Raw genomic sequence first — 111,388 nt, 5'->3', positions numbered from 1 at the left:
TTTAAACTTCAGGGGAATAAAGTCATGGCAAGAGGGCCCACAATATTGTGAGGGTTACTTCCAGAAAATGTTTTTTAAAAGAACAATCAAGTTCAACAAAATGAAGCATAAAGAACAAAATAAGAAGGGCGCCTGGGTGGCTCAGTCGGCTAAGCGTCCGACTTTGGCTCAGGTCATGATCTCACAGTTTGTGAGTTTGAGCCCCGCATCGGGCTCTGTGCTGACAGTTCAGAGCCTGGAGCCTGTTTCGGATTCCATGTCTCCCTCTGTCTCTGCTCCAACCTCTGCTCACGCTCGGTCTCTCTCTCCTTCAAAAATTAAAAAAAATAAAAAATAAATTTTAAAAAAAAGAACAAAATAAGAGATAAAAGTGAAAATTAATATAGTAGAGAAATACAAGAAATCTAATTAATAAATCAAAATCCTTGTTCTTTGAAGAGTATTAATAAAGTAGGCATATCATTAGTTCACCTAATTAAGAAAAAAGGCACGAAAGCACAAATATACAAAGAAATAATAAGAAACGGCCATTAAAACAAAACTTTAAAATCATGAAATTACTTTCATATCTCTATGCAAATAAATTTGAAAACTTCTATCAAATAAATAATTGCTAAAGAAATACAGTGTACCAAAATTCCTCAAGTACATTTAGAAAGCTTAAATGGGCTTATTTTCATAGATAAAAAGAGAGAAATTATCAAGGCTATACCGTACAAAAAAACCATCTGGCCCAGAAGGTTTCACAATGAAGTTTTACCAAACTGTCAATAACTAAATAGTCCCAATATAACAAAACTTGTACCCAAATCATAGAAAATAAAGGACTTTTGAAATCATTTTACGAGGCAAATATAACACTGATAACTAAATATGACATAGTCCAGATTTTTAAAAATAAAATTACCAACTAATACAATTTGTGACTATTAATGCAAAAATATTCAATACTTATTAGCAAACAGAATTAATCACCACACTGAAAACAATATGCAATAACCAAGCAGGATTTGTTCTAGGCATGCAAGATACTATCAATATAGGAAATCTATTACCAAAAAATACCATAAATCTAAGGAGAAAAATCACATTATGATCTGCATAAATGCTGAAAACTTTTTAAAAATTCAATACTCATTCCCAATAAACACACACACACACACACACACACACACACCATGATTCCAAAACTGCATCTTAATGTAAAAACACTATAGATATGTGCCAGATGTGTACCTCCAAAATGATCCCAATGTTCCCCTTTTCCATATATTCACTTCTTTGTATAGACTTCTCCCACCCTGAAGATCAATGCAAATCTGTGTACTCAATTACACAAATCACAGAAATGATGTTGTATGACACCCAATGCTAAGCTAAAAAAAAAAAAAAAAAAATGATTGTAGTTTCCACCTTGTTCTCTCTCTTGGATCATCTGTCCAGTGAAAGCCAGTTGCCATGTTTTGAGGACACTCAAAACCATGACCTCCCAACAGCCAGCATCAACTTGCCAGCCACGTGAGCAAGCCATCTTAGAAACATAAGCTTAGCCTCAGCTCTCCACAGCCTCAACCACAATCCTGACAACTATTTCATGAGAGATCCTCAAGCCGGAATCACCCAGTTCGGTCACTCCTGACCCATGGAAAATGTGTGAGGTAATAAATGGTTATTATCACTTTGAGCTGCTAAGTTTAGAGGTAATTTGTTATGCAGCAAGAGATAACTAGTACAACCCGTAGAGGAAAAACCTGGGGCACCCAGGTGGCTCAGTTGGTTAAGTGTCCCACTCTTGATTTTGACTCAGGTCATGAGCTCATGGTTTGTGAGATGAATCCCCACGTGGGGCTCTGTGCTGTCAGTGTGGAGCCTGCTTGGGAGTCCCTCTCATTCTCTCTCTCTCTCTCTCTCTCTCTCTCTCTCCAAAATAAATACATAAACTTAAAAAAAAGGAAAGAAAAAAGAAAACCTTAAAAACACTACTGAAAGACCCAAAATCAGATTTGAAGAATCGGAGACGCAGCTCTTATTCATGGAGACGATAGCTCAGCATTATAAAAAGCTGACTGCTCCCTACATCTACTAATTTGTAATTTAAGGCAATAGCAATTACAATACTAAGAAGGTTTTTTTATGAAGTTAGATAAGTTGCAACAGAAGTTCATAAGGAAAAGTAAACAGACATGAATAGCTAACTATTGCACAGCTATGAAAAGGGACTATCCATACCAGATATTAAAACAGTCAATAAAGATTCTGTAATTGAAACCATGTGGTGGTTCTGGCACATAAGCAAGCACAAAGACTGGTGCAATAGAACACAAGGCCCAGACAGGGGCTCAAGCAGCTATGGAAATCTTACATATGATAAAGGTGTCTCTCAAACCCCTGGGGACAAAGACGAACTTTTTAAAAAATGGTACTGAGACAACTGGATAGTCTTTTAGAAAACAATACAATTAAATGTATTCCTCACAACATATGTAAAAATGAACTCCAAATAGATCCAGGGATATAAAATGTAAAATGTACTTATGCAAATATAAAGGTACAAAATAAAACCATATAAGTACTGGATGAAAACATAGTTGAATTTATCTATAACATGAGTATAAGAAAAGTTTCTAACTAAGACTTAAAATCCAGTTGAAAAAAATTTTTAAAGATAAATTTGACTACATAAAATTAACGTTTTTTTATGGAAAAAAACAGCCAAATTAACTGACAAATGACAAGTTGAGGAAGAATATTTTCATCACAATATATCACAGATAAAAATGTATTCTCTTTAATGTACTTAAAAACTCTTAAAAAAAAACTCTTAAAGAGGAAAAATGACCAAAACCTCAATAGAACAATGATTTAAAGGCACAAGCAAATCATAAAAAAGATGTACATGGTCCTCAGTCACATGAAACCATTTCAATTTTACTTATAATAAGAGAAAAGCAAATAAAATTACACTGAGGTACCATTTCTCTTCTCTCAGGTTGGCAAAAAATTTAAAAGCTTGGCAACATATTTTGCTGGCAAGATTGTGGAACCCTTCTTTCATTGCTAGTGGGAATGTAGATGATATAACCCTTGCAGTGGGGAATTTGGCAATCTCTAATAAAATTACATATGCATTTCCTTTTCATTTAGCAATCCCAGTTCTAGGAATCTACCCTGAAGATACACCTCCAACAGTAAAAAAAAAATACACATACATTAAATTATCCACTGGAACGTTATTTGTAAATGCAAAATATTGGCAATGACTTAAATGTCTATACGTAGGAGACAGAATAAATTATGATGCGTACACACAATAGGGTGGTTTATAATAAAGAACTAAAAAAAGATCTCTATGAGCTAATATGAAGTGAGTTCAGTTCAGCCCATATAGATGGGACAAATGCAAAATGAAAATACATTTACATTCCCTTATTTTGCCATGGACACAAAGTGTCTACATAAAAGTAGCTAGTTACAAAGAAAAAAATGGCTGACTCATGTTAGTTAAGTGACCAAAGTTAACGCCTTCAATGATATTAGAAATTGACATCATATGCCTCCTGACGTGATGCCCTGAGAATGCAATATCACCATTTTAGTATTTCTGCAAAAAAAAAGAAAAAATCTATCATCATGAGGAAATATCACACAAACACAAATTTAGGAACAATCTACAGAATAAAATGTTATGAGTATGAAAAATAAAGAATCCTGAGGGACAGAAAGAAAGGAAGGAAATAGCAGAGATGTGACCGGTAGAATCCTGGATTGGAGGGAGAAAATAACTATAAAATTCAATTATCAAGACAAATGGCAAAATCCAAACTTGTATAGAGGATTAGATGATATTGAATCAATGTTAAATTTTCTTATTTCATGCTTGTACTCTGGTTATAGCTTGATCCTGTTCTTAGGAAGCACACACTGAAATAATAAGGAGTAAAGAAATAGAATGTTTGCCATTTATTCACAAATGCTTATTTAAAAATATAAATTATGGGTGTGTGTGTGTGTGTGTGTGTGTGTGTGTGTGTCTGTGTGTGTCTGTGTGTGTGTGTCTGTGTGGCGAGAGACAGAGACAGGGTGGGCGAGAGAGTAAGGGAGAAAGAGAGAAAATTCAGTAAATGGAATAAAATGTTAAAATTAGTGAGCCTGAATAAATAATATATTAGAGTTCTTATATATTAGTTTTGCAACTCTTCTTTGAGTTTGAAGTTCAAAATAAACAGTTTTTTTTTTTCAACTTTTTTTTTTTTTTTTTTTTTTTATTTTTGGGACAGAGAGAGACAGAGCATGAACGGGGGAGGGGCAGAGAGAGAGGGAGACACAGAATCGGAAGCAGGCTCCAGGCTCTGAGCCATCAGCCCAGAGCCTGACGCGGGGCTCGAACTCACGGACCGCGAGATCGTGACCTGGCTGAAGTCGGACGCTTAACCGACTGCGCCACCCAGGCGCCCCAAAATAAACAGTTTTTTAAATGTGCATTTCTGTTTAACAAGTGACAACATCCACCAGTGGCTGAAAACATGGGAGAAGTTATTTGGAAGGTCTAAAATTGACAAGGCCATAACTGAATATAAAAGGAATTCCTGCAAAGGAGCAAGAACAAACAGCAATCCCAATGGAATAAAAGACAAAAACCATGAACAGAGAATTTGTGGAGGTGGGAACTCCAAAAATCTATCAAGCATATAAAAGAAAGTGCTCAGAATCATTGGTAGTTTGAGAAATGCAAATTTAAAAAAATGAGATATTACTTAGGCTTATCAATTTACAAACATTAAAATTCTAAACATGTCTAAGGGTTGGTAGAAACATGGGGATGTAAGAACCTTCTGGTTTGCTAACAGACATATATATATATATATATATATATATATATATATATATATATATATATATATATATATATATGGAAATATAAACCAGTATAGCCATTCTATATAACAATCTGGCACTACTTAATCAAATTAAATACATATGCATTTTTAAAGAAAAACTTCACTGGACACTTGTTAAAAATGTTAAGGAAGACTTATTTAAGACTATTGCAACTTAGGAGAGAGACTAAATTCAATTCTGCTGAGACAAAAGGCAGTAGAATGTTTAAATGCTGGGGTGAGCTAACAGGAAAGTACTGGAGGACATTCACAGTGAGGTTGGTTCATGTGATTAGGACTTCTGTGTTCAATAATTGTTACTTTTCAAGAGTTAGGCTCTTACCCTCCCACAGACACTCAAATAGGGACGATCTTTTTCCTTGATTACATTTCACAGGTCCTTGAGAAACACATTTCTGGGTTGTGGAATCTTTACAATACAAATGTAAGTTATCTAAAGAAAATATACTGAGAAAGGAAAAGTCAGGGGCCTACAATCAGGAAAAAACTTTTCCAAATCTCAGTAAAGCTGAGGGGGATGTTAAGGCAGTCTAGTCAACATCCACCAGTAGCTCCACTCCTGATGATGGAGGCATGGAAAGGTGAGACAAAGAGAAAAAGAGCGAGGGAGGGAGGGAGCGAGAGAGAACAAGTAGATATATACCAGTATGTCCAACTAAAGAATGTATTGAGGACCAGGGAATCAGAGCCCCCATGGTGCCCAAGCATGGATAAGTCAAATATGGTGGGTACACATTATGCTGATTATGTGTCAGTTGTTCCTCAGCATATTCCTTCATCCTGATGTTTGCAGCAACTGTAGCTTTGCACCCTGGCAGCTTCCTATCCTACCATGTATCTATCAACTTTTCAGATTCAGGCTTTCTCCCAGACAGTGGGAGCTTGCTCCACCCACACACTTTGCACACTGGCTCTTAAGGCTTCTGTATGGAAGTGACTCATGGCTCTCCCGGTAGCTTCCATTAGCCAAACTGTTTCACTTGCTCATGCCCAATTTCAGCAAATCAAAGAAAAATTCAATCCTACCATATGCACAAAAGGTAGAGAACAGGTACTATTTAATGAGCTGTACTAACACTAGCACACTGTCAAAATACCATGTTTAAGGTTGTTTTGACAAGTCAAGAGAGACATAAAGATTCATGACAGGTAACCATTTGTGATTTTACTGAGGCATGAATTTGAATCATGCATGGAGGATGAAGATGGCTGGAGAAAGTACCAAAGCAAATTTCTTATCTAAGAATGAACCAAGTTAAGTGCCCAACAGCCACATCATTTCCTATCACACTGCAACTTTGTTGTTCTCTGCTGTAGCAAATGTACTAATACATATAAAGTAAATTCAAGTTCCATAGGGGAAATTATCTTCTATAAATCTGGGGACTATCAGAGTTCCTGAGACATTTAGTTTTGAACATAAGGGCCCATTCATTGACTCATCAATCACATCTATTGATCATGGCAAATGTTCACATCAACTACTGTTCTCAGCCACAGTGCCTCTCATTTCATAAGATTCACGGTGACTAAGATGCATACTGACTGGAATTCAATGAGTCCTATGTATCAGACACAGTCAAACATCAAAGTGGTCTGGGAACTGTGGAGTTCTTTATCCCAAGTTGTCAGCATGACTTAGGAAAGAGCATAGAATGTGGAGAAGAGACTCACTAGCTGAATAATCTTAGGCATGACATTGACCCATTTTTAGCTTCAGTGTCTTTGTCAGAAAATGAAGCTATACTACAGTGAGTCATTTCCCTCTTCCTTGCCTTATTTTTTTCCTTGAACTCCTCACTCCTATTAAAATTATGCAGTAAGAAACTGTCAAAACTAGCAAAGAGTTTATTTTTTCCATTCTGAAGAATCTAAATATCCAAGTGTCCTTCTATAAAAGGAGACCAAGGTCATAAGGGTCTACTTTTCACCTTTCAGCAGGGACCAGAGTAGAGGATTCCATGTCCCTGATTCCAGAAGGGAACCAGAACCGTGAGGAATAGCAAAGAGAGAAGGAGATCACAGAAACTAGAAGCCCCTGAATGATCTCTTAATGTAGATTGAAAGGGGGTTCAATGAGGAAAGTAAAAACCTCTTGTACATCACCTCCTATATTTTCATAACTTAATGCCAGTCTGGACATTTCATGAACAACCAATGGTTAAAATAATAACACTATCACCAAAGGCAGGTGTAAATCAATAGGTTTTCAAATTACAAAATGTTATATATAAAAGTGAGGGATTATAATTATGACCTCAAGGGTTAAGTGTGTTTCACTGTAGAATTCCTCAGAGAGCAAGTGGGTGGGGGCAGATTTGAAGTCCTTCAATTTGTTGGATCGAGAACCAATACTTAGAATTTTCATGCCCTGACTCTCTCCCCATCTGCTCTATTGAGGACTCTCTCAGTTTTGTGGAATGTTATTCCACACAAGCACAAAGGCATGCCAGTTAGAAAAAATGTTTCCAACTAAAATAATCCTTAGATCTGGGAGACTTCTTATACAGATAGCTTGGGGAAGTGTTGTCCATTAGAATTTTCTGTGATAGCAGGCATGATCTATGCTGTGCTATGCTGTGCTAGACAGTAAGCAGCCACTAGCCACAGATGGCTACCGAGCACTTCAAATGTGGCTAGTGTGACTGAGAAATCTACTTTTCAATTTTATATCATCTTAAATTTGAATTAAAACAGTCACACGAAGCTAGTGACTACAGTGTTGAATAGTGCAGATTAAAGAGAAGGTTCTTGACCTATAAACCTCCTAGTGTCCAAGAGTAGCTTTCAGAAGACACACAAATTCACCTAAAATTGTATGTGAAACATAGTATTGCAACACAATACTATTTATCTTTCAATAATACATAGCTCGGTGTATCTCCAGGGGTGGAGGTGGAGACGGGGATGGGAGGTCAAAGTGAAAATAAAATAACATGAAATGAAATAAAATAGAATAAAAAGAAGAAGATGGATCTGCACAAACTGATAATTGGATCAAGAACTAATGAGTATAATAACTCAACTCTTTGTACCCAAGATACAAAAAAGAAAGAAAACATGATCTGTATGGGTATTCTTCTGGGTCAGACTTAGCTTTCATCAAGTTCTCAAAGAGGTGCAAGATTCCACCAAAATGTCAAGAATCTCTGAGCCAGGGTGAAAAATACCAGAACAGAGGGATGGGAGTAGAATGTAGTTTGGTTAAATAATAGACAGTTTTTATCTGACAGAGTTGGGATTGGCAGTTGGCTAGTTAACCAAGAAAGTGACAAATTTCATCTTAAAGTGAGAAAACATAAAAAAATAGTACTCCTACATTTACAATATTTTATTTCAATTTATAATAAATGAAAATACACATATTTGCCTTTACCAGTCTTCTGGTGTGGAGCCAAGGACTTTTCTTTGTGAATGAGTGTACTGACTAGATTTCTGTATTATATTTCTTCCAAAAAATCAAAACCATAAAGAATTTTCTGGTTTCTGGTGTGTTTCTCTAAATGGAGCAAGAACATACAGACACTTCCACGAGAAATCTAAGTGTGGAATCCTTCTTGACTTTCACGATTTGGCCAAAATGTTAGAGCCATCTAACCCACATCTAATTCAAAAGCAATTTTTTTCACTGTTAACTTAATGAGTCTTTCTTTCCAAAGCAAGAAACTGGATTTCATAAAAACATCCTCTTTCTTCTCTCAAATGTTAAAGGTTGTGGTGGTAAGCAAAATAATGGTCCCCCCAAAATGCCCATAGTTTAATCCTCAGACTCAATGAATATGTTACTTTACAGGAAAAAAAGGACTGTGGGGTATGATTAAATTAATGATCTTGAAATGGAGAGGTTATGCTGGTAAGCCCAATGTAATCATAGAGGTCCTTGTGAAAGACAGAGGTGGAGAGTCGGACAGTAATTTGAGAATGCTACACTACTGGCTTAAGATGGAGAAAGGAGCCAGCCACAAGGTAAGGAATATTGGTGGCATCTCAAAGCTGAGAAAGGAAGGGAATAGATTCTCCCTTAGAGCCTCGGGAAGGAAGGCAGCATCTTGATTTCAGTCCAGGGAAACCCATTTCAGGCTGACACTTAGTAAGGTAATAAATTTGTATTGTTTTAAGCCACCAGGTTTGTCCTATTTATTAAAGCAGCAATAGGAAACTAATACAGAGTTTACATAACAGTTAATTAAATAATTATAATGAACACAAACTGATTTAGGATGCAAGCAACCCTTGCAAAACATGTAATTCAACATTGGAGACCAGAAGTCTACAAACATGAGTGAGGTATGCTAGCAGTGGTTATTCAGGGTGATTGGGGCATCAATCAGCATGTTTTTTTGGAAAACGGGGAGCATTCATTAATTAACAGCCAACCAAGCTGTTAATTCTCAGAGAGAACACCTATTTTATTGGCCCTTTTTGAAGAGGTCACTAGATGCCAGGCACTGTACTAATCATTTTACAACAATTCTATAAATATACACTAATTTCAATTATTTTTCACCAATGAGGAAGCTTAAATTCAAAGTTTTTTAAGGTCCCTTCCCAGCCTGAGTTTCTATACTTTCCAGATGCTAACACAAACACCTCATGTTATAGATGAAAAAATCGCAATTAGTCTAACCAATTCTAGCTCTATCACCAAAGTAGTCAAGATCATAGCAAGAAAGGGAATAATCAAACAGGGTCACTTGAAAGCAAGTGAGTTAAGAACTTTTCACAAGACACGTTTTACACGTATACTCAGAAACATATCAAGTAAGTCACAATAGAGTTTATTATTCCACCTCAGGGAAATAAGGCAAATAAGATAGGATGACAATGACGTGACATGGTATAAGTAATATCCTTCGTAACCAGGAATTATAAATCAAGAGACATACAGACAACTCTCTTTGATGGATCTAGCATTACACGGCATTACTATGAAATTTCATTTGAGGTTTGATAAACATGTGGCCGCACAATGACTACAGTTCAGCCACTTACTGGCTGTGTCACTTAACCCACTGTGAGCCTTTGATTCTTCATGTGTAAATCGCCTTCTACCCTCTTCACAGGGTTGCTTCATGGACTGAGATAGTGGATATGTGATCACTTAATAAATAAACCAAAACATCCCCTACAGATAAGGGAGATTAAGATCAATATAACCAACTATGTCATGCTAGGAAAGCAGTCTACTTAGAGCTCCCTCTGTAGTGAGTAGAATTTTAGGTCCTAAGACTAATGCTGGGTTTTAAAACCCTGCTGATGTTACAGGCTTGTCACACAGGACCTCTCATCACGGCCTCTGATGTCTGGGAAATGCAAATTAAGTATCATTTTAAAATAAAACAAGAACCAAACAGTTGGACATAGGGGAAGGGAAGGAAAAATTAGATAAAAACAGAGAGGGAAGCAAACCATAAGGGCTTCTGAATACGGAGAACAAACTGAGGGTTGCTGGAGGGCTGATGGGCTAAGGGGGTAATGGGCATTCAGGAGGACACTCGTTGCAATGAGCATTGGGTGTTGTAGGTAAGTGATGAATCACTGGGTTCCACTCCTGAAACCAATACTGTGCTGTATGTTAACGAACTTGAATTTAAATAAATAAGTTAAGAAATAAAATAAAATAATAAAACAAGATGACAAGTTAAACTCTAGGCAGGTTCCTTTGCAATGACAACCTAACACTCCAACTGGTTCTTGTTAAAATGGTTTCATTAAATCCAACTGCTCAATTCCCCCTTGCAATATACGGTATTAATTGTTGTTATGTAGTCAGGCCACAGACACATTATAAAATCAACATGCCAAAATCACAAGCACTTTGGCCTTTATTTTTTTTTTAAGTTTTACCCACATTCTTTAAAGTATAAACAATATAGTGATGACTGTGCTGCCCAGACTGCTTTTTTGAGAAAAATATTTTTCTTTGAATGCATGAACTGGTAAGTCAGAATAGATGCTAAGTGATTTATGAAAAGGATTGCCTTAATTTTATATCTTTCATATTCCTGAGCAAAATATTTGTTTAATAAGCACTGGAAAGGAGAGGATGGTAAGTGGGTAAACAACTGATGCGGAGACACAATTCACAAAAAACATGCAAATGATCGTAATAATATTAAAAAAAAAAAACCTTTCAACTGTGAGCTCTATGAGAACTTGGACTTTGTTTAGTAAACTGTTCTATCTCCACAGCCTCCCACAGAGCTTGGGATATAGTGGATATTCAATATTTATTGACAGGATAAATAAACTTTCCTGCTATTCAAATAAGTACAAAATAAAACCATAATAAGATGTCATTATTCTTTATAACCCAAATTTATTTTCTCTGTCATGATAAAACTCAATGTTGACAGGGCACAGAAAGAGAAGATTTCTATATAATTCTATTTTGGAAATTATTTGGGGGATGGAGAGAGAGAAATGAGAGTGAATGAGGGAAAGAGAAGGAAAAGAAATTAGAGATGGAGCGTCTTTAAGTTTACCATTCCAACTCCCTCATTTTGCAAATGACAATGTTGCTCACTTATTCAAGATGGGACCAACTCCTGCCCTCAAGAAGTTTACAGCCAAGGGGCACCGGATGTTTCAGTTGGTTAAGCATGTGACACTTCATTTTGGCTCACGTCACGGTCTCACGGTAAGTTCGAGCCCCACATCCGGCTCTGTGCTGACAACATAGAGCTTGCTTAGGATTCTCTCTCTGCTCCAGCTTGCTCGCTGTCTCTCTCTCTCTCTCTCAAAATAAATAAACGTTTAAAAAAAGGAAGAAATTTACAATCATGGGGTGCCTGGGTGGCTCAGTCGGTTAATCGTCTGACTTTGGCTCAGGTCATGATCTCGTGGTCCGTGAGTTTGAGCCCCACGTCAGGCTCTGTGCTGACAGCTCACAACTTGGAGCCTGCTTCAGATTCTGTGTCTCCCTTTCTCTCTGCCCCTCCCACTTGCACTGTCTCTCTCTCAAAAATAAACAAAAAAAAAACTTTTTTAATAAAAATTTAAAAAAGTTTACAATCAAATGGAGGAGACAGACACTGAACAAAGTTATTGCAAGGAGAAGTGCAATGTGCTATGCAAGAGTGCAATGGGAAACCTAGACCAGTATGTAGAGTGAGAGGAGAGAGAGTTTCTCATAAGTGACACTTGAGCTAAGACATAAAAGAAAGATGAACTTAAGTAGAGGAAGGAGCCCAAAGACATTGGACTTATCAAAAATCAGTGGTAGTACAACTAAAACTCCTGAGCATTATGTAAGAAACAAAATAAGAAGACTAAGAAAAGTAGGACAAAGAAGGAATCCATCTAGGAAACTCGAGACCCAAAGAACAACACTGCAATGAGTTTCCTGGATTTTCTTTTTGCCTCACATATGGAAGACTGAGTTCTGGAGAAGCCAGCAACCTAGAAATGCCATCAGGCACAGAGACAAAACAATAACAACCATATCCTTCTGTCTCTAAGCAGAGGACCAGGAAAGGGGCCACCTAGCAAGATAGAAAACATTCAGAAGATAATCACTGTACACCATGCTACAGAAAATACTATGGCTGCTACCCCAACACATGCCAGCAAAGGTCAAATGAGGAGCCTAGACTTCTACTCTTACTGGCTTTAACAGGGGTTCCGAATTCCTCTGCTAGGATGGTGTCAGAGAAGACTAAGTAGAGAGCTGGGACTTTCATTCCCATCAAGTGGTAACAAATACTCCCTCATCCCCTCAGTAGAAACTACTTGAGGGGTCTGGACTTCTACCTCCACCTGGCAGGAAGAAGTTACTTCCCTCCTTCTCTACGAAAGTGGTATCAGGGGAGACCTAGTGGAGAGTTTGGATATTCATCAATACCATGGTATCACTGGATACCAGATGGGTAGTGGTGATGAGGTACTCCTACCCCTCTTAGCCAGGGAGATACCAGTGGGGACTAGTGGAGAGTGAGAATCCCCAAACCCACCAAACTGTAACAGGGAAGGTCTCTCCATCCTCAGATGTCAATGTAGAATTTTTACCCTTATGTGGCAATTAATAAGGCAGTACCCACCCTTTCCCCTACTGGACTAGCATCACAATAAGCCAGTTAAAGGACACTGTCTAAACAAGATCCAGCATCTCATAATACCCCAAATGCTCAGACTTCGATAAAAAAATAATTCATCATATCACAAACCAGAAAGATCTCAAAACAAAAGCAAAAGATAATCAAGATACCAACACCAAGATGAAAGAGACATTAAAATGACCTGGAAAATGTTTTTAAGCAATCATAAAAGTGTTTCGTTGAACAACTACAAACATGTTTGACACAAATAACAAAATAGTCTAAGAAAGTAAGACTAGACAGAAGACCAGTTAGAAATTTCAGAACTGTGAAACGTAATAATCAAAGTAAAAAACTCCAAGAATGAGCTCAAAAGGATAATGGAGGGGATAAAAAAAAAAAAAATGTAAACTGAAAGAGTAACAGAAATTACTCAATGTGAACAACAGAGAAAAAATAGAATGAAGAAATAAAAATAAACAGATTCAGGGACTTATGTGACAATAACAAAACATCTAACATTCATGTCATTACAGTTTCAGAGGAGAAGAGAAAGAGGCTGGGAAGTACTAAAAAGAGTACTGAAATGACTGAAAACTTTCCAAATTTGGCAAAAGACATAAATTGACAGGTTGAAGAAGTTGAGCAAACACCCAACAGGTTAAACCCAAAGAAATCCACATCAAAACACAACATAGCCAAACTTTAGCAAATTAAACACAAAAAGAAAAAAAATCAGTCAGAGGGAAATGACACCACACTTATTGGGAAAAAAATAGTGGATTTCTCCCATCAGAAGCCATGGAGGCCACAGGAAGTGGCACATTTTTCAAGTGCTAGAAGAAAAGAACATCAACCTATCTATCCTATCTATCCTATGAAAATATCCTTAAGGAATTAAGGGGAAATCAAGACACTTTCAGCTAATTAAAACCTAAAAAACTTAGTTTCCAGAAATTCTATCCTTAAAAAGAAAATGGCTACAATATGTTCTCTAAAGAGAAAAACAATGATAAAAGAAGAAATTTCAGAATAATGGGAAGGAAAAAAGAACACAATAAACAAAATATGGGCACATACAGTAAACCATTCTTCTCCTATTGGATCTTTTAAACTATGTTTGATGGTTAAGCAAAAAATTAAAACACTGATATGGTTCCAGCTAAATGTAGAGGTAATATTTAAGGCAATTAATTATAAACATGAAGAGGCAGGAATATAAAGGGAGGTAAGGTTTCAACACTTCATTCAACTGGTAAAATGATGACACCAAGAGACTGTGATAAGATGTATATATGCATGTATGAAACCTAGAACAACCACTAAAAAAAGGTATACAAAGAGATTTGCTGAAAAGTACTATATATGAACAAACCATACAAGAATTCTAAAATGTGTTCAAAAAACCCAAAGGAAGAAAAAAAACAGAGATCTAAAAATAAAATGGAAGACGGAAGCCCTAATATATTAATAATTACATTAAATTTAAATAGTCTAAATCATTAATTAAAAGTCAGAGATCAACAGAATGCTTTAAAAAACATGACCAAACTGTATGCAAGAAAACTCACTTCAAATGTAACCATACAGGCAGATTAAAAGAAAAATTTAAAAAGATACATCATACAAATATTAATAAAAAGAAATAGGAATTCCTATTAAAGGAACTCCAGCTAATGGAGACTTCAGGGCAATGAAAATTACCAGGGACAGAGAGGGATATTATATAATGATAAAAGGGTTAAACCAAAAAGAAGATATCTCAAACCTAAATGTGCATGTACTTAACAGAAGAGCTGAAAAGTATACGAAGAAACAATCAAAAGAAATAAAAGAAGAAATAGACAAATCTACAATTGTAGTTGGAGACCTCAACATCCTTCTCTCAACAATTTATAACACAAGACAGAACATCAGATAGTACACAGAAGAATTTGACACCACCATCAATCAATAGGATCCAATCAACATTTATAAAATGCTACACCCAACAGTAGAAGATCCACTCTTTTTCAAGTGCCCATGAAACATATACCAAGATAGAACACATATCCTGGGCCAGAAAACAAACCTCACCATGAAATTATACAGGTGTATTCTCCAACCAGAGTGAAATCAAACTGAAATCCATAGCAGAAAGACAGCTGGAAAATCTCCAAACAATTGGAAATTAAACAACAAGCTTCTAAATAATCCATGGATCAAAGAGAAAGTTTCAAGGGATATTTTAAAAATACACTGGGCACCTAGGTGGCTCAGTTGGTTGAGTGTCTGACTCTTGATTTCAGGTCAGGTCATGATCCCAGGGTCATGGGATAGAGCTCTGTGTCAGGCTCCGTGCTGAGCATGGAACCTGCTTGAGATTCTCTCTCTCTCCCCCCCTCTGCCACTCTCCCCTGCTCATACATCCTGTCTCTCTCTCTCTCTCTCTCTCTCTCTCTCTCTCTCTCTATATATATATATATATATATATATATATATACACACACATAATAAAATTAATTTTAAAAATAAATTTTAAAATATTACATGGAATAAAATCCAATTTTGTGAGACACAGTTAAAGCGGTGCTAGGAGGGAAATTTATAGCACTAAATATATACATTAGAAAAATGAAAAAGTCTCAAAACAATAATCTAAGCTCCCATTTGAAGACCTAGAAAAAGAAGAGAAAAAAAAAAAAAAAAACCCAAGCAAATGAAAACAAAAATAATAAAAAGCAGAAATCCACAAAACACACCAGAAAAGCAATAGAGCAAATCAATGAAATGAAGAGCTAATTCTCTTAAAATATGAATAAAACTAACACCTAGCAACTGACAAAAAAGAAAAGACACAAATTACCAATATCAGGAATAAAACAGCATGTCATTAAAGACCAAGGAGACCATCAAAAGGTTAATATGAAAATACTATGAACAGCCCTACACATGTAAATTTGACAATTTGGATAAAATGGACCAATTCCTCAAAAACACAAACTACCACCCTCACCCAAAATGAAATAGAGCATTTGATGCTCTCCAACTATTTAAAAAATTTTTAATGTTTATTTATTTTTGAGAGACAGAGAGACGGGGAGGGGCAGAAAGAGAGGGAGACACAGAACCCAAAGCAGGCTCCAGGCTCTGAGCTGTCAGCACAGAGCCTGATGCAGGGCTCGAACCCACAAACTGTGAGATCATGACCTGACCTGAAGTCGGACACTTAACCGACTGAGCCACCCAAGAGCCCCTGATGCACTCAAACTGTGAAAGAAATACTACACCTGTAAATGAAGTAAGTCAGTCAGAATAAGACAAATATCCTATGATTTCACTCATATGTGGAATTTAAGAAACAATACAGATGAACATAGGGCAAGGAAAGAAAAATAAGATAAAAACAGAGAGGGAGGCAAACCGTAAGAGACTCTTAAATACAGAGAACAAACTGAGGGTTGGTGTAGGGAGCTAGGTGGGGAGATGGGCCAGATGGGTGAAGGACATTAAGGAGGGCACTTGTTGGGACAAGTACTGGGTGTCAGACATAAGAGATGAATCACTAAGATCTACTCCTGAAACCAAGACTACACTGTATGTTAACTAACTTAAATTTAAATAACTTAAAAAATCTCCTTCAAACAGAAATCTTAAGGCCTAGATGGTTTCACTAGAGAATTCTACCAAACATTTAAAGAACACCAACTTAACACAATCTCTTCCAGAGACTGCTGAGCATTTACCACATACCAGGCATGGTTCCAACAGTTTTTACATGTCTTGAGCTCACTTAACCCTTTCAACAACCCTAAAAAAATATCCCCATTATTACTCCTTCCCATATGAACAGAACAAAGCTTTGAGAATTTATGGACATGTCTAGGACATAATAGAACCAGGACTCAAATTTAGGTTTCTAGGATGTAATTGAGCATTGAATCAATGCTCAAATTTCTGGTATTTTCAACTTAAGCTATTACCCGAAATATAGTCATATTTCACTTTTGTGAAGGGAAATTCAGATCTGACCAGGACATGTTCTTTCAACAAAGAAGTTGAGGTACGACCATCGTCGATATTCTCAATAGAAATATATATGTATTTTTGTAAATAAAGTAAAGGTTATTCCTGCTGGCAACTGCCATGCAATTTCCATCTAGATGACAGTTAAAACATATCTGAGAGAATACAACCCGAAAAGACATTTATTATTGGAAATGGTAAAAGCTTCACTATAGGAGAACCAGCCGCACCACTATAATTACAAGAATCGAGAATCAAAACACTGCTTCATTAATTTTTTCTTGTGTTTGTTATCTGACTCCATCAAGACTAATTATACCCCTTCTCAAGGATTTTAACGAACACCCTGTCTTAAGTAAACACTGTAGACAGACTGGTTAGAAAAGCAGCGTTTATATAGGTGTATCTGAACTGCCTCCATTTAGGGAAAAACAGTATGTCAAAAACATATTGACAAACAACATTTGCCTGACTACTGTTTTCTCTTAACAAAAGAGGAAACATGACCACCTCCCAACAAATGAGAGAAAAATAATTTAAACTTTAATACTTAAAAAGTACTCTTCATACTTATGTACCTCCCCAACAACTAAGAGCTGTATGTTAACTCGGCCCTCTAAATAATCCACGATGCCCCTGATGGCAAGGCTGGCTCAAGTTTACAGGAGATTTACCCCATTTTGTATCACAAGATATTGGCAGGCAAGGGCCATGCTGCTGGGATTCCAGGCCGACTCTAAGGGACATGGGAATTGTGGGAGTCCCAGGGATTGGAGTGGCCTGCATCAGGGCTTCGCCAACGTTTCCGGAGAGGAATGTGACTGTCACTAGCAGAAGACAGCCCTGGAACACTGGGGATGTATTAATTGCAGGCGCTTGTAGCAGGCTGAAGCACGAGTAATTGCTACTCTTCGGTATTTCCATTAGATTCAACCTAATATAACACCTGCTATGTAGTAGGCAGCATACTAAGCAGTGCTCCAAGCAAAAGGACGTTAAGTCTTCTTTTCTACTTAAGGATCCATTCTAATTTTACATTCCACAAAGTTATATGGTTCTATGTTTGTTTTAATATAAAAACAATGTTTCCCACAAATCTTTGAGCAAAAGGAAGGCTCTAAGAGGAGCATTCTGTCCATCTGCCTTGTGGCTTCATACATCCCTCGTAGAGATGGTTAATATTCCCAAGGGTACAAATACCCTGTTTAGAAAATTGCAGGTGACAATCCCCAGGAAGAAGTTTCAGAGGCAGATGGGGGGGGGGGGGGAGGGCGGGGAATAAATGCCTGGCTGACACTCTGCTTTTCCCCAATTCTCTGTAAAATCCTTGCCCTATTAAGGCCCAAAAACATCGTTAGCACTTATTTTTTCCAGGAAGAAATGGTTCTCATAGCACTTGACAGAACAATTAACACCTAAGGAAATAGTTATAACGCTAGCTTCTGACTTCACACATAGAAAGAGATGACTCTCCATACTGGAAAAGTTCCAAATGGAAGCTGATGCATTGTTTAATCCAATTTAAAACTGTATTTAAAAATTGGAGCCATCTAGTGCCTCAGATGGGACTCAAGTTTTCCAAAGTCTTTAGATCCAATCACCAAGGTACCAGGAGAAAGTTGCATGAAAAATTTTTTTTCTGTATCTATGAATATGTACTGGGGGGGGGGGGGGGGGGAAGCAATACATGAATTGAGGCTCTAAACTTCCAAGCCATATTCTCTAATTCTCCAAAATGTCATTTGTGAAAGAAAATATCAGACAACCGAGTTTTCCTCACACTCACCCTGATCTACTCAGTGGCAGATATAACCCTGATAGGCTTTTCCCCTTTTTCTCTCCCTCTCCTTGCCCTATATCCTGTTTCCAGTGACAATGACTAGACGCTAGGGTATTTCATCCATTTAATTCTTTCTGGGTGCTTTCTGGGTCCCCTCCTATCCTGGGGACCAGGGAAAATTTTGTTTTACTTTGCTTTTGATGAGATTAATGACTACATCTTTAAACAAATACAAATAACAGAGGAGCTTCAGCCCAGAAAGTAATTCCCCCTACACCTCTAAAAAAAAATTGGCAATGAGGGAATTTCAATTGTTTGCACAAGTGATGGACTTGTGAATTTAGGGGACCATCTAAACTCAAAATAAGAAAACAAAAGCATACAACTGGACGGTTAGCATTTTCTCCTTCGTCATCGGATCTAAAAGTTCATCCTGGCACCAACACAAAGAAGTAATGATTCCATCAGCAGCCTAACAGATGGCAGGCATGAAACGGCTCTAACCTTCTCCGAGAATGCTGGAGAATAGCTCCACGGAGTTTAATTTAACAGGATGGTGGCTGCTATTTTGTCTCTGCCGCCTCCTGCACAGCACGCCTGTCCATAGCTTGGAGAGCTACATCTTAAGGTCCGGAAGTGCAGTCACTCAGGTTAACCCTTTGAAGACAAGCAAGGGTCTGGAGTTATTATGGGATCCTTTCTCCGCATTGGATTCTGTTCCAACAAATGCAATTCAAACTTTTGGTCACAACAAAGCAAACTACACATGGCAGAGTATTTTTAGGTTCACTTTTCCCCTACTAGCATTTAAGAGACATTGGGGCTCTTTTTTCTTGGACAGTAAAGTAGTTTTCTGAAGTCCTAGAGGCAAATCACTAGAAGGGAGAGGTCTCATATTACCATCCCTCCTCCTGCTAGCTTCTTAAGGGCTCCCACTCAGGGAAAAACAGACATTAGTTCTGACGATGGTAGGAACTTCCATCCATGGCTTCAGGACCAGCTGGGGAGCTTTACACAATCCTGATGCCAGGGCTACAGTCTTGAAACTCTGGGGCTGAGATCCAAGCATCAGTATGTCTTAAAGCTACCCAGAGGGTTCTGATTGGCAGTCAAGGTGTGTAAGAAATACTGAATGTAAAAATTTAACTATCACATTTTAAATTTCTATAAATTGTTCCACTCGGTTAATATAATTTCTATTCCAAGCCCCCATCACATTGGGTTTGTCATTCTTAGGATTCCACCTCTCTACCTGCCTCAGTCTGTCCAATGATTGCGTGAAGGTTTTGGGGTTTGCAGGCCCCACCCAGATATCAGGAAAACACTACGCTGATCCTGCAGCCCTGAATTCAGAAATGTGCTTGGGTCAGGCTGTAATAGTCAGAACATTCTGAAGGTAAAAGATATTTATGCCTGAATATCCTCTATCCAGCAATCATTATGAAATGTGAAGTTTCTATGTGGCTCAGATGAGGAGACGGGCTCATGCAGGGCAGCTCTGCCCTTCCCTTTGTAAGGCTGCTCCTACAGAAAACTGGTTATCTTCCAAAAAATATCTTCATTTCTTATGATGTGCCCCTCACTAATTCACACAGGATCATCCACAACCGTGCAATATGCTGGTCAGGCTTCAGGGCCACCAAGCTAAACATTTATGTGCTGATCTCCGCACTGCGTGCCCTGGGCTGATTTTGTGTGTGTGTGTGTGCGTGTGTGTGTGTGCGTGTATCCTTTAAATAAGCAATCATTGTTTGATTTACTCAGCAGGTACGTGTGTCCAGTCTTACCATCATTACCCACTGCTGCCATATGTCTGTATAATGAAGATGCAAGCCTCCTAGAAACCCCTCGATTGAGTCAGAACAAGATAAATCCTGCTTTTTTCTTGAACATAATAATAGGTGTTCAATAAATGCTGGTTGAACTAAGGAGTCTACTCCTTAAGGCACCCAGGCTCTAATAAAAGAAAGACATCAATAGGGCTTGGACAAAGCATTTTAGAAACAAGGCACAGAAAGCCACTCAAATACACCCAGGTAAAAAGCAGACAAGTGAAAGGATCTCATGGAAACAAAGTACAGAAAAGAGAGCTGAGCCTCACAAGTTGACAAGGAGCTGCTGTGCCCCCTCCCTCTGGGGGATCACGTGACCTCATGTTGCTATTTGTGCTTCAGTTCTCCTGTCAACCCCGGACCTTGGCTCCATTAGCCCAAAGCCTGCTGAGATCACCCAATAAAAGTGGCCTCTGTTTATTGCTGGGAGAAAGTTTAATGGCTCACCTTGGGGGAAGCGGGGAGCTGACATCATACGATTGGTATAACAGCCTCATCTGGGGCTGTTGCAAAGGACTAGGATCATCACTACCAATGATACACACGAGCTCTGCTGAGTCAAGTGACACCACCCCCCCCAAGAAAGTAAAATTCATGCATAAGTATGAGTCATAACAAACTTTATTTCAGAATGTCTACAGGACTGAATTTCAGAGCTATACTACTCATTTATAGCTCTAAATCACAATAACACTGAATCAAAAATACTTCATACCTCACAAAAAAGGGGCCTGAGAAATGTTCATTTGAATTTAACTTATGTTTCACATTATACAACTGTACATATAAAAACATTTACACAATTGACGGAGACAATGACTTCTAGATCAAAAGAAAGCATGTGTGGCAACATCTCACTTACCTTGAGGTCAAAGATTTGACAACTGAAGTTGAGAATCAGGAAGTTACAGTAAAATAACATCACCAAGTCAAGGCAGCATGTCCTCAGAAAAAAGTCTCTCAGAGCCTCGTTTAGGTTCTGTTTACTGTTACTGGACATAGAGTATGCAATGATATAATTTCCCAGCCCCATAAAGAAGGAGATGAGGGTTCCTAGAGGCAGGTGAGAGTAATGGCAGAGAGAAAGATAACAGGTAACAGTGAGTGAAAACACACCCTGCAAAAACCACTGCAGATCTCAAAGAGCAGAGTCATTCACGGTAGGGGCTTTAACAAACCCAAATAGGACCTGAAAGAGTGAAAAACATAAGTGATGACCTTAATTTTTTTCATTATTTTTAGTAGATTGTTTGTAAAAGCAGGGAAATATATACTAAATTAAGTGTTACAGTGTAAATGATTAAAATACAAAAAAAGACGTGCAACTTAAAAGAATAACCTCGACTTGTCTATACCATGCACCCTACAATGTCTGACAAAAAGAACATTACTACATATACACTGCTTATAAAATACACAAAGCAATTTATATAAAAAGAATAGAGCACCTTTTTTTTATCCACATATGACTGAAACCATAAAAGACCCTTCATGGTAAAAGCACCTTAATCACATAAGGATAGCTAAAGTCAGTCCATCTCAGCATAAGAACTTTATGTTTTGTCCTGAACGGTCAACTGTATTGATCAGTGGGACCAAATGATTGCAAAACCTTTTTGCATGATAGGAGACACGGAGGGCAAAAACGCTGTCCCGAAATCAGTGTTTCTCAAAATATGGTCTGTGGAACAGCGCAGCTGAATCTCCTGGTGAACTTGCTTTAAAAGGCAGATCCCCTAGGTCCCAAATGAGATTTCATGAATCAGAATCTTTGGCGGAAGGCCTGGGAACCTGCATTTAGCACACCTCCCCCGAGGATTTCTGATTCAAGGAGAAGTGTGGGAATCACTGGACAAAATCATTGCCTCGAGATTTAGGCCCAGCCACACCAGGTCAGGAGGAGACTGGCCTGGTCTGTGAATTAACCCCTTCCCACATGTTCCTAATATGCCCAGGAAGGCAGTACTCCTGATTTTGACATCTCTAAATGTTTTCTCACAGGAAAAGGATTCTGACATATTATAAAAATAAACTCTAACAAGCTCTAATTAATGTTAAAAAGAGCATAATAATTCTAACACATATATGTGAAACTTGAAATAATGGATGCCTGCAGAAGGCTTAAAAAGAAAAAAATATTGAGAGAGGATAAGTGTCTGAAGCAACTCCAGAGGATTTCTTGGGAATGGGAGGAAAATACATATCAAAGCAGTCTTGGAGAAGAGACAGAAAGTAGCTTCCATCCAGAGTGGGGAAATGCAAATCAATTAAAAACTGACTGGGATGCTTAGGCTGGGCCTTGACACTCTTGAGGCAGAGGCCGGAAACTACTGGAAAACATGTTTGGTTTGGCCAGCACAATGTTTTAAACAATTCTGAATTACTGCCAGCATGTAAAAATTGGGAGAATTCTTTTCTTTAAAAAAAAGTCTGTCTTTTCCTATAAAACAGGAAATTAGAGTTAACTAGAAAAAACAGCCACATGGCAACAGTGTGTGAGAGCTGGGCAGCAGCTGTCCACCTTTAAACAGACATGTGTCCCCAGGGTCTCCCAAGGCGCCACCAGCCTGCCTGACTCATCAGATCACCTGCCAGGTCCCCAAAGCCATTTGCACTGGCCACCCTGGTTTTAAGGAATTAGCAAAAATTCGTCCTCTTTCTGCTTCACTCTTTCAATTTCTTTTTTAAGTTTATTTACTTATTTTGAGAGAGTGCAGGGAGGGGCAGAGAGAGAGAGAGAGAGAGATTGAATCCCAAGCAGGCTCTGCACTGTTAGTGTGGAGCCCGATGCGGGGCTCAAACTCATGAACCATCACCTGAGCTGAAACCAAAAGTCAGACACTTAATTGACTGAGCTACCCATGCACCCAACTCTTTGTATTTCCAACAAAAATTCTTGCTACAAATATCCTTTCCTACCTCAGAGGTGTTAAGAAAGAAATCAGATAATGTCTGAAAATCACCAAGAATTTAGTCTAGTGTTCGCATCCCTAGTTACAAATGGGAACCACCTACGGAGCTTTAAAAAGTATGGATGGATGCCTGGCTTCCACCCAGAATCTCCAAGATTCTGATGTATTTATTGCTCTAGGATGTACCCTCATCAGCAAAAGCGCATAACGTTCCCTAGGTGATTCTAATGAACACCAAAAGCTGAGAACTCCTGCTTCAGAGGATGTAGGCTGTTGGGTAGGATGCATTAAGTTTATTTCAGTGTCATACGGATTTCTAACCTCTCACCTCTGTGATCATTTACATCGCCTCTTATTTTTCGAAATGGGCTATTATTCCAAAAGCCTACCAAATGCCGCTGACAAACTGGAAAAAGAAGTCAAAGTTTTGTTCTACTTTCTACCATTCATTTTCTCTCCAACACACCTGAAGAATGAGACACTAAGAAAATGAGGAGAGATTATCCTAAGAGACAGAACTCGAGCAGCACAAACAGCTCAAATACAGTAAGAAGAAGCTCACAGTGGCAGGCTTGTATAAAAAATAAAATTGCTTTGATATTCATCACTGCACTAAGTGGAAGAATTTTCAAATATTAAAAAAAAAAGAACAATTTCCCCAAGACTTCCCAGTAATGGCCCAATTTTTATCTTAAGCAGATGAATTCCAAATTACTGCCTCTCTTCAAGCTTCCTATTAGGTAGTGTGCACTTATATTTTGGCTTCCAATCACGGTAAATGCAAACTACTGTCACCTAATTTTCAAACAGTAATACTACCTCATGTTACATTTGAAAAGTACATTTTCAAAATGGTTTCACATAGTAATGGCATCTAGGTACTAGACTTCTACGATGCAACAGGTAGCATACTAGGCACTCTATATACACAATCCCAAATCGATCCAACCACCTCACAAAGTTAATTCTATAACCTCGTTGTGCAATGAAAAAGAAGGAGCTTTGGAAAAATTGAAAATTATGTAGATGATCAATCATTGAGCTAGTGGGTGGTAACACTTATTCTGTCAAATTCCCAAACCTGTGCTTTTCATACTAAACTCCCTTCCTTGTCTAGTCATCACTACACAGAACACCTGTGCCCAGGTAGCCCCACTTGCCAGCGAAACACAGAGAGGTTCATGCTGCGCTCCATATCACATAATGCCAAAGTCATCCCCTGCCTTCCCGCTCTCCAACCATGTTCTTTCAGGAGACCAAATCATACTGTGGACAGGTTACATTATAAAAGCCATACTGGTGACAGTTAAGTAGTACTTATGGGTAGACATTAAATGCTCTCAATTTCTGAGAACCAAACATTACTCTAAGTGTAGCTTAGCTTCAACACTGGCCTGGTATATTCCTTTCTGTTATAGGACACTCATGCATCAGGCATCAGGTTTAACTCCTTTATCCGTCCCAGAATCTTCTCATGAATCCCATGAGCAATGAGGCTGATAACATATGGGCACCAGCACCACTCGCCAGGCCTCCAGCCTGTCCTTGGCTTCCCTGACACTGTCACCAGGCAGTCAGCAGGACATCCTGAAGAAGGGCAGACGTCACCTTCTATGGTTTTTTTTTTCCCTTTGTTTGTAAATCATAAAGAGACTGTGCCATAAAAACCCAGCTAGCAGGTCTCATGTCCATGAGTGCCACTATCTGAGGCAGGCTCCCAGGGGAGTGTATCATTTCATGTCCTGGAAGGAGGGTCTCCTCTTCTTGAAGCTGCCAACAGTGTATCCTTAAAGTTGGATTTCAAAAACTGCATCAGTGATGTGTTGGGGCCAAGAAGTGATTCTTGAGCAAATTAGGACAACACAGGTCCCCTGCAAGAGAAAGCAAGTTGGCTTTATCACCTAATAAACAGGTCTCCCCAATCAATACTTATTTGCCTCTTTTCTAAAGCAACTCTTAAGGGTCACTTGAATTCCATCACTGTGGATAATTCTGGAAGAAACTGCATTTCTGCCTCCTAATGATCTTTGAACAAAGCCAGCACCTTATTTTATAAAGTCCAGCTACCCAGAGGAGCTGGTTCAAAGGGGAGTTAAGATATAGCTAAAACAGAGGTCTTAATCTTTCCAGCGTGAAGGAACTCTGCTATGTGATCAAACCTCACCGAGCCGTGTCTCCCCAGCGGCAAGAACAAACAGATGTCAGGGCTATTTGTTTTATTCAAAAATGACAGAAAATCAAAAATCTATCAAACGGATGTGTCAGCAGCAACTCTACAAGCATATTGGTTACTGAGATGTATGTGCCTCCATTTTGGTTCATGATAAAATCACCTTCTAAGCTTTCTAATTTTCAAATGCCCACGTGGATACACGGCCAGAGAGTTCTGGGGAGTGTCTTTAGGACTGGGCACCATATCCAAGGTGGCCACATTCTATGTGAATTTAAATCATGCAAATTTGAAATGTGGTAGGATATAAAAATAATAAATAATATCTACCTATGCGCATTCATGCAAACCCCGTGGAATATTGTTGTTGTTGTTTTTAAGAACTGCAAAATTCCCCAACTGGCAAAGTGAGTACACTGACTGTACCCAGCACCTACACCACTGCCACATCACAGTGCTGCTACCTTATCTGCTACACAAAATGCTTACATTTCTACTCCATTATGCACGTGCACTGGAACTTCATGAGCAATTTTAATGATCACTGCTACTGATATTTTAACTTCACTGTTGTGATCATTTCAGTGCTTTTTTATGCCTTAAAATAAAATCAGCCGAGTGGTGATGTTAAAGCTAATACAGACAAAATAAACTATTAACTTTGGAATATAGGTAAGATGTGATCAAATGCAATGTAAAAAAGGCTAAACAACCACTACCAGGTTCCCTGGTCTTAATTTAGGAGAGGGCATGCTCACAACCTACAGGACAGAAAGCTTTTTCTTAAAGGACAATAAATATTTTAAGTTTTGCTGGAGAAGAGCTCTCTGTCACAGCTATTCACTCTGCCGTTGCAGCCATAACAAAGCCAGGGACATAGCTGTGTGCCAATAAAACTTTATTTACAAAAGCAGAGAGCAGGTTGGGTTTGGCCTGAGGGCAACAAATGACTGACCCTTCTTCTACAGCCTTAGCCCTGATACCTGCCCCCTTCCATTTAATGTGGCATTTTATTGCTCAAAAAAACAGTAGTTCCCCCAACCCACAACCATTCTCCCATTTTCCATAGAGCCACTTTTGAAAACAGAAGAAGTCCCATTAAAACAGGCACATTTCAAGCTTGCCAAAACTTTGTAATAGTCAAGAAAAAAAGGGAAGCAACAAACTGGCAAAAACACAGCAGCACCACAAAGCCATAAAGTGTTGTATGTTACGATTTTTGTGATGCTTACGTAACTACACCTATTTGTCAAAACTCACCAAAATGTACACTTGGGATTGGTCAATTTAATTGTACATGCATAATACTTCAATGAAGTGGACATTGAAAAAAAAAAAAAAAAAGCTTTAAAGCCTCAGCCACAAGCTCTAATTTGCAGTAACTGTAAATTCATGTGGTAAAAGTATATTCCCCTTACTTTTCCATTTACCGCCCTGAGACACCCGGTCATGAATTACAACAGTCTGAATTAGGTAAATCCTTCAAACACTCTGTTGCATTAAATGCCCTGAATGCAACTGTCCTTCACAGACACTTCACTTGAAAGAGAAGAGCGAGTTGGTACTAGAAACAATAAAGAGCCCTGATCAGCTTTCAACCACAGTAAAAACAAAACAAGCAAACCCACAAGAACATGCGTATTTGTGACAACAAGTAAGGCTTGTTTAATCTGCTCATTTCACTAACAGCATTTTAAATCAAAAACACAAGTTGGTGTGAGTCTCATCTCTGTTCTTTTCAGTTGTCTTTACACCACTGTGGAGCTTGTCCACATTTAAGCAGGGGGAAAAAAAAAGCAGTTAAACAAGCACCGAGACCCTAAAATCGGGGAAAAACCACACAAGAAGATCATTCCTCTGATTAATCTAAAGTCAATAGACTGCATGACAACAATTTCAAAACCCCAGCTATTAGCTTCCTCGGTGCCCTTATATTTAATCTGTCTTCATTCAGAGATGAGACCTCATTTAGAGCAATCGTTCTCAAAGTGTGGTCCCTGGACCAAGAACAGCAGCATCACCTGGAAACCTGTTAGAAACACAAATCTTAGGACCCGACCCCAGACCTACTTACACAGAAACTGAGAGTGGGGCCCACCGATCTACGCTTAACAAATCCTCCAGAGGATTCTGAGGTTCAGTGATGTTCCAAAATCATTAACCTGAAGTTTGGAAACCAGCGTATAGTTGTAAGTGGAGTCCCCTCCCAGTCTTTCATTTCACTTGGAGCTGACTTTAGATCCCACCCTCCAGGATAAGAAGGGATCTGCGCCCAGGTGCTTTGTGAGCCTCACAAAAATGCTTCATAAAAATGTTCTCAAAGAGCAGAGTGGATTTAGGAACAGACCATATTTAGATCCCATTTCAACATTTTTTGAGCACCTGCCATGTGCCATGCTTGTGCTAAATGGAATTATCTTATTTAGCCTCCCCAGTAATGAATAAATCTATTCATAGATCTGCCAGCATGCACTCAGTGCTGAAGTACTTGTACATAAATGTTCATTTTGTTTTTTCTTTGGTTAATTGTTCTCAAACTTTATTCTAGATCACAATTAGAGTCCAAGGTTGCTTATACAAAACTATGTGTCCTACAATTTTAAGCCAACATAAGGGAAATTTGAGGTAATGATGAATTACCCAAGAGAGCGTTTGCTTTACTCAATGGCTTTACCTTCTCTCACATGTTAAAAATTTAAGTCCAATAAATTTGGGAAGATGCAAATCCATTACACTCATTTATTTTAGGCTTTGGTTCTCTCTTAAATAACTCTGGTCTGTCCTTTCCACTATGGACACCCTTCTTCATGCAGACAATAAAAACTTAAGAAAAAAAAATTAAGCAAGTCTAAACTCCCCCTGCCACCTGTGAACCCTACAGCATTTGTCTTACACTAGAGACGGTATGAGCTCTAGCACTAGCGCTTTTTCCCATCCTCTGCCCATGGCCAACATTGCTAATCACTCAGGCACCCTTACCCAGAGCCTGATATTATGCTCAAAATGTCAGAATCCTTCTCGATAGCATTTCAGGCAGCCACTGCCAACCAGAGGAAGTATATACATGACTAACAAAATACATTTATTTCACTGGCCAATCAAAACATGCCCCTTCCTTGTTTTCCTTCCTACTTCAAAGACAGCTTTAACCCTCTCCTTTCATTGTCCCCAGAACAATAAAATTAAGGTTCAGTTAATCCTGCACCAAAATCTACAAATCTATGGCACCTTGCAGATCGTAATCACGCTGGATTGTGCTGAGCGGTTTCAACAATTTGAATGCCGTTGTAACCCAGCACGAGGTACAAAACTGCTCTGAAAATCAAAGAACTAAGTAAATGAAGGTACTGAACAGAAAACGAAACACCTGTGAGACAGGATCCTCTGCATATAACTGGGAAATGTACAGCATGAACAGCCCAGGGAGGCTGACACATAATACAGGGCTCAAGAGCCTGAAAACATGGCTGGAGGAAAGAATTCTGATTTTGTTTTTGGTACTCACTGCGGATTCTTTATTCAGCTAAGGGGGCACCGCACTGTTCCTTTAGCAGCATCTCCATTATTCTAATTCCCTAGAGAGAGAAGAAAGCAAAATCAAAATGCAACAAGCACTTTTACATTTATCACAGCCCTTTCCCTCCAAGGAATCCAAGTCATGGCCATATACTCATTCCAGAAAAGTAGGCTCATGGTCATACCTTACATTTTTATAGTATGTTTCTCACCAAGTTCACATACATTTTCTCTACATGTGCTCAGAACTACTCAAGGGAAGTGGGCACAGGAGAGTTTAGAATCTCCATTTTAAACATAAGAAAGCAGTCCAAGAGAACACAAGTAACTTCTCAAAACACAGGTCCAGCTGCTAAGTGACATTGCCAGAACTGAAATAATAATGGTAATAATTAGTGTTTATTGAGCATTTATAAATGTGCTATGCTGGCTGCTCAGGTTTTCACGAGCACCATCCTGGGCAGTGGCACCATGGACACCCTTCCAGCCTCTCGGCTCCCCTTCCCCACCCGCCAGCACTGTAGGCTGCTAAGGGCACAGAGCCCTCAGCCAAAGGGAGCTGCCTAAACTCAGGTCATGTCCCCTCTCCAGGAGCAACCCACATACAACGACTGGTGAACATAGGGGTCTAAAGGCCCAGCTCTCTTCCCTTAACTCCAGAAACCAGTGAAGGGCACTCCATGTCTAGAAGTCTCCATGGGATCAGCTGAGACCTTCACTGCAACATTACCACGGTTCACATTCACCTCCTGCAGAATTCTGTCTCCCCTATTCCCCTGGTAGAGTTGTTTCTGAAGGCCCTGTCCAGTAACCCTCTGCACAAAAGTCTCTGTCTCGGAGTCTGTGTCTGGAGAGCTGGCCTCGGATGCCTTATTTAATACACACAAAACCCCAGAACAAGTACAATTCTTACTTCCATTTTACAGATGAAGAAGCAGTAACTCCAAGAGGTTTAAGCAATTTTCCCAAAGTCATACATCTGTTGAGCAATAAAGCAGGGCAAGAACACAGGCACTCTATTCGGGCTTCAGAGGCTCCCCTGACACTTCCCACGTGCTCACTCTGTGACTGCACATGCCGACCTGTCACCCACCAGCCAGTCAAAATCTACTCTGGAGGAAAGAGGAAAGCACATATTCCCTCCTTTCTCCTTCAAGACCAAGTTGTGCAGACGAGAAGATAAATCTTCAGATAGAAAGACAGGGTGATGGTGTAATTATGAACGAAGTTTTTAAGGAAGTCAGAGCTGGACCTGGTGGAATGGAAGTCACTGTTCTCAGGGATTGGAAAGGAGCTTACAGGGAACACTAATGACCCAAGCTAACCTAAAACACAGGTCCCCAGGGGCGCCTGGGTGGCTCAGTCAGTTAAAGGTCCAACTTCGGCTCAGGTCATGATATCGCGGTCCGTGAGTTCGAGCCCCGCGTCGGGCTCTGTGCTGACTGCTCAGAGCCTGGAGCCTGTTTCAGATTCTGTGTCTCCCTCTCTCTCTCTCTGACCCTCCCCCCCCCCCCCCCCCGTTCATGCTCTGTCTCTTTCTGTCTCAAAAATAAATAAACGTTAATAAATAAATAAATAAATAAATAAATAAATAAATCAAACACAGGTCCCCAGGCCCCTCACAGAAGACTCTGACTTAATAGGACTCAAGCAGGCCCCAGAGTTCTGTACCTTTAACAAGCACCCAGGTGATTCTCATGATCAGGCAGGTCCCGAAAAACACTGAGTGAGCCACAAGAGAAAGACAGGGGCTTCCTACCAGGGATTTATTCTGCACCACAGCAAGAAGGGAGCCTCTAGAGAAGACCATAAAATATACTGAGTACCAAAGTACACAAAACAAAATGTAACGTTTCCTTGAGGTTTCAGATGGTCCTTTATATTGTGGCTAGCCATCGCCACAAACACTGCCACTGTCCTGCAAGAAAAAAGCACCAAAGGATGCAGATTGAATGCTGAGGAGCACGGAGAGGGGTGAACTAAAGCAGCAAGCTCCAAGACCAGGAGCACTGCTATCAGGGTGGAGAGAGGCGGGTCCTGGTCACAGTCCTGCCGGGAATTCTTCTGGGTACCTCAGGTGCATCACTTTTACCAAGGAGTAACTGAGATCGGACAGCTCAGGGGACAGCAAGGCCGAACAGGGACTGAACAGGAACTGGTAGAGAAACTCACAGAGGCACATACAGATTCCCAAGCCCTGCTGAGACCCACACAATCAGAATGTCCAGCTGTGGTTCTGAAGCACAACTGATTCATCTACTAGAACTTGTAAATGGCAGCCTGACATCACCTCCAAGATCCCTTCCAACTCTGCCAGTCTGGGGATGGATGGAATAGTCCTCCTTAATCATTTTGGAAGACACAGTACACCCTGCAGTCCCGCAAAGAATTAGAGAAGAAATGAAGGAGCGGGTGGGGAGGGAGGGGGGGAATGAAACCACCAGTGGAATAAAATGTAATTGAATTCTTACCCTAAGATCTGAATTGCACTCATTCTACTCTCATTCAATCATCAACAGATTCACTCAACAAATATTACGCACCTACTGTGTACACCACAGATTAAATAGTGAACCAACAAGACAAAACCCCTGTATGGAGCATACAGTCTAGTAGATCTTACTTCCCTTATTTCCCTTTGTTTGTTTCAACAAAACCCTAAACAATAATTAAATGCCTTCCCTCCATTTTCAGGAAGAATAAAAATGGCCACAATAATTCCGTTTCAACCTTCTTTTTGCAGAGTGGGCCCATATATCTGGTGGTGTGTTTTTAAAACCAGAAAAGCACAGTCCCTCCTTCGGAAGTGAGCGCTGGTGAACTCTCCCCATCCGTCTAAATTAAGAACGCCACCACTTACTGAGCTGAACACTAATTGACATAAGTGAAGACTTTGAGGTTTGCCTTGGGAATTGTAAGACGTTATTTATTGAATCAATTATGTTCACAATGTGACAGTTGATTTTTCTTTCCCTTTTTTCCCCTCTCTCATACCACTTTAGTCTTTTTAAGCAGAACAGTTAGAAATAGAAGGTGGAGAACAGGGGCAGAGAGAGAGACCTATAAAGTGAATTAAAAAAAAAAAAAAAAAAAAAAAAAAACCTAACAGGGAGGCCGAACCATTATTTAGTACCTCTCTTTAGTAAGGAGGTACCAAATAAAAGCCCAATCGATAAGAGCCCTTTCAAATAAAGTTCCAATGCTTAAAACTCAACCCCTAGGAGATCAGGCTTAAAGAGGCTAAATTTACCCCACTTACCACACAATGATGCCTGAAATGCAGAACAAACATTAAGTGAATCCACCTTTATAGAGATGGCTTAAAAGCTTTTTGGACTGACAAACCATAAACCAGCATGATTTTATTATTCCTTTCCCCTCTGAGATTTTTTTTTCTCTCTATTACAAGGCTATCTTTTGCTATTTGCCAATGTACAGATGAGTGAGTGAGCCCTCACAGTCCCATTTCCCTAATACCAGCACTGGGCTGTCCAAGTGCATCCTTGTACCCCCATAAAGGCCTCCCAGAATCCCACAGATTCAAAACACTTCCCAGATCCCCCACTCTAAGAGTCTCTGAGAAATAGCTGATTATTGAGGAAAACAAAAAGCTTGTCTGAAGAGGAACCAGAATAAATTGGAACTAAAGGCGGCTAGATCCAGACAATATATGTATTTTGTTATCTAACTGATACCTCCTGAGGAAGCTCTGATTTACCTAGGAGGTCCCAAAGAGAGTAATATTAGGCTTCATAAAAATTATAAAGTTCTAAAGCAGTTCTCAAAAGACACATCTGTGGGGAGCTCTTAAAACAAGAATTGCTCACTTAATTATCACCATGATAAAAGATGGGTGCAGAATTTGGCTCACAAAAGGTACCTGATGCTGGGGCACCTGGATGGCTCAGGTCATGATCTCATTGCTTGTGAGTTCAAGCCCCACATCAGGCTCTGTGCTGGTAGCTCAGGGACTGGAGCCTGCTTCAGATTCTGTGTCTCTGTCTCTCATTCCCTCTCTCTGCCCCGCCCCTCCTCGCTCTCTGTCTCTCAAATTTAAAAAAAAAATTTATTTTAATTGAAAAAAAAGGTACTTGATGTTGATGGATTATAAGATGGATAAACTGATTACTTTTGAATGCCAAGCTGATGAATCTGAATGTTACAATGACCGTGTAATCTGCCTAGTAGTTAGCATTCTTGAAAGTGCAGTGGAAAAGGCCAGAATAACAAGGGCTGCCAGAGAAGATGAAAGAACAGAACAAGGAAAAAATGAAAGTATGGAAAAAAAAAAAGGCGGGGGGGGGGGGGGGAGCGGGGGCAGGGGAGAATGATGTGAAAATAACTGACCAGCAAACGTGGTACTTAAAACGGTTTCTGAAGAATCTGGATTAGCCAAGAGGGGTTTAGAAAGTGCAAAGTCAAATGCTGAAATTTGCATTATAAAACTCACTCTTTGATAAAAAGATTTATATAAAGTTTACTTCCCTTTTTTTATTCTTTTTTTTTTCATTCAATTGATTTACATCAAACTTTCTTTGAATCTCTTCATTTACTTTGTGTAGAACCCTATTCAAACCTTCAGTCATGTCCCATTGCTCTTATAATAAATCCACACTCACTATCATGGTTGCAAGGCTTTCCAAGTCAGCTCACTGCCCTGCAGATACACAGGTCTGCTTTCGGTTCATGCAACAAGCTCACTTCCTCTCTCTTCCAGGCACTTCCCTCTGGCAGGAACATCCCCAGATCTTCCAGTGGCCAGAGCTCTCAACTCACCCAGCACCTCCTCAGAGACAACCCTGACTGCCCTAGGTCAGCCTGGCCACAGTGTGGATCACAACTTGGTCCTACTGTCTTTATTGCATTCATCACTATAAAAAATTATCATGCTTTTAAAAATATTTCGTACTTTTGGGGCGCCTGGGTGGCTCAGTCGGTTAAGCGTCCGGCTTCGGCTCAGGTCATGAAATCGTGGTTTGTGAGTTCAAGCCCTGCATTGGGCTTTGTGCTGACAGCTCAGAGCCTGGAGCCTGCTTCGGATTCTGTGTCTCCCTCTCTTTCTGCCCCTACCCCGCTCATGCTCTGTCTCTCATTCTCTCTCAAAAATAAATAAAAATAAAAAAAAATAGTTTGTACTGTCTGCCACCCTCCCTTCCCCCAGTAGAAAGTAGGCTCCAGGAGACACCTGACCAGTGGCATCATCTATGAAAAAAGGAAAGGGAGGAATCTGAATCCAGTTTTCTCATCAAAAGGTAAGAGAAACACTGCTCAGAGCTTCTCCAGGAAGACATCTTTTGCCCAATAAAGCATCTTTTAATCTGATGTTGTTTAATTCTTTTATATATAGAACTTCCTCATCTATAAAACTGGGGTAACATCAAACAATAATAATAGTCGACATTATTGGCAAATACTGAATGCCAAGCACTGCGCTGAGTGCTTTACTGCCATTGGCTTTGTTTATTCTATCTCCCTTAGAGGATCATCATCTTTTTTTTTTTCCATATGAGATCTGAAGCTCAGAAAAATTAAACATCCAGACCAAAATCACACAATAACTAAGAAGCAAAGAGTCTCAATTTAACCCAAAGCAATCAGGATTGAGAGTCCAGGGTCCAGGATATCTTGACATGGGTGGACGGCATAAATGAGACTGCATGTATGAAAACACCTATTCTAATGTTGGGTACACAGCAAGGTTTGTTCTTGCCTTCCCTATTGACTATGTTCAGAAAGCGTGATAAATAAATCAGATATTTTAGTCCTGCTCACAAACTAAATGGCATGATTCTTAATATATGAATCAATATTTAATCACCTCTACAAATTATTTCAAATACAGTGTTTTTCAAGTAGGAATATCTGATTGCATGTATGACTTCAATACAATTTTTCCATCGTAGCTAATAAACTCTTACGTAAGATTCATTTTTATTTTGATAAGCAACCCAAAATCTTTAGGTGTAACTGCAGGACACTAACTGATACAATAATTCAGATGTCTCTGCTTCACATAATAAAACTTCCTCTCCCCTGAAAGAGAGTATTTAATCTCACAGTTGGTAAAGGAAAAGAATATAGCCCCAAATAATAAAACCTAAAAATTGGAAATGACATTATATTATCTAGTCCAGAAAGGAAACTCTTAGCAAAGAACTGAAGGTGTCCTATCTGACTCAGACAGGTGTCCTGGCATCAAATATCAGGATGAAAGGTTACCAAGTCACTGCTATACTGCCGGTTTTCAACTAAACGCTGACCTGGCATGAGTACTTTATTAGCTAAAAGGCATTTAGTCATTGGTGTTTTCCTATTTTACAAAGTTCCTTCCCCACCCCTCCAACGTAACTCCTTAGCCTATCTTCATTTTTAGTTTTTAAACATGACCTATATATAGTTTTATTTTTCCTGATTTGGACTTCATACAAAATATGGCTTCTTCACTACTAACCAGTCAAGAGACCAGCCTCCTACCTAGTGCCACGTGCCATCCATGACATTTCTGACAAACGAAATTCTGTTACCTGTTTAGAAACCTCCACTGCTGGGAAGCTTTCTACTTCCATTCCATGGAGGCGAAACTGCCTCAGCATGTGGTACTAGAGGGGTCCAGGACCAACTCTTATACTCCTAACTAACCAACTCAAACACAGCAAGGTTCCTATCAATTCCCTTTATCAGCACTTTTTTCACTATTCATCAAATTTCAGCTCAGTCATAATTTTGCCTTGTTTCTTCCCTATCCTGCGAGAGAAAATGATTGCCAGCATGCTTGTTGTCTCTAACAGAATAAATAAATCCAATAGATGCTCAGATAATTCTCCTTTTACTTTTTGTCTCTCCCCTTCTCTTCACCCACATCAATTTCTATACATCACCAATTTTCCTTACATGTAAGGCCGGTCTCCTGGGTCTTCACATATAAGTTTTGAAAGCCCTATTTCAGTCAAAAACCTATCATGCCAAATCTCAACAACACTGAGGTTAAGGGGCTAACTAGCTGCCAGGGGCTTCACCTACATTACTTCACTTAATCCTCCCAAAGGTGCTCCCAGGTAAGATACTTTCACTCTCACCAGCTCCTGGTAAGGGAATTGGACCTCAGAGGAGAGGGAGTTGCTCAGGGTGACAGATTGAGTAAGTGACCAACCTGGAATTTAAACCTGGGATTCTCCAACTCTTTCCACAATGATTATCTGCTTCAGTGAGTTTGTTTCTGGGCCTATATGCTTCCCCAGTGAGGGAAATGAGCAAGCACGCTTCCCTGCAGGACTGCTCTGAGGATTCGGTGAGGCAACATAGAAAGTTAGGGACAAATGACTGCCTTTTGTCAGGCACTCCCACCCACTCTCCCCGTGGCCTGGAAAGCGGCTACTGATTTCTATGTGGACCCAAGTCAGACTAGGGGACCCTCACAATGGGACTCCCACAACCAGGCACCACCCCCCTTCCCCATTCAGTGGACGGTCAGTGACCCAGAGGAAATGTCAGCAAGGCTCACCTCGTGCCTTTCTGGATTTCTCAAAGCACATTTTACTTTCTCTTCCCATCACCTCTAAAAGTTACTAATATTGTTCGAGGACACAGAGCCCATCAGGGTAAACAAGCTTTCCCTAGGTCACAGGGTGGTCAGCAATACACAGAGAACTAGAATCCAAATCACAGGAAAGGAAGGAAAGGAATGCTCACTGAAAGGCTAAGGCCCTACTAGGGTGCACTGAGCACACTGTTTGCCTGGTCTCATTTAATCCTTTCAACCTATGAGTCAGTGACACAAAGAAAATGAGAGGCAGAGAGGCTAAGAAACTTGACCAATGGCACCCAGCTATGTAAGTGCAGAATCCAGATTCGTACCCAGGTTTTTGTGACTGAGCCCTTGCTAAACTACCTCCTTAAAAAGGTAGATTGGTAGAGTTTTCTTCTCAAACCACCAAAAAAATGACATGTGGCTTTAGGCATAGTCCTTCCTGCCATCCCAACGTTATTTCTATCTACATCTGGGTCATTTTAATTTTACCTATTTAGGGGAGATGGGATGAGACCGAACTACAAGTAATTCTTAAAACTTCCCTAAGGATAAAAGCACCTCACCACATCTCCAAATGCATTTGTTTTCTGTGGATACCAAGTGAAGCTCTCTCACACACTACCAAGAGGCTGGAGGACAAGTGTGTGCAGAAGAAACATTTCTGCTGAACCCAGTATCTGCCAGTTAGAACTCCTTGGTTTTAACCAATGCAGATTAGTGAGGCTGTTACTTCCCACATAAAGTCTTTAGCCATTTTGGAGGGGACAGAACCTGGGAAAGGTGAACGAGGCATGAGGGTACTGCTTGGAGCCAGAGGGCTGTATTGAACATTAGCTATATAAATAGGAGGGCTCACTTTCACTCCCCATCCTTCACATTACCTGTGGAATAGCAGAAACATGAAGTTCATGGCAAGTATAAGAAGGGACACCTTTTGAAAAATTCTAAGCATTTAATATTGTAAATTAACACAAACAACCAGAATAAAAGCTACATGTAAATGACTAAAAAATAAAATCACTACATGCAAATAATAGTCTAAACTACCTGTTGTTTTTCAGAGTCAATCATTTACAAAGGGGGAAAAAATACCTTTTAGTGCTTATAGACGCAAATGTTCTTTAAAATCCCCAACCCACATAGTAAATTGATAGGGGGGAAAATTGATAAATTGATAGCTTGGTCCCAGATATTCCTTCATGCATTAATAACTCCCACATAGACAATGTTCTAAATCTACCAGCTGCCCTGATGTTTAACAATCTAATAAAATTCTCCCCTTCAATGAAAAAAACAGCTAAGGTTTATTTAAAAAAAAAAAAAAAAAAAAAAAACATTCACATATCCTTCACTTGGTAAACTGCAAAAGCAGGACTCCTTTGAAATAACAAGCCCTTGTGGGCAATTCTGGCTCTTATTCTGAGACTGACAGAAAATCCTCAAGGCTCAGGGACACCTGATTCACACTTCCCTTGGAATTTGGCCAACAAACTCAGGCTCCCTGGCAAATAATCTGTTAGACTGGCTGAAATGTGAAAGGGGTAAGTGGCTGGCAAAGTAAATCAGGAGCCTAGTCTCCTAGTACAGAGACCAAGGGTCTGACTTCCTGGTTTGAATACACGTTCTACCACTCACCACCTGTGTGATTTGGGGCACATCAACTCACACCTCTCTGTGTCCTCACCTAGAAAAGGGTCATAACAGCACTTACTGTACAGCACTGTTGAGCAAATTGAAGGAGACAACACATGTAACGTACTGAGAATAATGCCTGGAGCACAGAGAGGGCTCAACAAATATGACCTGTTACTGTTACCTTTCCTATTACCCCAATGGCTAAAAAGTTTAGTTGCTTGTAAGACCATTTTAAATTTTTTTTTTTTTAACATTTATTTATTTTTGAGACAGACAGAGACAGAGCATGAATGCGGGAGGGTCAGAGAGAAAGGGAGACACAGAATCCGAAACAGGCTCCAGGCTCTGAGCTGTCAGCACAGAGCCCGATGCAGGGCTCGAACTCATGGACCGCGAGATCATGACCTGAGCCGAAGTCGGCCGCTTAACCGACTGAGCCACCCAGGCGCCTCTTGTAAGACCATTTTAAAATAAAATAGAATGCAAACATAAAGAAGTCTTAGCACATTGAGAAATATGTACACGCGTTCACTAATTGAGTAAATATTTAGTGAGCATGGACTACGTGCTAGGTATTGAGGATAAAACAGCGAACCACACAGAAGCCTATTACTCACTAAGGGAAACAAAGAATCATGAAAACAGCCACATGCTGAGCACTGTACTTCAGGGAATCTTTTCTAAGGTAATGATACAAAATACAAAAAATTCTAAGTATAAAGATGTTGCACGTGGTTTCACTTATAATGGTAAGCTTGTAAATGACTTTAGTGCTCAATCCTAAAGAAAGAGTAAAATCAATTATTATACAAGAACTAAAGAAAATATTACGCAGTCATTAAAATGTTGGCTTTGAGGTTTATAGAGCTGCGGCGGCAGGCATTTGTGATATAATATTACTTGAAAAGAGCAAAACATTAAAGTGTACTTACACTGTAATTATGACTGCTTAAAATCTGCATGTAAAAGACTAACCAGAACATGCCAATTTGAGCTATAACGGTAAGATAACAGTTATCATTTCTGGAGTATTTAACATGTGCCAAGATATTTAAGCACTTCTTTACATTATTTCCTTTTACTTGCACACTAAGAAGGTTGGTACTACCACTCACATTTCAACCAGAGGCTCAATCTGTACACACAGGAGGCCGGAGGGCCCTGAGATTTAAATTCGGGTCTGGGTAACTCCCAAGACAGGCTTATTATAACTATTAAACATTTGCCTGTAGCCTTAATGGGAAAAATAAGTTTTTGCTATAACTTCCTTGAATTTTTCTTTTTAAATAACACCAACTGATCATTTACTGTGTGCAAAATCTCGTCCTAAGCATTTTACGCATATAACTCATTTGCTTCTCACAAGTACTTGATGAAGTAGGTTCCAATATTGCCCTCATTTTACAGATGAGAAAAATGAGACTCAGAAAATTAAGTGGATTACTCAAGGTCACACAGCTGATTGGTACAAGGTAGTCTGCTGCTTTTGAAGAGAGCCAGGACAAAAAAACACAAATGGCTCCTCTGAAAATATACAAAATATTTATGTGCAGGTAGCACCTATTCAAAAACATTTTAAATAAAACCTTAATTTTTTGTTGTTGTTGTTTACAGACTGAAAGAGTCTTTTGGGGAAGAGTGTGGCCATTTTTTGTGAGAAAATGAAATTATTGAAATTATGAAATATTCAAACATGTCAAGAAGTGAAGAGAATAGAAAAAGCAGTAAGCTTTCAAAAATGTTAATATCTTGAAAAGTGAACAAAAGCTACTTCCCCAGCAAAGGCCACTGATTGAGAAATTCTTCTTAAACGGGCTGTCAATATGAAAGGAGTTAATTAACTCTCAAAAACCCACCATTTTCCTTTACTAAGGAAATTCAGGGAAAAATAGAAAAACAGTTTAGCTAGAATCTAAGGAAGAAAGCCACACAATAAGGGGTCGAACTCCAGGCAGCAAGTGGGATTCCAAAGAAATTGAAAGTGACAAAGAAGTATCACTTTGACATACGTGGGTCACAAGACACAGGATTTTTCCTCCTTCCCAGCCAGGCACTCCAGCCTTCTTCCCGTCACCTGCCAGAGCACTGCCTGCTACAAGTCCCACAAAGCGTCGGCAAAACCAAAGGGGTCACTCAGCAAGAGATGAAATTCTCCCACAGAGTGGGGAGGCAGAATAAGAAACCACCACCAACAGAGGGGGAACATGATCAAGGAGAACGACTGGACATCTGAGAAAGCTCACAGAGCATTTAATTAGTATGCTGCAGGGCTTATTGGATGTACCTTTAAGAAATTAAATTACCTTTCCAATTCAAGTTGCTCTGCCCAGAATTCTGTATTAACTCCTGATCTAAGATGCCTCAGTGACATTTTCCTGGCCTTGTTGGTCAAACTAAGAGCCTTAACGAAGCACAGAGAACACAACTGAATTCAAGTCCCATCCTACAACAGATTGTATCCACCAAAGATGTGTGCCTCAAAGGCACTGAATCCACAGTCTGCAGACACAGCCCCAATGTTTGCAGTATTTCAATGCCACCTGGCCAGAGCTGTTTCAGTTTTCAATTCTGTGCCTGCCTTAGGTTTATACGAGGTATGCGAAGATTTATGATGGCCACAAATACCTATTTTCTCATTGTCTTTGCTTTTGAATTTAGCACAACAGAGTGTGTGAGCGAGCTCAGAAAAGTAACAGGTTGGTTGGAAATTCTATCCAGAACAGTGGGGAGAACATGGCTCCCAAATCTCCAAAGATTCCTGGTTGGGTGTGAGAGTAAAGCAGCATTAGGAAAGCAAGCATCACATTAAGCTTATGGAGACTACATGTTCTCTATGTTCGGACAAGTGTTGACTTCAAGGTCATCTGACTTCAAGGTCATACCCCACAGTCAATGGAGACCAGCCAAGTATTTGGCTGACTTGGCTGGTCTCCTCACCCAGGCTCTTTTGGGGGAAAGGACTCTGCCCTCCAGCTCAGGAAGCCAAAGAGTACAGCAGTTAAGAGGATGGGCTCTGAGGTCACCACCTGGAATTCTAGCTCTGCCACATGCTGGCTGATGAGCCTGTGAAAGTAACCTCTGTGCCTCCACTTCTTCATCTGTAAAATGGAGATGTGGGAATAACATTATCTCCCTCTCTGTCTCTCTCTCTGTCGCTCTGTCTCTCTCTCTGAGTCATTGGGAGAAACCACTGCTCATAAAACAGTGCAGTGCTTGGATCGTGGTAAACAATCAATAGATTATAAATACTATTAATACTGTATACTATTAATAGTATAATACTATTAATACTATTAAAAAGAGTATAAACACTATTAATACTGTATTATACTGGTTTTCTCCAAAGCTTCCAGAAAAGTCTGTTTTCAGAAAGTACGGATTAAAAATAAGCCAACATATCTATTATTGGGCACCAATATCTTGAAGACCCCCTACAATACCTACAAATCCTTGCAATATGCAGTTTATTTAGTTCATCTGAATAGGACTATAAAATGGAACTATAACATCCCTACCACATGCTTACCATCTCCTCTTGCTAACTAGTATTTATTTTATAAAAACCTGTTTATTATTTTTAAATATTTTATTGCCCTTCCCCAAACCTTGACCATCCACTATGAATTATTTCTGATGTTCCTGGATATCCGCTCAGCTTAAACTCCTGAATTTTTATGCAGGCTTAAATTCTGTCAGAAACAACATTTAAATCTTGGCATTTACACATTGGGGGAAAGGAGTGAGGGTTCAAACGAACAAACAAACAACAACAAAAAACATCATACTGCGTCAAAATGGAAACTGACCCTCTTAGTCCAATCCCCGACTTACAAAAAAATGACAGTGATGTTCAGAGCAACCAGTCCACGCAATGTGGCCAGTAGGGTGCGGCCAAGGCAGGGCCACCACCCAGATTTCCTGATTCTTGGCACAGTGCTGCACACTGTGTGGAGACATGACTTCCAATCACTATGATGACAGTGACACATCTCAAGCTCAAGAAGCCACTTTCTGCCATTTCTGGTAAGAGTTTAACTTCCCAGGTTTCATCTTGTTTACAAAAGGCAACGCCCCACAGTTGCAGCTGGCTGATCTCAGGGATTCCCAAAAGCTTTACCACTGAGCAGTCTATTACAACCCTGATGAATTCAAATGAGCCACAGAGGGATTTTAGATTCCTAAGTCTCACAGTCAAGGTAATGGCATTGTTTTAAATTCAGGAGAAGGACCAAAACTGTTATCAGTCACAGAATACTCATTTTCCCTGAGATGTTTTCACTGCAAAGGCTACATTTCTTAGGACTAAAACTCTGAGACGGCACGACAAGGCGAGCTGATGGAGAGGAGATATGGAGGAAGAGGGCAGTTATTATTACTTAACTAATCACCAGCATCTAATGAATAAATAGCGAGTAAATAAATCTACTTGAGCACTGAAGAGTATTGCCAACAGAGGCAAATTGAGAGCTAGGAAGTAAACCCTCTGGAACTAAGGACAGAAGTTCTTTCAAGTTGTTCAAGTAATGGAAAAAATCTTGAAAGATGGACAAAACCCAGAAAGAAATACAAGTCTCCAACATAAGCCCAGAAGGAAATGCAAACCTCCAACATACAGTCAGCAGATTATTAATTACACTGATGTTCACCTGTCATATTTGTGACTTTTATTTATTCTTTTGAATGACAGTTGTATTTGCTGTCTTCCTCGATCTTAGAATTACTGGGTTTTGAAAAGTCCACTCTTTTAAGGTTGGGACTACCATGCATGTGTGTCCACCAGACATTCATTTCACAGTTGAGAAACTGGGCGGCTAAGGGCAACTAGTTCAAGGTAACACAATTAAAACACTTGGAGGAAGACTGAGGTCAAACAATTAGTTAATGACAGAAGCATTAATTTTCAATGTCTTTGGAGCAGGAACCAGAAGTCTGGAGCTAACAATTTCATTTCTTCTTCATAAAAATCCTAGGAGGGTAGAATAATTAACCCTGCTTCCCTAATGACAAATGGAAATTCTAAGAGGTTACGTCATGTTACACAGCAAGATCTCTGATAATAGCCAGAGTTGGCTTGCGGTGGAAGCTGCAAAGTGGCAAAACTCTTTCGTAAGGAAATTTAGCAATTTGCATCAAAGGTCTTAAAATTATGTGCACACTCTTTAACCCTGGAAGTGATGAGAAATACAAGTATTTGTATTCATGGATTTACCACAATAATATCTATAATAGTGGGAAAAAAAGCAGAAACCAACAATAAGGGCATTTATGCCAATGGAATATTACAAAGGCATCAAAACTCATGTTTTCAAGGAAAATGTTAACAATATGCCCATAAATGAAAAAGTTGGGCCAAATAAACAAAATAATCCCAGTGTGTCTTTCAAAAAATACCATACATACATGCATACATAAGCAAACATACACGAACACAAATGGAAAGAACTAAATCAAAATGGTGAATGTGGAGACACTGAATGTTAAAATAATGGATTTAAAAAATGGCAAAAAATAATTTTTAAGACAACACAAACTTGACCTATACTGCCGCAATCTAAAATTTTTGTTCAGATGAGTATTTAAGAGGGTATTTACTTAAAAAAATATCTTTTTTATCAGACAACTTCTCTTAATGCTAACAATTCTTGGAGTTTCTCTATGTCAGCCATGTTTCATATATGTGCCCTCACTTAATCTTTAAAATAACCCTGTGAAAGACAACTATTATCTCTCCATTTCAGAGATGAGAAAATTGACGATCCAAGATGTGATATGTGACATCCAGGAAATGAAAAAACCAGATGATGGACCAAAGGCCGCTTCTCGAAAGCTTCATATTCAATCTTTGTGTTAAACACACAGCTGAAACCTTGTCTCACACGGAATAATCTTTCTAAAGACAAAGCGTACTAGGTTCAGGAGTTGACATTTGGTATATGACTATCAGGTTATCTATTTGCTTCAAAATATTTCGGTACATGCAATATAATATTATGGTACATGTGTTAGTTCACATTATACCTCAGGTACAGTCAGTCGCCCTAATGCAAGCTTCAGGCTCCAGGGGTTGGCTGTGAGCATTCTAATCAGCAAACTCACTTTCCAGAAATGTCAGTTACCGTTATCCTTGGAAACATCAGAGGCTTTAATAATTGGCATAAATTGTGCATTTTCACCGGTAAAATTAGTGGCTTCCTAGTGGATGTGAGAAATGGACTCTCATTAATTTAATTAGTGGAACCTAACATACAGGGATTAGCTCAACATTCCAGAGATATACTCCTTACACAATGAAGAGCTAAGATTCTATCCAGCAAGCCCTTCACCAGCCAACTTTAGGGATGGCACCCAAAGTTTATGTATACATGGTCCTATGCCCATCCACTGGGTCAGAAGACTTGGCCGCCTGATGTTATCTTTAGAACAGCCGGATCTTGCCTTTAGAATAGAGTCAGTTCTGTTTTCAGGGAGCCATCTATTTATGCAATTCATGGTCGGAGCGCCCAAAAGGAAAGAGACTTAATCAAACTTATAAAACAAGTCATCTATTTTGTGCCTACTTATAAATAAACGATTAATTAAACGTCTGTATGCATTGCAGAACTTTTTTATAAGCTGGGAGTGAAGTTGTACGGGTGCAGCTAACCCTTACCAACTTCTAATTATCAGTTCCCAATACCACCAAAAAGAATTCAACAGTTGTGCATGCAACTTGGCATACCCATCACATGAGGTCGGTGTGGTAGGCAGGTCTCACATTGCTCCCAGTGATCCCTGCCTCTTGGTATTTATGCCCTTGTGTATCCCCTTCCCTTGACTGCAGGCTACATCTCATGACCTGCTCCTAATGAACGCAATACAGAAATAAATAGATGTCACTTCTATGATCGGGTAACAAAAACCATGGCTTTTGCTTTGCTAGCACTCTCCTGCCCCTTCTCTTGCTTGCTGCCATGTTGTGAGAGCCCCGCATGTCGAGGAACCCAGGGAGGCTGGCAGAATCCTACTAGCCAGGAGGCTCCCTACCAGGGAGGCATGGCAGCAACCATGTGAATATACCTGAAACTGAATTTTCCCCCTAGAGCCTTCTGATGAGATCCCAGCCCCAGCCGAGACACTGACTACATCCTTGTGGGACCCTGAATCAGAGGATCCAACTAAGGCATGCCCAGACTCCTGACCCGTAGAAATTGAGACACAGTAAATGTGTGCTATAAGCTGTGGAGTGCTGGGGTAATCTGTTATACAGCCATAGGTAACTAATACAGTTTGCAAAAATGGTGCAACCAAACAGTAACCAGGTTTTTCAAATGCCCATTTGGACTACATATACAGTGTCTCAGAGTGTGTATGTATGTATGTGTGTGTGTGTGTGTGTGTTGTGTACAGTGGCTGTGTGTTTGGAGATATATACACACACACACACACACACATTTGTATATACCAATATATACACAAGAATACTATCTTCTGTCGCAGAGAATTATCTTCCACTATTAAAATGAATTTTTATAAACACCCTAAGGAAACAGCATGTTCAGATATCTTTAGCTATAGCATGTGTAGGCCAGACCTTCTCTAAAGCGATGTTCAAACTGTTTGACTTGCCCACATTGTTTCAGTGACAAATATTTCACACGCTGTTGAATTCAGTCTCTCTCTGCTTCAGCCTCCCAATCAACACAGGAATAATCATGGGACTAATAATGGGGCCTTGCCAGGAGAGTGGCTAAGATAACACATTATTTTATTACACACTGAAAATGTATTTCACAAACCTAAAAAAAACAAAAAACCTCTATGCGAGTGCATAATGAGAGCTCTGCATGTCCACAGCATTTATGGTCGTCTCCAAGTGGGAAGACAACTGGGCTAAAAAAAGAACACTTGCATGACAAGAGCATTACCACCCATTTTGTCTCCTAAGCCTCTCCCAGAAGAGTAAAATGTGAAATCTGCAAGAACCACGTGGGAGTTCACCAAAAAGTTCTTTCGATTTTTGCTTGGAGTTTTAGGGGTTGGGGGCCAGAGGACTGGTGATTGTTTTAATTTTGAGAGACGGAGATAGTGATACTCAGGGCAGTAGGAACCATGTTTTCTCAATGGGAACCCTAACAACACAAGGTGACATTTTGTTTTGGGGAATGAAAAATATCTTCCACTTTTTATGTATAAAGCAATAGCATAATACAGTCTACAAAGAGATAATCAGTATAGCCATGGTATTAGTATTGCATGGGGAGGGGGACAAATAGAAAAAAAGAAGTCTTAAAAGAGTCACTGGGAGTGGGTGGGTGATAACGAAGAAAAGGTTGAAAACCAAGACTCTTGCAAAGTCTCCCTTTCCAGAATTGGAGAGCACCTGCAGAGCCATACCTGCCCCACAGAATAGCCTGATCTCTGTCCTGTTTCCTTCTCTTAGGATCCCTGAGGTGGGGCTTGACTGGCCTGAGCCCATCTCAGCTCTGCTTCAGTCACTGGCCATTTCCCTAGGCTACAGAAATATGTACGAAGCCTTGCATGTGTCTCAGACTTCCCCCAAACCCTATTTTCCTTCAGATCTTTCTGTTTCCTTGATATGTTTTTTGAATGTGCTTGCTTACCTCAAGGCAAATTAACATATGTACTTGCTATCCAGGACGCTTGTCCTTGGCACTTTTCAACACTTTTCAACACCTCCAACTTTTCAACGCTTCCAACCCATCCAACCCATCATGGATCAAAACTGTCCACCAGAACATGAGATTACAGCAGACAGAGATGAAGGCAGAGTCAGGAGACAACTGAGTGGCTCTCGGACTGAGGAAAGCACCATATGGCACACTCCCTAGTGTCACCAGCCAAGAGTATAGTATATATAGCACCACTCTTCTGGGCAGACGTGAAAAAAATACACAGTAATAGTACAGTCCATTGCTGCCATGGAAAAAGAGAGAGAGCTATCTCAAAAACAAACTTTTAAGCAGTTCCTCAAAAATTTAAACATAGAATTACCATACAATCCAGAAAAAGAATTGAGAGCAGAGACTTGAACAGATATTTATATACCCATATTCATGGCAGCATTATTCACAATGGCCAAAAGGTGGAAGACAACAGGCGTGCACTGATGGATGAATAAACAAGATGTGGTATACATACTCAATGGAATACTACCCAGCTACAACATTGATAAACCCTGCAACCATTATGTTAAGTGAAATAAGCCAGACAGAAAAACACAAATATGGTACAATTCCACTTCCATGAAGTACCTAAAGTAGTCAAATTCAGAGACAAAAAATAAAATGGTGGTTGCCAGGAACTAGGAGGAGAGAGGAATGGGGAGTTACTATTTAATGGCTGCAGAATTATTACTTAGGAAGATGAAAAAGTTCTGGAATTGGATGGTACTGATGGTTGTACAACACTGAATGCACTTAATGATGTCAGACTGTAGACTTACATATAGTTAAAATGGTAAATTTTAGGTAACATATACTTTGCTACAATAAAAAGGTTTTAATGTAGTTTTTAATCCTGGGGGGGGAATCAGGAGATCTTTTCTGTAGGTCTACCTCTACCTTCTTGAGTCACGATTTTGGCGAGTCAAATAACATCTTAAAAACTCATGCTTCCTTTTCTGTAACACCCTGCTTGCCAAACTTGCAGACCAACACGTGTACTCAAGAGCCTCTTCTCTGTTGTGCCCCCAAGAGTCTGAGCCAGCAAGTCTTGTGTGCAGCACTTGAATCTGGATTTGATCAGCAGCTCAGGAAGGGAAGGACTTTTCATTCTGAGAATCCATAATTCCCTGACCTTTCCAACTGATGGATGACATTTTCCACTGCATCTTTTCTATGTTGCCAGCCAAACCATTCCCAACATCATCTTCACGTGTACCTTTTCTTGAGGTATAACTGGCATACATTATATTAGTCTCAGGTGTACCACATAATGAATCAGTATTTGGATATATTGTGAAATGATCACCACAGTAAGTCTATTTAACATCAGCACCACACATAGTTGCAGAATTCATTTTTCTTGTGATGGGAACTTTTAAGATTTACTCTCTTAGTAACTTGCAAATGTGCAATACAGTAGTAGTAACTACAGTCACCATGCTGTACTTTATATCGCCACATCTTTATTTTATAACTGCCTTTGGCAACCACTAATTTATTCTCTGTATCTATGAACCTGGCTTTTGTTTTTGTTTTAGATTCTACAGATCAGTAAGCTCATATGTATTTGTATTTCTCTATCTGACTTATTTTCCTTACCATGATACCCTCAAGATCTAACCATGGTGTTAACAAATGGCAAGATTTCATTTTTTATGGCTGAGAGACATTTCTGTGTGTGTGTGTGTGCGCGCGCCACATCTTTTACATCTTTTTTATCTGTTCATCCATCAGTGGATATTTAGGTCATTTCCATATCTTGCCTAATGTAAACAATGCATTATTTACGTGGGGGTACACCTATCTTTTTGAATTAGTGTTCTCATTTTCCTTGGATAAATACCCAGAAGTGGAATTGCTGGATCATATGGTGGTTCTATTTTTAATTTTTTAAGGAACCTCCATACTGTTTCCCATAGAGGCTGCACCAACTTACATGCCCTTTTTTTCCATGAGGGTTCCTTTTTTTCCACATTCTCACCAACACTTATTATTTCTTGTTTATTGATACAAGTCATTCTAACAGGTGTGAAGTGGTATCTCATTGTGATTTTGATTTATATTTCCCTGATGATTTGTGATGTTCAACATTTTCTTGTGCATCTGTTGGCCATCTATATGTATTCTTTGGAAAAATGTCTATTCAATTCCTCTTCCCATTTTATTGAACATTTGTTTGGGTTTTTGTTGCTATTGTTGTTTTGTGTATGATATAATAAAGTGGTCCAGTTTCATTCTTTTGCATGCAGTTGTCCAGTATTCCCAACACTATTTGTTGAAGAGACTGTCTTCATGGTTTCTCTGTTGTAAATTAGTTGACCATATATACATGGGTTTATTTCTGGGCTCTCTATTCTTCCCCTTTGGTCTGTGTCTGTTTTTAGGCAATACCATAATGTTTTGATGACTACAGCTTTGTAATATAGTTTGAAATCAGGGAGCACAATGCCTTCAGCTCCTTTCTCAAGAAGAAAGGCTATTTGGGGTCTTCTCTGATACCATAGAGATTTTAGGTCTGTTTATTCTATTTCTGTGAAAAATGCCACTGAAATTTTCTTTTGTAATATAAAGATATTTTCAAAACAAATAGCACAAAAACAAATCCATAGTCCATATTAAAACAGAAAAAAAGGATATATCATTATAGTAAAAATGGCAGAAACACCAGCTAAACACACCCTCAAACCTGCATGGAAGTCCCGAATTTAGGCCAGGTGGAATCTGGATAAAACCAGAGGCTGGCAGCTCTGAACAGAGCCATTCAAGACCTTTTCAACAACCAACATCATGGCCCCTCGTCCCTGTAGTCCATGCCAAGTCCTTCCATGGCAACTGAGTTCCGTGCTTCTGCATTCCTCCATCCTTACTGTAAACCCCACAACTCCTTGCTCTGGCTCTATCGAGCACACCACATCTGGCCCCACACAAGTGGCTGCTTGAGGGCAGAGTGAGTGGATGTGGCAGTGTGGTATTCATTAACAGTACACTCTGGAGTCAGAGAGGTTTGGGTTCAAATCCCAAGTTCACCACCCACTAATGCTGTCACCTTGAGAAAACTGCTTTGTCATTTGGGACCTCAGTTTCCCCGTGAATGAAAGAGGAAGAAGAGTTCCTATGTCATAAACTTGTTTAGAAAATTAAGGTAATGTGTGCCATGCGTAGGGCATGGCATCAAGTAAGCTCTTGTAAGTACCAGTTGTTATTTGAAAATCCTTCCCAACAATGATCATAGTGCTGAGCACTGACCCCCACATGGGGTTCAATAATTCTCACCATCAGCAGATGTTTATTCATTGCCTGTCAGGCCTTCCACCCTGAGCTAGAATCTGTGAAGTAAAGCTGTATAAGGCACAGCCTCCACTCTTATGAATTGTTTCATTCCTGCTTGTGTCTCCAGCACCTTACCCAATGCCTGGCACACAGGTGATACTCAAACTGTTTGTGGAACTACACTTCTGAGTTTAAAATCTATTGGGTGTTCATATGGGTTTGGAAAACAAACAAACATGCAACCATAAAAAGAAAGTATGAAAAGAAGTATGTGAGTAGGTTTGTTTTTTAATTCTTGAAAACAAAAATAACACCTTACATATATTTGACCTGTGTTCTTCAATCTGCTGAAAGCTTTCAAACATAGTTTTCATACCTATGTTCGGGAATGCATTAAAGTTTCCATCTTGTTGACAAGTACATACAGGATCAGGGGAATAAAGTGATTTGTGCCACATTACAGAGATGAGCTTTAGTGGGCTATAAGTTCAGAACAGCTTCTATTTCAAAAGCATAGCTCTTGACTTGGCTACCAGGGGGTAATCTCCATTCTGCTGCCCACATACTTCCATTCTCAGAGAAAAGGGAAGTCCGAGCAGTATATGAAAAGTCAGCATTTGTGTTAGAAGGGCCCCCAAATTGTATGTCACCTCAAAGTAGTGAAAGGAGGACAGAAAAATAATTGCACAAGCCACCAGAGGCACAGAAATACAAGTGACCTCACCTCGGGGGTTCATATCTAGGGCCAGCTTTTAATTTACAAACACAAAGATACTTAATTTGCGAGTGTCTCATTTTGCTTTCTCTAGAAAAAAATAGATATCAGATCCCACCTTTACCATCACTAAACAGTCTCAAGAATAAAGTCCTAAATAAACTCACCTAAAACACTCTCAGGATGACTTCCACAGAAGCCATTTATTCAGGCTCAACTGTGAAGGTTTATCAGGAAGTCAGGCTGATACCCGAAAACATCCCCATTTGGCTAAAAGGTAAAAGACCATTTAGCACAAGTGGCTTCTAAGATTGAAAAGCTAACTCATTAAGCCTCTTAAAAAAAAAAAAAAAAAAGAGGAAAGCCAGAAAAGGCAAAACCTCACAGGAAAAATATATTCTTACTTCTGAGCAAAAGCAAGAATACGCAGGAATTACTTGGGTTTCTCACTTTAAAAATTTAAAGTCACTTCAGGTGCCTCGTGGCTCAGCTGGTTAAGCATCTGACTCTAGATTTCAGCTTGGGTCATAATCTCATGGTTCTTGAGTTCAAACCCTGCATCGGGCTTTGAGCTGGAAGTGTGGAGCTTGCTTGGGATTCTCTCTCTCTGTCTCTCTCTCTTTCTGTCTCTACCCCTGCCCAGGTCTCTTTCAAAGTAAATAAATAAACTTAAAAAATTTAAATCCACTTGATGATTTCCAGATAATACTCATCAGAAACCAAATGAGATATAGCTGTGCATTCTATCTCCTTTCTACCCATTTCCACATGAATGTAGGACTGCTGCCCAAGCTATGATGGGTTGAGGGGAATTGGAATTAAGATTCATAAAACTCCCTCTCTGCCATCAAGAACATACAATCTACTGTGATATCACACCAGAAACCCTTGGGAGTATTTACCCATCCCACCACCCTTTTCCCTGGGACATGACTTCCCACCCAATCCAGTCACGACCTGGGATGAGCCATATTCGTAAAACCTGACGTCTACCCTCCTGTCTACGCTTGACCTATGAAATGCCCACAAGAGTCCCTTCCAAAGAATTTGAAAATGAATGAAATAAGCAGACAGTCTCTTGGTTGGCCAAAACTCTATACAAGATGTACACTTGGACTGTAGAGGCCCACATGATAAGAAAGAGAATACAACAGATGCATACTCTTATAGACAAGTGCTGAAGAAGGAATAGTATCTGGGTTCCTGGCATCTCTCAGTCCCAGGGCAGACCATTCTGAAGCCTGCCCGCCTCACGGCCCTTGTACCCTTACAATGAATGAGCTAGCCTAAAGTAGTTTCTATTACTTATAACCAAAGAGTCCTAATAACTACAGAGAAAGTAAGACTACCACACAAATGCATCTGATACACAGCAAAGGTGCTGAGTGGGCAAACCATCTGCTTTGTTTATCTGAAAAATCTTGCAGAGTAAAGTGGCAAGGGTAAGACTTGTAAAACATGGGGATGTGAGTTCAGACTCCACCTTTTGCTCTCCTTATGACCTTGAGTAAATCCATTTAAAAGCCCATGCTTACCACAGAGCCTAGCAAAAAGCAGGTGCTCCACGTATACGTGTAAGAAAAAGGCAGACAAGCAGCCACCCACATATTAGGTGCACTTAACTCTTCCAAGACATTTCTCATCGATAAAATGGGACTAATAATGTTCACTTTATGCATCGCACAGGATCAGAATATCCACAACCACTGTATGGTTAAAAGTCATTACAAGGTTCAGATTGATGGACAGGTCGAACATAAACCTATCTGAATTAATCAAAGACTATTTATTTATCTAAAGCAGGGGTTGGCAAACCATATAGCCCACAGGCCAGATCCAGTCCACCACCAGTGTTTGTGTGATCCACAAGAATGGTTTTCACAAATGAACATTTGCAATTTGATGGTAGGGAACACTAACTCCGAATGACAATTTAGCTAAACGTTATGTTCTCCCACAAAATGGAATCCCATTTTTCTGATCAGAAGAACTATATTACAAAAAAAATTCAAATATTATTATATTTTTAATTTTGTAAATAAAAAAAATTTGTGGAAACTTGTTTCTCTCTTGCTATAAAGCCCCAGCATAATATCTCCAGTTTGCTTCTTGGCCCACAAAGCCTAACGTATTTACTATCTAGTTCTTTAAGGAAAATTTTTCTCAATCTTGATCAAAAGAGTGTATGATACTCAGGGATATGGCAGTGAAATTATTTCTATCATCAGACCCATTAATTTCACGGTGCAATTTTGTACAACATGTGGGTTTTTACACAGGCATACTTTGCAATATAGCAGAAAAACTTCCAATCATGTGTGAGTGAGTAAGGTCATATCAGACCTTCTAGAAGCCCAGCTATCCACTTCAAGCCCAGCTTCAACAGGCTGGGCCAGTCTGGATATGTGCATTTCTGAGACAGGAATACACCATTAATCTTGACAGTATGTTTATGGAGTACAGTACAGTATCAAACACTCGTTCATCATCCTCAGCCTCCCAGACTAACACATCATGGTCCAGGCTCATTCTTGAACCTAGATCTGCAAAGCGAGAACAAAGGTTTGTTACCCAGATAATCCTGGAGCCACAACAATATTCCTTCAGACCAGCCATTAAACCTATTATTCTACAAGACAAAACAAGGTAACATATGCATAGCATATGTCCTGAGTAAATCCAGGAAGTAAGTGATTATGCCCCTTATCACAATAACAACAACAACAATTTAAAAGTACAATATTATATATAAAACAAGTTAATAAAAATTAAATAATAATTTCTCAATACTTCAGAACACCTGTAATAAGCATATCATAATGCATAAGGAATAGACTTTACCCTAAAGACGTTTTGAAAATAATGCTGTGAAGGCAAGAAAATGAGACATATAAATTTCTCTATATAAGACAGATTAAAAATAGAATAGCTCTATTTATTTATTTTATTTTATTTTTACATTTATTCATTTTTGAGAGACAGAGAGAGACAGAGCACAACCAGGGGAGGGTCAGAGAGAGAGGGAGACACAGGATCCGAAGCAGGCTCCAGGCTCCCAGCTATCAGCACAGAACCCAACGCGGGGCTTGAACTCACAAACCACAAGATCATGACATGAGCCAAAGTCGGATGCACAACCAACTGAGCCACCCAGGTGCCCCAAGAATAGCTCTATTTAAAACAGGGTATCAACCTTAGACTCTAAGGTGGTCTCTAAATCACCTTCATGGAACCTTAAACTCCCACAGAATTTGAAAAACACAAGAAGTAACAACCAGGAACTCAAGGTCTCTGTATCTTCTTCATCCATAGTAACAGAACAACAAAAATAGCTACTTCAAAGGTTTGTATTAAATAATAAATAAAAATTCTTTTTACAGTGAGTAGTTCATAATAAGTGCTCAATAAATACTAGCTATTATCTTTTTCACTAAATGGGTGTCATCATACTGAATATACTGAAAATGTAATTACTCATTCTGATTATATCTCTTAGTTCTCCATATTATTACATATTCTTTACTGGCATAGTTTTAATTTAATGGGTCACAAATGGCATTTAAGTTTTACTTGGATTTGGATGTATGCAATAATTAGCAAAGATACTTATTTTTGCATCTATTTGTTTATTTTTTATTTGTTTGTTTATAAACTGTATTTTTTTCTCATCGTGTCTGCTCAGGAGCCTTATTCAATAACCCAACGGGAATCTTCATGATTTCTTAAAATAAATATTGGTTCAAAGTAAAAACAAGCTTACCCTCTGGGCTCCCTGTCTTAAGAATGTGCTGGCAAAAGTCTCCAAAATGCAGTTGAGAAAGCCAGCCCCTGTAATTGAAATTCTGCCTCTCTGAATGAACTCTGTCCTGTAAAAAAAAAAAAAAAAAAAAAAAAAAAAAATCATTGATGTCATTCTACATTTGGATATTTAAACTATAGAGATTTCCCAAAGCATTACCATTTAAAGTCAACACAAAACAATATCCATAATAATTCAATAACTGCCTGTTACAACAAAAGTTTTGTTAAAAAGAGATTTACAGTTTATATAAGCAATTGTTTTATTCAAGTTAAGAATATTTCATGTTGCTAAAAGAGTAAATTTTAATTTTCTCATCACACACAAAAATAATTGTGTGAGAGGTGATGGGTGTGTATTATGGTAATCATTTTGCAATACATACATATATAAAATTATGTTGTACACCTTACACTATGTTATATGCCAATTAAGCCAAGAGAAAAAAGAAAATATATATAGCTTCATTATTCTAAGTGTAACTACTGCAGAATATAGGATGTCTAGTCATAGCTAAGACTACATAATCCCATGTAAAATTGTGATAGTCAGGAGATCTGTACTCTATCTTTAAAATGTTGTTCTTCTTGGGGAGCCTGGGTGGCTCAGTCGGTTAAGCATCCGACTTCAGTTCTGGTCATGATCTCACGGCTTGTGAGTTCAAGCCCCACATTGGGCTCTGTGCTGACAGCTCAGAGCCTGGAGCCTGCTTTTGACTCTGTCTCCCTATCTCTCTGCTCCTCCCCTGTTCATGCTCTGTCTCTCCCTCTCTCTCAGAAATAAATACACATTTAAAAAAAATATTTTTAATACATAAATAAAATGTTGTTCTTGACTCACAATAAACTTAACTAATTCCAATTAAAATATATGTATATATTATTATGAATATATATATTCATTTCATGCTGCAAAATGGCCTTTTAAAATTGAGTCTGAGATAATTATCAGATGTAGGACTTTGGTTAGATTACTAAGACTCTCTTAACTCAGTTTCTCATATGTAAAAACAGGAATATTCATAGTATCTTCCATTCACAACTATCTTGAGAAGTAAATATGAACTGTTCCTCAGACACAACAAGCCTTCATTAAATTTTAGCCACTATTACTACAGAGGGAGGGAGACAGACGGTAGACACAGAGACTAGAAAGTTAGAAGCCTGGGATGACTTCTTTAAGCCTTGATTGGAGGGGAGGGGGGCTGAGATAAGGTGTGCCACTCTGCTATTTAGAGTTCTACCAATATTAAATTATCTCCATTTCATAAAACAGAGAACACTTAAGAGTGACATCAGAAAGATGGCAGAATTACCCCCAGGCCCTCACTCCCCCAAGGATGTTCCACCTTACCAATCTATGGACCAACTTGCCTTTGGGAGAACACTAGAACTAGTTAAGAGTTTGCAGGTGAGTACAAAGTCAAGAAGAGCCACATATCAAAGTTATCATAACTCTTATTAGACCTTCTGTCTAATTCTCTAGTAGCGGTAGCCCCTACATGCAAATCGTGCAATCAGTAAAAAGAAGCCTTCAGATTCCTCTTTCTCTCTCTCTCTCTCTCCCCCCCCCCCCCCACACACACACACACACACAGCTATCCTAGCCAATGTGACATAAACAGTCTAGGCAAATAGTCTGTCTAGGCAAAGCAGCCTCCACCTCTTAGATTTAAGCCTATTTAAAATGATTTGTTCATGTAAAACTACATCCTAGTGACACTAATCTTTCCTGTCTTTATTCTAGATTAGTCAGAGTAGAATTTTACAGTGATTTTAATATTTAAAAATGAAAAGTTGAGCAGTCTTACACTCTTGGGAGAGATAAACTCTTCAGTCCTCAAGGCAAGTGTAGGTGAGGGATTAATAAAAGTCTCTCTTACATCATATTCTAACCAGTATTTCTTTCTGCTACTTTTGGGAGATGGAAGTGTGCAGAAAAGCACTCTCATGGTTTGCCCACATATCAAAGAATAACAGGGCAGTAAAGCAGGGTCATGCCCTACCATCACTGAAATGAGAGTTTATCCTAGTATATTTTAAGACTGCCAGAGAAGGAAATGTTGCACTTTCCCTCAATAATTCATTGACAAAGCACATCAGACATTTTCTTCCTACTACACATAGCTAACCTAAACCCCTCATGCTAGATAAGCCTTCTTTAAAGCTCCTGTGCAAAACACAGCAGGTTATACAACAATATACAGATTAATTTCAGCTCTTTAAAAAGAAGCAGAAGGAGAAAGAAAAAAAGATGGACGAATAGAAAGATGAATGGACAGAGCTGAAATATGAAAAGAATCTCTGGACATTAGAATCATGGGTGTTATCTCCTTATGTTCTTTTTACTAATTTTCTATAATATATATTACTTGGCAATCACCCAAATAGTAAGGACTTGAAAATCATTTATATATAAACAAAAAGTTATTCTTTTAAAGGCTCTGTGCTCCCAAGAACCATTCTCAGCAAAAGTACATGCTAACTTCTGACTTACCATTCACTTAAAATCTCATTAAGTCACCTCCTTGGCTTTCCCTTTCCAACACTATATAACCTCTGGTTTTTGTGCCTTTTGTTCTAAGATTTTCTACTGCCCCCAAACTTGTAGTGTTTGTTTCACTCAAGAGACATAAAGATGATTCAAGTTTTCCTACATCTATCTTTTATCTCTGTTATGTCTAAAGAAAGGATTGCATCACGTGATGCTATATATCCGGGGTCACTTTCACTCTTCAAAAACCATATACTAGAGTGTATTATGTATCAGACACTATATTATCTTCTGAGGTTGTTACTTTTTTTTAATTTTTTAATGTTTATTTTATTTTTTGAGAGACAGAGTGTGAGCGGGGGAGGGGCAGAGAGTGAGAGAGACACAGAATCCGAAGCAGGTTCCAGGCTTTGAGCTGTCATTACAGAGCCCAACACGGGGCTGAAACCCACAAACCATGAGATCAAGACCTGAGCCCAAGTTGGATGCTTAACCGACTGAGCCACCCAGGCGTCCCTGAGGTTGTTACTCTTAAAACATTTTCTGTCTTTTATATGTGAGGAAATTGTGTAAAGAGAAGATAAATAACTTGTTCAAGATCATATAGCTTGGTTGCATGTAGATTCAGTATCCATTGCTTCAAAACCCCAGGCCTGCTCCTACATCCGTTAAAGACACCATCATCCTCCTAGTCTATGATATTAGAGGCCTCAGCGACTTGGAAGTAAACTCCCTTTCTAATCAACCCAAGCATTTAATCAGTCACCAGACTGTACTTATTTTTCTTCTAACGTCTCTCAACAGTCCGTGTCATTCTCTCCCCTGCTACTGGGAATGCCAGGGGTTAGCATAGCAATTTTCTCTTTCCAGGACCACAAATGCCTCTCAGGGGGATCCCTGTCTCCAGTGTGGACTCTCTATAAGCCACACTGCCCAAAGCCAGTTTCCTAAACACATGCTGATCTAGTCACTGACTGTTCACTAAGTCACAGACAATAAACCCTGCATGCTCAGTTGAGATTCATCCATATTATTGCATGTAGCTGTCGTTTGTTCATTTTCATGGCTGCATAGTGTTCCGCTGTTTGAAAATACTCGCAATTATTTGTCCATTCTACTGAAGATGAACATTTTATAATGCATCCAGGTACATATGTACACAAGTGCCTCTAGACTACCTAACAGCTGAATTTCTGGGTCTGTCTTTACTAGATGATGTCAACGGTTTTTCTAGATAGTTGTATTTGTACATTTTTTATTGCCTCAATGGCAACTTCAATGGCTAGCCCCTGGTGGAAAATCAATAGCGCATTAGGAACAAAAGCATGGACAGAAGGAAAATGGGTGCAGAAGAGAAGGAAGCAAAAAAAATGGGCCAATTTATAGTTCATCTCAATACTTTTGTCAGGGAAATTGAATCAAGTATCTCAAGATTTCTACCTGCTGACATCAGTAAGGGGCAGCCCTCACCTGGCTAAGAGATAAGACACCACAGTATCTGGAAAATTATGTTAAAAGAGGAGGCTCACTCACTCACGCGGTGCCTGTATCCAGGCCACATCTATTGCTTTGTCCACAGGCAGGCGTAAGTCAACACAGAAGACAATGCAATCATGACAGGGAAAGAACACCTCAAACTTAGGAACACCTTTGTGAAAGTGAATGGCGGTGTGTACAATCAGTCTCCTACTTTTAGGTCATTTAAAAATGTGTTTCCTTCTGGATTTGGGAAAATTAAAAAGAAAAGCTCAGAGGAAATATGGATAAATTAATTCCCAGAGCACGCAGTCACCAGCTCTGAATCCTCAAAATGGCAGTTTCCGGGAAAGCGAAAGCTCTTAATGAGATCCTGTCCTTGAGTTATTGACTGGTTAGGTATGGCAAATCTTGCCTAATTGTTTTCATGATGGGAATTTAATTAAAGTGTCTTCGAGGGGGAAAAAAAGTTCCCACAGATATTCCTGTTGTGATGACATCTCAGTTCTAATCATGGTGATTTTGGAATTCTCCTGTAACTACAGAGGGGTAGCCCAAAAGAAAGGCAGGGTGTGCAGGTCAGGTTGCCTGCTCTTGCCCCTGCTAAGCCCCTGGGTCTAGCAGTCACACAGAGAATACATGAAATCCACCAAGCCAGAACACATAGTCTGCCCCACCCCATCTGACCAAGCCCATTTATGCCATAATGCTTCTGCAGAGAACCCATTCAATTTACAGAGATCTCAAGTGCTAAGCAGTTGTCAGCCTACACACACACACACACACACAGAAAAAGACAACAGAGATTAAGGGTGGAGCTCCTGAAGTCAGATTACCTGGATTCACATCTCATCTCTAACCTGCCTAATAGGCAAGTCCCTGATGCTCTGTGATGTGCAGTCTCCTCAGTAAAATGGGATTAATGACACCTATGACACAGGTTGTTCCAAAGGTGAATAAGGTCTTATGTGTCAAGCACTCAAGGTGATATGGGTAACCATTCAATAAATGTTAGTTAATAATACTAACCCCACTACTATGACTACTCCTACAACTACTAATGCCATTTAATACTACCATCATTATTATTACCATTTACACAAAGACAAAAACAGTGTCTGAGAAGTTAAATGCTCACAGCACAAATTCCAGGTATGGTCAATCCCCAAACCTTCGTACCTCATTAACTTCTAGGTGACACTCAATCACCCTAAACCACTTGGAAATGAATCTCTCCCTCCCATTCTGGCATCCAAAGCCCTTCGGGCTCCAGAGCCCTCTCTTCTCACCAACCTCCTCCCCACCCTGCTATCACACATCACACATACACTCTGCACACCAGCCATGTGAAACCAAACACCCCACTAGCCTCTCTAACCCCCACTCCTAGAGCCCCCCACCCCGCCAAGCTGCTCTAACGCCTCCTGGGAATGGGTTATTAGCAACAGTCCTCATTATTAACAGTGAGCTGCAGCAGGGAATACTATAATGCTAAGGAATAATCAAATGGTGGAATCTCAGGAGCCCGATAGCCTAGTGGAGGTACATATTTTAGGTCAGGGAGGCTCACTCTCTTAAAGCACAGTGTTTAAGAATTGATAACCAATTATAATAGGTTACACTTGTTAATAGCCTACTGTGGTAAAGCACTGTATTAAGTCCTTTATATACACACATTTCAGTTAATTCTCACAACAATCTTATGAGGTAATACAACCCCATATTACAGATAAAAAAAAAAAACTGAGGTCCAAAGATGCAAATTTGTAAAGTCTCATAAAAATAAGTGACAGAACCACTATTTAAATCCACACGGTTAACCTCAGATCCCCTATCCCCACAATCCTACTACCTAGAAAAATGTCTATTCAGTGCAAGCTTACTGGCATCCTGAGTGGTGGGCAAAGTTTCAAAATCTGTAACAGTTTGTGAACCTGTCCAATCAGAGTCTTATCTTGGGATATCAGGCCTCCCAGTGCATCCCATTTGGTGCTGACTTCAAGGACACATCAGTCGCACCATGCTCACCTCTCAGAAGGGCTACCCACTTAGTTAAATGATCTGACGTCACTGGTTTTGAAGTTCTCAAACATTTAAAACAAGGAACCCTGAATTTTCGTTTTGCACTGGGCCTTGCAAATTGCATAGCCATTCTTTTTTTTTTTTTTTTTTTTTTTTTTTGCGTAGCCATTTTTGATCCCAATTCCAAAGTAGGTCTATACAACACTGCCAACTGCCATGCCCTTGGGGAGTTTTCTGAGATGCTTAGAAATGCATGCTTCAGCTTAGCAATACCTAACCTAATAAATGCCTCAAACACATACAAACCCTTAGACTCATATATCTACTTCTAAAAATATGTCCTAAGCAAATAATCTTAGTTGAGGGCTTAGAGCAGCCTATAAAGATATTCCTCACATCATTATTTATAAGAGCAAATAACGAGAAATAATGCAAATGCCCAGCACAGACATTTAATGAAACACACTAGAATAATTTTATCCAACGAATACATCTAAACAACCATAGAAAGTCATTTTAAAATGACACATTTAATAAGGAAAGACAGTCCCAAATGTAATGTTAAATTAATGTAAAAGTCAGAATACTATGTACAATAGGATTCCATGTTTGCAAAAGTGATTTTTCTGCAGAATGAGTAAATAAACTGTAGCAACTACAGTATGCTACCCAACACTGGGAAAAAAAGTACTGATACACCCGGATGAGGCTCCCAGACACAAGATTTAGCAAAAGAAAACTGATACAACAGAGTATGGAGTCCATTCCACATGAAGACCAACAACAGGCAGCATTAAGCTATAAGGATGGAGGTCAGAATACTGGCTCCCTTTGGAGCCGCCAACTACTAGAAAAGCACACACCTGAAGAGGGCATTAACATAATCTGTTTTTTCTTACATGTATTTTGCAACTGTCCTACAATGAGCAGGAATTACGTGTAGAAAACAAACAAGAAAGATTATTTTAACGTATGATAATAAAGGACACCTGGAGAAAGACTCACCCAAACTAGACCTGTATGAGGGGCCAGGTTTTCCTACCTTCAGACAAGAGTCTATTGAGTCATCCTAGAGCAGAGGGATATTACCCCATAAATTATCCCCTAAATTCCTCCCAATTCTCCAACTCTCTTGAGGTCAGGCACATAGAATGGAGCTGCCTCGACCTCCTGCACAGAAAAGGTCTCAAAATATAGCTGTTTAAATGCAGACCAGGAAACTGACCTCAGCCTGGCTTTTTTATTCTCCATCTCCTTGCCTAGCTACCACTATTACCCTTGATTGGAAAGACAACAACCAAGCTCCCAGGTGTCAGTTCTCAACCCGATGTAGGAGGCACATCCTAAGACCAAGCAGATGGGCATCAGATTCCTGGTGTGCTGTCTTAAGACCTTTAGGTTGTTCTGCCGGATATGCATGCATGTGATAAAATACTGTCATTTTTAATACTCAACCTATTTATTTACTACAGATGTAAGTGCTGCAAGAAAGAAAATCTAATCAGCACCTCTGATCCAAAACAGGAAACAATGCAACACAATTTTGACACTAATCAGAGTCACTGAAGTCTCCCTTCTTCCTCCCTTCCTTCCACTAACAACACTTTCCTTGCATAAATTCAAGAAGGCCCTCAACTGAATTTTGTTGAACTTTCCAAGAGGGTGTTTCTGGTAAAAAGTGTTTACCTGTTTGCTGGAGGGCCAGATTATCAACTGGTCATGCTATACAACACTGACAGGTTTCAGCAGTATGTTTGCAGGATACTGACTAGTTACCAAGGGCTCCCAAATCTAAGTGCACAACAGATTCACCTGAAGAACTTAAGAACCATTGATTCCCAAGAGACAGCCCCAGGCCTACACAACTAGAGCCAACACAATGAATCTACATGTTTAACCTTCCCCCTGAATCCTGCACTGATACACAGCCCAAACCAAAGGGCAAGGAGGATGAGAATAAAAAGTCAAAAGGCACCGACTAAGGTATTTCAAAAGTTCTTACTCATAAATGGCATCGGATGCTCTCCCTAGCCCAACATCCTTGTTTCCGATTCAATCATCACCTCTATTTCAATAAAACAGCTTAGTCTGCTTTTCAAAGTTAGTACCTTTAAGGGGCCCCCTCCCTTTGAAAACAGCATTTACTCACCATTAGTTCCAACAACTTTCATTGTCTACTGCCTTATACCCTCCAAGTATAGAGCATTCCCCTTTATTGTCTTATTAAATCTTCACATTATGAGGGAGTTCAGGCCAGCTCTGTCCCTTTTCCCAAAGTCAAACTGTATATATAAGTGATCAAGCAGCAAAAATCAGAAGCAAGGTCTCCTATTAACAGTTCAAGATTTCCTCTACATTGAATCCCTACCAAATCATATTGGACGTTCCCACTTTGCACTTGCCCCTCCTGACAATTCCATCCCTTTTCACTTCCCTCATCCCCATTTCAGCCCATAAGAAGCAAGACCTGCCATTCAGTGAACAAATAACACAGAGCACTGTCTGCAAGCAGCTGAGCACTGACCTACAGTGTCCTCAGGATCCTAGTATACACAGGATGGGGAGGGCATCCTCAGTATACACCAGGATAGGGAGGCAGAGAAGACTCCAACTATGTAAACACAAATATAAAAAGCACATGAGTACCTTTTCCAGGGCAGTGTTACTGAGCCAAAAATCAGATTCCTGCCCAGATGTCATATTTACACAGAAAAGGCCCTGTTGCTCAGTTTCTGCAACTGGCAGTGCATTCTGGTAATTGTCTGATCACCCACTGGTGCTCTGGAAATTAAGGCCAATATGAGCAAAGGGAGTCATGTTTTGGGATGAATACGGTGGTATTTATCCAGGCTATTTGATAACTATACCCTCAAGCCCTTTACTGTTAGGAATGGAGCTTAGAAATAATTCCTAAGTAAAGTTAACAAAGCCAGAATATTTTAATACTTCAGTGAAAGCAAGTTTGAAGGCCAACCAAAAAGGCTGGTGCCCAACACACAGAAATCACCAAACTGTCAAATCTGCTACTAGGAAAAAAAAAAAAAAAAAAGCAAGGAAAAAATGGATACACACACACACACACACACACACACACAAAATGCCCAACAATCAAGCCCCTCAAAACATGCAACTTACACTATTTGTGATTCACCAGATGAACACTCAAGACTTCAGATGTTCTAACGCAGAAATTGAAAATAAAAAGTACAAAATGTTTTACATCTTATTAGAATGAAGAATATTCATGTGTGTAACTTCAATTATAATGAAAATTTTATGAACTAAAAACAGCTGCTCATCCCATTAATTTAATCTGGGTGTAAAGTCTGATTTGGGCATTTTTGTTCCTTTTACTACATTCCAGGAAGAACTTCTTTGATATTTCATAAATGTTTGTTGGATATATCCAATGTTATTAGGCCACACTCTCCTAGACTGCCCATTTTAAATCTCAGAAATAAGGTTTATATTATAAGCATCAGTGAATAAGCAAAAGCTAGATGGGTAAAGATACAGGCCACTAACATACTCAACGCTGAGCATGAGAGAATGGTCTGGTTCATCTAAAGCAAAAACAAACCCAGCTTGGCAACATCATCAACAGAGTGAGTCTCCACTGATGATAAGAACTAATACCTTGTTTCAAGATAACAGAAAAGTTATGACTTACCCCTGAACTCATAAAGAGCAAAGCCCAAGAAAATACTTTTACAAGGTAACTGTCTTTTTAGAATTGCTTGGATAAAGTAAATGTCCATCATTAAAGCCAAATCAAATGTGTATCCATTACATTTCCACATAGTACTGTAAAAATCAATTAGAAGGTAAAGAATCAGAAACTACTGAATAGATATATTTTTGAAAATAGGACCAAACACAAAATAGTAAGAAATTAATAAGTTTATCTTCAAATGTAAGGTTTATGCAAGCGGAAAGCATGCCTCTCCCAGTGAGGAGCTCACAGTGCCAGAGCTGGTGTGCTTGAAGAAACATGAAATCACAATGTAGCTCTTGCCCAAGAAGGTGCCACAAACTGCAGAGACATCAGCGGGAAGCCAAAAGTGGATCTATCTGAGGAAACATTGATCAAGGCTTCTTGATCTTAAAAAAAAAATTGAAAAAAAAATTGCCCATATTTCATTTTCTGGGTATAGTGGCTAGCCATTCTTCTCACATTCCATGGCAAAGAATGGGAAAGAAAGTAATAACGTGTCCTTCTTTCTTTGATGCCCCCCCCAAGACTACCCACTCATTTAGAAAGTCTGTCTAAAATCCCTTGCTTAAATCCATGTCAAGAGCTAAGAAAACAAGTATCCTAGAGTCTAGATCACAACTATCAACACATCATCTCCTGCTCAGAAACCTTCATGTGGCTGCTGGTTACTGAATGGACAAGATCCCTCCTGCATAACCTGGTATCCAAAGCACTCTACAGTTTGATATAAATCAATCCTTTATAAACATCCATATTCCTACCTCCTCACTTTGCTTGAGGTGGGATCCATGATACCTGGACTCACACCTTGGTGGCAACTTACTTTCATCGTGGGTAAGTTCTTTAACCTGAGCTTTAAAACACTGCAGGGGAAGGATCTAGCTTTGACCTTGACACAGTACGTATCAATAAATATTGGCCTACTATCTCAAAAATGTAAAAGAGAGTGTTTGGGACAGGACAAGAACATAACAAAGCAAAGAAAGAAGAAAAAAGTGTAATTGGTCAAGCTTTTTTATGTAGCAATCTGATAATATGTATCAAAATATAACATTTGGCCCAGAAATCCAATTTTGCTCTATCTACCTTAAAAGGTTATTGAATAAGTACAGAAACAGGTAATTATAGGGACTTCATCACAGCATTATTTGTAACAACAAAAATATTGAGAAACAATCTAAATGCCAATGAGGGGGCTGGCTAGGTGGCTGAGTCAGTTAAGCATCAGAGTCTTGATTTCAGCTCAGGTCGTGATCTCATGGTTTGTGGGATCAAGCTCCACAGCAGGCTCTGCACCAAAAGCACAGAGACTGCTTGAAATTCTCTCTCTCTCCATCTCTTTCAAAATAAATAACTTAAAAATAAATAAATAAATAAATAAATAAATAAATAAAATGCCAATTAGGAATGAACAAAAAAATTATGTAAGCAGACACTATTGTTAGGTAATAAAACTTTTTTCCCCAAAACTGTTTAGTATTTTTAACAAGATGTACGTATCCCATTTTCTAGGATCAGAGCATTTAAAAATAATTTTTAAAAAAGACACAAAGGAAAGAAGTCCTGAAGAATGTTTTCCTTGGATTCTTGGAGCCAATTATCAGTTTATGAATCATTGATAAAGGTTCAGATCAGAGTAGCCAATAGCCTGGATATTTGAGAAAATAGAGGCTAAAACAAGACGGATGAAAGACTTTTGTTTTCTACATAAAATCAGATAATTCTGTCCTTTTACTACTCCCATGAACAAAAAAAACAAAAAACAAAAAAACTCCTCTATTCTCTGGCCACAGCTTTTATACTTAATCCCAAACATCTATGTTTATGTGAAGCTCTTGCCTTGGGGAAGGCTGAGGAAAACAAACTACGGGGTAGTTCCAGGCAAACCCACCCCAGATGCTAATAAGATGTGGCATTCACACTCATTCAGTGTGGGGCTGGAGGATTTCAGAATTATCACTCAAGGACCAAAATTATGAGGAATGGTAATGATTTGCACAAGTGATGGGGCTGCAGAATGGATGTGAGATTTGGGAGTTCTAGTTATTTGAACTTGAGAGTCTTACTATCTCCATTAAAATGACAAGTGAACAAAAACTTCAAATCATACAGAATAACAAAAAACAGTAAATTATCCTCTGAAATCAGAGCAATAATCACTATTATCCTCTGAAATCACAGCAATAATCACTATTAACACCTGGTGCGTGTTATATTTTGCTTTTGTTTTTAAACCTATCTCAAAGAAATTATTTCTCACCCATTATTGACAAAAAAATTTTAAAGGTGTGTTAACTTTTGGCTATAGGGAAATGACCTCTCACCATAAACTTCACCCTTTTAAAGTGTACAACTCATTGTTTTTGGTTTATTCAAAGTCATGCAACCCATCAACCATCAACACTAGTTCTGGAATATTCTCATCACCTCAAAAAGAAACTCCATACCCATTAGTAGTCACTGCCCACTCTTTTCCTCGTTGCCCATGGCAACCATTAATCTATTTTCCATCCTTGTTGATTTACCAATTCTGAAAATTTCAAATAAAATGACTCCTACGATATGTAGCCTTTTGTAACTGGCTTCTTCCACTTAGCATAATGTTTTCAAGCTTCACCCAAGTTATAGCATGGGTCAGAATTTCTTTCATTTTTATGGCTGAATAATATTCCATGTATAAGTATACCACAATTGGTTATATATTCATCAAGTGATGGACATTTGGTTTCCACATTCTGCCTATTATGAATAACGGTGCTAGAAACACTCCTGTATAAGTTTTTGTGTTTTCACAAAACACGTATGTTTTCAATATTGTACAGAATTGCTGGGTCAAGTGGTAACTCTGTTTCTTTTCTGAGGCACTGAAAAACTGGTTTCCATAACAGCTGTACCACTCACATCCCTATCAGTGCTGTGTGGGGTTCGGCTTTCTCCCCACCCTTTCCAACACTTGTTACCATGTATCTTCTTTATTACAGCCATCCTAGCCATCAAGCCACACTTGAAGTGGTATCTCATTGTGATTTTGATTTGGACTTCTGGATGAATAACGATGTTGAACACCTTTTGATGCACCTGTTGACCATCAACCTACATTTCTGGAGGAGTATCTACTCAAAGTTTTTGCCCATGTTTTAGTTAGACTTTTTTAAGATTCAAGTATAATTAACATACAGTGTTAGATTAGTTTCAGGTGTACAATATGATTCAACAATTCTATATGTTACTCAGTGCTCATCACAATAAGTATACACTCTCATGTATTATGGATATATATATTACCGGATATATGGTTTACAAGTATCTTCTCCCATTCTCTGGAGTGTCTTTTGACCTTCTTGACAGTCCTTTGAAGCACAAAAGTTTTTAATTTTGATGTCAATTTCACCTATTTTGTCTTTTGTTGCTTGGACTGTGGGGTCACATCTAAGAGATCACTACCTAATCCAAGATCATAAACATTTTTGCCTATGTTTTCTCCTAAAAGTTTTATAGCCTTAACTCTCATTTAGGTCTTTGATCCATTTTCAATTAACTTTGTATTTTTTGTGAGACAGAAATCAAACTTAATGCTTTCGTTTGTGGCTATCCAGTTGTGACAGCACCAATTTTTGAGGAGAATATTCTTTCCTCATGGAATAGTCTTGGCATATAGCTTTTTAAAATCCTCCTTAAAGGTTCTATAGCTTGATGGTGGCCCTGGTTCCACAACTGTGTCAAAACTCTTTGAAATGTACGTTTAGAACAATAAAATTATTGTATGTAAATAACACACTCAATAAACGTAACAACTTTCACATATAGGACAAATAAGGGATCACATACTTCACAAATACTATACTATCTATAATAAAGACAAACTGGAAACCATCTGAACCTCTATCAAAAAAAATATTTAAACAGATGTAGAACAATCACAGGATTGAATACCATGCAACAGTACAATGGAATAAGCTAGGTTTTATATATATTAAATGGATAAAGTTCTGTTAAGCAAAAAAGATTAGTGTACAATGGCTGACACGGAATGAAAGCAACTATGCAAAAAAAGACATACAAAACCAGGCTATACAGGCTCTGTGAATATACATGTAGTACCTAATGGTATCTCTTAAAAGTCTGGAAGAATACTTAGTACACTGATAACACTCGCTGCCTCTGGAGAGAGCAAACAGGCCCCAAGACTGAACAGGGTGATCAGAAAGGAGTTGACAAAAATGAAGTATTGGGACCTCATCAAAATAAAAAGCTTCTGCACAGCAAAGGAAACAATCAGCAAAACTAAAAGGCAATCGACAGAATGGGAGAAGATATTTGCAAATGACATATCAGATAAAGGGTTAGTATCCAAAATCTATAAAGAATTTATCAAACTCAACACCCAAAAAACAAATCATCTAGTGAAGAAATGGGCAAAAGACATGAATAGACACTTCTCCAAAGAAGACATCCAGATGGCCAAATGACATGTGAAAAAGTGCTCAACATCACTCATCATCTGGGAAATACAAATCAAAACCACAATGAGGTACCACCTGACACCTGTCAGAATGGCTAACATTAACAACTCAGGCAACAACAGATGTTGGCAAGGATGCGGAGAAAGAGAATCTCTTTTGCACTGCTGGTGGGAATACAAGCTGGTGCAACCACTCTAGAAAACAGCATGGAGGTTCCTCAAAAAGTTAAAAATAAAACTACCCCATGACCCAGCAAATGCACTACTAGGCATTTACCCAAGGGATACAGTGTACTGTTTTGAAGGGACACATGCCAACAACAGCCAAAGTATGGAAAGAGCCCAAATGTCCATCGATGGATGAATGGTTAAAGATGTGATATATATATATATATATATATATATATATATATATATATATACACACACACACACACAATGGAGTATTACTCAGCAATCAAAAAGAATGAAATCTTGCCATTTGCAACTATGTGGATGGAACTAAAGGGTATTATGCTAAGCAAAATTAGTCAGAGAAAGACAAATATCATATGGCTTTACTCCTATGAGGACTTGAAGATACAAAACAGATGAACATAAGGGAAGGGAAGCAAAAATAAAAACATGGACGGGGACAAAACATAAGAGACTTTTAAATATAGAGAACAAACAGAGGGTTACTGGAGGGGTTGTGGGAGGGGGGATGGCTAATGGGTAAAGGGCTTAAGGAATATTCTCCTGAAATCATTGTTGCACCATGTGCTAACTAATTGGAAGTAAATTATAAAAAATAAATTATAGAGGGAAAAAAAAGGCAAGGAGTTGAATGCTGCTATTTTCCCCCATAGAGAAATCTACTTATTAACTACTTGTGTGGTTACAGATTAATAATGTGTAACTTATGTAGTTGTAAACAGAGGTTGTAAGTATGCAATCAAAACTTTTTAATGTATGAGCTCATATGTGCATCCCTGCACCCAATACACACACACACACGCGCGCACGCGCACACACACACACACACACACACACACACACACAGGGGGTCTTACCAGTTTGGATTTTCCACACTTTCCCGGAAGACAGACTCTTCCTTCATGGATGCATACTGTGTCCATGTAAGACAGTGACTCCGTATAGCCATGTTTCTTTCCTGAGGATTGAGCCACGATTCCTCTTCCAACTGGATACTAGGTACCTTTAAAATGCTCACCTGTCCAACAGAGAGTGGGTGGCTTTCTCAAATGAGGAAGGCTACAGAAGGACGGAGTCCAGAGTTGCTTTTAGTCTTGGATAATTAAGAGGACAAGTGATCCTGATATACAAATGATGGCTCACCAATGGCTGTGACTTCTTGATAATCAAACATACCATGACCTTACTAAATGCTGGTGAGGACATGCAAATGACCCAGGATTTATGCGAGCTGTATAGTCTCTGGCCTGATTTCCCTAACTGCTAAACACTAAGCAAATTATCAGCCTCCTTCGTGTCTCCTCCAGGGCTGGTTATGGCCTTCTTAAATTGATGGACACTAATTGGGCCCACTTATGGGCTCACATGCAAGACAGTATCAGATAAAATATTTTCTTCATTTTAAACTCTGTCCAATACCTTGAAATGTATGTTTTCTGAGGTGGAGGAGACATGGGAAACTACAAAGGCAGCACTGTACAAGTCAGAGGTGTCCTTAAATTATTTAAGAATTGAGATACAAGACAAAGTTGAATGTCTTTTTAAATAATAGATTCAAAGGGTGTATATAGGGCAAAGGCAGGGTATAAACCCTGTAGAAAAAGCCAGTCATAATTTGTTGTATTCACTGCAACACATTTTAGCATCTGGAAAATAAAGTTCTTTTTTACTGTCGTATCAGCCTTCTTTCCTCCAAAGAATATGACAGAATCTTAATCCAGGATAAGGAAGTGATAGAAGCCATCACTCTTTCTAATACAGCAAACAAGCACAGCAATATCATCTGCAAGCTAACTGGCTTCTACATCACCAAAGGAATCACTTCTGGGTAGAAATAATGATCTGAGACATTTTAAGAAGTGCACATCAAGATGTTCTCCTCTTGGGGCGCCTGGGTGGCTTGGTCGGTTAAGCGTCCGACTTCGGCTCAGGTCATGATCTCGCGGTCCGTGAGTTCGAGCCCAGCATCGGGCTCTGTGCTGACAGCTCAGAGCCTGGAGCCTGTTTCAGATTCTGTGTTTCCCTCTCTCTCTGCCCCTCCCCTGTTCATGCTCTGTCTCTCTCTGTGTCAAAAATAAATAAACATTAAAAAAAAAAAAAAAAAAAGATGTTCTCCTCTTATTTCCTAATGACTCAAAAAGGACTCTTGTCGGGGCTCCTGGGTGGCTCGGTCGGTTAAGTGTCTGACTTCGGCTCAGGTCATGATCTCGCGGTTTGTGAGTTCGAGCCCCGCATCGGGCTCTGTGCTGACAGCTCAGAGCCTGGAGCCTGTTTCGGATTCTCTGTCTCCCTCTCTCTCTGCCCCTCCCCTGTTCACATGCTGTCTCTCTCTGTCTCAAAAATAAATAAACGTTAAAAAGGACTCTTGTCAATAATCCCTCCATGATTCAAGCAATGTTATTAAAAATTCCCGCTTACCTTTGCCAACAATCACCAGAGTGCTTAAGGATTTCAAAGAGAGAAAACAACTTGCTATCATGAAGATTTCAACATCACCACCATTACTTTACAGAAATACACACAAAAAGACTTACAGAGAGCACTGAGAAGATTATAGTCCCTGAAATAACTGTATTCTCTGACAGTGACATAGAATCTGAAGCTTTTATCTTCCTTGCTGAAGATGAGACTAAATATTTACCATCTGTTTACTTCTGATCATTCTTATCTAAGAGTCTTATCTAACCACAGACAGATGAGAAAACATGGTCACTTCCTGCAAAATGTCCAAGACATCTTTAAAATAATTGTAGACCCTCTGGAAAACAGTGTGGAGGTTCCTCAAAAAATTAAAAATAGACCTACCCTATGACCCAGCAGTAGCAATGCTAGGAATTTACCCAAGGGATACAGGAGTACTGATGCATAGGGGCACTTGTACCCCAATGTTTATAGCAGCACTCTCAACAATAGCCAAATTATGGAAAGAGCCTAAATGTCCACCAACTGATGAATGGATAAAGAAATTGTGGTTTATATACACAATGGAGTACTACATGGCAATGAGAAAGAATGAAATATGGCCCTTTGTAGCAACGTGGATGGAACTGGAGAGTGTGATGCTAAGTGAAATAAGCCATACAGAGAAAGACAGATACCATATGGTTTCACTCTTATGTGGATCCTGAGAAACTTAACAGAAACCCATGGGGGAGGGGAAGGAAAAAAAAAAAAAAAAAAGAGGTTAGAGTGGGAGACAGCCAAAGCATAAGAGACTCATAAAAACTGAGAACAAACTGAGGGTTGATGGGGGTGTGAGGGAGGGGAGGGTGGGTGATGGGTAGTGAGGAGGGCACCTGTTGGGATGAGCACTGGGTGTTGTAAGGAAACCAATTTGACAATAAATTTCATATATTGAAAAAAAAATAAAAAATAAAATAAAATAAAATAAAATAAAATAATTGTAGACCATCTCTATGTCCACTAAGAGCCCTCCACAAAAGAGAAGCAGAAACAGGAGGGGGAAAAAAAAACTATCTCCCGTGGCATCTGCCAAAACTGAGGTTAGGTATGAGAGTGCTTTCTTCCTCTGAGGAGCTGTGAGGTCCAACTGGGAAAGTTCTAACACGCCTGGACATCAGAAAATGCCATCTCTTTCCAGGACTGTGTGAAAATCACCCAGTGTCACACCAAATCTGATTAAATTTTAAAATGAATTTACCTTCCTTAAAATTTCTGGAACCACATTCTGACAGACTGCAATCCTCTTTCTATAGATGATCCCTGTTGACACATCTAGAAACAGAAAATTTTTACACTCAAAAAATGTTTTAAGGATATGTACTCCTATCCTAATGTCAACAAAACTTTTCATTTTGATGTCAGTTTTCTCTATGTAGAATTCCTAGAGAAAAATGTTTAACTCAAAACTCAGTATCCCTGACCACTTTTCTGGGCCAAATCATTCCAAATACACTTATCTGTAATCAAGGAATAAGGGTGAGGCAGCTACTCACTCTGCATGCTCTAAAGTCAGAGAGAAGGAATCACAAACTGTTCACTGCTCTGGATTATCAATGTCAACACTCCAATGACAAGGGCCAATGAGACTTCTGCTCAAGTCCAATACAGATGTTTTCACAAGAATATGGAGAATCTGATTCTGCCACATTCTGCACCAAACATGTTTTCAAGCACAGATTTCTAGGTACACAATGTAAACCTACAATTAATTATATTAGCCATAGTCTTCACTTATAAAGAAACAGATTCCCTGTGACTGGCACTACTCTGTTTTGGAACAGAGTTTCCAAAAATGTAAAAAGCACACAATAAATGTGAATTAAGAAAAGGGGAGTCCAAGTCATAGAAAAAAATAAACTCTGAAGTATTGTCTTTTGGCCTGTAAATTACTGTGACTCAGCCAAGCTCCTGCAGGGTTTCTCAAATCTCTGGCTATAATAGCCCGGACAGTGCAAACATCCAGACTGCCCAGAAGCCACTGACAGGGTGAGGAGTGGGTTTGTCTCCTGCCCACTGGCCTTCCTTCAGCCAGCTTATCCAATGTTTGCAGCACACCCACTTAAAATGGATTAGCCACTCCTGCAGGCAACGATGCTCCCGTCAATGGTAGAAATCATAATTAATGTTCCTATACCACTTTGGAATACACATATTGTTCTTTCATTTGATCTTCATAACAACCTAAAGCAGGATTAATATTATTTTCCCATTTAATAAGCGAAGAAACAGAGCCTCGAAGAAGTTAGGTCATGCAGGGAGTAACAAAATCAAGGCTTGAAACCAGATTTCTCTGATGCCCCATCACAAGTTTCTCTCACACTGAGTGCAGACACATGAAAAAAATGTTTTTTAAAATCTATTAATAGAGTATGGACACAAAGAAAATACCTTCACAAGCAAAAGACAGTTTTTGTGTTTACCAAGCACAGAGAAGACTTCAGAGTCACGTAACAAACAGTGGCATCTCACACATTTTCTCAGAAGGCTCAAGAGCGTGTCAGAAGTGGGCCTGGGTGTCTCCAAATGTTTACACACTGATTATGTGCCTCACCAGAACTTCCTATGTGGCCCAGTTCTCAAGTCCAGGCAATGAAAGTGAAAAATTATTCCAGAGAAATACAAATGACAGAGAGCAGTGGAGACTCCTACGCTCTAGTCTAGGGGTGAATAAACCTTTCCTGTAAAAGGCCAAATGGTAAATATTTTATGCTTTATGGTATGAACAGTCTTGTTGCAACAACTTAACTCTGCTCTTGTCGCCAAGAAGAAGCCATAGAAGATATGTAAACAAGTGGGCACGGCTGTATGTCAATAAAACTTTATTCACAAATTCAAGCAGGACAAGCAAAGCTTGCCCACCCCTGCGCTGGTCAATATGGAATCATATTCTATAATATAATCACTTTACAATCACATCTTACATACATGCTACTAATCACAAATGTTTTGTCGTATATACAATGATACATGAATATATTATAGGGATATAGTCATGTGACCTTGGGCAATTTATTTAACCTCTCAGTACCTTGATTTCTTCATACATTAAAAGGCAGTAATAATAATACATATCCCAAACATTATTCTGCAGATTAAAGGAGTTAATAAGAGTGCCTGGCCTGGCACATATTAAATGCTCAGAAATGTTGGCTGTTACTATTGTCATCAGTCATTAATTGAGTGACAAAAGCATATTAAACAAGGCTTCTACTGCTGCTTTAAATGCTGGGTACTCTTCTCTGTCACCTCAAATACAGAAATACACCTGTTCTCATATCTGTTTAAAAGGTAATAGGCTGGGGCGCCGGGGTGGCTCACTCAGTTAAGCGTCTGACTCTTATCTCAGCTCAGGTCATGATCTCACAGTTTCTGAGTTCAAGCCCCACATCCGGATCTGCGCTGACAGTGTGGAGACTGCTTAGGATTCCCTCTCTCTCCCTCTCTCTGCCCTTCTCCCATTCACTCTGTCTCTCTCTCAAAATAAAAAATAAACTTAAAAAAAGAAAAACAGGCTACACACACACACACCTTGACAAACATCACTATTACTTAATGATCATCACTGAAGTGAGGTATATTCAGAGAACTTACCTCTTTTTTCCTCCACAGTTATTACAGAGATGACATTTTTATCCATGGGGTTGGGATACTAAATGAAAACACATAAAGAAGAATTACCATTCATCCTTCACCAAAATGAATTACCTCACAGTAACCACAGTTATTTGCAGGAACGGTAAATATTTTCCAAGCAACTCTAAGGCCAGTTTTCAATCAAGGCCCTTCATTGTACTACTTCGGCCTAGATAAGTAAGAAGCTATCATGAATTGAACTTGTATAAATCCAGGGGAAACCTTTAGATCCAACACAGCCCTGGGCAGAGAAGGAAGGGTTATGTTAATCTAATTAATAAGTATTACTATTAGTATGGAACCAGCCTGGCCTAAATGAAGAGTGTCCTTTGTAGCAGGCACTGTGCTACATGCTTTACTCACTTACACGTTCTTGTTTATTTTTTTAAGTTTATTTATTTCGAGAGGGGGGTTGGTGGGGGGATGGGTGCAGAGAGAGAGAGAGAGAGAAAGAGAGAATGCCCAGCAGGCTCCATGCTGTCAGCATGGAGCCTGCCGTGGGGCTCGATCTCACAAACCATGAGATTGTGACCTGAGCCAAAATCAAGAGTTGGATGCTCAACTGACTGAGCCACCCAGGTGCCCCTACATAACTTTGTTTAAATCCCAAAACAGCTTCTCTGCTGTGGCTGGGTCATATGTTATCATTACTTCATCTGCCAGAAATGGAAACTGGATAAAGGTTAGAGTTTAGGGTCACCCAGCTAGTTAGTGGGAGAGGCGTGAAATTAAACCAGGCCTAATACACAGTGAACCTTCCACTATGATTGGGTACCACTGCCTGGCAGCTGGTTTAGCATCAGAGGAAAATAATCAGAAGTAGTCTACTCCAGGTGCTCAATGATCATTTATCTATTAATTCCCCAGAAAGACAATTTGGATAAAAGAAGGCTGGAAAAAGCTATCATTTTTGTCACAGGCAGTTTACATACATTATTTCATTTTAATTCTCAAAACAATACCATGAGGTAAATGCTGCTATTTCCCTTTCACATGTGAAAAATAAGGCCCGGATAAACTAAATAATCTGCTCAAAATCACCCAGCTAGTTAGCACTGAGATTATAATCTACCCACAGATATTTTCTATTGCCTTCTAAACCTGCCTACCTAACCTACCCTTGAATGACCTCAGAATTACTCAAATCCAACCCTTTCTATTGCTCAGGTGCAAAGAGAAAGACTTCAGGGGTGAAAGGACTTCCCCATAAGACAAGGGGGCCCCTGGTCCAAGCCTGCAGAGCACTCCTTGGGCTCTTTGCCCAAAGACTTACACTGCTTCATCATGTGATCAAACCTGCAAAAAAAATGACAGGAAGTCTTATCCAAGACATCAATAAGTGCGGAAAGGGAAGGAGAGCAGTGAAAAGGCTGAAGAGCAGGAAAAGAGGGGCCTTCCACTTGATGAGCTTCAAGTCTCTGGAACCCCAGGAAATGGTATATGTTACCCAGGGTGTGGGTCTCCCATATCTCACACAGGTACCTGCATGCACACGTGTGGGGCGGGGGGGGGGGGGGGGGGGGGGGGGGAGGGAGTTGGCTGACTGATTGATTTCAGAGAAAAGGGTCCATTACCTACATTATTAAAGATATCTGTGGCCCCAAAAGACACTGGATGAGAACAGAGACTCTATGAGAACAGGAATATGATCTATTTCAGTCACTCCTGTAACTCTACCACTAGCACAGTGTATGACATATAGTAGGCACTCAATAAATTTTTGCTGAATGAATGAATGATTAGGAAGATGAACCTCGCTCCCTAGGGGGCCAATTTAGAAAATAAACCTTATTTTGTTTGGAGAATTATCTATGAAGAGAACAGATGATCAGTTCTCTCTGGTCAGCCCTCAGTAGCCTTGACACTTCATCATGCCCATCCTGGCAACTGCAATCTTGATGAGTAGTCAAAAAAACTGATTTTTAAGTATTCATTCATTCATTCACTCATTCATTCATTTTTGCTCCAGAAAAAAAAGGCTCAAAATTATGGCCACTGCTTTCTTGAAGTTTAACTTTCAGATAGTGTCCACTAGGTAGGGTCAAGTTTAGCTATTCTGTTCCTTGCAAGGGGCCTCACTTACAGAGCACCCCTCAAGCAAGGAAGGTGTCTGAGCCTCACACAGATCCCTTGAATTGTGTGTTTGTGTGTGTGAATAGAAACTTTTGTGCCAAGATAAAATGAAAGTCTGAAAGTATTTCCTTGACTAGTCCTAGTTTGTTCGTTTTGCATTCATCAATACACCCTGAATGAATATTACAAATACACTGTAAGTTGTAGGAAGATTACTAAATTATGGAGGAGATCTGAAATGTAACCACCAGAGGAGGAGACTGATAAAAGCTTTCAAGTTCTAATTACTTCACTAAATTATCAGTAAAATTCCCAAAGAATATGAACACAGAAACTTCACACTTTAACATAATTCTAAGATTTTCTTATTAAACCAAAGAGCATTGACTGAAACAATAGTGAAAATTCTTCATTTAAGAGGTTTTGAGTACCTACCATGCCAGGCACTGTTCTAGGCACTGAGGATATAGTAATGAAATAAAATTGCAGCCTCTTCAGAGTTTACATGTTAGTTGGGGAAACAAACAAGAAAAAAATAAACATATCAGGAGAAACTAAATCAAACTAAGGGATAATAGGGAGATGAGAAATTGTGGAAAGGTGTCATAAAATACTTAAGGGTCACTCAACAGACAATGCTTGTAAATAACAAGTAAAATGAAGGTTTTATTAGCCAAACACAAGAGATCCTGAATGGGAAAAGAAATGAGAGGTTTGTTTACAATAACTAAATACCCTGACGTGAAAGGCATATATTTTAACTTTTTTAAAATGAAAGATTTATTATGTTGAGGCTCCCCCTATCTGGCATTACTTGAAATGATCTGACGCCACCTTGTGGTAACTTGAATATTCATGATTTAATTCACGAACATTTTTCTGAACTCCAGTTCACAAGGGGTTGAGAGAGGGAACGCTCTCAAAGACGGTCATCAACAGGAATGCCAATTCGGGAAGGCAGGAAGCAGTGGACAGGTTTCTCTGGACATTTTTTCCAATGCGGTGTGACACTGGAACGGATCAAGCTAGGTCAGGATTAAGACCATCAAAGACTTACTGAGTATGCACTGTTCTACTATGCCCACGCCTGTATTAGAGGCTGCCATATGTATTATCTCAGTTAGTACTTCCCGAAGCGAGTAAACCAATCAACAACTATTAAGATAAGGAGTCCCTGCATGAAAAGCACAATGGCAATGGCATAAACAGGGTCACACGGATTTTCCAATCCCCACTCCACGCTAGGGACTCTCATGGAAGCAAAGTGGTGTGAACACCCAGGTATCTGCCCAAAATGCGTGCCATCTCTGAACCTGGCTCAGTGGATCATAAGCTGCAGTGGCACAAAAATAATTACCACATGGGGGGCTGTGTACAGTCACCACATGTGCCATATATTCTGGCTGACTTAAGGGATCTTCCAAGGTATACTTCACTTCATTTTGAACTTACTCATGAGTTTACTTTCTTTACCAAATGTGTAAACTAACTCCTTTTCCTTTTCCTGAGATACAAATCTATTGCAAATACCACAGTCTAACAAGGGTAAAATGGAGACTCTTCTACATTGTCATATACCTTGCTTTCAATACTTTTTACACAGCAATGGGTAAGAGGCCTAAATAAGTAAATAAATAAAAGGTTAGAGGCAAAAAACTGCAAAATACTGGGTAAAAAAAGAAAATACACATTAAGACAAACACAGAGCTATGAAAAGTGAGAGGCCAAAAAATGGAGTCCATCCAGTTACAGGAATTAACAGTCACTATATTTGTGGGAAGAGTTTCATGACGATATGGTTATTTACCTTTCTTACTTACAAGGGAAAATTATACAAGCTTTCATAAAGCCTACTGTTAAGAGTAAGGACTTTTTAAAATACCAACCTTCCAAAGGCTCAGAAGTTAATGCCTGCCTTTTATAATACCCCCTCCCAAAAAAGAGTCAATGACCTCCAAAGGAGCCATTGTGTACCAACTTCTAAATGGCATCCAAGAGAGCACAAGGAAGCAACTCAGCGACAGAGCTGTATTAGTCCTACAAAGGCCAAGAGGACCTAAAATAAGTCTGTATGTTAACATTTCTGTTTCATAAGCATTATGAGAATCTTTGCTCCTCAGGCTGCTTCCAAACATCCACATGCAAAGCAGGGGAGCTGCAGAAAAGAGATGTGGCATTTTAGTTAAACAAAAACATCACCAGGGACTGTGCCAAGTTTCCTTTATGACCTACATACAATAGTCTATCTTAGAGGAAAGCAAAGTTGATTTTATACAAAGATCAAATGAATCATCGATTAGTCAAAATTTCAATGTTCAAGGACAAAACATTTTTAAGTCAATAAATTTCTGAATGCTTGTGCATGGGCCTTTCAGGACAATGGGATGATGAAGCAGAAAGAACAAAGGACAAGCAGACACACAGCCCATGATGCTGCCGTCTCTGGAGCCGGGGTGATGGACCACCAGAGGACACGCAAGGCCGTTCTGCCTGGGCCAACGACGTCACATCACCTTTCTTCATTCAAAAATGTCCTAATAATTGGCAATGACACAGTGAAGTTTCTTTGACAGAAATAGCTTATAATTGTGACACAAAGGAAAAGCCTCGTATCTCAACATCAAATGCATACATAAACCAGATGCATTTAAAGATAAAAAGTCTACAAAATAACCGACCAGTACTCTTTCAAAAGTGCCAGGGTCGGTCCGGAAATTTAAAAAAATAGAGGATCTGTGCCACACTGGGGGAGACTAAGACAGGACAACTAAATACAATGTGGGATCCTGGACTGACTCCTAGACTGGAAAAAATGCTATTAGTTGACTACTGCCAAATCTGAATAAAGTCTGTAGATCAGTTAACATTTTATCGATGCTAATTCCCTGGCTTTAAAAACTATACAGTGGTTTGGGGAAGCTGGGTAAAGGCTACCCTGGAATTCTTTGTTTTGCAACATTTTTTAAGTCAAATTACAGTTGAGCCTTGAACAACAGGGGTTTGTACAGTGTGGGGCCACTTCCATGTGGGTTTTTTTTCCAATCAGGACAGTACTGTAAATGCATTTTCTCTTCTTATGCCTTTCTCAACATTTTTTTCTCTAGCTCTCCAACCATCAAAATACAGTATATAATATATATATAACATACAAGATATGTGTTAATTGACTGTTCATTTCATCTGTAAGGTTTACAGTCAACAGCAGGCTACTAGTAGTTAAATTTGGGGGGGGGGGGTCTAAAGTCACATAGATGCAGATTTTCAACTGTGTGGGGGCCAGTGTCCCTAAACATCATGTTGTTTAGAGTCAACTGTATTTCTAAATGAAAACTTAAGAAATAAAAAACAAAGTTAAAATGAAAATACAGACTGTTGGAAACAATTGAGTTTTAAAACCCCAGAGACTTCAGTCTGAAACCCATCTGTGAGAGTCTTGGGCAAAATGCTTTAATCTCAGCCTGCCTTAGTTTCTCCATCTGTGAAAATAGGGGGAAAAATCCATCTCAGAGAGTTGTCACAGAAATTAAAGGGAACAATTTTATGTAAAGTGTAACACCTGGCATCATGCAGGTTCTCAATAAACAGTAGCAGTTTCTTGCTGATGAAGAATGAAAGGCTACATTTTTTAAAACTCAGTTTCAGGACTTCAGTGCTTATCTTGCAATTTACTGTGGTGTGGTATTAAAGCATACTCCTAGTATCCATCTGCAAACTAAATATATGTCGGTGATGATTTAACAGTCATTAGAGGGGCACCTGGGTGGCTCAGTCAGTTGAGCGTCCGACTTTGGCTCAGGTCATGAGCTCGCGGTCCGTGAGTTCGAGCCCCGCGTCAGGCTCTGTGCTGACAGCTCAGAGCCTGGAGCCTGTTGCAGATTCTGTGTCTCCTTCTCTCACTGACCCTTCCCTATTCATGCTCTGTCTCTGTCTCAAAAATAAAAAAACGTTAAAAAAAATTAAAAAAAAAAAAAAAAAGAATCATTAGAACAGGGGCACCTGGCTCAGTCGGCTGAGCATCCGACTTTGGCTCGAGCCCCACATCGGGCTCTGTGCTGACAGCTCAGAGCCTGGAGCCTGCTTCGCATTCTGTGTCTCCTCTCTCTCTCTGCCCCTCTCCGACTCACACTCTGTCTCTCTCAAAAATAAACATAAAAAAAAAAGTTTTAATAAATAAATAAAATAAAAATCATTAAAAGATATTTCTTTTCCTAGAATAAAACTTCAAAGCTCATGCTTTCCCAATTCAGAGTCCATGTGACAAGAACTCCTGACAATCCCTCCCTACTAGCATTAGGGAAGGCATTGAGTCCGGAAAGTACTAGAGAGTACTGACATTTTTGAAAAGGCAACAAAGTCTTTCTAAGCACTCTAAAAGCTCTCATAGATTAATAATTAAAAATGGGGTGCCTGGTTGGCTCAGTCAGTGGAGTGTGTGATCTCAGGGTTGTGAGTTCGACCCCATGGTGGGTGTCGAGATTACTTAAAAATAAAATATTATTTAAAAAGATAGGATCCTTTCCTCACACTCTGTATCTGTAACATGACCCTGAGAAAGCATTTATCACAAAAATTAATGTATTTCCTCTGTCCCCTTGAGGGCTGGGGCCATGTTTTATTTATCTCATCTCCTAGAGGCAAAAAGATGCACAAACTTACTATAAGTGCCCATTAGTAGACCTAGGAAAAGTTTTACTACCAGTACTTTAACAGTTAAGAATCATCCTACCTTTTATAAACTTATTAAGCCACAACCACCAATAGGGAAGTTTCCAAGTACAGTTTATGATTTAAATAACATTTAAAAAACAAGTCAGAATTCAAATGTGCACCTTTATTCCTGTTCTTTCTTCTCTTTATTACTCCAAGTTGGTAAAGGTTTCTGCAGACTACTCCTCTCAGCTTTTTATTTTCAGGTTCATGGAATAAATGTAAGAAATTATTATTGTTAGTATTACTCTCAAGATTTTTAACAAGTACTGTACTTCAAAAGCACCTACTGTGTGCCAATGCATGCAACTATGTGTGTTATCCTCTTAATTTCCCCCAACAATTCCAGAACACAGTGACTATTATCTTACTCTGGAGATGAGGAAACCGAGGCATAGAAAAAGAGCTGACTTGCCCAAACTCACACAGCTAGAAGCACTCGGTCCCCCCGGCTGATGTCAGAGCCCGTACTCTTCCTGTTTGCACCATTCTGCTTCGTGTCGTACCTAATCTTCTTCTAGGAGAATTGAGGATAGGAAGATAAAAGAAAGACTATTACAGCGTAAGTAAAAAGATAAACAACCATTATGTTAAACGAGGCTTATCATTCATCAAAACATGGGTTTTGGAAATATGGGTTTACCCCAAGTATTTCAGGAGCTCTGCAGGAAGAGATGTTCTACACAACTAAGTGTCAGATTTGCAAGGGAGAAAAGACAGGATCAGAAATGGAAACATTATTAATTGCCCAATCAACTTTCTACTCTAAATGGAAATAGCCATTCATAAATCGCCTTTATGAGTGTAAGGGTAAACACTCAAACCATTTGTTCAGCACATCAGGCTCCTGGCGAGAATAAACAAAACCTGAGGCCGCTGTGTTGAAGCAAAGAAATTATTTTGATCTGTCCATTTTATTACAATACCCTAAGTAAGGACATGTTACTGAGACCCACAACAACTTCAGTGTGAAATCACATAGGGCCAAATTCCTGAATAGTGCATTTCCTTATCCACTCAGCAAGGATTTGGTGAGCACCTACTATGTTCCAGGATCTCTTTAGGTACTTGTGATGCATGAGGAATAAATGGTAGAGTGTAAGCCCATGAACCTCACACTCTATTCACAATGATTCTTTGGCCTACAGCACAGAAAGAAAATTAACCTGAACAACTCTATAGTACAAAAAACTCTTAATGTCTCTGGCCTTATTTGAGAATAAACAAGAAAATCCAGTCAACACAAAGGCCCTCTGGGTCCTTTTTAATAACTTTAAGTTTCAAATACACAAAACTGAACAAGTGTTTGAATCTAGCTGGTGAACCCAAGCTCAGTAAACAGACTGGCGTGAGCTTGTTAGAGATGAGTGAGCTTCTAGACTGCTACACTCATCCATGCAACTTTGTGTTCTCTTTGTAGCTGGTTTTAAATAAAGAAAAGGAAACAGGTATAAGTGATAAGACCTAGAAAGGTAAGAGATCATACAAAGAAAGAAACCTAAATACACTATCAGGCACACTGACAATATACCTCATTGAAACTACAGTTTAGCATCTGATAAATAAACCATTTTGGGTTTCATAGCATACCTACATAAGAGTTCATTGGGAAACACTATATTCTATGAACAAAGAGTACTCTGCGGTGTTTGTTTTCAAGGTACCACTTAGCTTTGAAAGCATGTAGCTAATATTTTGCCTGTGGTATCCAACAGGCAGGTGTAAGAAGAGCAAACATTCCTCAGGTTTTAAAAATAGTAGTATATTATAACTTGGAAGGCAAGTCCTAACATACCAAAAGACGTAGATCAGTAGACTCTATTTAAAATAGAACATTCTCAGTGCTGAAGCAGCTTCAAACATACCATTGTGAAAAATCAGATTAAATGCTTCCCAGAGATCCTCATATGATTGTCCCTTCTGCCAAGTGCCTTCCTTTGAAAAAAAAATACATACAGACTAAAAGAAATATAAAAGTATGTTTAGCCAAAAAGATCATTCTTACTATCTTACACTTGTAAAAAGCTAACGCTTGTCAGACTGTTACACATTTGATCCTCACAACACTCCTAGGAGATAGGTGGTAAGGTACATGGCATTGCTGTTTCACAGATATGAAATTAAGACAGCAGGTTTGCTGTATAGAGTTGTGCATGTTGCTCACTGCACAAGGTCTTCCAATCTAGCAGGCCGGTGGGCACAGGGCTACAGCCACCTAGAGGAAGGAGTGCTGAGACAGAACAGGCACCAGACTTGGGCCCCCACACCCAGGAAATGGCTAAGAAGCCACAATAACCCAGTCTTCTAGCAATGTCTGCAGGTGCTGCTTGCCATCAGAAACTAAGGCCAAATGCCAGAAGCCCCAAGCTCCAAACAAGCCCATGACCCAGTTTTCAGCGAGTCTGATCCAGTTCAGACACTGTGCTAACTTTCCAGCACCAAAAGTGATGGACACTCCCCTGTGAAAACCCAACCACCTGAGCCAAGATAGACCCAGTGATGAATTTCCACTGAGTTTTCCCCTTATTATAATACTAAAAATCACCCAGGGATAGGAACTTAACACGCTAATTAGACACGCAACTCAAGAAGAAGCAAGAAGCACTGACCTTTAACTGCACAAGCCCCCCCCCCCAAAAAAAAAAAAAAAAAAAAAAAAAAAAAAAAAAAAAACAGAACAAAAGAAAAACCCACCCCTACACATTTGGACATCACCCTTTTCAGCCTAGGCCTCCTTAAAACCCTCCCAGACCTCTCCTTGGGAACCCAGCCTACAGACCCTGGGCTGTCTCCCTTCTGCTAGAGCCAACCCAATAAAGCTTTGCCAGGAACTCCCACTCAGCCCTACTCAATTTCTATGGTTACCCCAAGAGCCTGATTGGGTAACAGCCATTCTTGCTAATTTGCATAAATGCCCCCATTTACTTTCCACTAGCCCCATTTACTGGGAGCTCGTGGGGTCGACCACTAAGATGGTGCCTCTTTCTTTGTTTTTTTTCGATTTTATCTAAATCCAAGTTAGTTAACATAGAGTGTAATAACGGTTTCAGGAGTCTAATTTAGTGATTCATCACTTACATATGACACCCAGTGCTCATCCCAACAAGTGCCCTCCTTAATGCCCATCACCCATTTAGACCATCCCCCCACCCCACACCCCTCCAGCAACACTCAGTTTGTTCTCTGTAATTAAGAGTATCTTGCGGTGTGCCTCCCTCTCTTTTTCTCTTATTTTTCCTTCCCTTCCTCTGTGTTCATTGTTGTGTTTCTTAAATTCCACCTATGAGTGAAGTCATATATTTATGTTTCTCTGCCTTTAGATGATACCTCTTCTTAATTTGCACTAGAGCCTGATACAGACTGGTGAAAACTGTGTCCCTAGGCCACCCAAAAACTGCTTTTAAAGGGGAAGGCACAATGATGGCCATCCATCTACTGACTTCCAGTTCATGGCTTCAAGTAATGTAAGGCGAAAATTCTCACAGCAAACGGATTTATTGACATCTCATAATTCAGTGACTCACATAGCCCCTTCCAGGGATCTCTAAGGCACTCTCTGAAGGAGTGCTTTGTGAATAGAAAGAATGGAAGTGTATGGGGCTCAGGAGTGGCTGAGCCGGTTGAGCGTCTGACTTCGGCTCAGGTCATGATCTCACAGTCCATGAGTTCAAGCCCTGCACTGAGCTCTGTGTTGACAACTCAGAGCCTGGAGCCTGCCTTAGATTCTGTGTCTCCCTCTCTCTCTGCCCCTCCCCTGCTCGCACTCTCTCTCTCTCTCTCTCTCTCTCTCTCTCTCTCAAAAATAAATAAATATTTTTTAAAAATAAATTAAAAAAAAAGAAAGAATGGAAGTGTAGTATCATCTGCAGTGCTTACATCATTCCACTGCTAGGTCTTTTCTGAAAATGTTCTCCTTTCCCTGAAACCCTACCTTCCAAAATATCCTCCTCAGTCCTTATTTACTATGTGCCAGGCACTTTGCCAAGTTTTTTACAAGAAATCTTCCACACTGTAACTGAATGCAGCTAAGTGACTTCAGCTATAAGACACTGGCACACAAAAACCACCCAGCTGAGCCCAGTCAACAGAATTATGAGAATGAAAGGTCTACCACTGCTTTAATCCACTGCATCACAGGGGTGATTTGTTACACAGCAACAGAAACCTGAGACACTATATTCTCTCACTGTACCACACATCAAAGCTATACCCCTACATCAGGCACAATGGGTCCACCAAGATAAAATAAGTCCTGAGAATAGATAGAAGAACACTGAAATTGGATAAAGAGCATAGCAAAGATGATTCTGGAACATTTTATCCCCTCACTAGTCATCGGAATGCCTATTATGTGGAAGGCAGCACAGCCTGGGGGACTAGGGGTGTAGACTTAGGATTCAGATGTGCTGAAATCTTGGCTCTCCCAGCTGCTGGCCATGGGAACTTGGAAAAGATTCTCAAATCCTCTGAATCTCAGGTTTTCTACGTAATGAAATGGAAGTCAGTCCTAACTGCTTGCAGCTGCTGGAAGAGGTAAATACGATAATGTATGAAAGCACTTCGTCCCCCTCTCTTCTTGCCTGAGAAAGTCCTACTCACACATCAGCCATCATTTCACACAGGCCATTTGTTTGACAAAGCCTTTCCTCATGGCCACCATGCGGGACCTTAGCAGGCCTTCCCCGCTATATTTGGTCCCAGTAACATAAACTTTCTCTGTAAATACATATCATCAATTTTAAGTATGTATTCATCTGTTGGCCATTTATTAACGTCAGCCTCACTTACTAGACACCATCAGCCCCATGAAAAGAGGGTCTATCTGTTGTGTCCTAGCACCGAGCCCAGTATACAGAAGAAAAGCTTTTAGCCCAGAAGCATGACCACATGAACAATACTCTCTAAAAGAGAGCATGTCATTGTGCTATGTGCTTCTGCAGGCATGAGTCTAATGAGAGAAAAAGAGATGTGCAGCAGTAACTATCCAATGCTGGAGAAGATAGTCAATGATTTTGATCTGGATCAAGTGCCCTTCCAGGTCTGACAAGGCAAAGATCAGCTCCTGAGGAGTGCAATCCAGAAGGCATTCCAAGGAAGCAGTGGCATTAAAGAATCCACACTCCCAACTTCCTAAGAAAAAATGGAGAGATGTTGGGGTGCCTGGGTGGCTCAGTCGGTTGAGTGTCTGACTGTGGCTCAGGTCATGATCTCACAGTTTGTGGGTTTGAGCCCCACTTCAGGCTCTGTGCTGACACCTCGGAGCCTGGAGCCTGTTTGAGATTCTGTGTCTCCCTCTCTCTCAAAAGTAAATAAACATAAAAAAATTTTTTTTTTTTTAAGGGAGAGTTGGCTGTTTCTCTTTAGGGCCCAGAAGTGTGGCCTAAGGCAAAGTCTACACTAGATCCACAATTCAAGCTTTCATTCATTTAGTCATTCATCAGTTATCCGATTTTTAGTGAGCACCTACTAGCTGTTAGGCACTATTCTAGATACTGAAGATCTATCAACAAGCTGACATTCTCCCCCAAAAAAGACTTCTATGGCAACACCATGTTACCCAGAGTCCTACAATCCTCGGCTTGGGTCCCAAACTGTATCACCTCCTCATGTGAAGGTCAGGTCTTATCACTTAAAAAATTAACTTCCTCGGGAGCCTGGGTGGCCCACTCCATTGAGCGACTGACTTCAGCTCAGGTCATGATCTTGTCATTCATGAATCCAAGCCCAGGGTTGAGCTCTGTGCTGAAAGCTCAGAGCCTGGAGCCTGCTTCAGATTCTTTATCTGCACACAGCACCCCCGCCCCCCGTACTGCTCGCGCACGCGCGCTCTCTCAAAAATAAACAAACATTAATTAAAAAAAATTTAACTTCCTCTCCCCTTATCTCCCTTTGATGGCTTGTGGGTTGTATAAGGAGTGCACTGCTTGGTGGCTGCTACCCAAGGCAAGTTACAAGTCTGGCAAACCTTGTCTAAGAACATGAAAGCTGAAGGGGAACCTAAAATATCTTCTGATACAACACTCTTAGAAGCAGAAAGTGCGTCTGAAGAGAAGAGACGCTTGACCAAGTGAAGGAACTAAAGGCAGAGACAGACAAGAGTCCAGGAGTCCCAGCTCCCTGGCCTGGGTGCTTTCAATTTCTCAACGAAATTTCCCCTTCTACTACCATGAGCACAGTCCTCGGAGGAGCCCTGAGAAAAGAGGGCCACTGAACACCGAGACTGGGGTGGAGTTAGAGCGGCACAAACAACTACAACACTTTAGAGGCCTTCCATCAGTGACTTTCCATGAATTATCTCACTTGAGTCCTCGCAACTAACCCTTTCACTTAGTACTATTATGTCCCCATTTCACAGATCACAAAACCAAGGCACAGAGAGGGTAAGCAATCTGCCCCAAGTCTCCCACAGCCACCTCCACTGTGATGATAGAGCCACAATGCTGGGAAACCTACGGTGATGGCTTCCACGGTCCCCACTAGCTTTTAAGGGGTCCATGAGGTACTAGAAAGATCCACAAGTCCTGTGCGGCCTCAAGCAGGCTCCAGAACTTGCGTTCCCTGCCACTCCGGGACAGGGTGTGAAAGTGGCGCCGCGCACCACGAAGGGGAGCCCTCGAGGAAATCCACTCCCACCCCCGCCCTGCATATCCCGAGGCGAACCCCGCAGCTGGAGCGCGAGAAGGGGAGGGGTGGGGGAGACTCCCGCGGGGGGTCGGGGCGGGGGCCCGGACAGGGCCGGGCGCCCCGAGCGCGGACGGCTGGGCCAGGGCTCCCGGGTGCCGCGCGTCCGGGCCGGAGTGGGCGGGTACCTTTCGGAGGAAGCTGGCGACCACCTGCTCGAAGGGGTACTTGTACACCTGGCGCACGTCCACCGTGACCCCCATCCCCGCGCGCCGGGCGCCGGGCTCGCCCCGGGCCGCAGGCGTCCACACCCGCCCCGCCGAAGGGGCGAGGGTTTTTTTTTTTTTTTTTCCCTGCCTTTTCAAACTTTCGAAACTTTATTGTACCCCCCCGGAGAAACGGACAGGCGATCGCGCCCCGCCCCCTTCCGCCCCGCGGTGTGTGGGCGGCGGGGAGGGGGGAGCAGCTGCGGCGGCTTGGGGCCCGCGCGCACCTGAAGCGGCCCGCCCTGCCTGCAGGGCCCGTGACCCCACCTCTCCGCGCCGCGCGGCCTGGCCCTGAGCTCCGGTGCCGTCCCGCCCCTGAGCCTCGCACTCAGCAGCCCTAAGAAAAGGATCATAAATACGGAAACAACCACCCGCCCTCTGAGATTGGCTTGTAATCTAACCCCCCTCCGTGTTGCTGAGTCTGGTGTGACAAAGGTCAGCGACTGCGTGACTCACACGATCCCGGCAGCCGCCTCAAAAGCTGTAAATTGGGTCTCAAATTCGGTAAAAATTGCCCGTATCCCCAGGGAGTGTTCGGGAAATAATGGTGGCTTGGCACGTCCGGCGCTGTAAGGAAATTCCTATGCTCCTTAAAGTTGAAACACCATGAAGCCTTTGTTGCTACAAAGACGCACGAAAAGAATATGACCGCTTTTCACTGACCTGTACAGATTTTGCAAGAACGAGCAAGTGAATACACTTACTCAATAAGTTAGTCAACATATTCCTGGAAAGCTACTCCGCGCCAAGCACTGTGGCAGGCATGGGCCCTGCTGTCAGGTGGGATGAGTGAGCCCGGCTATGTAACATCCAATGAACAAAATAGGAAAATAGACAGGATAAGGGATTAAGGTTATGGGACTGGGGCCCGATGTTAGCTAGCATGAATGAGGAAGGTCTCTGAGGTGGTGACTCTGACATTTACAAATTTATAATCTCGCTGGCCACCGACATGCACAGTCATACTGGTGTTACAAATCTTACATTTGGGTAAATCCAGCTCTCCATTACTCACAGCTTCACTCCCACCCCTGCAAGAGACTGGAGGCAAATCTACACCCAATATAACAGGCCTCCTTTTAAGTTCATAACCACTAACCTCCAGGGGCCTTTTAATGGTGCTGGCCAAAAAAAAAAACAAAAACAAAAACAAAAACAAACCTGCCATTTCTCTAATCCACTAACTGTCCCACAGTCTTCTCACCTCAAACCCCCAACACTTCCCAACCTTATTCTCAGGAGACTACCTTGCTTCCTTTTTCACTTAGTAAATAGAAAACCTGCCTCTACCACATCTATCTACCCACCTGTCCAAATGCCCTGCCTTCTCTCCTACTTTTTGTTTTGTTTCGTTTTAAGTAGGCTCCACTCCCAGCAAAAACACAGGGCTTGAACTCATGACCCTGAGATCAAGACCTGAGCCGACAAAAAAAAAAAAAAAAAAAAAAAGACCTGAGCTGAGATCAAAAGTCCAACTCTTAACTGACTGGGCCCATCCAGGCGCCTCTCTCTCCTATTCTTGTGTGTGAACTGCCAGCACTTAGTTTAGGGCCAGTTTCTCCACTTGACCACTGAATCCAGCAGTGGGCTAGCAAATGGTTAACCAACAGGTCTCCTTTAAAAAAAAAAAAACACCAGAGACCCCTGGGTGGCTCAGTCGTCAGTCATCTCAGGTCATGATCTTGTTGTCTTGCCCTGCATTGGACTCTGTGCTGACACCTCAGAGCCTGGAGCCTGTTTTGGATTCTGTGACTCACTCACTCTCTCTGCCTCTCCCCCGATCACTCTTTCTCTCTCTCTCCCTCTCTCTCTCTCTTTCAAAAAATAAATAAACATTAAAAAACAACCCAGACAAGGCCATGACTGCTAACAATTGCAGTTTCTGCTGTGTAAATACTCCCACCACGGCCAACTTCAAACTACCAATGTGATGTCACAAAACATGGGGTTAGGAAGACAAGTGCAGGAAGGCACTAGTGGTGGCATTTCCACAATCCACATGTAGTAGACATAACTGCAAGAACATAGTTAATGGAGCCAATGCAAACGTGATAAATAAGAACAAGCCTGGAGGTATCACAATTCCAGATTTCGAGATCTACTACAAAGCTATAGTAATCAAAACAGCATGGTACATACAGTGTTGGTGGGAATGGGAATGGGTGCAGCTACTGTGGAAAGCAGTGTGGAGGTTCCTCAAAAAATTAAAAGTAGAAATACCATATTGGGGGGCCTGGGTGGCTCAGTCAGTTGAGCACCCGACTTCCGCTCAGGTCATGATCTCGCAGTCTGTGGGTTCGAGCCCCGCGTCAGGCTCTGTGCTGTCAGCTCAGAGCCTGGAGCCTGCTTTGAATTCTGTCTCCCTCTCTCTCTGCCCCTCCCCTTGCTCACCCTCTGTCTTTCTCTCTCTCTCAAATAAATAAACAAATAAACATACATTAAAAAGAAATACCAAATGATCCAATAATTCCACTATTGGGTATTTACTCAAACAAAATGAAAACACTAACTCAGAAAGATATATGCACTCTATGTTTATTGCAGCATTATTTATAATGGCCAATATAAGGAGGCAACCTAAGCGTGTACCAATAGACAAATGGATAAGGAAGATGTGCCTTGTACACACACACACACACACACACACACACACACAGGAATATCATGCAACCATAAAAAAAAAAAAAATGAGATTGTGGCATTTGAGACAACATGGATGGACCTACAGAGTATTATGCTAAGTGAAATAAGTCAGACTGAGAAAGACAATTATATAATTGCACTCATTGTGGAATCTAAACAAAAATTAATAAACAAATTAAAAAAGCAGAATCAGACCTATAAATACAAAGAACCAATTGATGGTTGCCAGAGCAAAGTGGGGGTGGGTGGGTGGGGATGGGATGGGCAAAATGGGTGAAGGGGAATGGGAGATAGAGGCTTCCAGTTAAGGAATGAGTAAGTCACGGTAATAAAAGGTACAGCACAGGGAATATAGTCAATGATATTGTAACAATAATGTATGGTAGCAAATGATAGCTACACTTGTGATGAGCATAACGCAAGGTATGGAGAAGTTAAATCACTATGTTGTACACATGGCACTAATGTAACACTGTGTCAACTATACTCAAAAAAATCCTTCTTTAAAGATCATGGTGAGGGGCCGCTAGGTGATTCAGACAGTTAAGCAACCGACTTGATTTCAGCTCAAGTCATGATCCCAGGGTCATGGGATTGAGCCCCGTGTTGGGCTCCATGCTGGGTGTGTAGCCTGCTTAAGATCCTCTCTCTCCCTCTCTCTCTCTGGCCCTGCCCTCATGCTCTCTCTCTCTCTCTCTCAAAATAAATAAACATTTAAATAAATAAATAAATAAAGTTAATGGTGACTGTAATGCAATTCGGAAGGGCTGGGTTTGGAATACCTATTGCCTTTTTAAATATAGTTCATTTAATTGTAAATTTATATAATTTAATATTTAATAATATCTGTGCTTAAGATCCAGCTAGTAGGATTCAGAGCACAGTAGCCCAAAATACGGCAGTTTGGCATATTGAGTATCTTAAGCTGAAGGAGTTTGGGGAAGTGGCAGGAGCAGGAAGTTCTCTGACATTCCCCTCGCCTTCTCTCCCGAAGTACATCATAAGATCCTCTTGTGAGAAATGTCCTTTGTATACCAGAAGGAAAGTAGCATCCTTCTCTCCAGGACGGGAGTGCTACCCAGAAGAATGCACACAAACAGACCTTGCCAAGTTTCCCCACAGTGACTACACTTACTTTATACCCTTTGTCATATGATATTTCTACAGTCCTGCTCCCTCTTCATCAAACCTTGTGCAAAACCCTCAGGTATAACCATTTCTACAGGTCTTCATTTCCGTATGAAGGTGCCCATGTCCCATAAAACTTACAGTAAATCAATGTGTATGCTTTTCTTCTGCTAATCTGTCTGTGTCAGGTTTTCAGACTCAGCCAGGGACCCTGAGAGGGTCAAGGAAAACTTGACCTACACAGCTGTACCGCATCACTAAAAAGTTCTTGCCCTCTTTCTTGTTCAAGGACATCTCTCTAGCCATACCCGCCCCCCTCTTTCTCACATCATCACTTTTGCCTCTACTGGACCGTTCCAACCAGCACACATACATACATTGTGATTTCTTCCATTTTTAAAAAAATCCACTCTTAACCCCATACCATCCTCCTGATCTATCCCAATTCTCTGGTCTGTTTTTGCTCTTCAGAAGAGTTGCCTATAATCTCTTGAACCCATTCCAATCAATTTGGGACCTTTCCAGTTCACTGAAACTACTGTTGGCAAGGTCACCAGTGGCAAAATTGCTAAATTCACTAGTCAATTCTTAATCCCCCACCTTACTAAACCTCAGAGTAATGTCTCCTTGAATTACTCATCAGGCGTGGGGTGGAGGGTTAGATGTCAAAGCCCTTAAAAGTTGAATGTATGGCGGTACCTGGGTGGCTTCATCGGTTAAGCATCCGACTCTTGATTTCAGCTCAGGTTATGATCTCACAGTTCTCGAGACTGAGCCCCCGTGTCAGGGTCCATGCTGAGGGTGGAGCCTGCTTGGGATTCTCTCTTGCTCTCCCTCTGCCCCTCCCCCACTCATGCTCAAGTTTGTATGCATGCTCTCTCAGGATAAATAATCTTTAAAAATATATATATTTTTTTAATTTTTTTTATTTAATGTTTATTTACTTTTGAAGGAGAGAGAGACAGAGTGTGAGTGGGGGAGGGGCAGAGAGAGAAGGAGACACAGAATCTGAAGCAGGCTCCAGGCTCTGAGCCACCAGCACAGAGCCTGACGTGGGGCTCAAACCCACAAACTGCGAGATCATGACCTGAGCCGGAGTCGGACGTTCAACCGACTGAGCCACCCAGGCACCCCAGAAAATATTAAAAAAAAAAAAAACAACTATTGAATGTTATGTAGAAAGCAACGCTACTATATCACAAACCCCTTCTTATAGAAAAAACAAATACCAGTCTCCCTGGGGGACTACCGAGGCCCACAGTAGAGAGATAATTTACTTGTGGAGTTTATGGTAACCCTTACCTGCCTCTACTGCCAGACTGGGTGTGAAACAGAAGCCTCCTGACAGGCTGGGCCATGCACCCATTCCAACTAGCCTCCGACTCCACTCTGACAGCTGCTTTCTTCCAGAAGGTATCCTTGGGCAGTTGCTTGCCAACTCCTGATTAGCTGATCACAAAAGGCCAAGCCTGTGTCCTGAAAGATTAAAGGACTGAGCACCTGTTGGCTTTAACTGGGCTGGTTGTCTGAGTGACTTGTGCAAGAACAAAGGCCACCTGCCCACTCCAAGGACATCAGGGTGCTCTGAACGTGGAAACGCAGGCCACGCTTGACAAGGGAGGCTACTGCCATGTAATCTCGTGCCTCAGAGTCCCAGCCAGTTTGCACAATGACAGCGTCACTTGCTATGTCCCCAAGGAAGAGAGAAGGAACTATAAAACGAATTCCCATTGCTTTGAAACTGGGTGGCTTTTACCTAGTCAGAGACTGGAGTTTGGAAATTTGCAAACCTCCCAAGTTCCTCCTTTGGTCTTTGAGATACCAAACTCATGGTTGTATCTTCAAGGCAAGGCACAGAGGTTTGAACCTGGTGGACACACACCACACTTTGAGGGAAGGGGTGGATGACCGGCTCTTTACAAATGACGTGAAGTTTTAAGTGGACAGACGCTTCAGCCCTGACCCTCTCTCCTCACCCTGTCCCCTCTTTGCTTTTCTCACCCTCTTGATGCTGGTTCACTGTCCTCTTCTGACCATCTTGACCATCTCTCCATCACTGATCTTTTTTATCCAATCTTATAATTGTCTGTTTACAGAAATTCTCCACTGAACTATGAGGGTCTCCAGCCTAGAAGGAACTGTGTGTTACTCACTCTTCCCTATCTAGTGCTGAGGCGGAAAACCTCTGTCCTCCTCCTGTGTGCCTTCTTTATTCTCACACTACTACCACACTCACAACGCTTCTGACACCAGGCACGTAGGGTTCCCCCACACCACGCAATTCTGTGACACCAGCTGGGGGTTTGTTCAACTGAACTCAATTCTGATACTATCTATCTGGAGACAGTGCCAGATCCCACAGGTTAAGGGCTCCGTCCTACAAGACTGCCTGCCCCCCATACCACTTCAGGTGCCAATAACAAGTTCAGGTTGTTACCTGTGCTTCTGACCGATGGGCTGTAAGTCACGGGTTCCCATGACCTCTTTGTCATGGATGTACTGCTACATGGATGTCATGGATGTACTGCTGCATGGATGTACACTGATGTACCGCTAGAACAGTTCACAGGAGTCAGGGAAACAGTTCACCAGCTGTTGACCAGTTTATTATAAGAGTATATGATAAAGGACACAGATGAGCACGCAGGTGGGAGAGACGCATAGGACAAGGTAGGTGGGAAGGAACACAGAGCTTCCAGGTGTACCACCCTCCAGTACCTCCATGTGTTCGCCAACCCAGAAACTCTCCAAAACCCATACTTTTGGGAATTTTGTGGGGGCATCATGTAGGCATGACTGATCATTAACTCCTAATCCTCTCCCCTCTCTGGAGAATGGGGTATGGGGCTGGATATTCTGAGCTTCTAATCATGGCTTGGGTTTCTGGTGACCAACCCCATCCAGGAGCACACCCAAGGTCACTTCACTAGAACAAAAGACACTCCTACCGCCCAGAAAATTTCAAAAGTTTAGAAGCTTGGTGTCAGGAACCACGGTCAGAAACCAAGTATTAGTTGGGGCACCTGGGTGGCTCAGTCAGTTAAGCGTCCAACTTCGGCTCAGGTCACGATCTCTCAGTTCATGAGTTCAAGCCCTGCGTCGAGCTCTGTGCTGATAGCACAGAGCCTGGAGCCTACTTTGATTCTGTGTGTGTCTCTCTCTCTGCCACTCCCCTGCTCATGCTCTGCCTCTCTTTCTCTCTCTCAAAAATAAATAAACATGAAAAAAAAAATGTTATAAAAAATATATAATATATAATAAAAAATGTTTTAAACAATTATTAGAACAAAAGATACTCCTAGTGCTTTTACCATCTAGGACATTACAAGGGATTTTAGGAACTCTGTGACAGGAAAAGAGTGGAGGGGAGAGCAAGGAGTGGGTGGAGGGGGAGGGGAAGCAGACACTAATATTTTCTATTATCTCACAAGTGCCTAGCAAAATATCTAGCACATAGTATATGTTCAATAAATTCATGAATACTTAACAGAGAATATGACCTTGAGCAAGTTCCTTCCTGTAGCTGCACCTCAACAAAGTGACCAAGAGGACCAAGATAATTTCTAAATTCCCTTTTACTTCCCTGAGATTTCATATGTGAACTAGAGACTCAGGACAGGCAACAGAACCAGTTACCAGAACCAGGGTACAAAGCAGGAATTTGCACGGAGAACAAGGCAAAAATCTCAGAACAAGTTCATCGTTTCAGGGTAAAGTAATACCTGTGGCATCACTGAGCCAGACTTCTCTTCCCTCACTTCAAGATGACAGTGATCAGACAGTTTCAAGAAGTTCAAGAACTTTAGGGGCATCTGGGTGGCTCAGTTGGTTGAGCATCCGACTCTTGTTTTCAGCTCAGGTCATGATGTCACCATTCATGGGTTTGAGCCCCAGGTCAGGCTCTGCACTGAGAGCGCAGAGCCTGCTTATTATTCTCTCTCTCTCTCTCTCTCTCTCTCTCTGCCCCCCCCCCACCTCAAAATAACTAAATAAAATGAACTTTTAAAAAAAGGTGATAAACTCTAATCAGACGGAGAGGAAATGTTTCAGGGCAAGGAGCTACTAGGTCATCACAGCATCCTACATGTTACCGAACACTTAGAAGGTCTATCACATTCCAATGCGAGAGAGAGAAATATGTAAAATATCTAGTATTAAGCAGGTAAATATGGGTACCAAAGAGAAAAAATAAGGTAGAGAAGAAGGATGATAAGTGGGGGTGGGGCAGCGGGGTAGAACTCCCTGGCAAACTGACATTTAAGTAGAAGAGTTGAAAGAAGAGAGAGAGCAAGTCATGCTCTTATTTGGGGGACAGTCATTCCAGGCAGCGGACTGGCCAGTTAACAGACCCTGAGATAGCAGTCCTTCACCTGGTGTGCTGGAGAACTGGGAAGAGGCCAGTGTGGCTGGAGCAGAGTCCTGGAAGATAGGGTCAGAAGAGCAACAAGGATCAGCAACAAGGTCACACAGAGTCTTGTAAGCCATTGTGAAGATGTTCACAATGCATGAGACATTGTGAACTTTCTCTGCATGAGACATTGAGAACTTTGAACTGGGCAGTGACATGAACAGAACTCTGTTTTCCCAGAACCATTCTGGCTAGTCATTATGAAGCAGTGACCTTGGGGAGGCAAGCGGGAGAAAGAAACCAGTTAGGAGGCCATCGTTGTAACATGTACAAGCGGTGATGACTGATCATGGAGGTACTGAGGGAGTTTTCAGATTCTGGATCCTTTGTGAAGGTAGAGATGCAAAGTGTGCTGAAAGACCAGAAGTGGGATGTGAGAGAGGGGCCAAGGATGATGTGTCAGTGCTATCCTGCACGCCACCATGGAGAAAGCCCACCTGACTACAAAAGGAAATTAAGCCAGATGTATTCATTTCCCAGGACTGCCAACACAAAGTACCATGAACTGGGAGGCTTACACAGAGGTGTACTGTCTCCCAGCTCTGGAGGCTGCAAGTCTGAAATCAAAGCGTTGGCAGAGTCGGTTCCTTCTGAGGGCTGAGGGAGACAATCTGTTTAAGCCTCTTGTCTGGCTCCTGAGAGCCCCCAGCATCCCTTTACATGTGGACGGTGTGCTGCCTATGGCTTCACATCATCTGCACTCTATGCTTGTCTGTCCCTGTGTCCAGATTTCCATTTTTTATAAGGATACCAATCATTGGATTAAGACCCACCCTAACGACCTCATCTGTTAAGAGTTGAAATATGCTCCTCTCAAAATTGATATGTTAAGCCCTAAGCCCAGTAGCTCACAATGGGACTGTATTTGGAGATAAGGCCTTTAAATAGATAGTTAAAGTAAAATGAGGATATACAGGTGGGCCCTAATCCATTATGATGAGGGTCCTTATTAAAACAAGAGGAGATCAGGACATAGACCTGAACAGAGGGAAGACCATGTGAAGACAGAGGGAAAAGACACCCCCATGTGTCAGCCAAGGAGAGAGGCCTCAGAAGAAACACACTTCCCCGCTTTTTGCTAACATTGGGAGAACTAATATATATGATTTTGTATCCCTCTTTCATGTTCTCTAACAAATGGAGAACATTACCTTCAAAAATGTGATTTTAATGATATTAATCATATTATATGATTATATAATCACATATTATATGAATGAACCATCATTTTAAATTATGTTTTTTATATTATTTTTTATAACTACTGATGTCACGAAAATCTTTTATGTAAATTTGTATCAGCATGTTTTATTGCTTTTTAAAAATAGAGTCCTAGGAGGGTAGTTACTGGGTAAAAAGAGAGGACCATTTTGAAGGGCCATTTGAAGCCTGTCGACACCCTGATCCTAGACGATGAGCCATCAAAACATTTTGAAAATAAATTGTGGAAGTGGAAGTCACCCAGTCTGGGGTACTTTGTTATGGCAGCCCTACAGAACTAACATATTATCTCAGCTTGATCATCTGCAAAAATCCTCTTCCCAAATGAGGTCCCATTCACAGGTCCTGGGAGTCACGACTTGGACATCTACTTGACCCCACATCACCAGACACAAACAGGCAGAGATGAAAGATGAAGACTAAGTCTGGGGGCACCCAATCTCCAGTTCTGGCCTGAGCACCACCAGCTGCCCTGTTTCCTGCAGCTCTTTCTTGAGTTTTCTCAGCTTCTCTAGGATCCTTCCGGTCAATCTCCTTTCGTGCTTACCTTAATGTGAGTTGAGGTTTCTGTCACTTTTAATGGAGACTCCTGACTAATCTGATGTGGAAGACAAATTTAGCCGTTATGAGTTCATATGCCAGAAGAAAAAAAGAAAAGAAAAACGAACCCTTTATTGTCAGGTTGTTTTCCATCTCCAAATCCACCCAGCTTCTGAGACTTTGAAAGGTGAGGTGCCTAACACATTTATATTTTCAATTCTCTGTTTTCATCCTTTTCATCTTCATTGTTTAGAAATCCAATAAGAATTTTATTCATTTTGTTTGGCAAAATTGCATCCTTTAAGGCCAATTCACCTTACAATGTTAGTACAAAAGGGGAAATTTTCTTTGTCATAGCAGTAGCAATTAATGGCATTCATTTTAAAAGAGTCTATTTAAGATATTTCTTGTCTGGGAAGACTAATTTTAAAAGACTGATCTCTTGCCAGACGAAAGACCAGAAATTACTGAAGGACAGTTCTGATCATAATACAGAGAATAAAAATCATAAAACCAGAGGCACACAGAAAGAATGTCAGGTGAAGTATAACTTAGGCAGCTAAGTGGTAACACATGACACCTCAATGTGAGTAAGTTTACCAAATCTTCTCCCTTCCCACAAATTTCTCAGAGGGAAGAAGAAGGTGTGCACCATAAGGTACATGAGGGTTGGAATGGGTAGAGGGTGTTAAAGAGAAAACCACAAGCCCCAAAATGGCATCATTTAGGCCAAGTAACCAAACTGGGGCTTACTACTTAACCTTTCAACCTCCCTGGGAAATGTAAATTTTAACTCGTCAGTCAGGAATGTTCTGATTAACACCAGGAATAAGCACTTGGGCCTTCTCCATTCCCCAAAGGAAGATGAGAGGATTTGCATAAGACCAGAGGCTGCTCTTCTCCTAAGGGAAAGTGACCAGGCCTAGTTAGTTGGTTAGTTAGTTTTGCTTTAACTTCCTGGTCCCACCCCCCAACCTTCCATTTTATACAACTCCTCGGGACTCCCCTCTAACTTGCTAGATGAGATGCTGCTTGATTCACAACTTGCTGAATAAAGTGAATTAGATCTTCAGATTTACTTGGTTGAATTTTGTGTTTGAATGAGAGGAAGCTAGGAGAAGCGGTGGGGAAGGAAGCAGCCCTGAAGGGCCCCAGGGCAAAGGAAGAATGAGTTGGGGGATATATACCAAACTTAACACAATGTCACTTTGCCTTGAGCTAGTTATTACATTATTTTTCTCAAAGTACTATCTGATTGATGAGATCAGAAAGAAACGAGAATGTTCTCAGGCAATGCCGTACCGGCCAAGAATAGTGACAGCTATCAAATATGAAGTCCGTTCCCCACTCCAAAGACGCTGCTTCCCAAAGGACTTTATATATGCAATCTTGGAACAGTCTGAAGAAGTAGCATTGGTCTTAGATTGGGTTCCCTGGAAACAGACTTTGAGGCAAGAATTTACATACAAGAGGACTGGGGTTGCTTCTGAAGTGAAGAATGCAGGATTGGGCCAAGAGATAGTGTGCTCCAAAATCTGGTTCCAACTGAGGCCTCAGTCAATCATATAGAACCCCCTGGCGCTGGGCGGCCCCCACTGAGGTAAGGCTGCTGGGTGAGGCAGTTCCCTTGCAGTGGAGGACAATTTCCAGCAAGGAGCACAGCTTTGGGATGGGGTAGGAGGCAAAGACTCTGAAGAGAGGAACAGGGGGCAGCACTACCACCGCATCCATATCACTATTATCTACAGTTTAAGATGAATGAACTGAAACTTGGAGAGGTTAATTACTCATCCCAAGGAAGTGCTGCTCAAGTCTCCTCAAATTTTTAATCTGCAAAGTCGCTGAAGAAAACTAGACTAATGTGAAGTCAGAACACACAAGAGTGTGCACATTAAAGGCAGCGATGTTTCCAAAAAAAAAGAATAAGGCAACCAAAAGAGGCATTGGTGACTTATGAAAGCATGAGAAAATAAAATCCAAGAGGTAAACATAGATATTGAAGAACTCACTCCTTGAAATAGATGATTCATGTAAGAACTTTGAATAATTCTGTCCTTGATGGAAAAGAATATTCTTTTCTGAAAATAGTTACATCCAAGATTAACCCAAGTCATCAAGCAAGTGCCTCCCATCTTTGCTCACTGAGCAGGCTAATCTCTCCAATAAGAGTGTTTCTTACGTGGTATGGTAGGTGATGTCTCAGAGTAAATAAAGGGGTTCCTGATTTTCCTTTAGCTTCCAAACAGCTTAATTGACAATTGTGGATGATATTATGCAGTGGTTGTGTATACCTGCTCACCCCAAGTCTACCCCTAAGAGATGAGATAAAACAGTTACTGATCATACAAGTTAAGAGTTAACTCCAGGGGTGCCTGGGTGGCTCAGTTGGTTGAGCATCCAACTTCGGCTCAGGTCATGAACCTGCAGTTTGTGAATTTGAGCCCCACATCTGGCTCTGTGCTGACAGCTCAGAGCCTGGAGCCTGCTTCAGATTCTGTGTCTCCCTCTCTCTCTGCCCCTCCCCTGCTCATGCTCTGTCTGTCTCTCTCTCTCAAAAATAAATAAACATCAAGAAAAAAATTGTTTTAAGTTAATTCCAGGGATGTAACAAAGTCACATGCACCCTAACATTATCCTTACATGTGACCAGGCATAACAGACTTGTTCTTCTACTATAGTTATTATCGTTGTATTATGTATGGTGACCAGGTAGGCCAACCAGCAGTTTCTGTATAAAATACCATTCCAAATATGCTCTCAGAGTCTCCTTGAGACAAATGAGTGAACAACTGTTAAGGATGGGGAGATCGTTCTTAGTCCTCCTAAGATACTAGTTAGTCCATCAACAGCTGCTTCCCTAACTTTAGAGCTGGAATAAAGAGGAAGCTTAAATGCCAGTTTCTCTGGGCACAAATCTTAAAGGACTGACTCATCTAACAGGACATATGATACCAACCAGCCAAAAGCAGCCCCATGACCTGGGAATGAATGATGAATATCATAGTTTATAATTAATCAATGAGGGGACTCCAGAAGAAAGGGCCAATCCAGACTTGCCCACTGGCGTTCCTGGGAATAGATGCAGTTCATGGTCATGTAGCTAAGAGAGAAGGCAATTAAACAAGAAAAAAAAATTGGTCATGCTAGTTCTGGGGACAAGCATTTCTAGGACTTTAGGGGATTACATAAGGTGAATAAATAATCCCTTGGCAAGTCTATTTACCCATTATTTCCACTAGTATTTAGCACCTGGCACAGAACTTATTGGAACATAAAGAAAAGATATGGTTCTCCCGTCAAACAACTGGAAATTGTTCATTGTTTATTCTGCATTCATTCTGCCCTTCTGTCTTCAAAATAGAATGCTGTTTTCCTTCAAGATTTCGTCCCACCCCCAAGTGCAGAAGTTATTATTGGTCTAGGAGTGATCTCCATTGCCAGTGATTGGCAATAGAATGGGTATACGGCCCAGTCTGGACTAATGAGACACTGAGGAGAGATTTACTGGGGCCTTCTGTTAATTAGCTCCCCCTCTCTTGGATATGAACAAGGAAATGTCTCTAGCCATGGTTAGCAAATATCCTATGGGCAGATAACCCTGGTTTGACATCATCCAACAGAATCCAACAGATGAGAAAATTTGAGTCTTCAGTGAGCACTGTGGAGCCACAGATCACCCCTAAATACCACACTATTTTCATTGCCCCATACTTGAGCTAAGAAATTTGCTTTGTAGCTCAAAACCAGTTTGAGTTGGATTCTGTTACTTGTAACCTAAAGAATCCTAACTGGTAAAAAGCTAACAGTCTGAATTGAAAAAGCTCCCCTAAAGAGGTATAGGATATACCTCAAGCTATAGGATAAAATACTCAAGCCATAGATTGTAAATTTCTCAAAGATGGGACGGGGTCTAATATTTCTTTGTATCTCTGGCACCCTACAAACACTAAATGCTGAATCTCTCCTGGAACTCAGATAAGATAATGTATACATAAATTCTCTGGGAAAGAATATTCTCTTCAAATACAACAGTAAAGGAAATAGGTACTAACACAAGCTTTTCATAATAATAGGTAACATTTCTTGGTTACCTAATCTGTGCCAGTAACTGTTCTTTGTATAATTACTTGGAGTCATTTGCATATATGAACTTATTTAATCCTTACCACAATAATCAGGTACTGTTACTATCCACAGTTTACAGGCGAAGAAGCTGAGACACAACATATTTACTCAGATACATATTAAAAAGCTTACTTGTTTAAGAGGAAATTTCTCTGTATTTAAATAACCAATGACGAATAAAAATACCATTTTAAAGTCCCTGTGTTTCAACCAATAAGGATTACCTAAGTCAGTTGATAATAGGATTGTGTTTCCAGGTGCCTGGGTGGTCCAGTCCGTTGAGCATCTGACTTCAGCGCCGGACATGATCTGATGGTTCCTGAGCTCAAGCTCCACATCAGGCTGCCTGCTGTCAGGGAAGAGCCCACTTCTGATCCTCTGTCCCCCTCGCTCTCTGCCCCTCCCCCACTCACACTCTCTCTCAAAAATAAATAAAACATTAAAAAAAAAAACAGGATTGTTTTTCATCCTCTAGACAGGATGAGGGAGTGAAAAATATAGATTTGCCTGCTTTGTTTATAACACCTAAATATGTTATGTTGATTTGTAGATTCTTGGAAGCTTGTTTTTTCATTTTGCTGCAGTCTAAAGGTTACTGTAGAAGCATTTGATAACCCATTCCATTAGTCCAATCTGTTAACTGCACTGTCTTACTAAAATGTATCTACTCGTTAACCTAGACATATCAGCCCATGCATCTTTGAGCCAAAACCTCTAATACTCTCCTCCATGTTTTTATCTTAAAATCAATAAATATCCAAATGTGTGTAGTATTTGCTGTTAATTCTTTCACTAAGCAATTTTTGGGGAACCCACCACATACTAGGCAGTTTTCTAGATGCTCAAGAAACATTATGCAACAAAACAAATATCCTTGCTGACCTCAAGGAGCTTACTTTCTGGTAGGAGAAAGCAATGTAATGCCAGTCATCACGCAAATAAATAGAAAATGACATATTTTGCCTTGAAAGAAAAGTAAAGGGGGTGCTGAGAGGTAGATGGAGTATCTCGTTCAGTTTGCCTGTGTGCCAAAGGAAGCCCCTCTGAGGAAGTGATATTAAACATGAGACCTGAAAGAAAAGAGCAGTAGGTATCTTTCATTATTTTATTACCCAGCATCAGTTGACATTCTTCTAAAACCACAGTCTGAGCCTTTCTGGACTTGCACACCCTTCCCACATTCACTGCGGTGGTACTTTGGAGGTATTCCTGCTGCCCCTCGCTGTTGGGTGGGGCCAAGACCTAAGCTAAGCCAATCACCATAAGCGACTCATATGGAGATGAGCACATAACCTCCCGAGGCCAATCACAGCAGCAAAGCCCCATCTAGGCGCTTTGGTTTGGGCCATCTTTACCCACTGCATTGAGGATATGCACTTGAAACGGGAAAGGCTTGTTTTGAGGTTATTGTGGTGATCCAGGCCAGGGGTAGTGTTGATTGGACTATGGCTATGGCATGGAACATGGAAAAGAATGGAGAGATTGAAAATATAATTTAGAGCTAGAGAAGGATAGGGAAAATTTTTTCTCTGCCTAAACCCATTGCTTTCTCATTTTGATTTTATGTTTCAAAGGCCGAAGGGCAGCATAAAAAAATAAATGCGCTGAGATTTAGACCCCATTTCTGGGATTAAGTCAGTTAAGTAGGATGTGGCATTGAACAAGTCCTTTTCCTTCTCAGACCTTCACTTCTTCATCTCCATAAAAGGAAGGGGGAGTTAGCCTGCCTTTACATTTTTTCTTTAAGCACTGACATTTTAAGAATCCTGATCACAGGAAGCTACCACATCAAAATATTTGAAAGAGATAAGTGTTCCTGACTTGACTAAGGAAAACACTTTTATCGTAACACTATTCACAAGCAGGATTTCCCCAAAGGTGTACTTAGATGCGTTTACATGGACAAATATGTATACTAATAGTTATTTCTCCTGGTGTTGTGATTTCTTTCCCTTACCTTAATGTTACTGGCCCCTTTCTGTTCCCTTACTCTCTCCTGCCCTATTGGTGAGTTTAGAGGAAAAACTAAGTCGTAGCTCAGTCTTTCCTTCTCCATCCTTTCTGAATCTGATGCCTTCAGGGAAGACAACTTCTATGCAGTCCTTGGCTGTGAGGTAACAGGGCTACACTGGTGGGAAGGCTTGAAGGTGGGTATGTCTGCCCAAACCTAAGGCCCACTCTCAGGGAGCCCATAATTGTGCAGCATCTAAGCAACATTCACCAGTGCAGCTTTTGACTAGCAATGAACCTGATATTTTGAGCTCCATTTTCCTGATTTTTTATCTTATCTTTCAGGTGGTACTAAAAATGAGTGAGGGAAAATGATGTTTATTGAGTCCCTTTAAATGCCAACATCTATGTATCCACCTTAATGGATACTGGAAAAACACATGTTAATTAAACCCTATGATGCCACAGATATTACTGCTTAATATGAATCTAATTCTTTTAAGGGGGCCATTTTAATGCTGATTAAACAAAAATGTTTAAAAAACAGTAATACAGGTGGTACAAAATTGTGAATTTGGCAAATATACAAAAAAATTATAGATTATATGAATAACAGAAGTTTGGAAATTACTATACCGAAAAGAAAAATGTGATGTAAGGCGTGCCTTGCTCCATCGAGGAGGTTCATCATACCAAAAAGACTGTCAATGTAGGAGAAAGGCTGATGAAATCTTATATAAGAAAAAGTTAAGTTGGAAATATCAGTGTAAAATAACAACCTTAATAAGTATGTTTTCAGGTGTCAGTGGCCCAGAAGCAACATCAATGCATTCTTGCTTACCACACATTCTCAAGTGCACCCCAAGAGCCCAGCTCCTATTGTTCAGAATTATCACCTATTCAAAAGAAACACAAACCCCTGGAAGCTAGGTGATACCATGATTTAGGAAAGAGAAAAAATTAAGAACATTTATCCAACATCCTCTTGTTACCAAAAAGCAAGAATGTTTTTAAAAATGTCAGGAACAGGGGCGCCTGGGTGGCTCAGTCGGTTGAGCGTCTGACCTCGGCTCAGGTCACGATCTCGCGGTCCGTGAGTTCGAGCCCAGCGTCGGGCTCTGGGCTGATGGCTCAGAGCCTGGAGCCTACTTCCAATTCTGTGTCTCCCTCTCTCTCTGACACTCCCCCGTTCATGCTCTGTCTCTCTCTGTCTCAAAAAAATAAATAAATAAACGTTAAAAAAAAATTTTTTTTAAAATAAAAAAAATAAAAAAAAATGTCAGGAACATTGTATAAAGGATAAAGAAGCCAACATGAAGGACTGATTATAAGCTGACATTTCTTTTAAATAAAATTTTTATTGTAAGAATAAAGCACTGATAACACACACACACACACACACACACACACATATCAAATGTATGCCCAGGTCAAAAAATAGACCTTTGCCACTCATCTCACAAGCTCCTTCCATGGGCCTCATTCTTTTTTTTTTATTTTTTTTATTTATTTATTTTTTTTTAAATATTTAAAAAAAAATTTTTTTTTTTAACGTTTATTTATTTTTGAGACAGACAGAGACAGAGCATGAACGGGGGAGGGTCAGAGAGAAGGAGACACAGAATTCGAAACAGGCTCCAGGCTCCGAGCTGTCAGCACAGAGCCCGACGAGGGGCTCAAACTCACGGACCGTGCAATCATGACCTGAGCCGAAGTCGGCCGCTTAACCGACTGAGCCACCCAGGCGCCCCAGCCATGGGCCTCATTCTGATCACACTTCCTTTCCGTTCTTTTATAATAATGACTTATTTGTATTTTTATGGTTTTATCACCCAAATGTATACCCCAAGACTATAGTCTTGCCCATTAAAAAAAAAAAAATCTGTCCCTGTCGCTTAAGATGAAGTTACAATCTGAGCATCAAAAGCACTTTCACCATCATCATCACCACCATGACCAACATCAGGTTGACCAACATGAGGCATGAGAAAGGCCATGAATTGGAAATGACTCAAAATAGAAAAGCTAATATGAAGTCTGCCCAAAAGGTCACTGTGATAGAAAATGGTGAATTAATAAGCCACAAAAAAATTTTTGTTGATTTTAATAATCAGAAGGGTTTGACATTTCTTCTAGTAATCTTATGTTTATAAAACACAGTCATATGCCTATCTTTATCTGTTTAAGGAAAATAAACATTGGAAACTGTAAGCCAAATAGTCCCAGAAAAAGCAGATGCCAAGAACAGGAAGGACCCTTTGGCTTGGGTGGGGACCCACAATAACCAAACAGCAAGAGGGCTCCACTAATACGTTATATTGATCAATATAATGTATTAGCCAGATGACCTACAAAGGGACACTAACTACACAGAGTGTAGTCAATCTTTCAGCTCTTAAGAGATTAAATCTCAATGCTAATAAGGGAGGTATAAGTTTTTAATGCTAAGAGATAAAATGAATTTTTGATTATGACAGGATAATCGGTTATATCACAATGGCCAAGTGATAATTAAAAAACAATTTCAGAGATAGATACTAGGTTGCAAAATTAAACCTCAGGCATAAGATAAGGCCTGAAATAGTCTCTCGGACATAACAGGTATCATTTATCTGCAGAAAAGCTTACTATAAAAAGGTGGTTTGGGTTAGAATCACCTTGGGAGAAACAAACAAGTCTGACCAAGAATTAATCAGTCAATAAACCAAGTTCTACAATCTAGGCTGTTCTGATAACATAATCTTTCTTTGAGATCTACTAAGAATTTTGTGACCCAAGAAAAGGAGTAAAAATAATAATGCCATAGCCCTCATGGAATATCAAAACTAGCAGAGAAAAACAAGAACAGAAATAAGATGGGCATTAAACCCATGATATTGATGCTTTTAGAGTAGATTTAAGTGAAATTATGGCAATAAATTCTGTGATTTTTGTTTTACATGTTTGTGAATGAAGGTTTTGAAGTGTTTAAAAGGATCAGCCATTCTGAGTATATAATTGCAGTCGGTTTAAAATGTTTAAAATTATATGATTAATAAATTTGTCATCAATGTTTAAAGGCCTCAAGAAACATTGGTTTTCAGTTGTGGGTATTGGATTCATGAACTTCATAAACTGAGCATAAAACAAAGTATAAATGATTATACTTCTCTCCACGGGAATACCCTTTGGAGATAAAAGGATCTGTCATGTCACCTTGTGTTAGCTTTCTATCCCTGGGTTACAAGTGGTCCCCAAACTTCCTGGTTTAAGACAATATTTATTTCCTAACAGTTGATCATCTCACAGCTCAGGGCTTAGCTGCCTGGTTCCAGCTCCAGGTCTCTCACAAGGCTGGAATTAAGATGTCATCTACCCCAAGGCTCAGCTCAACTAGAGAAGGAGCACCTTCCAAGCTCACTCATGTAGGTGTTGGCAGGATTCGGTTCCCAGCGGGTCACTGGACTGAGGGGCTCAGTTCTTCCCTGGCTATTGCCAGGCCATGTGGACCTCTGCATAAGGCAGCTTCCACCGTGGCAGCTGGTTTCAGCAAGTCAGCAAGCAAGGAAAGCCAAAGAAAGAATCATAGTTTTTTTAAAACCTAATCTCAGAGGAGACATCCCATCGTTTTTGCCATACCCCATTGTGAGAAGCAAGTCCCAAAGTCCGGTTCACATTCGAGGGGACTGCACAAAGCCAGGAATACCAAAAGGTGGGGGTCACTGGGAATCATTTTAGAAGCTGTCTCTCTGAGGAATTTTTCTTAGACATTGGCCCACAAGACATACAATACACTGTATGCGTAACCAAATGTCATGTTTCTGCAAACACCAGATCACCAAATATTTATTGAACACCTTCTATATAGCAGGCCCTATGGTAGGTGCAGGGGATATAATGATGGGTGAGGCACACTTTCTGCCCTTAAGGAGTTCATAGCTGAATGAAGGAGGCCAACAACTAAAGGAGAGTTAGCTATTCTCTATTCTCTTCCCCTTCTATAATATCTATCATTTTATTTTGCAAATATTCATTTAAATCTCTGGTTCTCTGTGAGACTATAATGTTCCTAAGAAAAGGTACCATGTCTGTTTCATCTTCTGGCTCCCTGTTTTTTCACATGGCCTTACTCACAGGAATCATTCAGTAATATAACACTTTGAACATAGAAAGCAGACATGGTCAATAATCTGTTAGCCATCCACATCTTAGTATGAACTAATGCCCCCAATCTTTTGAGAAATAATCATTAACAGGGGAAGAAGTACTTGGCAGCTGGATAGAAGTGATACTGAAGGACTGCATAAAGAGAAAGAAGTCTCATACCGTTAAAGAAGATAAATGCTAACTCTAGTTTTGTCAAGGCCCGATTTAGCTGCCCCATTCTTATCACCTGCCCCCCACACCTCCACCACCAGACAATGAGGAAGTTATATTGTTTTATGTTTCCAGGTCTTTTCTTCTCTAGGTTTTACATGTTGTTTAACACAGGCAGTAATTATATGCCATAATTCCAACAGTGACAGAATTCCATTTCTCTCACATAATTGCATGAATGTGAACTCTCTGTAATTACTGTGTTTAATTAGAAAATGAGATGCAACTAATTAGGCCAGGTGATAAAAACAACTGTGAACATTTCTTTCAAATTTACCTTTATCATTAAATTCACTCAGACGAAGCTCCAGTGAACCATAGAAACTTTCTATAAATGTCACTGGCACCAGTCTAAATGAATGTATTGGCAGAGTGAGTCATAACTGTGGAAGACTTAGAAAGAACAACGTCGTCTTTCTCATAAACTTAAGTTTAATTGGTATCTTTGGCCAGTTTAATTTGGAAAGGTCAAATATGGTTCACACAGTTAATGCTTAACATGGACTTCAAAAAATATTTTCAGAGGACCCTGGGGTGGCTCCGTCGACTGAGCGTCTGACTCTTGCTTTCGGCTCAGATCGTGGTATCACGGTTTGTGAGATTGAGCCCTGCATCGGGCTCTGCACTGTCAGCAAGGAGTCTGCTTGGGATTCTCTCTCTCTCCCTCTCTCTCTGCCCACCTACCCACCCCCCCCCCTTCAAAATAAATAAATAAACTTATTTTAAAAAAGTGATCTTACCTGGAAGCCAAAATAAAAACGGAAAAAAGTAGAGTTATTCTAATGGCACAGGTCTAAGGCAGATGGGTTCAACCCTCCTCACCCCACAGGATGACAGGCAGGGGCAGACAGGAGCCACTGCAAAGCACAAGTGTCTGCCTAGAAGGGGTGGGGTTTATGAAAGGAAACCTGGCCCTGCAGATCTTTGTGTGCAAAGGAGGAGATAGGCCTTGAGGCTAAGCCACATTTGAGAAAAGGGGCCATAAAGATAAGTTATTCTGTTTCACAGAGCAAGAACAGAGGGTACACAGAGATGGACAGGCATAAATGAAAGGAGGAACCAGCAGGATGGTTCTAAGGGGCCAGCACACCAGGGAAACAAGTCTTGCTAAGTTCAGCAGAGTTGAAGCAGAGTTGTTACAGTACTACCTTCTCAGGCCCCTAGTTACCACGCCCATTTTCCCTACAGGGTGTTACTTTCACGAAAGACTAGGAAGGCAAGATGTTTGTGAAGATCACTGAAGGGGCTTGCATGTTTATGGCCTGGGTGGATGTGTCGGGGAAAGGAACAGCATGTGTGGGGCTAACGTGACCAATACGCAGAATTAATTCAAGGGTTTAGGGCAACCCAGGGAATGAGTCTCAAGTGCTTAGAAGACTGTCCTGCACGTGGTACAGCTGATATGCGATTGTTTAAATAAGTACATAAATAAATAAATTCTGTAATAAGTCTCCTATTAAGTCCTCCTATTCAGAGGAAGTGAGTCACTGGAGTAACTAGCAAAGGGTAAGCGGCAGTGTCCTCCAGAGATATACAACCAAATTCATTTATTATGCCTACTGGAGGCCCAAGACTATGATTTCATTGATGATAAACACGAAGAGTATGTTCATCTTGGAATCCTGAGGACCTAGTATAAATATTTGGAACATAGTCAAAATCCAGTGGGAAACTGCTCAATGGACAAAGGAATTGGTAGATATTCTATCTTTTGAAAACACGTAGTAATTTTAAAAAATGTTTAAATTGAAGTATAGCTAACATAGTCAAAAATGTTGGAGCTTTCAACACACATAGCATTATTTTCATTATAGCATCACTAGGATTTTTTTAATTCAAATTAGTTAACATACAGTGTAGTGTAGTATTGGTTTCAGGAGTAGAACTCAGCGATGCATCAATTACAACACCCAGTGCTCATCCCAAAAAGTGCCCTTCACCATTATCCCTACCCCTCCCCCAGCCTCCTCCCCTCCAGCAACCCTCAGTTTGTTCTCTGTATTTAAGAGTCTCTTATGGTTTGCCTCCCTCTGTTTTTACCTTATTTTTCCTTCCCTTCCCCTATGTTCATCTGTTTTGTACCTTAAATTCCACATATGAGTGAAATCACATTTTTATCTTTCTCTGGCTTA

At 40.3% G+C, this 111,388-nt stretch overlaps 1 protein-coding gene across 5 annotated transcripts; it reads right to left on the bottom strand.

Annotated features, from left to right (window-relative positions):
* Window positions 1-21,154: 21,154 nt before the first annotated feature.
* On the bottom strand, window positions 21,155-89,158 carry PRELID2 (PRELI domain containing 2). Of its 5 annotated transcripts, XM_078449948.2 has the most exons (10): window positions 88,808-88,922; window positions 83,864-83,933; window positions 82,424-82,515; window positions 82,121-82,190; window positions 75,177-75,234; window positions 72,784-72,857; window positions 69,980-70,140; window positions 54,721-54,826; window positions 29,139-29,208; window positions 21,155-25,334 (listed from the first exon to the last, which is right to left on the bottom strand). In XM_078449948.2, the coding sequence occupies exons 5-9, from the start codon at window positions 75,220-75,222 to the stop codon at window positions 29,149-29,151; spliced, it is 447 nt and encodes a 148-aa protein (XP_078306074.1). In that variant the 5' UTR covers window positions 75,223-75,234; window positions 82,121-82,190; window positions 82,424-82,515; window positions 83,864-83,933; window positions 88,808-88,922; the 3' UTR covers window positions 21,155-25,334; window positions 29,139-29,148. The 5 variants fall into 5 exon arrangements, with proteins under 5 accessions (XP_078306074.1, XP_078306073.1, XP_078306076.1 ...); XM_078449947.2 differs by lacking the exon at window positions 83,864-83,933 and having other exon boundaries at window positions 88,808-88,940; XM_078449950.2 differs by lacking the exon at window positions 83,864-83,933 and having other exon boundaries at window positions 82,424-82,512; window positions 88,808-88,926.
* Between the last annotated feature and the right edge of the window lie 22,230 nt (window positions 89,159-111,388).

Source organism: Panthera onca, chromosome A1, assembly GCF_046562875.1.
Source record: "Panthera onca isolate mPanOnc1 chromosome A1, mPanOnc1 haplotype 2, whole genome shotgun sequence".
Classification (NCBI taxonomy): Eukaryota; Metazoa; Chordata; class Mammalia; order Carnivora; family Felidae; genus Panthera; species Panthera onca.
Note: the sequence above shows the minus strand (reverse complement) of the source record. Positions and strands in the feature narration are given on the sequence as shown.

What these genes read in the sequence shown, in the direction of transcription:
- PRELID2 (XM_078449941.2), bottom strand. Translation starts at nt 88,882, where the DNA reads ATGGGGGTCACGGTGGACGTGCGCCAGGTGTACAAGTACCCCTTCGAG. An exon ending in TCGCCAGCTTCCTCCGAAAG is followed by an intron (nt 75,235 to 88,807) that starts GTACCCGCCCAC and finishes GTTTTCATTTAG; the next exon opens with TATCCCAACCCCATGGATAA. An exon ending in AGTGTGGAAAATCCAAACTG is followed by an intron (nt 54,827 to 69,979) that starts GTAAGACCCCCT and finishes TTTTTTTTACAG; the next exon opens with GACAGAGTTCATTCAGAGAG.